The 128,374-nt window shown below is 40.9% G+C and overlaps 1 protein-coding gene across 1 annotated transcript; it reads right to left on the reverse strand.

Moving 5' to 3' along the window:
- Positions 1-18,672: 18,672 nt before the first annotated feature.
- LOC126184306 (sodium channel protein Nach-like) lies at positions 18,673-82,026 on the reverse strand. The gene is made up of 4 exons (XM_049926681.1): positions 81,863-82,026; positions 52,525-52,731; positions 36,108-36,264; positions 18,673-18,870 (listed from the first exon to the last, which is right to left on the reverse strand). The coding sequence occupies exons 1-4, from the start codon at positions 82,024-82,026 to the stop codon at positions 18,673-18,675; spliced, it is 726 nt and encodes a 241-aa protein (XP_049782638.1).
- Positions 82,027-128,374: the final 46,348 nt, after the last annotated feature.

The raw sequence follows: 128,374 nt of genomic DNA on the forward strand, positions 1-128,374 counted from the left end.
GCCCAATATGTCTGAGATCTCAGCTTTGATGCCAGGCCTAAAATTCCACCTAAACTCCTTCCCCAATCAAGATTTAGTGGTCATAGCTTTGCGGGTAACCACATCATGATAAATATACAGAAACTGTGCATCTTCAACCGTTACCATTATGTAGAAACCGTCCTGTTGTCTAATATGGTTTCACGAACACCACCTCCCATTTTCCTGACGACGAAAGCTACTGATCTGAGCCCAAGTCAGGAAAAGAAGATATCATCTGTGAAACAAACTTCACCGTACTTCACAGCCGCCACAGTAACTCAGAGTTATGACTAAACTTAGCATTTTTAGGGTCAAAAACGTGTCGAAAAAGGTGCAAAACCGCTCCTGCACTATATGTTAAAAGGTATTTAAAACGGTGCCAATTCCATATGCGAAAATGTGTTGTGGAATACATATATAAGTCATTAAATCACAAACCTCATGCACTGGAAAATATAATGAAATGCATCATTGAATACACTGACCCACTTCAGTTACGCATTCAGAAAACTGTTTAAACAAATAACTTTCAACATTTCAATGTATCTGTGATTACTCTTGTCAGAATTGAAAACAACGTACATATTACAGGAACGCATTTACCTCCTTCAGTTATCATCATTAGATGAGCTACTCTGTTCAAAGCTACAGTTTTATCTGTAATAATTTATGTAGATGTTTACATGATTTGCTGTTTGTAAGTAGAAGAGGACCATTGTACATCAACAGGTACATGAGGTGTGTATTTTTTTTTTCAAACGGTGGTCAGTATTCTTATTTATTGATACGTCCTCCACAGCAGCGTTTCTGACTAAGTTCTGCACGACTCTTTACTTCACAATAATTAAAGCACATCCTTCACATCTGTCAAAATGACCCAATTTGTTTCTTTCTCTAAAGAATTCGGCTCCAGTCTTCTCATGGCTGTGTACAATACAACGCTCATCTCACATTTCCTCTTCGCCCGATACTTTCATAGCCTCTCTTTCAGCTAAAGAATCATCTGGAAAATCATGTAAACATCTTCAAAATGCCTGAAAATTACTATAGATAACCAGTGCAGCTGTTTCACTGCAGACGTCATTTTCCAAAATTTTTGAGAAAGTGACGTATTCTGGAATAATACCTCACCTGAGAAACAGTAATATCCACAACAAATCACAGTTGATCTACTGAGAATGTCATTTATATGTTCACTCCCCTAATTTTACAAGCATTAAATAACAAAATTGCACCAGTTGGTGTTTTCTGCTACCTACCTAAGGAATTTGACTGTGTAAATCATAGTATTCTCCTAGATAAATTGAAGTTTTATGCGATTGATGCTACAGCCAACCAATGGATAATGTCATATCTAGCCAGAAGAATGCAGAAAGTTGAACTTAGTAGTTCCAATGCAGTCTGGGGACATAATTCTGAGTGCGGAGAAATCACGTGTGGGGTTCCCCAAGGTACGTTATTGTTCCTCATAGAAATAAACGATCTTTCGTCTAATACATAACAAGCAGAATTAGTTCTTTTTGCAGATGACACTAGTATTGCAATCAGTCCAAGCATACATACAGAAACAGAAGACTTGGTAAACGTGATCTTAAAAATATCATTGACTGGTTTTCTGCGGAAGGTCTCCTTGTCAATTTAAAAAAGACACAACAATTTTTAGTTCTGCATATCTAAGGGTACTACACCAATGATAAGTTTAACACATGACGAGGAAATAATAAATAGGGTGGAAACTTCAGAATGCTTAGGCGTCCGTATTGATGAGAATTTAAACTGGAAAAAGCATATTTTGGCACTCTTAAAAGAACTTAGTTCAGTCACATTTGCACTTATAATCAATGCAAATCCTGGAAGAGACAAATCAGTAAGTTGACATACTTTGCATATTTTCATTCAGTAATGTCATATGGTGTAATGTTCTAGGGTAATTCATCTTTAAGAAACAAGGTATTGATTGCTCAAAAACGTGCGGTAAGAATAATATACCTTGTTCACATACGATCTTCTTGTAGACATATGTTTAAAGAAATAGGTATTTTGACTACTGCTTCACAGCGTATTTAGTCGCTCATGAAGCTTGTTGTAAGTAACCCACAGCAGTTCAAGACTAACAACTATGTACATAGTTATAATACCAGAAGGTTTTATGTATCACAAAAAGAAGTGCAAAATGCTGCCATCAAAATTTTCGATCACTTACAAATTTTGTTACTTACTCTAATCGTAACACATTTTGCAGGCTGTATCCACATATGCCGCTGAACGTGCCTGTAAAACTATATCATTGCATTACACATACATCAGGAGGCATGATGTCATAAACACTGAGATGCATGAAAAAATGCCGCATCCCACATGACGCTTTAATACAATTATTCTCTACTACTAAGACACTGCTACAGTGGAGTCAACTTAAGAAAATCCCTGACACCTACATCTACATCTACATTTACACTCCGCAAGCCACTCAACGGTGTGTGGTGAAGGGCACTTTACGTGCCACTGTCATTACCTCCCTTTCCTGTCCCAGTCGCGTATGGTTCACGGTAAGAACGACTGCCGGAAAGCCTCCGTGCGCGCTCGAATCTCTCTAATTTTACATTCGTGATCTCCTCGGGTGGTATAAGTAGGGGAAGCAATATATTCGATACCTCATCCAGAAACGCACCCTCTCGAAACCTGGTAGCGCAATCAATAGCTTTCAACTGCGAAGCGTAAACGGCTGTACGCGCAAACAATAGCCGTTTATATAGCTATGAAGAGGCTTTTCCAAAGAGACGTTTAGAAGATCGTTGTGTAGACACGTGAAGCAGCTGTACTCATACGTTTGTACATATTTCTCCGTACGACTGGTTCATAATTTCAAAGGTATTTTCACGAATACATGGAAATGAAATTTTTTCGATATTACACTACAAACACAGATCATTGTTTGTTTCCATTTCTAACAGAAAACTGGCAAAATGGAATATCCCGACAATCCCGGGCTTGTCAGCTAGTAATAGTAATAATAATAAAAATAATCATGTAGCCATTTTTACGTATGAATGTGTAATGTGAATATAAAATGACTCGTTACAATCACCAACTTTCTCCTCCGAATGCGAAAACATTTTGTTGGCGCCTACCTACACAGGGAGAAACGATCACCATAAGAAAATAAGGGAAATCAGAGCTCGCACAGAAAGGTATAGGTGTTCGTTTTTTCCGCGCGCTACACGAGATTGGAATAATAGAGAATTGTGAAAGTGGTTCGATGAACCCTCTGCCAGGCACGTAAATGTGATTTGCAGGGTATCCATGTAGATGTAGATGTTCCAAACCATTACGATTAATCACACACATGGTCCATGGAACATTAAACTAACTAACTTCTCATGAAATGCGATTGAGACATTACAGACGCTGCACTTTTGCGCCACTATTAAACTGTTTGACAATGTCATACATTCTCCCAGTGTCATTTTGGTTTTCGGCATTTTGGATGCAGACAAAAAGAGAATCTAGACTAGCAGAAGAACACTACAAGTATTGCAAACTGTATCCACTAGAGTATGCGACCTGCTTAACGTCAAACTGCTTCTGCAGTTGGAGTGGTCGCGAGACAGTCAACAAGCAAAATTTTCGTAATATTCGAAATTTAATCACATTAATAGGAGAGGGGACATACTTTATTGTTTAATATTTGTATGACAGACTTATAGTTTTTATTTACGCCGTCATTTATTTTCTGTTCCATATACACTCCTGGAAATGGAAAAAAGAACACATTGACACCGGTGTGTCAGACCCACCATACTTGCTCCGGACACTGCGAGAGGGCTGTACAAGCAATGATCACACGCACGGCACAGCGGACACACCAGGAACCGCGGTGTTGGCCGTCGAATGGCGCTAGCTGCGCAGCATTTGTGCACCGCCGCCGTCAGTGTCAGCCAGTTTGCCGTGGCATACGGAGCTCCATCGCAGTCTTTAACACTGGTAGCATGCCGCGACAGCGTGGACGTGAACCGTATGTGCAGTTGACGGACTTTGAGCGAGGGCGTATAGTGGGCATGCGGGAGGCCGGGTGGACGTACCGCCGAATTGCTCAACACGTGGGGCGTGAGGTCTCCACAGTACATCGATGTTGTCGCCAGTGGTCGGCAGAAGGTGCACGTGCCCGTCGACCTGGGACCGGACCGCAGCGACGCACGGATGCACGCATACGACCGAGGCACACAGGGCCAACACCCGGCATCATGGTGTGGGGAGCGATCTCCTACACTGGCCGTACACCACTGGTGATCGTCGAGGGGACACTGAATAGTGCACGGTACATCCAAACCGTCATCGAACCCATCGTTCTACCATTCCTAGACCGGCAAGGGAACTTGCTGTTCCAACAGGACAATGCACGTCCGCATGTATCCCGTGCCACCCAACGTGCTCTAGAAGGTGTAAGTCAACTACCCTGGCCAGCAAGATCTCCGGATCTGTCCCCCATTGAGCATGTTTGGGACTGGATGAAGCGTCGTCTCACGCGGTCTGCACGTCCAGCACGAACGCTGGTCCAACTGAGGCGCCAGGTGGAAACGGCAATGCAAGCCGTTCCACAGGACTACATCCAGCATCTCTACGATCGTCTCCATGGGAGAATAGCAGCCTACATTGCTGCGAAAGTGCCGACATTGTGCATGCTCTGTTGCCTGTGTCTATGTGCCTGTGGTTCTGTCAGTGTGATCATGTGATGTATCTGACCCCAGGAATGTGTCAATAAAGTTTCCCCTTCCTGGGACAATGAATTCACGGTGTTCTTATTTCAATTTCCAGGAGTGTATATTACCCTTTTATTGTTATTCATGACAATGCAATATTGTCTTGCACTACAAAATTACATTTCTTTCTTCGCTATACATCAAATGTATAAACATATCTGCAGGAAATATTATGGAACCTTTCTTTTATTGGAGCAACCGCTCGTGTGCAAACAGCAAGTGATTCAAAGAAAATAAATCACTAGCAAAATAATACTACTCCCAAATATCTCTACTTTGTTTTAGGGATGAACGTGAGTTATAAGAGAAGGAGGGCGACGAAGAGACAGAAGTTGAGTTTCTAGAGTTACAAGTGCCAGGCAGTGTGTCCAGTGACGATGAATATCCACGATGAGGATATATGATCATTCCAGGCGAAAGCTGAGAAGTAGGTTTAACACTAATGGGATGAGCAGTACATTGAGGCATAGAGGCACTCAATCAAGAACAAGGGTACTTTACTGAAACCAGTTTCGGGGATATGTGGACACTTTGTAATACCTGCCAACAGAAGCGTAAACTAAGCATGAAAGCTAATAAATGAAACATCGTTGATACGTGCAGTTCAGCAGCGATGATTAAAGACAGTTATTTTCGATCAGATAACGGCAATTTTCAGAGCAAATCTTCCATATAACAGCCCACTTGAGGTCCAACGGGATATATCTGTCTCTCTTACAGTTTTTCAAATACCAGCATGTTGACAAATCTTTTGAAATCATGTCTTCCATGAGGAACTCTTTCAGCCCAAAGTGTGTCTCAAAAACAAAATAAATGAAATTGTCATAAAACAATTAAAGGCGCGGAAGGAGAAAAGAGTATTACAAAAGATGCTGATAAAAGCTGCAGCAAAATCACGATTAGGAGCATTTTTTCCATGTTTCCTTTGCACGATAAGTCATTCAGAACAATTCAAATAGCAAATAAATGAAGGTGCAGCTTTATATGCAGTGAAATTGTTAGAGATGGATCTAAAAGTGACCCACATTTTCATGGGTGGCTGAGCGTTAACTGTGCACGAACAGCGTGACTGACTGCCAAATAGTCTGAAGTTCTGTGAATTTTCAATTGATTACTAGCTCCGCTTTCTATCCCAAATAAAAAAAAACTGCGCAACGGAATTTTAATTATTGAACTCCAGAATGACCGATCAGGGATCACGCTCTGCTAAAATATTCAGCAATTTTTTCTCACAGAGTACACGATGCTAAAGAGTACAGGACATGGAGGTGTGTGCTGGCGTGCACTTAAGTGAGACGTTCAGCGAACTAAGTAGCTGCATCACTAACATTTATTTATTATCTTTTTTCTATCAAATGGTATAAAATTTTAGACTCGTCACGAGCATCACATGCGCTTGAATGAAGAATCAATCTCAACGGCTTAATCCAATGAATGACATAAACTTACAAATCGAAAGAAACATTTAAAAACTGACACTGATTCGTAGCTAGTGGAGGAAAGATCGCAGCTGAACTATGGAAGGGAAACAGGCTGGTGGCTTCAAACATCACAGCACAAGATCTCTCAAGCCTAATTCATTAAATCAGTGACCACGCAGCTCTTACAGGGTGAGAAATGAAAGGAAGAAGATCAACACCACTTGACTTGACTCGGTTCAAATGGCTCTGAGCACTATGGGACTTAACTTCTGAGGTCATCAGTCCCCTAGAACTTAGAACTACTTAAACCTAACTAACCTAAGGACATCACACACATCCATGCCTGAGGCAGGATTCGAACCTGCGACCGTAGTGGACGCGCGGTTCCAGACTGTAGCGCCTAGAACCGCTCGGCCACCCCGGCCGGCGACTTGACTTGGATCCCCACTTTACCCATATAACAGTTAATTTTGCCCGTCGTTATCTAACCTGAAATCCATTCCCATTCCTTCCGATGTGCATTCAGTGTTCCGCATTGCGTAGTTTTGACCCTGACTGACTCACTGATTACAGCAGCCGGTATCGCGGTGCGCCCGCAACTCTCGCCTTCGCCCCACGTACCGGTAGCGGAAGCAAATTTCGTGCGTCCACAGTCTGCCTCCGTCGTCGAGTGAAAGTCTCTACACCATCTTATACTGAGATTCGAACACGAATCCGACCGTCCTCAAACCCCTGGCCAAATTGATGCCACTTCAAAACTGATATTCTCCATCTAGTCTTCCAGCAGTGTATCGTCACCTACCCTCGACCAATCGCTGTGCAGACTCGAGATGCAGCTGCAAATCAAAATAATTTGCAGTAAAATTTAAGCTTCAACCCGAGTGCGCGATAGAGCCAATTAGACTCACCCTCGTCTAAGGCAGAAAGTGCCCCCAAACACCACCCCTCCAGCGACGCGCTGGTGTCTAACTTTCTCTCCCACAAGAATTTTGCAAATACCAAACTTGTTATACTGTGTTGCTTACCTGATCACCTGATTCTGGCGAAGATGCTATCAGGCGCTGAAATCTCTACCGTTCGAGTTCTTCCGTCCCTGGCCAGACTCAAAAACAACATTAAATGTCGCCTACTCGTCCATCCTCCGCAACTGAAATCTGAAGTTAATATCCCACCTTCTCTCTTCAGGATTGTCTATGTCTGCATCTGAGAGCACACCAGAACAGTCTCCCCTGATACCTGCCAGGCCCTCGGCGACCGCCGATGCTGCGTATCCTAGGCACGTACCTGAATAGCGTCGCTTAGCCGGCCACCTGCCGGACAGAGAATCACTATCCAATTCGTCCCGCACAACAGAGCCGAATGAACCAGAACGTTGTCTCAGAAGCCGACCCCTGAGCAACACATGCACTGGTGGTATCTTACTGCACGATAAATTTATGAAAAGCAATTACTGAAGAATCATTACACCTGAAACTGGTTGTTACCCACTTATTGATCGAAATCAAAATTGAAATTGAAAATGAAACAGTTGCATAAGCTCAGGTGTGTTTTATATCAGTATGTAATAGAATGGGAGAAGGTGGCCGATTGGACTGGAAAACTGCTCAAGTTCACACCATTACTCAAAAAGGGAAATAGGAGTTGTAAGTAGGCTGTTTATGTTTTCTTATTGGCAACGTTACGTAGCGCTCTGTATGAAAATCACTGGCTGTGCTGTGTGCAGTCTGTGGCTAGTTTGCATTGTTGTCTGCCATTGTAGTGTTGGGCAGCGGCAGCTGAATGTGAACAGCGCGTAGCGTTGCGCAGTTGGAGGTGAGCCGCCAGCAGTGGTGAATGTGGGGAGAGAGATGGCGGAGTTTTGAAATTTGTCATGAACTGCTATATATATTATGACTATTAAGGTAAATACATTGTTTGTTCTCTATTAAAATCTTTCATTTGCTAACTATGCCTATCAGTAGTTAGTGCCTTCCGTAGTTTGAATCTTTTATTTAGCTGGCAGTAGTGGCGCTCGCTGTATTGCAGTAGTTCCAGTAACGAAGATTTTTGTGAGGTAAGTGATTTGTGAACGGTATAGGTTAATGTTAGTCAGGGCCATTCTTTTGTGGGGATTATTGGAAGTCAGATTGCGTTGCGCTAAAAATATTGTGTGTCAGATTAAGCACAGTCGTGTATAATTGTTCAAAGGGGACGTTTCATATGTCGACCCTTAGCCGAGGATACCTCACTGGAATCTTCTGATTTTTTTCTTGTAGTTTGTGTAATTAGTGTAGCTTTTGTTTATTGCCAGCACGTAATTATAGAGAGAATTTCCATTGTAGTTGTAGTTTTTCATTGTTGTACAGTAAAACAGTTGTGGCATGCATGTAGATTTGCACCAAGTATTTCGCAGCTGCAATTAACTAGATATTATTTTCAGTACTATGTTAATGTGTTCTCTTATTTTTGCTCTTCAAATTGTGCTTTTCTGTGTTGTTGTGTGAAATATTGTGACAATAATGGCGTGTGGAAAACGTAATACTAGGCTCCAAAGTAAACTGAGAAATGACAGTGAAGACGAAAGCAGTGTGTTAGCGCCACCGTGTAATGAAGTAACTAATGTTCAAAATAGTAATTTGGTAATTGTGCATAGGGAAATGGAGCGGGCGGCAAATAATGGCGTAGACAGTGAAACAATTAGTGAACAGGGAAGCATTATCGATCGATCGGTCGGCAACAGCTCGCCTCAGGAATCCGAAATGACAGGACACAATCTCGCAAATACTGTAGATTCAGGTTTTGGGTCCTCACCGTTTTCTCAAATAAGTCAAGACACATTTTCTGCTTGTCAAAATGTGAATGTTGCCGGTGCAAATTCACTGCCGAAAAGCACTGAGGAACATGTTTCAGACACCAGTGCATTGTTATTACAATTAATGCAACAAATGGGACAAAAGCTTCAAAAGTTAGACACAATGGAACAACACCAGAGACAAACACAGCAACAGTTAGACACAATGGAACAAAATCTTCAAAAGTTAGACACAATGGAACAACACCAGAGACAAACACAGCAACAGTTAGACACAGTGGAACAAAATCTTAAAAAGTTAGACACAGTGGAACAAAATCTTAAAAAGTTAGACACAATGGAACAAAATCTTCAAAAGTTAGACACCACGCTTGAACAAACACGTGAAGATTTAACTACTGAGTTACATAACATTGAATCGAAATGTCAAAAAGTCTGTAATGACGTAAAAACACAAATTTGTGAGCATTTTCAACCTATTTTTTCGCGGCATGAAAATGCATTACAGAATCACGAAGCAGCCATAAAAGAACTGCAAACTATTGTTCATGAAAATCATGAGACCTTGCATGCTAAAATTGACTCAGTTGCATCTACCGATTTGGTTACACAACTTGCAAAACCTCAGGAAAACTTAAAGGACACAGTAGATACTCTGAAAATTGGTTCAGAAAGACACATGGAGGAAATTAGTTCATTATCAGAGAAAGTAGTTGAACTTTCGGATCAGCTAAATAATTTATCTACGAAGGTAGATGATAATCTGAATGACACAAAACCGGTAGTCTTTAATGACACAGAAGAGTGCGAACAAATTAGAAAATTCAAACAAAGTCAAAATCAAATCAATACACAGTACAAAAGAGAAATCTGGGAAGTACAAGATCAGCTGACACAGGTAATACAAGAATTACGTATTTCAGAGGACACTCGCGCCCCAATACGGGAAGAGGGACATAGAAATACGGAACAGCCACAAAATAATAACACAGGGCATTTCGGAAGTTATGAAAGAAATTGGCAAGGTACACCGAATTTTGAGATGGAACCGCCGACATGACGTAACAATGACCGATATGCTACTCGCCGACACGATGATTTTGACTATAAGTTGTTCATTACTACACGTAAATTCAAAACGTTTAAGAATTCTGGCAATGACATTCAGCCACAAGCGTGGCTCCATCAATTCTCTCATTGTTTTCCTCCCAACTGGTCATTGGAGCACAGGTTAGAATTTATGTGTGGCTACTTGGAGAATGAACCAGCTGTAAGAATGCGATCGGTCATTCACGATTGTCACAGTGAAGGAGAATTTTATCATGCCTTCCTCTCAGCATATTGGTCTCAAGCTACACAAGACCGAGTAAAACATAGCATCATAATGATGAAACATTTCGAACAATCTGAATTTTCCAGTCTTGTGAAATATTTTGAAGACATGTTGCACAAGAATCAGTACCTGTCAAACCCATACAGCCCCTCAGAACTCATCCGCATTTGCTTAATCAAACTGCCTGAACATTTACGACATATTATTTTGGCAGGAAGTTGCAGAGACGACATTGAAGCTTTTCAGGGACTGTTACAAGAACTGGAAATTGACACTGACAATCGCGGAACGTGAAAACAGGAGCACAACAATTACAGATCACATCCGTCGCAATTCCGCGATGACAGAAATAATATACGACAAGGCTATTCTTTCAATGTAAATCGTGACCGAAACAGACACCACCCGTATGACAACCGTTGGCAGAGTAGTAATAATTACAGGGAAAGATCACCTCTCCGCAGTAATGAATATCACAGAGACAATCAGAGAAACAGACAATATGGGAACAAAAACAATTATTATCAAGGGAGACAGAATAACTTGAGACACAACAGTTCAGCACGCAGTTACGATTCCGGGAGAAATTCTCCACCACATAACCGACAAGAAAGAAACTATGGAATCTACCGACATGATGACAGACGATGTGATCGTAACGACAGACGTGAATTTCATCAGAACTGGTGGGATTTAAACAGGGCTGGGCCCTCTCGGCAAGGCGAATTTGTAGAAGTTAGGTCTCCTAATCCCAATAACGGCGCGCGCCAACAAAGAAACAGACAATGACTCGGACCGCAGGCAGCCACTTGCGCCCGCTGGCTCAGGGAAAAATAACATTGACGCTAACCTTGAGCAAAATTCCAGTATTCTTTACGGACGAATACCGTATGATAATTGCATTCAAGTTGAAACTCTGCGTACTGAGAAGAGCAAAGGGTTACACCACATCTCACATGTAAAACCGTTTATTGAGAGATAAACTGTTTTTTAATTTAGTCTTTACTATAAAATTTTTGACTTCATGTTACTAGTACTCTTTGTCACACTTACAAACTGTTAACATGCAGCTATGTTTTAACGCTAACTAACTATCCAGTCAAGAACATAGGTAACTTAGACAAGTAATTACAAATGCATTGTTATTGCGAACAGACGACACAGTGCTATTGTGTGTGTACATTCTTGCTTGTTAGTTGCACGATTACGTAACGACTATAAGGCTCACATACTTAGAACATTTACCAGTACTGCTAATGAGATTTTAATGCAACATTTTGGTTTACTTGAAAATACATTCTGAATTAAAGTACTTTCTGAGAGATACCAGACGACACAGTGGTTGGTTTATGTGACAGCTACACGATTATATCATGACGTTACTAATGAGTGACAATTTACAATGTTGCTTTTGCGGTGTTTCTGTTTTATATCTGCACAGTTTTTCTGAATTCTTCTGGAAAGTAAAACATGTTTTAGTAGTAACTTTTGTGGTATAGCTACAATGAGACAGCCTCTTTCGTAGCACAACAATATGTTACAGCACAGTACTTTCATCATCACAACAATAAGCGTAATAACTAAGATATCTCTATGCAAAGCATTTCACTTTTGTTTATCATGAGGTAAGTACATTGGCTTCTGCAGAACTTAGCTTTTGGAGGAAAATAACTACGACACTTCCACAGAGATTATCTTACAACAAGATGCACATTTAGCGCTACAGGACCCGCATTTCAGTGATAAATTTTGTACTTAAAGCATTTATTTTTAAAGATTTTTGAATTACAAAGGAAGTTTTCCGTGATACATTTCATTCCATTGCTGTAATCTGTAACACCTGAGGGTATAATTACATTAATCCTCAGGGGGGTACACGCTTACTTTGTGTACCATGTGTGTGGCAAGCACAAGGAGCCCTAGCTAATATGGTATTTGCTTATACAACTTTACACATCGGTACCATATTTCTCTAACACACAAATTACACAGCTATCTGATCATTCAACTGAGAGACAAACATTTTTTTTCTACATCAGTGACAGATGTTTACTTAATTACACCGTTGGATAACTTCACACTTACGAAATTGTATTTTGTCTGTACTTTGTGAACTGTTCATATTTTTTTGGACCCATTGTGATATTATGAGAGCTTTGAATGATATATTTGGTATGGGATCACGATTTTTAAAGTGCGTTTGAGGCAGATGACACTTTTGACATGAGCAGAGAATTTTTTTTAGGTTTTGAAATTATTGGAGGAAGCTACGACGATTTTGAGAGTTGACTGAGGTGTTATGATGTTATTATTACGATGACTATGTGTATTATGCTGTTGCGGTACGTTTATGATCAATAAGCTGATGCTATATGAGTTATTTGATTATGCTACGTATGTTATGATGAAATATTGAAGGAGTGTTGACGAATAAGGTAAGGTATAATGAGTAGTGGTTAGGGACTCTGGTTTGTGAAAAAGGTTGTTGGAAACCAAGAATCGTACTTTAAGAGTTATGAAATGTATGTAAATGCGTGAATGTATTACAATGCCGACGAAAATTTTTTGGACACTGTCATATCAATAGGATTTTGTTTCTACAGATTTGTAACCCAAATTCTTGACCTATGAAATATTTTTATATGAGACTGTCATTGTAGCGGAAAGTGCCGTCGTAAATATTTCAGCAAGAAAGGTAAGTGACCTTGGTGTAATGCGTTTTGGGCGCCCAGCTGAGAGGTAGACGTCTGACAAAAGAAAGCTATTAGGTGAAAAAAAAAGAAGAGGCCATTATCCTCGCTATTGACATTCCTTTAGAGAAAGCATCACAAATACAACACGCTCATTACTTGGAAAGATACTTACATCTGCACACCTGATTATGACAAGCGTCTTTCTACGAGAGTTGAGAGAATTTCTACTAACTTATGAAATGTCACATGACTATTGAATGATATTTTTATGCTTTGCTTTTCATAGTTGCTTATTTCATTTGATATCTAGTTTCCAGCTGTCTTGTAGCATTGGTTTTATAAAGTAAACTTAAATGCATTTGCTAATGTGAACACTTTCTGTCAACAGATCTATTAAATAATTATTTTATGATCCACATTCTTCGAAAAAAGGAGCTCTTGGAATGGAAAGAACAATAAGAAGGGACTAATAACAGTAACTGCATATATAATTTTCTTTTCAAGTACTTGGTAATTTTTTGTAGAAATAGTTTTTGTGGTGCACCACTTTAATTACATAGACATTAAGATGTGATTATACATTTCCTTTATCTGCATTGTTGTTTTTAGTGTACTATTTTTTTGCTTGAGCTATGTCATGTTTAGATATAAGTTGCTGCTGCTGCTGTTTGCCAGACATAGTGTTACTGAATTTGACTTTGTGTTACTCTGCTAAACCAGTTTACTACTGATTTATTTTTCTTGTTTGCTGCTCATTGCATATTAGTTGTAATATTGTTGCTTACTTTGCCAATTTGAATTTTTTTGTCATTGCTGTTTGTGTTAATTGTTTTGTGCTGCTGCATTGCCTCGTCCCTTAGTTTAGCATCTGAGCTCAGTAGATTTAAGTTAGCTTAAGAGGGGGTAGCCTATAAGAGAATGAGTTGTGATGAATTTGAAGAAATGCACTGAGAGGATATATGAGAAAAGTACAGAAAGCAGGTATAGATAGGATTTTTGGGAATAATGATGAACGAAGGGAGATCTCCATACAAAATACTGCAGTAAAACAAACCCTGTCATTTCCTTGTATTATCCCACTATGTGTTTGTGTACCCTTGTGTATTTGTTTTCTTCCTGTCTCTGTGTAGTTTCATAGAATTTTTTCTTCTTTTAATATTAAGCTACATTCACGATGATGAGGAATACTGTTCTCCTCAAATATAATTGGCATTAATAATATGTTATTTACCTCGTAAATATGCTTAGACATTATTTATTCTGTTTTGTTTTAATGCTCATGTGTGAAGTTGATGTTTCAATAATTATTCTGATCTTTTATGTATTTACTTATGTCATAATTCCTGTAACACTGATGTATATGTTAGTTCGATTCTTCTGTAAAGCCTGTACTACAAATGTTATCTGTATTGTTATGTTCTTTAATGATGTATTTTGTACCTTTGTTATTGTATTTTTATGTTATAAAATTGTAATTGACACCAGTTCATCAAATTAAGTAACTTCTAAGTTACATTTCACTGCACACGTTTCTGTTGGTCATAGTATATGGACAATATGTGAGAAGTAGGGACTGATAGTGTTTGCACGTGTGTTAATAATTCAGCAAGGGACTGGATAACAGCATTGCTGGTTCTAAGGACAATTCCAAAAACTTCGTGATTGTGCAAGTGGTGGTTTATGGACTTGCTATATTGTCTGCAAGACTTCTAAGGACAATTCCAAAAACTTTGTGAGTGCACAAGTGGTGGTTTATGGACTTGCTATATTCTCCGCAAGACTTCGATGGTGAATGTGCACCTGCACAGTCGCAACAGATGGCTGCTGGCCGTCTCTACATGGACTACAGTGGGTCTGCATCTTTGATGACCCACCAATACCATTATTTCTACATGGACTACAGTGGGTCTGCATCTCTGATGACCCACCAGTACCATCATTTCTACAAGGACTGCAGTGGGTCTGCACCTCTGGTGGCCCACCAATACCGTAATCTCTACCAGGACTACAGTGGGTCTACTGTGTGATGACCTACCTACCAATATTCTTCAAAACTTCAAATGACTCTACTGTGGGTTTGCTCTGTTGTGACCCGTTACCTGTCAGCATGTCAAGAATCAGCACTGTCTTTCCGTTGGAAGGACAACACTACTTCTTCAAGACTGCATGGAAATCCACTACTTCCGTGTGCATTGTCTTTTACTGTTCAGACTTTGAGAAAAACACTGCAATTTTACTGTTATGAACAATCTGGACTGTGAGAAAATTTTAGCTTTTGACCAACATTATATCAATAAGTGTGTGCATTTGATATCTTTGTTATTGTAATTATGAAAAATTTTTTCAAATCTGTATTGGCCACTGCCCAAAACAATTTGTAAAATTTTTTGTGGGGAGCATGGGGGCTATGTAAGTAGGCTGTTTATGTTTTCTTATTGGCAACGTTACGTAGCGCTCTGTATGAAAATCACTGGCTGTGCTGTGTGTAGTCTGTGGCTAGTTTGCATTGTTGTCTGCCATTGTAGTGTTGGGCAGCGGCAGCTGGATGTGAACAGCGCGTAGCGCTGCGCAGTTGGAGGTGAGCCGCCAGCAGTGGTGAATGTGGGGAGAGAGATGGCGGAGTTTTGAAATTTGTCATGAACTGCTATATATATTATGACTATTAAGGTAAATACATTGTTTGTTCTCTATTAAAATCTTTCATTTGCTAACTATGCCTATCAGTAGTTAGTGCCTTCCGTAGTTTGAATCTTTTATTTAGCTGGCAGTAGTGGCGCTCGCTGTATTGCAGTAGTTCCAGTAACGAAGATTTTTGTGAGGTAAGTGATTTGTGAAAGGTATAGGTTAATGTTAGTCAGGGCCATTCTTTTGTAGGGATTATTGGAAGTCAGATTGCGTTGCGCTAAAAATATCGTGTATCAGGTTAAGCACAGTCGTGTATAATTGTTCAAAGGGGACGTTTCAGAGTAATCCACTGAATTACAGGCCCATACCACTAACGTCGATTTGCAGCAGGATTTTGGAACTTATACTTTGTTCAAACATTATGAATTACGTCGAAGAAAACAATTTATTGACAAATAGCCAGCACGGATTCAGAAAATATCGTTCTTGTGAAACACAGCCAGCTCTTTACACTCATGAAGTGATGAGTGCTATCGACAGGGGATGTCAAATTGAGTCCATATTTCTAGATTTCCAAAAGGTTTTCGACACCGTTCCTCACAAGCGTCTTCTAACCAAAGTGCGTGCTTATGGAATATCACCTCAGGTGTGTCACTGGATTCGTGATTTCCTGTCAGAAAGGTCACAGTTTGTAGTAATAGACGGAAAGTCATCGAGTAAAACAGAAGTAATATCCGGCGGTCCCCAAGGAAGTGACATAGGCTCTCTATGGTTCCTGATCTATATTAACGACGTAGGAGAGAATCTTAGTTGCCGTCTTAGATTGTTTGCAGATGATGCTGTCATTTACCGTCGTGTTAAGTCATCAGATGACCAAAACGAATTGGGAAATGATCTAGATAAGGTATCTGTTCAAAATGGTTCAAATGGCTCTGAGCACTATGGGACTTAACTTCTGAGGTCATCAGTCCCCTATAACTTAGAACTACTTAAACCTAACTAACCTAAGGACATCACATACATCCATGCCCGAGGCAGGATTCGAACCTGCGACCGTAGCGGTCGTGCGGTTCCAGACTGCAGCGCCTAGAACCGCTCGGCCACTCCAGCCGGCTAAGATATCTGTATGATGCGTTAAGTGGCAAATCATCCTGAACAAAGAAAAGTGTGAAGTTATTCACATGAGAACTAAAAGAAATCCGCTAAATTCCGATTACGTGATATGTCACACAAATATGAAGGCTGTAAATTCAATTAAATACTTAGGGATTACAATTACAAATAACCTAAATTGAAACTATCACATAGATAATGTTGTGGGTAGAGCAAAGCAAAGACTGTGATTCATTGGCAGGACATTTAAAAGGTGCTACGGGTCTATTAAAGAGACTGCTTACACCACGCTTGTCCACCCTATTCTAGAGTACTGCTCTGCGGTGTGGGATCCGCATCAGGTGGGACTGACGGATGACATCGAAAAGTTTAAAGAAGGGCAGCTCGTTTTTTACTATCGCGAAATAGGGGAGATAGTGCCACAGACGTGATACATGAATTGGAGTGGCAATCATTAACACAAAGCCGATTTTCGTTACGACAGGCTCTTCTCATGAAATTTGTCACCATCTTTCTCATCAACATTCTGTTGGCACCCACCTTCATAGGGAGAAATAATCATCGCGATAAAATAAGAGGAATCAGGGCACGCACAGCAAAATTTAAGTACTCGTTTTTCCCGAGCGTCGTTCGAGAGTGGAACGGTAGAGAGACAGCTTGCAGGTGGTGCATTGAACCCTCTGCCAGGCACTTTATTGTGAATAGCAGAGTAATCACGTAGATGTAGATATGTAGATCTAGGTTAGGCCGCCGCCTCACAAATCAACTAGCCAAATTTCGTAATTTTTGCACAAGAAACTGTTCATGGAAATAGCAATCGCAACACCTACCCACAATGATTTGTAGAGGACTGAAAAAACAACAACAAAAAAACAAATCACTTTGTACAATATTGTACTAATGTTGCCATGCACAGCGAGTTATTCGATTGACAATAATCTTACCAGGCAAACGTAAAAGAGAATTCTGAATGTCTCATAGCTCTGAGATAGGATCACTACAAATCATAAACTTACACGTAAATGTCTACTATACATGCATTCTGAGACGGATAGACGTTGATTAGGCAGACCGTCGGGTAATGACACTGTAATTACATTTTCTTATTTTCGTAATCAAGCTTGCAATCTGAAGAGAGCTAATTCGACCCTCTATAACTGTAATTCGTCAGCTATTCATTAAGAGAAGCAGACGCTAATTATTTATACACGACCAAATTTTACAAGTCGAATATCATTTCCGATAAAAATTATACTCTGTCTTGTTCGTATTCCAGTAACCTGACACAAAAATATGTAATCTGATGAATAGGTTTATAGCTGTCTGTTCTAGCCGCGCAGGATTAGCCGAGCGGTCTTTGGCGCTGCAGTCACGGACTGTGCGGCTGGTCCCGGCGGCGATTCGAGTTCTCCCTCGGGCATGGGTGTGTGTGTTTGTCCGTAGGATAATTTAGGTTAAATAGTGTGTAAGCTTAGCGACTGATGACCTTAGCAGTGAAGTCCCATAAGATTTCACACACATTTGAACACTTTTTTGTCTATTTTGCAAACTGAGTAAACACAGATTAGCGTGACACATCAACGAAGCTGCATTCGTAACTTACTTCCTACAACAGTAGTGCGATTACAAGGTTTGTAGGAAGGCCCATTGCCAAAGTGTACCAACGTATAATCGTTTAGTATTAAGTATAGAGTAAACCTGCCACGGGATGTAAAGCAATCTATGTAAATGATGTAACACGTATTTCGATAGAGGAATGGGTAGAACCATTTTTTTATGTATTCTCGGTTATCTACGTCCATACAACATGTAACAACTTCATATTGAACAGCAAACAGTCAAATCTAGTTTTGGACAGGCAGCAGGACAACACTGAGTTTCACAGTCCTAGAGCTACTGTCATTCTAGGCAATTCCTAAATGATGGTTTTGAAATGTTTATACCGAAAACTACAGCTATTAGACCTTTGTTGCATAGCGGGACGGGCGGCCCTGTAGTTGAAGCTGCAGCAGACGCCACATTCGGTGAGCACGGTCTTGAAGAGCTTCTGGCAGTGTCTCTGGAGACCTTTGAACTGGCACTTGATCACCACCTGATCGCACTGCGGGGCTACCTGAAAAATCACAAGAAAAACCTATACCTATACTGCCAGCACACGTTTCACGTTTCGAAACATCCTGCACTTAAAAAGAAACTTCAATACGAGTTAAGAAAAGGCGTAAGCAAACTCCCGTCATAAACAAAAACAAGTATCAAACTTTAAGTAAATGAATATTACACAGTGCTTCATTGCGGAATACTGAAGACCACTGCGGGCATCTTTAGATGGGTGATTACACGCAGCAGCCGCCAAATCAGACGCCTCATAAATATTGTAAAACTATTTCCTGCTGCAATAAGGAGCAGTGTCATCAGCATTTCACCAACAGGAAGGTAGATCTGCTCCAAACGCCCGTTGTTACTGAACAACACCATCACAAGTGTCTACAATCAGTTTCAAAAGTATCGTTCATTGCAAAAACTATATGCCAATAGTCAGCATACTTGGTGAGAAAATGTTTTGTTTAATCAGTTGCTACATTCAGTTAGATAGCAATAAGTCTCAAAAATAAATGAAATGGTACCTGTTATAACCCACTATTGTTCTGATCAGCTCCGAAAGAAGTTACGATACTCGATTCAGATTCGGAAGGAATAGACTCCAAATCTCCGTCGACCATGCAGATATATATACTTCTTGGTTTCCCAAACCACTGAAGGTCAAATGATGCTATGATTTCATTGTACAGGTCATCGTTCATTTCCATGCCTATTTTTGTACTCCATCCCCAATGGCCTAGTCAATGACAGGACGTTAAATCGTAACGTTCCTACCATCAATACATTATCGATACGTCTCTACTGCATCAGATCGTTGTTTCACCTACAAAAGAACCAAACTGGAAAATTCATCGTAATGAATGATGTTATAGCACAAATAAATTATTCAAGAAGCTTCCTGAAGTGAAATTGTATCAGTGACATGTATTGAAGGTATGCTAGACTACTGGTCATTAAAACTGCTACACCAAGAAGAAATGCAGATGATAAACGGGTATTCATTGGACAAATATACACTCCTGGAAATTGAAATAAGAACACCGTGAATTCATTGTCCCAGGAAGGGGAAACTTTATTGACACATTCCTGGGGTCAGATACATCACATGATCACACTGACAGAACCACAGGCACATAGACACAGGCAACAGAGCATGCACAATGTCGGCACTAGTACAGTGTATATCCACCTTTCGCAGCAATGTAGGCTGCTATTCTCCCATGGAGACGATCGTAGAGATGCTGGATGTAGTCCTGTGGAACGGCTTGCCATGCCATTTCCACCTGGCGCCTCAGCTGGACCAGCGTTCGTGCTGGACGTGCAGACCGCGTGAGACGACGCTTCATCCAGTCCCAAACATGCTCAATGGGGGACAGATCCGGAGATCTTGCTGGCCAGGGTAGTTGACTTACACATTCTAGAGCACGTTGGGTGGCACGGGATACATGCGGACGTGCATTGTCCTGTTGGAACAGCAAGTTCCCTTGCCGGTCTAGGAATGGTAGAACGATGGGTTCGATGACGGTTTGGATGTACCGTGCACTATTCAGTGTCCCCTCGACGATCACCAGTGGTGTACGGCCAGTGTAGGAGATCGCTCCCCACACCATGATGCCGGGTGTTGGCCCTGTGTGCCTCGGTCGTATGCAGTGCTGATTGTGGCGCTCACCTGCACGGCGCCACACACGCATACGACCATCATTAGCACCAAGGCAGAAGCGACTCTCATCGCTGAAGACGACACGTCTCCATTCGTCCTTCCATTCACGCCTGTCGCGACACCACTGGAGGCGGGCTGCACGATGTTGGGGCGTGAGCGGAAGACGGCCTAACGGTGTGCGGGACCGTAGCCCAGCTTCATGGAGACGGTTGCGAATGGTCCTCGCCGATACCCCAGGAGCAACAGTGTCCCTAATTTGCTGGGAAGTGGCGGTGCGGTCCCCTACGGCACTGCGTAGGATCCTACAGTCTTGGCGTGCATCCGTGCGTCGCTGCGGTCCGGTCCCAGGTCGACGGGCACGTGCACCTTCCGCCGACCACTGGCGACAACATCGATGTACTGTGGAGACCTCACGCCCCACGTGTTGAGCAATTCGGCGGTACGTCCACCCGGCCTCCCGCATGCCCACTATACGCCCTCGCTCAAAGTCCGTCAACTGCACATACGGTTCACGTCCACGCTGTCGCGGCATGCTACCAGTGTTAAAGACTGCGATGGAGCTCCGTATGCCACGGCAAACTGGCTGACACTGACGGCGGCGGTGCACAAATGCTGCGCAATTAGCGCTATTCGACGGCCAACACCGCGGTTCCTGGTGTGTCCGCTGTGCCGTGCGTGTGATCATTGCTTGTACAGCCCTCTCGCAGTGTCCGGAGCAAGTATGGTGGGTCTGACACACCGGTGTCAATGTGTTCTTTTTTCCATTTCCAGGAGTGTATATTATACTAGAACTGACATGAGATTACATTTTCACGCAATTTGGGTGCATAGATCCTGAGAAATCGGTACCCAGAACAACCACCTCTGGCAGTAATAACGGTATTGATGCGCCTGGGCATTGAGTCAAACAGAGCCTGGATGGCGTGTGCAGGTACAGCTGCCCATACAGCTTCAAGACGATATCACAGTTCATCAAGAGTAGTGACTGGTGTATTGTGACGAGCCAGTTGCTCGGCCACCATTGACCAGACGTTTTCAGTTGGTGAGAGGTCTGGAGAATGTGCTGGCCAGGGCAGCAGTTGAATATTTTCTGTATCCAGAAAGGCCCGTACAGGACCTGCAACATGCGATCGTGCATGGTCGTAACACATCTGAAATGTAACGTCCACTGTTCAAAGTGCCGTCAATGCGAACAAGAGGTGACCGAGACGTGTAACCAATGGCCCCCCATACCATCACGCCTAGTGATACGCCAGTATGGCGATGACGATTACACGCTTCCAATGCGCGTTCACCGCGATGACGCCAAACACGGATGCGATCATCATGATGCTGTAAACAGAACCTGGATTCATCCGAAAAAATGACGTTTTGCCATTCGTGCACCCAGGTTCGTCGTTGAGTACTCCATCGCAGGCGCTCCTGTCTGTGATGCAGCATCAAGGGTAACCGCAGCTATGGTCTCCGAGATGATAGTCCATGCTGCTGCAAAAGTCGTCGAACTGTTCGTGCAGATGGTTGTTGTCTTTCAAACGTCCCCATCTATTGACTCAGGGATCGAGACGTGGATGCACGATCCGTTACAGACATGAGGAGAAGATCTGTCATCTCGACTGCTAGTGATACGAGGCCGTTGGGATCTAGCACGGCGTTTCGTATTACCGTCCTGAACCCACCGATTCCGTATTCTGCTAACAGTCATTGGATCTCGACCTATGCGAGCAGCAATGTCTCGATACGATAAATCGCAATCGCGATAGGCTACAATCTAACCTTTATCAAAGTCGGAAACGTGATGGTACGCATTTCTCCTGCTTTCCTCATGTCAGCACGTTGTAGGTGTCGCCACCGGCGCCAACCTTGCGTGAATGCTCTGAAAAGCTAATCATTTGCATATCACAGCATCTTTTTCCTGTCGGTTAAATTTCGCGTCTGTAGCACGTCATCTTCGTGGTGTAGCAATTTTAATGTCCAGTAGTGTACTTAAACCTAACCAACATAAGGACATCACACATATCCATGCCCGAGGCAGGATTCCAACCTGTGACCGTAGCAGTCGCGCGGTTTCGGTCTGAAGCGCCTGGAACCGCTCGGTCACAGCTGCCGGCTTTTACATTCGTTTTATGTCCTACTGATGCACCCGTTTGTTGTTCTGCATGCAGTATATGAACATAATACAGATATCTTCCAATTAATACGTCACATTTAAAGACTTCTCTGCACGTAACCTACACTGCATTGCATTTCACATTCTCTTGTTCACTTGCTTTACGGTTAACTGAAGGATCATGGGTGCTGTAGTTATGAGAGTTGAGTAGAGGTAGAGTAGATGATGGGACACTATGCATGAGTGTGTTTGTGACACAATTAATATTAGTTTCATATCAGCGCACACTCCGCTGGAAACATGTCCAAGGCTGTGGCTAAGCCATGTCTCCGCAATATCCGTTCTTCCAGGAGTGCTAGTTCTGCAAGATTTGCAGAAGAGCTTCTGTGAAGTTTGGAAGGTGGGAGACGAGGTACTGGCAGAATTGAAGCTGTGAGGAGGGGTCCTGAGTCGTGCTTGGAGAGCTCAGTTGGTAGAGCACTTGCCAGCGAAAGGCAAAGGTCCCGAGTTCGAGTCTCGGTCCGGTACACAGTTTTAACCTGCGAGGAAGTTTCCCAATTAATATGTCATATTTAAACATTGCCCTGCAGATAAGCTGTATTGTACCACACTATACAATTCTTGCTCGCATGCTTTAAGGCTGATAGAGGGATCATAGGAGTTGTATAGAGTGAGCGTGGAGTGGCACGACACTGTGTGTGTTTGTATGTGGGCGGGTGGGTTGGTGGGTCTGTGTGCATGCGTGACACATTGCACATATTTTGATTTGTGATCTGTATTGTATCTTCGCGGCTCATTTAAATCTAATTATTTCTATTTACAACTACATGGTTGTATGTGTGTGTGTGGTTTTTTTTATCCACATACATTCACTTTCTTCCTATTCTCGTATGTGTGTGTGTCACGGTATGGTAGCAAGAAAGTTATGTCGTAATAATTTTGATTCCGTCCATCTTGTTTTCAAGTAAATCTGCTCCACTGAAAGAAAATATTCCAATAATGTTTTTAATTAATTACAAAAGTAAAGTACAGAATTTGTCTCTTCAGGACTGGCTACCGTCATCTTTTAATTTTAGTAATTATTTCAGACGAAAAAATTGACAATAAGTTAGGTGCTGTTCTCAACTCAGTGGCAAATACATGAACTATGCTTTCATGGATGTCACTACATTATCTGAATAACTCAGGTAGGAAGTGCAGTGAAGTGTTTCGTTGTTGTGTTTTGTATGGAAACAACCGAATCATATATCCACCCAATGCTTCGGATCTCATACGACAGCCTTCTGCAATATTTCAGATAGAGGCCTGAACACCGTTTACCACATAATAATAGTTGTCAGTAATGTCTATTTCCAATTTAGTAGGAAGTTGTAGGTCCAAATGACTAATATGAACTGTTAAACGGAAATTTATGGCTTGTTTCGAGTGTAAAAGTTCTGGTATGTGCGGGAGACAAGGTCGCGCGACAAGAAGCACTCGAACAGATGTGCAGGCCTACTCTAAACGTAATAGTTAAAAGAGAGGATTGGGTTACTAATTTTTTGACAATATTAGAAATAAGTGGGTGAGGTTAAACACCTTTTTACTTTATACTTCCAAAAAACGGCGAAAGTTGTTATCCTCTTTAAGTAAATCTGACGCTTTCACTGTTGAAAAAATTATAGTTAATAAAAGTTTCTCTATTTGAGGCGTCCAGAAGAAAAGTGTGGTAAATCTACTATTTTTTGAGAATAAGTTGTTGCCACTATTTTCTTCTCTATGCTGTCGTCTATCGATTAGGCCCTCAAAACAAGAGAAAACTGGTTCTTCTCTGCCCTAAAACGTACCCGGTAAATAGGCTATATGTGGAAAAGTCGGTGTATCTACTTCTGGTTGCAAAGCAAAACTGAGTGGTCCGTTGCTCGATAAAATAGAAGAACGTAGTATAACCTTAGCAAGCGCAATTATCTACGAACGTTTGAAGATGTAAAACTCACTATGTACCCCTTACGTATTTTGTCTGAAAAACGCTGCTTTCCCAGCTTATTACTTCATGAACGTTGATTTTGAGCCTATGTGTGGCAGTTTCTTCCGTTGTTGCGTAGCCATTTTTCTTGGCTGGGCTTGCTTGTGAGTGCGTCGAGAAAGTTTATGAAGTTCTTTTTTGGATAAAATGTCAAGATGGCTTTGTCACTTCCTTCATAGTCATGGATGTTAATGATAGAATACGTGTACGATCCGTTCTGAAAGGGAAAGGCCTTAAAAGATCAGCAAATCCTTCTGACTGGAAGAGGAACAACGCAAAGGGCACGAGGTAAGATTCAATCGTAAACTCTCGTATTTTGTGCTGTTTCTCTGCATGGAAATAATAAGAACTTCATTATCAGCATATCTTCAAACAGTAATTTTAATTTACACTGTGATGTGTTAGGTTCTTCAGCAGTTGATCAGCCTGGCCGTCGTCTGTGCGCCTGGTCGCGGACGTCGGATGGGACTGTCGACCTTCCAATCGAGTGGGACTCTGGGTTGGCGGGCTACCACGGCCTTAACCTTCGGGTGGGAGCGCCTACGGCAGTTAGCAGCAAGATATAGTTTTCTGTTAGTATCACAGATAGCGTTGCAGTTGCGTCCACGTCCAGATACGTATTTGTTATTCTCAACATATGTCACCACTTACTACTTTTGTGCGACTCATCCTTTCAGCAGTTTGGCCGCTATTGTTATTTGAAACGTGAGTGTTGGTTTGCGGTGTGTTTGCCGCTAAGAGCCTTGTGATGTAAGTATTTTCTTTACTTGTGTTTTTTTTCGCCTCAAGGCAATCTTTCTTTTATATTAGTATAGAATGAATATTCGAATCGAGTCGAAGTTCCCATATGCAGTTTTCATTACTTTTTACAATCTTGGATACTGATTTCCTACAATGTATTACCTTTATAAAAACATGTGTTTCATTAGGTCTCATAAAAGCGTGGAAATGGAGAAAAAGAGGGCATTTGACAGGCACGGTCTAATTGTACGTCCTGAAGAAATGGCTCTGAGCACTATGGGACTTAACTTCTGAGATCATCAGCCCCCTAGAACTTAGAACTACTTAAACCTAACTAACCTAAGCACATCACACACATCCATGCCCGAGGCATGGTCGCGCGGTTCCAGACTGTAGCGCCTAGAACCGCTCGGCCACTCCGGCCGGCCGTCCTGAAGACTATGAGAAAGTATTGCGAGAATTGTCAGAAGAAGAATTACAAGAATTGTCAGATTCATGTGAATCTGAGTCGGAAGAGGAAGTTATTGAAGAAAAAACTACGGCAGTGACTCTGAACAATCAACAGAGGAAACAGATGACCACCTGGTTGAAGAGGTGAGACAACAAACAGATGTTTATCGATTTTACGTAGGAAAAGATAATGAAACTATTTGGATAAGTGAACCACTTCCTTCTTTTTCTAAAACCAAGGCCAAGAACATCGTATGAGTTTTGCTAGGTGCTGAAATTACGAAAATAGAAATTGATACATTTTACCTATTTATTACTGATGGGATGATTGGCAACATCGTGGAAAATACAAACCGATACATCCAGAATAGTAAAAGAGCTGAAGTACAATATTCAAGAGAACGAGACTGCAGAGGCACCACAAAATCAGAGATAAAGGCTCTTTTAAGTGCATTATATCTAATAGGTATAAAGAAAGGAGGACACACGAATTGCTATGAACTGTGGGATGCAGATGGTACAGGAATGATTATTTTACGAGCTTTCTTCAGCTATAAGCACTTTCGCTTTCTGCTTCGAACTCTTAGGTTCGACGACCTGGTTCCCGGAATGAAAGAAAACATACTGACAAACTATCACCTATTCGGGACTTCCATCAAGAGTTTGTCAACAACTGCCTTGCTCACTACAACGCCAGCGGGTTAGCACTATTGACGAGATGTTGCATCCTTTCACAGGACGCTGATCCCTAATAAGCCTGGAAAATATGGGATCAATATTTATGCCTTGTGTGATGCCAACACATTTTACAACCTGAACTTTGAAATTTACTGTGGCAAGCAGATGCCAGCACCCTACCTGAAGTCTAACAAGCCTGATGACATTGTGCAAAGATTAGTGACACCAACTGAGAAGACAAACAGAAATCTTACGGCTGACAATTACTAAAGAAGTTACCCTCTGGCTGAAAATCTCTCGGCAAAGGTTTGACTTTCTTGGAAACCACGAAAAAAAAAATAAGAAGGAAATACCACAAGAATTCCAAGCAAATAAAACCCGAGAAGTCCAGTCATGTCTCTTCGGTTTTCAAGACGATTTTTGTATGGTCTCGACTGTTCCTAAAAAGAACAACTCTGTAATTTTTTATCGACAATGCAAAGCACCAATGAAATAGATCAAGAGACTAAGAAATCTAGAGTGAATTTGGACTACAATGCTACCAAAGGAGGAGTAGACACTGTAGATCAGATGTGCTAATCCTACAGTACTTCCAGAATAACGTGACAATGGCCACTGGCACTTTTCTACAGACATCTAGATACTGCTGGGATAAATGCAAACATTATTTTCAAATTCAACAATTCTGATAATAAAGAAAGAAGACGAATTTTTTTGAAACATCTTGCTCTGGACCTAATGGAAGAACATTTGAATCAACGAGCATTACTTGAGACACTTCCCAAGGATATTCACTCCTTCTTGACAAAGTATAGACACGAAGAAAGGAGGCCAAGGAGCCAGCAAAACCTGGAATTTATTACATATGTGGCAGGCATAAAAACAACGGAACCAAAACAGTATATATGAAATGCAAGAAAAATGTATGAAAGAAACATAGTGTCATAGATACAAAATGTGTGCAATGTGAAAGTGAGCTGCAGATGGAAGTTGACTAATTTATCCACAATCATAAACAGGGATGGGAGTCTATGAATGCTCCATTTCATAATGTGTTCCCTTGTTACTTTGTTTTCACGTGAATCAGTGCAGTGAAGTGATATAATTAAAATAACCATTAAGGCAATAAAGAATATCGCCTTGTTATAAATTACAATGGCAATAATAGACAATTGTGAAGGCAACAAATAAATAAAAGATTATTTTTATAGAGCCATGTAATGTTACGTTATGTTTTCCCCAATAAAATTTAACTGGCGATTATACAGGGTGGTCCATTGATAGTGACCGGGCCAAATATCTCACGAAATAAGCATCAAAAGAAAAAAACTACAAAGAACGAAACTCGTCTAGCGTGAAGGGAGAAACCAGATGGCACTATGGTTGGCCCGCTAGATGGCGCTGCGATAGTTCAAACGGATATCAACTGCGTTTTTTTTTTAATAGGAACCCCCATTTTTATTACAAATTCGTGTAGTACGTAAAGAAATATGAATTTTTTAGTTGGGCCACTTTCTTCGCTTTGTGATAGATGGCGCTGTAATAGTCACAAACGTATAAGTACGTGGTATCACGTAACATTCTACCACTGAGGACGGTATTTGCTTCGTGATACATAACCCGTGTTAAAATGGACCGTTTACCAATTGTGGAAAAGGTCGATATCGTGTTGATGTATGGCTATTGTGATCAAAATGCCCAACGGGTGTGTGCTATGTATGCTACTCGATATCCTGGACGACATCATCCAAATGTCCGGACTGTTCGCCGGATAGTTACATTATTTAAGGAAACAGGAAGTGTTCAGCCATATGTGAAACGTCAACCACGACCTGCAACAAATGATGATGCCCGAGTAGGTGTTTTAGCTGCTGTCGCGTCTAATCCGCACATCAGTAGCAGACAAATTACACGAGAATCGGGAATCTCAAAAACGTCGATGTTGAGAATGCTACATCAACATCGATTGGACCCGTAGCATATTTCTACGCACCAGGAATTGCATGGCGACGACTTTGAACGTCGTGTACAGTTCTGCCACTGGGCACAAGAGAAATTACGGGACGATAACAGATATTTTGCACGCGTTCTATTTAGCGACGAAGCATCATTCACCAACAGCGGTAACGTAAACCGGCATAATATGCACTATTGGACAACGGAAAATCCACTATGGCTGCGACAAGTGGAACATCAGCGACTTTGGCGGGTTAATGTATGGTGTGGCATTATGGGAGGAAGGATAATTGGCCCTCATTTTATAGATGACAATCTAAATGGTGCAATGTATGCTGATTTCCTACGTAATGTTCTACCGATGTTACTACAAGATGTTTCACTGCATGACAGAATGGTGATGTACTTCCTGCATGATGGATGTCCGGCACATAGCTCGCGTGCGGTTGAAGCGGTACTGAATAGCATATTTCATGACATGCGGATTGGTCGTCGAAGCACCGAAGCATGGCCCGCACATTCACCGGATCTGACTTCCCAGGATTTCTTTCCGTGGGGAAATTTGAAGGATATTTGCTATCGTGATCCACCGACAACGCCTGAAAACATGCGTCAGCGCATTGTCAATGCATGTGCGAACATTAGGGAAGGCGAACTGGTCGCTGTTGAGAGGAATGTCGTTACACGTATTGCCAAATGCATGGAGGTTGACGGACATAATTTTGAGCATTTATTGCATTAATGTGGTATTTACAGGTAATCACGCTGTAACAGCATGCGTTCTCAGAAATGATAAGTTCACAAAGGTACATGTAACACATTGGAACAACCGAAATAAAATATTCAAACGTACCTACGTTCTGTATTTTAATTTAAAAAACCTACCTGTTACCAACTGTTCATCTAAAATTTTGAGCAACATGTTTGTGACTATTACAGCGCCATCTATCACAAAGCGAAAAAAGTGGCCCAGCTAAAACATCTAGCGGGCCAACCATAACGCCATCTGGTTTCCCCCTTCAAGCTAGACAAGTTTCGTTCTTTGTAGTTTTTTCGTTTGACGCTTATTTCTTGCGATATTTGGCCTGGTCACGATGAGTGGACCACCCTGTATAACGATTATTTTTCCTTTGGTTAAAAACGTAATGCTAATTGCGGTGAAAAAGGCGCAACGCGCCCACTCATGGAAGTATGAAAGGCGCGCCAACCGAAGAGTTAAATATTTGACGTTCACAGTAGTTCACGACGTCTTCAGCAAGGTCCTGGAATCTATCCTCACCCGACGCATCCACCAGCATCTCCACCAGCACCGCCTCCTTCCCGTTACCCAGTGTGGCTTTCGGCCGTCCTTCTCTTCTGACGATCTTCTCCTTCACCTCACTCATCTCCTTTCCGACCAGCTAAATTCCCGTCGCTCCGCAATCTTCCTCTCCCTTGACCTCGAACGCGCTTATGACCGCGTATGGCATTCCGGTCTCCTCTTCAAGCTCCACACCTTCGCCCTTCCCATTAACTACGTCCGTCTGATCGGTTCCTTTCTCTCCCGCCGTCCTTCCTATGTCACCATCCATAACACAGATTCCTACACCTTTTTCCCCTCCGCCGGTGTGCCCCAAGGCTCCGTCCTCTCCCCCCTTCTGTACCTTTTGTACACGGCGGACATGCCGCCGCCGTCACCCCCCGTCCACCTTCTCCAGTTTGCCGATGACACCGCCTTCCTTGCCCTTGCCCCCACCCTGCAACGCTCCCAACACCTTCTCCAATCCCATCTTGACCGGTTCACTGCTTGGTGCAACCAGTGGTTGCTAAAGGTCAATCCCTCCAAAACCCAGGCGATCATTGTAGGCAAAACCACCCCTTCCTTCCGCCTCCTTGATTTCTATCTCACCGTCTATGGCCGTCCTATCGCCCTCACTCCCACCCTTAAGTACCTTGGCGTCACCCTCGACCGTCGCCTCTCCTGGACTCCCCATCTCCGGACAATCCAAGCCAAGGCACGTTCCCGCCTCCGTCTCCTCAAGCTCCTTTCCGGCCGTACGTGGGGTCTGGACCCCTCCACAATCCTCCACACCTATAAATCCCTCATCCGCCCTATCCTTTGTTACGCCCATCCAGCCTGGATCTCCGGCCCCCCTACCTTTTATAAATCCCTCCAAATCCTTGAACGCCATGCTCTCTGCCTTGCCTATCGCATCCGTCTCCCCTCCCCCACACGGATCCTGTATGATCTCATCCCCTTTCCCCACCTCCTCCTTTTCCTTGAAAGGCTACGGATCCTGTACACCTCCCGTAAACTTGATCCTCCTCACCCGCTCGTCTCCCCGATCCTCTCCCACCCCCGCCCACTGCCGCGCCTGTATTCCCATGTCCCACCCGGTCTCCATCTCTCCACCCTCCTTACCCTCTCCCAAGGTGGCTTCCGCCAGCTCCCCCTCCCTGATGATGCCCTCCTCCCCTCCATCTACCCCTCCTATCAACTTTGACCCTCCCCCCACTTCCTGTGTCCTTTCCTTTAGGCACCCTCCCTCCCTTCCCTTCCCTTCTCTTTCCTCTCCCCCCTTCCTCCTCCCCTCTTCCCCTGGGCTTCCCCTCCCCCTTCCTCCCTCCCCCTCTCTCCTCTGCCCATGGCATCTCTTCTCTCTTCTCTCCCCTCTCCCATTCCCCTCCTCCTCCTCCTCCTCCTCCTCCTCCACTCTTGGCAGGTCCCCGGACTCGTACACGCTCAGTGGACTTCCGCGCGCCGGAGATCATCGCCATCTGTGTTTTGTGTGTGTGCCTCGATTTGTGTTTAGTGTTCTGTCACCGTCGCGCCTCAACTGTTCACGTGTGCCGTCGCCGTCATCTGTGTTCTGTGCGCAGTGTCCCCAAGTGTTACTGTTTTTTCGCGTCCAGCGTGAACGGCTTCTTGTTTATTGTTTTTTGTATCTCCTTTTTTTGCCCGCCGTTTTTACTGTATAGTCTGTCTCACCTATGTGTCATGTTATTATTCCACTTAAGGCTGAAGAGCAGCGTAATATGCTGCTGCCAGCCCGCCTGTATCAGGTGATTAAAATTCCAATAAAGGAAAAAAAAAGTAGTTCACGACGTGCGGGCCAACGCAGTTCTTGCACTTGGGAGGGTGCGTCTTAGGTAGCGGGCATTTTGCGCTCGCGTGTTCAGCTGCGCGTTTCACGCATGCTTCGGGGAAGGTACAGAGACGTGTCACATGTCCCATCCCTTTGCAGCAGAATCACTGGGGTGAGCCTTTCTTATTCCGTAGACCTGTGACGGTAAACTGAGTGTCCTCCACTTTCTTCACTGAAGAGACCTTCTTGTTTTTCTGATTGTAGTTGGAGACCACCGGGAGTGAAGGTGACTCTCTCTTCATCTAGGTAGATTTGATGCATGTCACTGTGTGCTCACCAAATCCGATGTCTTCCAGGGAATCTGTTTGGAGGTCACGCTCTGAGAAACCTATGAAGATCGCTTTGTTGAAATTGTCTGGGCCAGCAGTCTAAGTGCAGAAAGAAAGCGAGAGCTCTGCCGCCTCGCTTGTGATCTTCCGGAGGTCTTCGACATTTGAGAGTTGTATTCGCACATTGTTGTCTCCTGCAACCCTCGCAGTGAAGACAGCTGTCGTCCAGTGTTTTGAGGCCCTGCAGTACTCCTTTGCAGTCCTTCTTTACCTCCATGACAGTGGGCGGAAGTCGATGCATACATCGCCTGGCAGGGAGTGCCGGTCGGGAACTGGCTTTGTCTGTATTCTGCTGGTTCTCGGCCGCCTGTGCCGCAGACCATGTTTGTAGCCCCTGCTCCAACCGCCTGTCAGGGAATATTGGACGGGAGCTGGTCAAGTCTTCTGTGGGTTCGTTGTCGGCCGTTCGCATAGGCTTTCTGTGTTCCGCCGCCAGTGGTTGATACCAGTTGGTGACTCGGGTTATGGTGGGCGATACTGTAGAAAAAATTTTTGGTCGAACATAAAAGGTGCTCAGGTGACTTTAAGTAACAATTATCTCACCGTGTGGGTACAATTAAGTGTTCATCACGGGATAATTTTCCAGTTCTTCATCGTTCGTTTGGTGCACACATGTAGCACATTCATCTAATATGTAATGAATGTCATTACATAAAACGAAAATAAATCGATTAAATACAAATATCTAGGTTTCTAATCCATTCCCCTGCTGTGGCATTGGCATTGATAAAATCAATGCACGTGCCCTTATAGCATCGTAGGATGCACTCCTCTCTTATATGACTGATACATCGTTTCAGTGCACCACAATCACAACTCGGAGACTCCACAGTGCCGCATTGACAGAGTGGGTCGGAGCACCGATCACATCCAGTGTGGATTCTATTTAATTTGACCCACAGTTTCCCGTCAAGTTCGACATTCACAGTAGCACAGTTACAGACCCATTCCTGTTCTCGCTAATTTCCGATGTGCTGACAGATCTTGTTCCAGTGCTCTCTTACTTTGGTGTTTCTTGTAGCTAAATGTTCAACGCACAGTAGTTGCATATGTCTCGAACGAAACCTATTTCTTCGTAAGACAGGTATGTCGTGATGAATGGGTAGTTCCTTACTCTCCTGTATATTGTGATAATCTCTAAGCAGGATCTCAGTTCTGCGAATCTGTGGTGAGTAGATATTGCTTAACAGGGGAAGTCAGTAATCATGCGCATCGTGTTGTTGAGTTATGCATCGTGGATGGGACAATGACAACAATGATTATTTGACTTTGCTGAATATAAAGTTCCAAAATATTGAGTATTCGGTACCTAAGACAGTGCATGCGCAGAAGTAGTGGACTGTGTCGTTGTCTACTAACATCTTAAATTAACCTATTCTCGAGTTCACTCGTATTGTAGTAATGGAGTCTGTGCTTATGTGTCTTTGTAATCTTTATTTTGTTATTTGCTTCGATTTCGTGACACACCGCAAAGTTTGCACAAGGGCCTCGTATTTTTCCTCCTGATGTTCTCCCACAAGGACGATACATCTGAAAGCGAAGAGATATTGGTATTCACATTTTACAATACTAATACCTGGATGAAGAAAAAGCCTACATTGTTCGTAAATATGAATGTTCCGTAATGAAAATTAGAACTATTTAACGAGGAAAATAGTTTTCAATGTAACTTAGCACATAGAAAGAAAACAAGATACAAAGTAAAACGTAAAAAGGCGCTCTTTACTGAGCTGTAAATATTGTTTAACGTGTTTGTAAGTGTATATATATCAAAAAAGTAAGGACCACCCTGATACGTCGTGCAGGTGTGTTGCTATTGTGACTGTTCCTGTATCTATCGGAAGGTATCCCTTGCCGTTGTTTATGAACTTCCATGAGCGCTACCTATGGATAGAATGTCGCATTCGAATTGACTGCAGTATTTCTTTCGAAAGTAAAGTATCAGTAGGAACACATTAAAGACGTCTGCAGAATAGTAGAGTGAGCATCCATCATACCACGAAGGACAATCGCGAAGAATGATCGAGTCCGTATCATCATGTTACGAGCAGAAGACTTGTCAACAACGCAAGTTGCTCTACATGTGCACAGAAGTCAAAGTGATGTGCTGCGGATATGGAATCGGTTTCAGTCGACAGGTAGCGTTGAGCACTTACGCCACTCAGGTCGTCCACATTTTACTGGTGCACAGCATGATTGATATCTATGGCTTTTTACTCAAAGGACCCGTGGTCTGAGTGCTCCGGATCCGAATTGTACGTTCGAAGAGGCTACCGGACGTTATGCATCGTATCAAACTATTAGGTGACGATTGCATGATGCGAAACTCCATTCCCGACGACCATGACGAGCACCACTCGTACAGCACAACACCATGGACTTCTTTATAAAAGGGCAATAAATCATGCTGGATGGACGCCTCACAATTGGTGCGGGTGTTGTTTAGAGGCGAAGCTTGGATGTGTTTGTACTCTGATAATCGTAGACAACGTGTTCGGAGAAATTCCGATAATACCGAACGCCTCCAGTACTATGTCCCACGTGTGCAACAAGGTGGTGGAGGAGAGATGTTCTAGGATGGCATCACACGGGGCCACCATATAACTCTCGTGGATGTTGATGGCAATATCACTGTTCTACGGTACGGGGATGAGATTCTGCAACAAGTAGTGGGACGATATATCCAATATTTTGGTGACAGTTTCATATAGACGGATGATAACTCACGTAATTCCTGTGCTGTTCATGTGAACACGTTCCTTCAGCAAACTAGGATCACCAGAATGGAGTGATCTGCATCTTCCCTGGACATGAATGCAATAAAACACGTGTGGGATCGATTGAAACGAGCTGTTTCTGGACGTCGACGACGACTACGTATTCTGCGCGAGTTATTCAGAATCACCATTGAAGAATGGGAAAATTTAGACCAAGGCTAGCTTGATGATCTCATCGATACGTTCCACTGTGTATTGACGTTGCTCTGGAGTGCTGTGAAAAACTCCCCGTGGGAAACAGACTACTTTGCTCTTGCATATATATATATATATATATATATATATATATATATATATATATATATATATATATAATTTGAGGATCGGAACACATTGCAAATAGATACATACACATGCCTTAGAGTCAGTTTTCGTTTTCTGTGCAATGAATTTCGAAATAATGGGGTGCTGCAAAACTTTTGGTGACGTGTGTGTATATATTCTCAAGTACATAAATGTAGACATTTTGCAATGTTTGGACGACATATTTCTGGAGTTTGGAAAATTTTCAATTCGACCTTTGTCAAGAACATTCACTTTCGTGAAACATAAACTATGTTATCATTCCTTGTTCCTCTATTCTACATACTTCGATTTTTTCGTAAAAAGGATAGTCCCTCACAACCACAATTTCATGAATCGGGTGCCAAACTGCAAGGTAAACAGTTCACACATACACGCAGTTTTCGTGCTGATGTCTGGAAAGAAACGACTACCCGTCACCGGTGAGACTCAGCCCAGGAATAAAACGCCATCGGCGCTACAGTAGAATCACTTGGCACGAGGAGTATACTGAGACGAAAAAGTCGATCGTGTGAACGGCACTTCGCACGCAAGTAAGTGACGCGCGCCCACAACGAGTTGTCGATTTTGTCCAGAAAATCACTCTTGTAAAACAGGTACTTGACTGGAGTCATGAACTGTTGCGGTCGAATCTAGGATCGTTCTGCATATCTACGTCATGCGTTCTCCGGCAGCCAATGAACATTCTGTAGGGTTCGAAGCATTATGTTGTGAACATTCAAGCCAGTGCGAGTATTAAACACGATTTTAGCGAGTGACAAGTGAATTTTTATTCCATTTTCTACAAGTTGTCGTGGCTATTGATGGCGGTAAGGGACAAGCGAGCAAGCGAGAGAAGTAATTTTGCAGCATACACGCCTTCTTAAAGCGCAAAGCAGGCGTAGGTGCGTATCGCAACTGTCGCTTGGAACCGGTAACACTGCAGTCTCCGTCCGTGGCTCGACCTGCACGGACCGCCACTGTTCACGAATCGGACTGTAGGCCAATAAAATTTCGTACGGACTCATTAATCTCCTCTTTTATTGCGACCGCGTCATTGTTTTATTGTTTTAGCGATGGTAACGCATATCCATTTGAAAGACCAGCTTGGGAACACACTTATAGGCGAAAGAGGAGCACCTTGCGCATGAAGTCGGCGACGGTGAGGTTGTTGGCCGAGACGGCGGCTGCGAGCCTGGCCAGCGCGCCCTGCGTGCCCGCCGTCCAGCCCAGCAGCGCCGGCACGTAGGCTGCGTCGCGCCGCAGCTGCTCGCGGCTCGTGCCGTTAGGGATCCTCCTGCCACAGTCACAACTCTCACATAACAAAGCCTTTTCGTTCTCACCGTTATATCTGCATCGACATACCCTACTGGCCATTAAATTTGCTACACCACGAAGATGACATGCTACAGACGCGAAATTTAAACCGACAGGAAGAAGATGCTGTGATATGAAAATTATTAGCTTTTCAGAGCATTCACACAAGGTTGGCGCCGGTGGCAACACCTACAACGTGCTGACATGAGGAAAGTTTCCAACCGATCTCTCATACACAAACAACAGTTGACCGGCGTTGCCTGGTGAAACGTTGTTGTTATGCTTCGTGTATACGTATAGGAGAAATGCGTACCATCACGTTTCCGACTTTGATAAAGGTCGGGTTGTAGCCTATCGCGATTGCGGTATATCGCATCGCGACATAACTGCTTGCGTTGGTCGAGATACAATGACTGTTAGCAGAATATGTAATCGGTGGGTTCAGGAGGGTAATACGGAACGCCGTGCTGGATCCCAACGGCCTCGTATCACTAGCAGTCGAGATGACAGGCATCTTATCCGCATGGATGTAACGGGTCGTGAAGCCACGTCTCGATCCCTGAGTCAACAGATGGGAACGTTTACAAGACAACAACCATCTGCACGAACAGTTCGACGACGTTTGTAACAGTATCGACTATCAGCTCGGAGACCATGGCTGCGGTTACCCTTGATGCTGCATCACAGACAGGAGCACCTGCGATGGTGTACTCAACGAAGAAACTGGGTGCACGAAGGGCGAAACGTCATTTTTTCGGATGAATCCAGGTTCTGTTTACAGCATCATGATGGTCGCATCCGTGTTTGGCGACATCGCGGTGAACGCACATTGGAAGCGTGTATTCGTCATCGCCATACTGGCGTATCACTAGGCGTGATGGTATGGGTTGCCATTGGTTACACGTCTAGGTCACCTCTTGTTCGCATTGGCGGCACTTTGAACAGTGGACGTTACATTTCAGATGTGTTACGACCCGTGGCTCTACCCTTCATTCGATCCCTGCGAAACCCTACATTTCAGCAGGATAATGCACGACCGCATGTTGCAGGTCCTGTAAGGGGCTTTCTGGATACAGAAAATGTTCGACTGCTGCCCTGGCCAGCACATTCTCCAGATATCTCACCAATTGAAAAGGTCTGGTCAATGGTGGCCGAGCAACTGGCTCGTCACAATACGCCAGTCACTACTCTTGGTGAACTGTGGTATCGTGTTGAAGCTGCATGGGCAGAGCTGTACCTGAACACGCCATACAAGCTCGGTTTGACTCAATGCCCAGGCGTATCAAGGCCGTTATTACGGCCAGAGGTGGTTATTCTGGGTATTGATTTTTCAGGATCTATGCACCCAAATTGCGTAAAAATGTAATCACATGTCAGTTCTAGTGTAATATGTTTGTCTAATGAATACCCGTTTATCATCTGCATTTCTTCTTGGTGTAGCAATTTTAATGGCCAGTAGTATACATACGTTAGAAACCACAGTGAAATGCACGGTGAAGGTACTTAGAATTCTAGTCCACCATGCGGCTTCTCACCGTTCAAATCCTCCATGGAGCACGAGAAAAATGACCGAATATGTGTATCTTCATGCGCCGTAATTTGTTTGCTCTCGTCTTCGTGATCTCTACATAAGCGATACATAGGGAGTTGAAGAATATCTCTAGAATTTTACTTTATACTTGAAGACACCTCTCAAAGAAGGCTGTACATCATATTTTTGTCAAATTTTCATTGGAATAAAGTGGTACGTCACTTGAGATATTCTATCATAGCAACGAATGTCTTTCTTCTATCTACAATATGAAGTATTTTTAGTTGTAAAGTTGACCATACAGGGAGAACGTTGCATAAATCAATGAAAACCGCGGATGTTCGCTCCAAAGGATATTGCATCGTTAAATAAAAGCATAGAAAGGAAAATAGATACATCAGACTGGAAGCAAAATGTCAAGAAAAGTAGGAGGAACAAAGGAAAATCTTACATTTTTACAGATGATAAAGACGTGCTCGAGAAAACTACTTCCAAAGTGATATGTTTAAAGAACGTTGTATATCATTAAAACGTAAAAATTGTACACCAGAATAATTTCTTTCGTCCGGCGGTTGGTTTGCGCGAAAAATCAACGGGAAAATGATACTTTTGTACAACTACCTCATTTTGACAGAATATTTTACAGCAGTACAGCAAAAGTTCGTCATTTTGGGGCATAGATTTCTACTGAGTGAACGTACTTCTGCATTCACGGGGAAAGAAGAAGAGTAATGGATGTAGTGATTACCTATGAATTGAAATCTGTTATATCTGAATCTTGTTTAAATATACACTGATAAGCCTGAACATTATGACCACTTCCCACAGCGACATTGCATGGCGCCTAGTAGCGTTGCAGGCACAACACGTGGTGACAAAACTATGTAAGCCGAGCAGACACGGGCGTGGGATCACCCTAGCGAGGATATGGGATGCAAATGGGGAAATCCTTTGAGATAAGCGACTTTGACGAAAGGCATGTTGTTATTACGCACAGCCTGTCAACGAGTATCTCGATAACGGCGAAGGTGGTCGAATGTTCACGTACTATTGTCGTGATTTGCTACGGAAAGAGGTAGAGGGATAGTGAAACTACCACCAGCTGCTAAATGGTTGAACGGGCGTGATCTGTGGCATCTCTGCCGACAGAGCACATTGCTTGGGCGCGCACTAGTGTTTCGGAGCACACCGTTCATCGTACATTATTGAACTTGGAGCTCCGCAGTAGACCAGTCCCGCGCGTTCACGTGTTGACCCAACTACATCGTCAATTACGACTGCAGTGGGCACGGGACCATCGGAATCAGACTGTCGATCAATGAAAACATATTGGCTCTTAGGGTGAATCACATTGTTGCTACACTAGGTCTACGGTTGTCTCCACAAACGCCGTCATCGAGGTGAACGGCAGCTCGAAACGTGCAGCGCCACGGACGCAACGTGGTGGGAGCACTATTATGCTGTGGAAGACATTCTCCTCCGCTTGCATGGGGTCTGTGGTAGTAATCGAAGACACGCTGGCACCTCTGAACCACCTTCACTGCTTCATGCTTGATGTTTTCCCCGATGGAGGTATCATCTTTCAGCAGTGTAATTATTCGCGTCTCGGAGACAGGACCGTGCTACAGTGGTTTGAGGAGCATTACAGTGAACTCACGTTGATGTCTCGACGAGCAGATTCGCCTGATGTAAATTCTATGGAACCCATCTGGGTCACTATCGCCGCCATCACCGTGTACGCAAAGCAGCATAATTTACGCGAATTACTTGACTTGTTCGTAATATCTGATGCCATATACCTCCACAAACCCACCAGAAAACTGTCGGATCCCTGATACACAGAATCAGACGGACAAACAAGCTATTAAGCAGGTGTTCACAATGTTTTGGCTCACCAGTGTACATTTCATTATAAAATAAATAAACCAGAATGACCTTCTTGCTGTCAGTGTGCTCAGGAATTGTGAAGTGTGACCCAATCTTGAAAATTACTAGTTACATGGTTGAATATCAATTCAAATGATGAAAATTCACTATACCGACGCCTTAATCATGTCATTCACCCTTGGATACGTCATTCTCTATTACAAAGAAAAGAAACAATCAACCTCGTTTTAACATCCCTATACCTGTTATGAGGTTTCCTTTCTTATATAAAGGTCTTCCTGCCCTACCGACAGAGAAAATGAGGGATTTGTTGGTTATGTGTAAATACCCTGATGAACAATACAGGGAATTTTATATGACTACCTTTTGAGTGAGGGGTTCAATTTATTTCTCCTCTGTTCGATTGTTATCTTTGTTATTGTTTCTTGTCCTATATGGAAATAGCTTTTTCTGTTTGTAGATTAATTAAATAAATACTTTGCATTACTTCAGTATGTGAGGTAATACATTCTGACCATACTTTCTATTACGTTTAACGCTGCAAGAGAAAATGAATATTTCTTTGACTTACGAAGTTATTCCGCAAGGTAATTTTACAGGCTATGCAACGTTCTTACATGTGAAGCTACATAAAAATTGAGATAACTTTCTAAATTTTGTAAATATGCTAAATACATGTTGCTGTTCTATAATACATATTATATCACTGGATCATACATAATACGTAGTGTAAATAAATGGTACCAAAAGAAAACAAAATTATGTTTACTTCTTGAAAAATTACGAAACTGTGATACAACCTTTCTTGAGGGTGGTCTTCACTTGTTATTGAAGCTTTGTAAGCAATAAACAAACCTGTGACCATTCGTGACCCCCTTCTTTGTATATTTTGAGTGTCATCTGTTGGTCCTTTTTGGTGTGGGTCCCACATGTGATACGTAAACAGTGATTTGTAAGCAGTCGCCTTTGCAGGCTGACTACACTTTCCCAGTACCCTACTAGTGAACCAATGTATACCTGTCATCTGCCTTACCTACAGTTGAGCCAATACGATCATCCCATATCAGGTACAGTGTGTTCAGGATGAGTATTTTCTTTCCTCTCTGCAATTATTAAAATGAAAGTAGTTGAAGACAGAGTGCGAGAATTTCCCATCACATCATACCGACAATAAGTACGAGGGCTGTTAGGAATCTATCGGTCACGGAACGAAAACCACAGTTAAAATCAAAGATTTTTTATTCGCAACGGTTTGCCACATCTTCCAGCTACCTCTCTAAATATTCGCCCCCTCCGACTGAGACATCTGTCGTGGCGTTATACAAACTCTCCAGTACCCTCGTCACAGAAAGCAGCCGCCTGTGCTTTCCTCCAATTCTCTACGCTGGTCTGCCTTTCGTTGTTTGTGCCAAAATGTTGTCTTCGTAGCCAGCGATTCATGTGAGCAGAGATGAACAACGGAGGGAGCTAATTAAGGGCTGTATTGTGGGTGAACAAACACTTCCCATCGAAAACGCTGCAGGAGCGTCTTCACTGCACCTGCAGAATGCGGCTGAAAATTGTCTCGAAGAAAGAAACACATGACATTTATGTTATGTGCGTGCATAGCTTCAGGCGAAATCTTCACCAGATCCACGTACTTGGCGGAAGACACTGTTGTTTTAGGCATTTTTACGTGATCACTTTTCGCTAAAAAGAGCGACGTGAAGCGATCGACAGGCGACTAAGACACTGCCCAACACAACTGTGCTAAGTTCCATCGGATTTTAATAGTGGTTTCCATTCCTCACGTAATCGGACCTTACTTTCCGAATACGCCTCGTAATTTTCGTCAAGAAACGTCTAATGTCTCAGACTGCTAAGTGAATAATGTACACTGATGATCCAAATCATTATCATCACTGCCCATCACTGGACTGAATGCCAGATTGTGACATTGACACATGCATAAGTACAATGCAAATGACTCATCTAAGACCCTCCAGTTTGTCGACGGCCCACATTTATTGAGAATTTTAAAAAAAAGTGTCATTATAGAGAAAACCTGCGAAGTAGTCCTAGGCGCCTGCAGTCAGATAACTGGCATCTGAGGGGTGTCAACTGGTTGCCTGCTTGCAGGGACTACATTACAGGTCTTTTCTGTAAAGGCACATTTTTAAAATTCTCAGTAAATGTGGGCACGTGCCACCGAGGGTATTGCCAAACTGGTGAAGGGGGAGTGTGCCTTAGAGGCACCCTTTTGCCGTTGGATTGACGCATGTGTCAATGTCTCAACCCTGTGTGATCACGCAGCAAGAGGGCACGAAATACGAGGGTTGAAAACGCATAAGCACATTTTGCTGCTTCGGTTCAGGTTCAAATTTCGTCGTATGGTTTTTAACGGCCCCTAGTGTTTCCATCCTGTACACTGGAGCAAAAATTACGATCGCAAAGCACTCGAATTCGGTGAGATCACATTCAATGGAGCTGCTGGCCGGCAATGGTTGAAGCGTTCGTGAGGTCTCAGCAGTGTCAAAAATTAGCAAGAAGGTCGTCCTGTTGCTCACCGCACTGCGAACTGTCGTTTTCGAGCGCGAAACGTGTGGGAATCAACATCCCAAGAGAAGGAGTTTCCTCAGCCAGAAAACGGCGTGATTTCAACGCTGGGTGTCGTGTTTCTGACCTCCGTCGCAGAGGCGTCAAAAGAAGAAGTGAAATATGTGAGATGGGGTGTGACGACCTTTCCATCGCTTGATATGTCCACGGTGCCGTTGAGCGGAAATGCGACGAAATTTGGTGCAATTGTGACACCAATAACTCACCGCACACCTCGCATGAACTTCTGAGCTCTGGCCTCTTTTCCACGTGTGTCGACATCTTGCTGTTTGAAGCGTCGCCAAGGCCGAGAGTGACGTTATAGGGCGCCACGCTTTCGCGTTATTACAAAGGAACGTAGTAGCCACCTTATAACCAAATTTCAGGTTTATTCGTCGCAATGGGAAACAATTACGGGATTACGAAAAAGTAGTTCAAATGGCTCTAAGCACTATGGGACTTAATATCTGAGGTCATCAGTCCCCTAGACTTAAAACTACTTACACCTAACTAACCTAAGGACATCACACACATCCATGCCCGAGGCAGGATTCGAACCTGCGACCGTAGCAGCACCGCGGTTCTGGACTGAAGCGCCTAGAAAAAGTAGTCCTTGAATTGTGCTGCGTCGTGTATATGAGTGGAACAGACAGGACTATGGAACCCTATAGGTCATTCCGAGTTCGTACAGAGGGTGGGCAAAAATATGAGAACACAATGAGAAATGCGCACTTCATCATAAATGTGGATGCTAGGCAGCTTGAAGGTTGCACTGTTTTATTTCACCACGAACCGTTCGTGTGCAGTGTCCTGAATTCACTGCAAAGGTCAGTCGCGGTCAGAACAGTGTTCTGTGTGATTGTGAGTGCATTATGTCGGAGCTAAGTTAAGCCGAACGTGGGCAATTTTTTCATGCTCATATGATGGATGCTTCCCTGACTAAAATAGCCGATGTGTTCGACGAGGCACCGTATCGAAGTTTTATATAGTAGCGTAAAAAATGTCATTCGCCAAGTCACAACGTGGACGAAAATGTATGTTGAGTGATTATTGCAGAAGAGGATTACAACGAAAAACAAGAGGACGACAGCTGCAGAGAAATTACTGCAGAATTGAATGTGCCACTCGTGTATCAAAACAACACGAAGGGAGTTACGTGGCAGGAGATTTCAGGGCGAGCTGTAATTCCAGAACCACTCATGAGCGATGTTAATATCTGTAACAGAAAAACGTGGTGCTGAAGCCATGAAAGCTGAATTATGGTGCGATGGAAGAAAGTCATTTGATCGGATGAGTCTTGTTTCACAATGATTCCAACTTCTATCCTACTTTACGTCTCAAGAGTGAAACATGGTTGGGGGGGGGGGGGGGCGCTTAAGATTCGGTTCGGTGGCCACACAGTGAAATTTCATGAGCCCAATGGTTACTTTGCAAGGTCTCATTACTGCAAAGGATTATGTGACCATTTTGGATGATCAGATCCACCCCACATTACAATGTTGTACCCCCATGGTGATACTGTGTTCCAAGACGACAGTGATCCTGTTCACAAAGCTCGTATCTTCCTGGACTGGTTTTATGAGTATGTGAATTAATTGTCGCATCCTGCCTGGCCATCACAGTCAACAGATCTCAATTTGATTGAGCAATTGTGATCTACTTTGGAAAGGAGGGTGCGTGGTCACTCTCCACTTCTATCATCGTTACCTGAACAAGCCAGTATTTTTCAGGAAGAACGACACAAGATTCTCTTGAAAACCATACATTATCTGTATTTATCGAGTCCGAGATGACTGGAAGCTGTTCTGAATGCCAACTGGTTATCTACTTCGTATTAGGCATTGTAATGTGTTGTCATTTTGGTGCTTCCATATTTTTATCCAACCTCTGTATGACGCTGGGAAAGGACGCGTGTGCTAGCGCTGCGGACGGAGCATGTGTTCCGCATGCTTGGACAACGGCCGGTTGAAAGGCGGCGGGAATAGGCTCGTCGGCAACAACAGTCGGCCGAAAAAGGCTACGAAGAGAGGCATTGAGATGGATAATTCTTGCGAACCTGACCCGCTTCTGGTGCCACTACCGAGCTCTAACGATGAATCTGTGTCGAAAACTTTGTTTTCGTGTACACGTGAACGGTAAATGGAGCGGCCCTTCTGTCACTGCCAGCCACCGCTACTCACTAAGGGGGGAAAGAAAAGAACGCTTGTACCAGGTGCTGAAGGTTTTGTATAGACCGTCAAGACTATACGAAGGTCAGAATGTTCCACCGTGTCGCCGACAGATTTCGCTAAAACCTTCCAGTTTTAGACGTGGATACCAAAGAGACTCGTACTGAACCAGAGCCAATGCTCGTTGTAGTCAAATTCGAAACGACACCGAGTTATTCCAAATTCTGAAACTACTGGTGGGACACAATCAGTTTGCCATCCACCCTGATGGGACAGATCTATACAAAGTTACCCTGCCATCTACCGCCGACTACAGAGCAGCAACAGTAGCATTGGGAGGATAGGACATTCCGTTTTATACGTCCCCATGAACGGCAGACAAGATTCTGAAGATCGTCGTTCACGGCCTGCCGCGAAATTGCGAACACAGGTAAGGGCAGGAGGACCTAGATTTCGACTACAGCGTACGCTCCATTTCACGCCTTCTATCGCCCGAGACGCGTAGAGACTACTCTCTTTGGTATTCATCATGATCAGCGGCATCCTGCATAATCGTGAATAACGAGAAGTTACAAGGATCTGTTTTACGCCATTGAAGATGGAGGAACTGCGCTCCAAGAAGAGAAAAACACAGTCTACTACTACCAAGTTGTCGGCCATGTCACCTGGTATTCCTCAATGTCATCTACACGCATGAAGTGTGCTAGTGACCATCCTAGTCGCGACTACCCACGCAGGAAACAAGAGGAACCTCTGAAATGTCCTGGCTGCAATGAGAATCGTGTAGCCTCGCACTGTGGTTGCGTCTGCTTTTAAAGTGCTATTGCGTGGTGCCACAGTCAGCGATGCCAGAGAAAGCCTCACCAAATTCTACCTGGTGTGAATTATGGCCACGCAGTCTCCACCAAGAACGGCAGCACTGATATAAATGGACGTCGAACCACGCAAGAGTCTGAGATATCGCCATTTGAACCAGGAACCTCCATCCAACCAAGTGTCCACTACACAGAAGACACCATTGTGCTATGATCGTCAGAGCCGTTCGTGATCAAATACACTCCTGGAAATGGAAAAAAGAACACATTGACACCGGTGTGTCAGACCCACCATACTTGCTCCGGACACTGCGAGAGGGCTGTACAAGCAATGATCACACGCACGGCACAGCGGACACACCAGGAACCGCGGTGTTGGCCGTCGAATGGCGCTAGCTGCGCAGCATTTGTGCACCGCCGCCGTCAGTGTCAGCCAGTTTGCCGTGGCATACGGAGCTCCATCGCAGTCTTTAACACTGGTAGCATGCCGCGACAGCGTGGACGTGAACCGTATGTGCAGTTGACGGACTTTGAGCAAGGGCGTATAGTGGGCATGCGGGAGGCCGGGTGGACGTACCGCCGAATTGCTCAACACGTGGGGCGTGAGGTCTCCACAGTACATCGATGTTGTCGCCAGTGGTCGGCGGAAGATGCACGTGCCCGTCGACCTGGGACCGGACCGCAGCGACGCACGGATGCACGCCAAGACCGTAGGATCCTACGCAGCGCCGTAGGGGACCGCACCGCCACTTCCCAGCAAATTAGGGACACTGTTGCTCCTGGGGTATCGGCGAGGACCATTCGCAACCGTCTCCATGAAGCTGGGCTACGGTCCCGCACACCGTTAGGCCGTCTTCCGCTCACGCCCCAACATCGTGCAGCCCGCCTCCAGTGGTGTCGCGACAGGCGTGAATGGAGGGACGAATGGAGACGTGTCGTCTTCAGCGATGAGAGTCGCTTCTGCCTTGGTGCCAATGATGGTCGTATGCGTGTTTGGCGCCGTGCAGGTGAGCGCCACAATCAGGACTGCATACGACCGAGGCACACAGGGCCAACACCCGGCATCATGGTGTGGGGAGCGATCTCCTACACTGGCCGTACACCACTGGTGATCGTCGAGGGGACACTGAATAGTGCACGGTACATCCAAACCGTCATCGAACCCATCGTTCTACCATTCCTAGACCGGCAAGGGAACTTGCTGTTCCAACAGGACAATGCACGTCCGCATGTATCCCGTGCCACCCAACGTGCTCTAGAAGGTGTAAGTCAACTACCCTGGCCAGCAAGATCTCCTGATCTGTCCCCCATTGAGCATGTTTGGGACTGGATGAAGCGTCGTCTCACGCGGTCTGCACGTCCAGCACGAATGCTGGTCCAACTGAGGCGCCAGGTGGAAATGGCATGGCAAGCCGTTCCACAGGACTACATCCAGCATCTCTACGATCGTCTCCATGGGAGAATAGCAGCCTGCATTGCTGCGAAAGGTGGATATACACTGTACTAGTGCCGACATTGTGCATGCTCTGTTGCCTGTGTCTATGTGCCTGTGGTTCTGTCAGTGTGATCATGTGATGTATCTGACCCCAGGAATGTGTCAATAAAGTTTTTCCCTTCCTGGGACAATGAATTCACGGTGTTCTTATTTCAACTTCCAGGAGTGTATAACGCCGCATCCTGCAGGCTCGGTTAGCATCTCCGTTTATGTTCAAGCATTCATTTCTCGTGATACTTCCAAATTTTTGTCTAACCCCTGTAATTTCAGAAAGCAATTGCTAAGACTTAAATACAATCATGCTCATAAATTAAGGATAATTGCAGAATGTGGTGCCACACAACACGGCATTACACAAAACTGGCGCTAATAGCATAGGCACTTAGGGAACACACACGACACAGATCTGATAGTCCACGGTATTGGTGATAAGTTGAGAAAACCGTCCCGGAACACATGTACTACAAAACGACACTGTTTCCTGCGCATGTTCCCCGACATCATTATGGGATATGATCAACATGCACACGTACACAGGACGGACAACGGGTTAGCATACTCTGGATCAGGTGGTCGAGCAGCTGCTGGGATATAGCCTCTCATTCTTGCATCAGTGCCTGTCGAAGCTCCTGAAGTGTCCTAGGGCTTGAAGACGTGCAGCGATACGTCGACCGAGGGCATCCCAGACATGCTCGATGAGGTTTAGGTCTGGAGAGCAGGCAAGCTGATATCTTCTGTTTCAAGGTACTCCTCCACGATGGTAGCTCGGTGGGGCCGTACGTTATCATCCAACAGGAGGAAGGTGAGACCCACTGCACCCCTGAAAAGGCGGACATACTGGTGCAAAATGACGTCCCGATACACCTGACCTGTTACAGTTCCTCTGTCAAAGACATACAGGAGTGTACGTGCACCAATCATAATCCCATCCCACACCATCAAACCACGACCTCCATTACAGGTTCCATTCAAGGACATTAAGGGGTTGGTATCTGGTTCCTGGTTCACGCCAGATGAAAACCCGACGAGAATCACTGTTCAGACTATACCTGGACTCGCCCGTGAACATAACCTGGGACCACTGTTCCAATTACCATGTACTGTGTTCTTGACTCCAGGCTTTACGGGCTCTCCTGTAACCAGGGGTCAGTGGAATGCACCTTGCAGGTCTCCGGACGATTTAATCATGTCTGTTCAGTCGTCTGTAGACTGTGTGTCTGGAGACAACTGTTCCAGTGGCTGCGGTAAGGTCCCGAGCAAGGCTACCTGCAGTACTCCGTGGCCGTCTGCGGGCACTGATGGTGAGATATCGGTATTCTTGTGGTGTTGTAAACTGTGGACGTCCCGTACTGTAGCGCCTGGGCACGTCTCCTGTCTGCTGGAATCATTGCCATATTCTTGAGATCACATTTTGTACGGAGGGACCGTGCTTTGTTTGACCAGCCTCCAGTCACCCTAGTATTCTACCCCTCATAACGTCATTAATATGTGTTCTTTGAGCCATTTTCAACACACATTCACCATTAGCACGTATGAAAACGTCTGCACACTTACTCGCTGCACCGTACTCTGACATGCCCAACACACCTCTGCGTATGTGGACTGCTGCCAGCGCCACTGTGCGGCGACAGCAGGTCAAATGCACCACATGGTCATACCCCGAGATCATTTAAACCTGCAAACCGCCCACCAGAGCGTTTTTTCACCATGTATCAGCATTATCCTTAATTTATGAGCATGAGTGTATATATTCAGTGTTAACAAATTTCTTTTTCGAAAACGCTTTTCTTGCCATTGCCAGTTTCCATTCTATATCATGGCTATTTCGGTCAGCGTCAGTTATTTTAGTGCTCAAGTAGCAAAATCCATCTACTAGTTTTAGTATCTCATTTTCAAATCTAATTCCCTCATTCTCTCCTGAATTAATAGGACTACATTCCATTTCCTTTGTTCTGCTTATGGTGATATTAATCTGATAACTTCTTTCCAAGATGCAATTAATTCTGTTCAACTACTCTCCCAAATCCTTTCCATCTCTGATAGAATTAAAATGTCATCGGTAAACAATGAAGTTTTTATTTCTTCTTCCTGAAATTTAATTCACTCTACAGATTTGTCCTCCGTTTCTATTATTGGTCGTTCAAAGTATAGACTGAATAAAATCGGCACTAGGCTACAGTAGTATACCTATAAACTATCTGGCGCACTTTTCCCTTAAATGCTGCATTGAACCTTCAGATATCACTGACGTCAACTGGAGGTGCTAATGTAGACTGTTTACACTCTATGAGGAATGACGAGATCTGTGACCTAAAACGAATTACGTCATCAAGAAGGCGCTGGTGGGAAATTAAAAAATGCAAGACGTTGGGAAATTTAATAAAATCTGGAAGATTAAAAAATAATTCAAAAATTCAAAACTCAGAGGTGGCAGTACTATCCCTCTTGTACTTAGTAACCATTCCCCTCCTCTTCCCATGCCCACCCCTCTCCAGCCAATATCGACATAGTATTAAAACAAAACAGGCAATCATAGCTCAGTATTTTAGCGGGCATTCAAATGAATTATCAATTTATCTTTTATTTTCTTCAAATTCTTGTGCTTTCTGTTAAGCGATTAATAATTTTGTTTGACTGCACCACCCTACTACTCGTAATTTTCTGCAAGAGTTTTATTCTTGCTTACTGTACTCAAAAGAATGTGAACTCACTAATTTTTTTTGCGTGATGTTCAAAAGAATTTATCTAAAAACTTAGCATACACGATGCAAGGCGCTATGGACCCTCAAAGTAATTACATCCCACATCTAAGTTATTTTATGATGCTTGTGAAGTGAATTCAACATCTAAAATATCTGCAAACAAATGTCAAAAATACAAAGAAAAACGTTTGTATCAAGTGTCCCAATGTCAGTCTCTGCAAACACACACACACACACACATACTATAACAGCCTTCAGTAGCTGATACCCAGTAACTGACACTTAATATCAAGTTATGGCACTTACACTGTCAGCTTCTGATGTTACAATACTATGTAAATTCTGAATGACTATTTGTTCGTGGCGACCACCACTGTGTAGCCTGTTTAGCACTGTGGTTTTCGCTATGCGATAGCATAAGTTGGCATCATCATCAGAACATGAGAAACGTTTTCGTAGTGTGAGATAAAGTTAATACCCTACCATGGAGTCGCTATAATGTTTGGCTAACTTTAGAAGTGGACAGTTGAAAGTATAGCAGACCCTGTTTGTTAGCTATACAAATGAGCATTACTAGTGTTTGGTATGCTATCCAACTGAAGTGTCGTATAGCTTCTACCGAGTGTAACAGAAGGTGACAGCGTTTTGAACTACAAGATGAAGTTAATACCCTAGAATGGGTTGACTGTCATGTTTGGCTAGCTTTGAGATCAGCTTTAGAGAAGAGTTTTTCATTAATTTAGAGGTGGGAATAAAATTGCTTACTTTTGTAATTCTAGCAGACAAGTGCACTTCAACATGTAAGTTGGATCAGCGGTAGTGCTCATGTGTGTTTTTCAGTGTTACAGAATAATTTTTTATGTTTTGTGATGAATTTAATGTATGGTATTAATGCATGGTACAAGGATTGAACAGTTCTTGCTCAGTAACCTATAATTTATTTAAATAGTACCAATAAGCGAGCTGCGTGTATTTCAATAAATTATACGGACACGTTAGATATAGAAATAATTTGAAGGTCTATTGTGCTTGCAAAATGTAGTACAACAATTAGACTACAGTCGTGAACTGGTGCTGCTTAACGCATAAGTTCTCGAAATCTTTTATATTGAGAAGCAATACAATTATATTTTGCTACAAAGTTTGAATTTTCGCTCATTATCTGAGATCTGTAATTATACTTGAGGCAAACTGTGTGTGTGTGTGTGTACTTCAAATGATTGTTTATTATGATAAATAATTTTATTTTGATGGCATGGATTGTATTTTCGAAATATGCAACTTTCACATCTGCATTCTTGCACCATTATCTTTGACCATGTTTATGACTGTCTTATCCACCACCAGAGTCTTTGGTCTTCTTGTGTGTTTACATCTTGTATGTGGAGCTTTACGATGCTATATTTGCTAATTTCGAAAATACGCAGTTTAAATGATACATTACAATAAACATTTCATCGAAACACCTACTTCCTTCCTAAAATGGCGTTTGGTGAGTTTGTTTGTGTTTTGACTGTGCTGTGTGTGTGCTTTTCACATCACATATTTTGATTAGATATTTGGTGTTATTGAGTAGCCAACAATTTTGGCACCATAGTCCAGCTGACAAATTTTCCAGCATTCCTCGAAAGTTCTTTTTGTAAATAACTTCCAGTTCAAATGCCAATAAAAAGCAGTATTAGCTTGTTAATAACATTGATTGTACTTTTTAGTGTAAAACACGATGCATAATCTTCATTCCCCATAAAATGGTGTTAGCTAAGCTGAAACATTGTCAGAATGGGTGAAACTGATCAGTCAGAGAATTCAGGCTTGCCATTGTCTGCCAGCTTGCCTTGTGACACTTGACAAGTGCCACAGAACAATTTAGATGTGGACATATTTAAGTTGAGGCTACATTGTACCTTACATCAAGGATAGGCTAAAAATTGGAAATAATTACGTTCTTCTACTGGTTGGCAGTCATTCAGACTGACTGTTTGTGTGTTTCCCATCTTAGCATAGTATTTTAGCGAACATGTATTTTCTGCAGCTATAGTCTTAGTCAGGTTAGTTTTGCTACATTGCCTCATTTAGGCCTGTCTCATAATGTCAACTGCTTGTTTAGCTTGTGATTTTTTAGCCCCATGAGTTTGGGGCTCTTCATTTGAGAATTCACAGTCATTTTTAGGTACCAGTTTGGCGGAAGTGTGTGTGCGTTTTGCGGAAGTGTTTAAGATATGGAAGATACTTTTGAATACGATGAAAAATAAATTCATACCATTTGGATACTTTTGAGTACAGCCAAGGAGGCTCCCTGGTTCTATGTTGTGATTGTCTGTTTCGTTTCAATGTCCACTAAAATACTAGTCTCCGATTGTAGCAGAGGCAAAGAAGGGGGAGAGGGAAGGAGAGATGGCTTAGTGGTTACAAAGCACAACTGGCTTAATTCTGACATCTTCGATATTTTGAATTTTATTTTTGGATGTTTTTTGAATTTTATTTGTTTTTTCAATTTCCCACCATCTTGCATTCTGAATTTCCCATCGACGCCTTGCATTTTTAAATTTCTTGCCATCTGCCTTCTTAGATTTTTTTAATTTCCCATCATCACAAGTCTGGATTTTTAAATGACTCACAATCTCATTTCGGATTTTTAAATTTTCCCACCACTACCATCTTGATGACATAATGAGTACGATGTGATAATTAAAACATTTAGATTAGGTGTGTTAAGGGGTGTCTTGGTTTGTGGCATAATAGGTAAGGAGCCAGAGGTTGTCTCATGACAGAAAAGGGGGAGTGGTTCGTGATGTCATTATGATGGCGTCATACATAAAAGGGCATGGCTTGCGACATCTCAAATGTAAACAAATGAACCTTTTTGGCTTATGGACAAAGTGGTAAAGGGTCGCCATTGATATACAACTGGCTACAACCTTGTCTCACTCCCCTCTCAACAACAGAATCCCTTTCATGTCCTTCGACTTTTGTAACTATAGCCCTTTATTTTATACAACCTATAGATGAGCTAATGTGAATTTAAAGGTACTAGGTGACGATGCTAGTGGCTGACGTAGTGTGCTCACCACTCGCTGAGGAGGCTGTGCAGCTGGCCTTTGTGCACCTTGTTTGTGGGACAGACGGTGACAGCAGGAAAGGGGAAGTTCCACACGGGGTAGTGCGACGTCTCGATGTCGATTAGCGTGGGTCGCGAGTTGTGCTGCTGCAGTGCCAGCCACACCAGGCTTGCAGATGTCACCAGCGCTGCCGCTACTGCCGTCGCCCACAGCAGTCTGCTCAGAAATATAGAATTAAGGGGGTAGGGGTCATTAAAACACAGTATTTATATTTTTACATATTTCAAATATTTTTATTTTATTTTGTATATAAAATATATAAATATTTTATACATTTATTTCAAAAGTTTTGCAGGTATAGAAAGCACCTATAAATAGATGTAACTACAGAAAAGTCATCATGCCATCACACTACATACCAACATGTTGCATTTAGAGCCGTGCTACACAGAGCACATTCACGTAACTTAGAATAAGACTGCCTTAAGACATAATTGGACATAATTAAAAGTATTGTGAAAAACAATAGATAATTTAGACGCACAAATACACAAAAATAAAATAACGCATTAACAAACTAAGAAAGAAGAGAAAGTGTTTGCTTGCATCCAGTACCTACGCCCCATTTCACAAAAAACCGCTAACCTATTTAAAGACCAATATAACTATATTAACAATAATTCAGGACACTTATTAGTCTGCAACATAAAAACAAATTTCCAAAAATTAGCTGTTGGCAGTCGTGATGGCTAGTCGCAAGTTCCAAGTGCTCTGACATCAGAACGAACATTGTGGAATGCTATGTGAAGTTTGGGATTCAATACAGTGCTGTTTGTTATTTCTGGATAGTGAATGTCTAATATTGTTGTCAAAAATATTTTGCTATTTTGGTTTTAATTTTTTTCGTGTCTCCTGCAGTCTAAAACTTAAGTTTAGTGAATACCTGTGTGGCGTTTACATTGTCCGTCTCTACATCATCCTACCACCGCAGTCTTGGTCTCCCCTCTGAGTTAACTACCCTCTGGCTTTGCAGCTAGCATCTTGTTTGGTACTTGCTTCTCCTGCACTTCCATTCCCTGCACATGTCCCAACCACTTTGACCTTCGTGCCTTTACGTCTACGATGACTGGTGAATTCTTATAGAGTTCATACAGTTCTGCATTGGCCCTATTTCTCTAAGCACCATTATCTCATACTGTCCCATATACTGAGGTGACAAAAGTCATGGGGTAGCGATATGCACATATACAGATGCTGGTAGTATTGCGTAAACAAGATATAAAAGGGCAGTGCATTGCTGGACCTATCATTTGTATTCATGTGGTTCACGTGAAAAGGTTTCAGATGTGATTATAGCCGCACGGCGAGAATTAACAGACTTTGAAAGTGGAATGGTAGTTGGAGCTAGACGCATGGTACATTAGGTTTCGGAAATCGTTATGGAATTCAATATTCCAAGATCCACAGTGTCAAGAGTGTGCCGAGAAAAACAGATTTCACGCATTACTTCTAACCATGGACAACACAGTGGCCGACGACCTTCACTTAACGACCGAGACCAGCGACGTTTGCGTAGAGTTGTTAGTGCTAACAGACAAGCAAAACTTTGTGAAATAACCACGATGTGGGACGTACGACGAATGTATCCGTTAGTAGAGTACGGTCAACTCAGCCACTATGTTCTGCCGACGTCACACTAGAGCCACCAATCAGTGGTCGTTTTTAGCTGCTAGCACAGTTTCCTCTAGATGTGGAAGAGAATTAAGAAGAAGAAGTAGCTTTGTTCCCTGGTGACAGCCTGCCGGCTATCTGCAAAGATACAGCTTTTTAAAGTCCTTATTTCCGTGTACTTTAGGATGGCAAACAGATGTCTATCTCGCGGAATGTTTCTCTGATATAAGCCTGATTGCCGCACCCTGCCTCACCGCATTCTTCACTGAACAACTAAAGCTTTCTGGGCACCTTTCTCTGACAGGGTAAAAACTATTAAAATGACCTTTCTCCAGCTGGACCTCGCCGTTTTAGGGTTTCATACCCCAATTGGCAGAAGCGGAACACTTATAGGATCACTTTGTTGTCCACCTTGTCTGTCTGTCTGTACGTCCGTTAGGACCCTCTTTCTCAAGTAGGTATCAAGATGAAATTTATGTTACATACTATGGTCTATTGTCTCTTGGCGGTGTAAAAAATATAAACTTCTAACTCAATGAAACCAAAAGATACGGCCATTTATGTCACATATTTCGACACTCGCCAGTTCACGCATTAAAGCCTATATGGTACTTCCCATTGAACTATAATCATGAAATTTATCAGGAAACAAATTTTCACACTAAACATGGCTGGAAAAAATCCAAAAATTGTAAAATTTAACTTTTTGCTATTTGTTGTCTGTCACATATTTTGGTACTCGCAAAGTTGCTCATCAAAACCTACAGACGTACTGCCTATATACGTGTTGGGCCTGGTGGTCTAGCGGCACAGCACGTACCGCCAAACCGCGAGGTCACAGGATCGAGTCTTGGTTGGACCATGGATTTTTCAGCCTTCGTTTTAACCTAGCCTTCACCTCTCAACAATGTCAAGATTCTCTAGAAAAAAACATGTGGTCCGGATCCCACGCCACGGTAAACTGTGGGTCCCCTTTCCGCCTTTGGCTAATTGAGGTAGGTTAGGGATATGCATGTCGCTGAAGTGGTGTCCAAAAGAACGACTTGCACCAGGCCACTGAGCCACACAAAATTATTATTATTATCTATATACATAATGAAGTTTGTACAGAACAGTCAGAGTGCAATCCTACTCGTTCTTCTACGGTATTTTAATACGTCTGCGGCTTGGCTCACATTATTCCAGAGTCACTGGCGCTGCCACGCGGGTGCAGCTGAGCCTGCGGCCAATCCTATTTCACGCGGGCAATGTGTATGACCCCAGACGCTTCTGCCTGTGTCTGCCACCTGCCAGTTCACAGAACACCTCGTCCATTATCTGCAGGGGTTCTGTTTCGATTGCGTTTCTCTCCGAATGTTCGGCCCCGTGAACTGGAGCACGCCACAGCTTGTAAGTTCATCCGAAAAAATCATCATAACAGCATGCACTAGGTTAATTGAGGGGCTAAAAGTACGAGCGGTAAAAGTGACATTTCGCAATAAAATGACCTAAATGCCACGTTTTAGAGCTAAATTGTGGATCTCTTCAGAGTAAAAAAAGTACAAACGATTTCCTGTATAGTGTTACACTCAGTGATGATAAAGTTCAGGCTCTAAGCCAATGCCTGGACTGCATGTAGAATACAAGTAGTATAAGTGAATTGGCGGACGGAATGAGAATTATTGCTATCTTTAACGAAGGTTCAGATACTGTATGTATTTTTTTTAAGTATAGCAGTGACCTAACGTCGACAAAAGCGGCTGTGGTCCATTGGTAAAGAGTCGAGTGTAGGGTGTGAATCCGAGCCTCAGACGGTTCTGTTGCCGCGCAGGCTTTTGTGTTAGCAGAAGAGCCAACACCGTGTTACGAGTGGAGGCCGAAATGCACGCGTTTTAGCTCAAGCAGGCTAGCGTGAGGAGGGAACAATTATACTGACGTGAGGTCTGGAACATGACAAGGAATGAGAATTCAGAGAGCGGACGTAATTAGCTTGATACTTAACTTTAATCCATTAATGATGAACGTCGCTCTTGACGGTACATGATTCACAATATTATCTGTTCAGAATACATTCTTCAAGATATTTCTTATAGTAACTGAATATGGCGCCTTGCTAGGTCGTAGCAAATGACGTAGCTAAAGGCTATACTAAACTGTCGTCTCTGCAAATGGGAGCGTATGTAGACAGTGAACCATCGCTAGCAAAGTCGGCTGTACAACTGGGGCGAGTGCCAGGGAGTCTCTCTAGACTAGACCTGCCGTGTGGCGGCGCTCGGTCTGCAATCACTGATAATGGCGACACGCGGGTCCGACGTATACTAACGGACCGCGGCCGATTTAAAGGCTACCACCTAGCAAGTGTGGTGTCTGGCGGTGACACCACATAGGCTGCACATTCCTCGACTTGAGCCATAGGGTGGCGGGTTTCCGGGTTCCGCTAAGTAGGTCAGGGGTTCTCTACACACCAAAAGCGACTACACGGGTAGCGTGTTCTGTGTGGAGAGGACTGGGCGGTTATTAGGTTACAGGGATGGAGCGTTTATTGCTATCAGATGTAATTTACCTTGGAGTGAAACTGAATTAGATACTTCCTGTGAGTTTAAATGGGTAGAGGTTATACTTGACAACCGGAATAAATAAATAACTGGTTCCTTTTACCGATACCCAGACTCAGATCATACAATTGCTGAACAGTTCAAAGAAAACTTGAGTCTCATTTCAAATAGGCGCCCCACTCTGAATTATAGTTGGTGGTGACTTCAATGTACCCTCGATGTGTTGGCGAAAATACATGTTTAAAGTCGGTGGTAGGCATAAAAGATCGTCCGCAATCATACTGAATGCATTCTTAAATGGTTCAAATGGCTCTAAGCACTATGAGACTTAACACCTGATGTCATCAGTCCCCTAGACTTAGAACTACTTAAACCTAACTAACCTGACATCACACACATCCATACCCGGATTCGAACCTCTGACCGTAGCAGCAGCGCGGTTCCGGACTGAAGCACCTACAACCGCTCGGCCACAGCAATACTTTCTTAGAACATTATTTTGAACAATTAGTTCAGGAACCCACTCGAAGTGTAAATGGTTGTGAAAACAGAAAACATAGTTAACTTCTTAACAACAAATAGCCCTGAGCAAATAGGGAGCATCATGACAGATACAGGGATTGGTAACCACAAGATTCTTGTAGCTAAACTGATTACCGTAACACCCAAACCCATCACAAATAAACGCAAAATACCTATATTTAAAAAGCAGATGGATATTCCCTTGACACCTTCTTAACAGACAATCTGCACTCCTACCAATCTGACTATGTAAGCGCAGACCAGATGTGGTTTAAATTCAAAGAAATAATATCGACGGCGGTTGAAAGATATATACCACATATTAATAATAGATGGTACTGATCTCCCATGGTACACTAAAAAAGTCAGAACACTGTTGCAGAAGCAACTAAAAAAGCATGCTTAATTTAAAAGAACAGAAAATCCCTAAGATTTGTGAAGTCGTAGAGAAGCTATAAATTTAACATTAACTTCAATTGGAGATGCTTTCAACAGTTTTCACAACGAAACTCTCTCTTGAAATCTTGCAGGAAACCGAAAGAGATTCTGGTCGTATGCAAAGTACACCAGCAGCGAGACGGAATCGATACCTTCTGTCTGCGATAACAATGGTGACGTTATTCATGACTAGAGACCAGATTATATGCACCATAAAAACCTTAAAATATGTATGTAAATATGCATGAAAAATGCTTAAAAATGTATGAAAAGTGTCGAAACATGCAAGATCAAATAATAAAAAAAACATGGTAGTTACAGTGTACATTATATCTCAAAGTCGAACCTGTGTATATCAGTTACGAGGAAGAGCGCCGGCCAAGCGAAAAATAGGTACATTTGGAACGGTGATATCATTTTCTGAATAGTTTCTGGTAGAGATTAGGAAGGGGGCCTTTCTGCGGATTAGTAAGTAACCAACATTCTTCAGCATGCGCCATATTTTGGAAGTGTGGGGATCGAAAAGTACAAGGACCATCGAAAAGAAGACGGAAGCCACGTGTGAGTACTGTGGAACTATACGTATATCATAATGCAGGGGATACTTCTATACAATCTCACCTTCAGTAGTGTATACTCTGTCCACAACCTATCGAACATGAGGCTCAAGAACCTTTACAGAGATCAGGAAAAATGTCAAGGACCACTTCTAAAAAAAAAAAAAACTAATGAAACGTCGATGTCTACTACGTCTGCGATCTCACCTGATGAGCAATCTAGTCTCTCGAACGCCACATAATTAGTTTTATCAGACACTCCTGCAGCAATTTTTGACAGTTGCAGACGAAGTTGTCGCTAGAATATTTAAGCTTCAGGGGACTCGTTGTCGACCTTAGAGACGCAATATTGGAGGAAAGCTTTTCATTTCATTCGTCCCAAGTACGAGCCACCTAACCAGGATGCTATGGGTACCACGTTGTTCAACGCTAAATACCAACATGTTAACGTTCAAATGCTCTCGCTTTAATTTCTGAAGCGTGGACAGATGTATGATGACATCAAGTGACTAATTTCATTGTCACGACACCAATATCAGTTTTCTTCAAGAGTTTTCGTCCTGGTGTGTGGAGAAACAACATAAATATATAAAATACACAATGGGCTAACACTCAACGATGCGTTGTTCTAATTTCTCTCTTACACATTCACTTACGTCCCTTTCCTTACCAATGCTACCAACATTACCGGTAATCCTACAATTTACTACGTCATATATGTACCGTACCAGAACTACCGGGCCGGCCTTGTTGGCCGAGCGGTTCTAGGCGCTACAGTATGGAACCACGCGACCGCTACGGTCACAGGTTCGAATCCTGCCTCGAGCATGGATGTGTGTTAGGTTTAAATAGTTCTAAGTTCTCGGGGACTGATGACCTTAGAAGTTAAGTCCCATAGTGCTCAGAGCCATTTGATCCATTTTTGAACTACCTGGCCATAGTTTTGGTAGACCGCAAATATAGAAGTCTCTAGCGACTTCCATGTAGATTTCTTAATAGATTCTTTGTAAGAAAGGTGAGCTAGAATCATTATTTTCCTGTTTCAATCTGACGTCAGCGCCAAATTTCGCTACTCGCATAACTAATAACATTTTTATAGATAGCGCCCAGGCTGAAACAATGTATCCCACTGTTAATGGACTATCTGATCATGATGAGAAATTAATGGAAATAAACAACGTAGAACCTTACATTTCTCAGTCATATTGATACAAAGCAGTGGGGCTTATTAATAACAGCAGGGTACAATGATTTAAGATTAAGCGAAAAGAGATTGTGTAGGAAGAGGTACATGTAGAAAGATATACTAATATGAAATTCAATATACTCCAAAGTAAATTTGTGTCAACAAACATGGAAATTTACGAAGAGGCCACAGTAAGTCAAGATCCAACGTTACTTTTAGTCTAAAAAAGTGACTAATATTTTTTTAAAAAAGTCATTAAAATCTCCAGAAATATGCAAGTCCTGACAAATGAATCATGCAGATAAAAAGATTAAAACTATATGGGATAATGCGAAATGGGAAACAGGACAACCAGATAGTGCAGAAGCTACTGCAGCATTTAAATTAAATTATGATGATGTGATTATTCACGAATTGCCAGTATTTGTAACAAGCACTAAATGTAGCAGCAAAAATAGGATTAAATGTTTCAGATGAAGCAGCAAGAGAATGTAATAAAAAGTCATTCCACAAAACGTTAAGCACCTAGAACTAGCATGAACATCTTTCACTGAAGTTAACAAAGTTACAAAATTTCTAAAATGCAAAAGCTCATATGGCATTGAGGTAATTTCAGACAGAATTCTGAATAGTTGTTCTAATTTAATAAGAAATGTTCTTAGTAATATATGTATAGCACAGCTGCCCCAGAAAATTTTTCCATATAGATTAAAATATGCAGTTGTTCAATCTCCCTCCAAGAGAGGTGAGAAGAAAGCCTTAAAAAATTGTCATTCAATTTCTGAATTGTGTTTATTTCTCCAAAATATTCGAAAAGTAACATACTCAAGGGAAGTCTCACCTTTAAGTAGAAACAACTTACTTAGTATATCACAGTTTGAATTCCAGTAGGGTTGCTAGACTGAAAATGCTATTTATACAACCACTCACGAAATATTAAAAGCTTTAAATAGCAAAATATTAAGAGCTGTCATTTTATTGGATCTTTTCAAGGCGTTTGATTGTGAAGGTAATGTTACTGTCTTAGAAAAGCTTAAATTTTATGAAACTGATGGCTTTACACACAACTGGTGTGAGTCATACTTAACAAACAATGCAACAAGCTGTGCTGATGATTCAAACAATGGTGAAAGAAGAGAAAAGTTTACTGTCTGAGGAGAAACCACAAAGGGAGTCACTCCCATAAGATTCATTGTTAGGTCCTTTCCTACTCTGTATGAATATAAATAACCTTCCATTTAATATTCATCAAGCAGAATTGCTACATTTTACAGACGATATTAGTGTTATAACAAATCCCCTTAGAGATATAGCAACAGAAGAGATTGTTAATGATTTTTGTCTTAGAATTATAGTGTGGTTCTCTGAAAATGGATTGTACTTTAATTTTTAGAAAACATATTATATTCATTTCTGTACAACAAAGTGATACATGCCAAGAATTGATGTAGCATGCAAATATGAGTCAATAAACAGTGTAGAATGCTCTAAATCTTTGGGTGTACGTATTGATGAAAACTTGAACTGGAAAAAGCGTATTATAGACCTGCGCAAAAAACTAAGTACAGATAATTTGGCTCTTCATTTTATTGTTAATTTTGGAAATAAACGACTCAACCTCCTACATATTTTGCATGCTACCATTCACTAATGTCTTTTGGAATAATTTTTTGCTGCAGCTCATCACTTATAAGTGAAGTGTTGATTGAACAAAAACGAGCAGTAAGAACAATATGTGTTTGTAAATCTGAGATCGTCGTGTAGGTAAGTCTTCAAGGGTTAGGAATTTTAAATGCACTATCACAATATATACACACCTAATGGAATTCACCATACATAAACCATCGCAATTGGCGGAGAACGGTGACGTCAATACCTACAACACTAGAGGAAAAATGGCCTTCATCACTTATTATCGAAGTTGGCAGGGGCTAAGAAAGCAGTTCAGTATGCTGCTACAAAAAGTTTTGATCACTTGCCCAATACCATACAATCTCTGAAAGATAGCAGAGTATGTCTCAAATCAGACATAAAATCATTGCTCCCCGAAACTCTTTCTATTTCACGAAGGATTTTTTTTATAAAAACTGGTAGCCTGTAAAAAATTATATATGGAACATATAACTAACAACAACAGCGAAGGATATAAATTATCATGTCCCAATTGTTCTGCCCACCATGTAGGGAAAATGCGGCAGGTTCAAAACCCACTTGACAGAACACATGAATGCGTTCAGACTTAATCAATCATTGTAAAATGTATGCTGGAAACTAAACACATTAACAAAAGAGAAGAAAACAGCTTGATAGTACTACACAACAAAGCCAGTAAGTCAATGGTAAGACCCTAGATCTATTACAGAAACAAAAATACACTCCCATATAATCACAAAATTACTAGCCACAGTTGTTTTAATAATTTCAATGATTTGTCTTAAATTTAATGTCTTATCTATGTCAATTTATTGTAATACTCTGATATCTGACACTACATAATAAATGTTTTCAGTGCTCATCTCACAGTAAACAATTAACAGTATCTATGAAGTGTTTTGGATTGTACAAACGTATCAGCGTCTTGAATGATATAATGTGGAATTATAGAATGGATAAATCAACGTTTGCTGACATCAAAGCATTTTTCCTGAAACTTTTGGTAAGTTTTTGACTGTTGCTCATCATATTTTCTGAGATCTGATTTTTGAAAATTAATATCTAACCTCGCAACAGCAATATACATTTCACATCACTTTTCTCAAGAACAAAAGTAAATATTCTATTAACGATATTTGCACCTGATGGAAGTCCCTAGAGTCCGCGACGTATTGTGTGATTTAATGAAACACGAAAATTTGTGACTAAAGGCGTTATTATTCATATTTTCCGTGTATTACACAGTCACCTCGACTGCTGTAAAATTTCTCAGCAAAGTTTCAGAGAATAAAGTGGCATGCAAACTAAGATCCTCGAAAATGACAAGAAACTCTAGACTGTAAACGTTTATGCACTGTGAAATTTTAACTTCTGTAGTTCTAAAGATATTGAAATGGCGTCGTGTAATTGGGTGCGTTTCATTTATCTGAGACAGCCAATGTATTCAGATTTGCTTCAATATTTGATGTGAATTATTATATACTCTCAAAGAGCTGTAAGAAGCTATCTTTCAGCTTGGCTGACACTCCGCCATGTCTTGGAGTGACAGCCATCAAAATTCCCCGTGTTGGGATTTTCCTATTTCCAGCAATACTGCTAGTCTTTGTACCTGGACTTGCTTGTGCAAATCACCAAGCCGGAAGCTGGAACTTAGGCAGTGTGGTGTGAGATCTGAACCTGCTAGCATTCAGCCATACACCAAACTCATGTTACCACGTAGCAATTCTAGGTGGCCGATTACCTCGCCTACATACTCATATCGTTATAACACGTTCGTCTCAAATTCCGTAGAAGTGTTAGAACATGTGAGGCAATACTGACACTACGTATTATCTTAGAAGATTGATTAAGGAAAGGCAAACCTACGTTTCTAGCAACTGTAGACTTAGAGAAAGCTTTTGACAATCTTGATTGGAGTACTGTCTTTCAAATTCCGAAGGTGGCAGGGGTAAAATACAGGGCGCTATTTACAATTTGTACACCAACCAGATGGCAGTTATAGGCGTCAAGAGGCATGAAAGGGAAACAGTGGTTGGAAAGGGATTGAGACAGGGTTGTAACCTATCCCTGATGTTATTCAATCTGTATACTGAGTAAGCAGTAAAGGAAACAAAAGAAAATTTTGGAGTAGGAATTAAAATCCATGGAGAAGAAGTAAAAACTTTGAGGTTTGCCAATGACATTATAATTCTGTTGGAGACAGCAAATGGCTTGGAAAAGCAGTTGAATGGAATGGACAGTGTCTTGAAAGGAGGAGATAAGTTGAACATCAAGAAAAGCAAATCGAATATAATGGAAAGTAGTCCAATTAAATCAGATGATGCTGAGGGAATTAGATTAGGAAATGAGACACTTAAAGTAGTAAATGACTTTTGCTATTTGGGAAGCTAAATAACTGCTGATGGCCGAGAGGATATAAAATGTAGACTGGAAATGGCAAGAAAAGCGTTTCTGAAGAAGAGAAATTTGTTAACATCGAGTATTAGGAAGTCTGAAAGTATTTATGTAAAGTGTAGCCACGTATGGAAGTGAAACATGGACGATAAACAGTTTAGACAAGAAGAGAACAGAAGCTTTCTAAATGTGCTGCTACAGAAGAATGCTGAAGATTAGATGGGTAGATCACATAACTAATGAGGAGATACTGAGCAGAATTGGGGAGAAGAGGAGTTGGTGGCACAACTTGACTAGGAGAAGGGATCGGTTGGTAGGACATGTTCTGGGGCATCAAGGGATTACCAAGTTAGTATTGGAGGGCATCATGAAGGGTAAAAATCGTAGAGGAAGACCAAGAGATGAATAGACTAAGCAGATTCAGAAGGATGTAGGTTGCAGTAGTTACTTGGAGATGAAGAAGCTTGCACAGGGTAGATTAGCATGGAACGCTGCATCAAACCAGTCTCTGGACCACAACAACAATAACAAAAATGAGCATGAAAACGGATACAAGGGTTATCGAACACAGGGCTGTCATACCGAGACTGAATAACGTTATTTCCATATCCACCAAAAATAAACGAAAAATATTTCCATTAAAAAAAAAGATTAAAATTTGCTTGGTGCCTTCCTGAGAGACAAACTCCACTCCTAATATTTGTGTATACCACAAATGGTTTGAATTCAAAGAAATACCATCCACAGCAATTAAGAGAGTCATGCCAGATAAATTAACAAACGACAGAGATGATCCCACATGGTACCAAAGTAGTTTAGAATACTGTTTCAGAAACAACAAAAAAAACATGCCAAATTTAGACGAACACAAGACTCCCACCATTGGTGATATTTTCCAGAAGCTCGAAATTTATGGCGGACTTTAATGAGAGATGCTTATAGGCTAATAGTTTCCACAATGAAACTTTATCTCAAAACCTGGCAGAAAATCCAAAGAGATTCTCGTCATATGTAAAGTATGCTAACGGCAAGACACAATCAATGCCTTCTCTGCACCATACCAATGGAGATACTATCGATGACAGTGCCGCTAAAACAGAGTTACTAAACAGAAGTAAATTACATTAAAAATGACATAGAACTGAAGTGTAACCAACAATTATACTTGCAAATAAATAAAATGAATTAGATAACAAAATTAAATTATATTAAAATTTTCAGTTTTTATTTTTCTATCTTTCTTATAATGTATATGAGCATGAAGTTAACATTTTTCTAAATTTTCTAAGTTTTCATTGATTTATATAGAAGAAAATGTTAATAATTAAAAATTTTCAGCAAGCAATCAATGTTGTGCATCATATGTAAGATTCCTTTTATCACACATAAATACATAAGCATCATTAAAAGTTGCCGAAAGTTTCATATTTGTTTTTTTCTATGTGTCATATTGATTACGTAAATAGGATAATTACTTATAAAATTAAATGGATCAATATTAATATCTGATTATAGTAAAGTAATTCTTTTAAAATCTAGAAATGCATCATATGCATTTAGGAAATTGTTTGGTGGATTAATATTCCACATTTCTTGAGGAAATACTTCATGTTTACTATTTTTTAAATATATATTCTGTAGTTTAACATGATCAAATAATGATGAATCAACTAATTGATCATCTTTACGATTTGTCTGAAATACAACCAAAACAAAATATGGCACACAAATTGTATAGAATTATAGTAATTTATAATATCTAGTTCAAAATTATTTTTACCAGATGATCCAGCAATTTCTTCTGTTTGAAGTTCAAAAAAAGAAATAGGAATTTTAGGACTTTTTAAAATATTTTCATGTTGTTCAAGTTCATAATCTGGTTCATATTCAACAAGCGGACACGATTTCCATAGATTCTATAATAATTTTTCCTTCTCGAGGTAGTGTATCTTTAATTTCAACACCACAATCATTTTTATGCAACCAACGTAAAATTGCATCCCCAGTAGGTGAACTACACGTAAAAACCACAGTTAAGTTTTCTTCAAACATAATTTCTTTATAATCTTTAAAAAAATCCACCAAGTAATGATAATGGATAAAGTACTTCATTTCTTTTACCATTTATTTTTCCTGTATTAAGAATATGTCCTTCTAAACTTATTTTGTCAGTAACAGTTGAAGTTAACAGCAGTAAAACTGTTTATCAAATAAAATGATGTTCAATTCTAGTTAAAGATATTATTTCCTTTTTTATTGCTATAAAGACAAACAATTGATTTACATAATTATCAATTAATGTTGTGTTCGATTTTCCATTATCAGTTTTATAATCTGTATCATCTTTTCCAACAACACTAAAATTCATATATAATTGTGCATGACTTGCATGTAGCCAACCATCACCAACATTTATTTCAATTTCAGTATGTTTGTAAGGAAAAATTAAATTATTTTTAGTTTTTTCATTAACAGGATATGAAGAAAACTGATAATTTTCACTTATATTCATCATTTATTAAGGAAACATTTATTATGATATTTTTAAAATAACCGTTACAATAGCACCAATAAAGTCAATTACATATCATTTTCATCTGTTACAGTGACTTCGGAATCTTGATTTGTATTAAAAATAGGAATATTTACAGGTTAATTTGGTTCATAAACTGTTGGTCCACCAAATTCTGCATTTGTTTACATGAAGCAATAATAGTAGTTTCTTTATGAAAATGATCATTATGTTTTACATACATTGCATCAGCAAGATTAAAAATCATACTTATAATTTCAAAAGGAATTATTTTAGGATCGTCTTTACCTATAGCTTTTTCATTGACTTGAACAATTTGATTATTAAAACTAAGTAAACTTCCAATATACAATTTTACATCACTTTCAACAACAATTCTGTTTTAAATTTCATCAGCTTTAATGTGTATATTGGGTTTTCTCAAATATGTAAATTTTTTAAAATTTTAAAACTATATTGACCTACAGGAATTTCTATTGTTTCTCCATCACTTTTAGTTTATTATTTTTTGTTGTAATATTTGGTGTTAAAAAACTTGAATAAAAACGAACTAATGAAACATTGGTATAATTATCACATATCGGAACAGTTAAACTTTTTTAGGTATAGATGATTTATCACAAAGTTGAAATAATCTACTTATTTACTATTAAAATTATTAATAAATATAAAAGTTATTAATTAATGAAAAAATATAAATAAATGAAAAATTATTAATGAATGAACAAAATAGATTGGGAACCTAAAGTATGAATTCCAGAAAATAATTTAAAAAACAAACATGGTATACTTTTACCAAATTCTATAAGATTTTACCAAGTGGTTGTGGAAAGTCAACAATAACGATTCATAATTATGTTTCAATTCCAGGATGGTTAAATTGGGATAAAATTAATCATTTGTATGTTTATTCAAAAAGTTTAGAACACCCAAAGTATCAAGAATTTATAACACAGTGTAAGAAAATTAAAGATAAATTAATGTAAACATTGTTAGTTTTATTGAAAATAATGAAGAAATTATTCCTTCAGATGAATATGAAAATAATTTAGTTGTTGTATTTGATGATTTTTTCTAGAAAAAAAAGATATCGCAGGATAATATTTTACTAGAGGTAGACACAAAGATATAGATTGCTTTTGTTTGGCACATTCTTATTGAAAAATACCAAAACACTTAGAGACAATTTAAATTTTTGAACAACTCTTAGACAAGATGATACAAATGTAAATGATATTTATCATGAATTTGTTGGTGGAGATTAAAAGTTTAGTAGTTTTAAAGAATTGTGTACTAAAATTTGGAATGATGACTTTGGTTTTTTAATAATGGATATGTCTACAGAACGTAATGAAGGTAAGTTTAGAAATATAATAATACATTTACTAACAACATAAGAATTAAACATTAACTTTAACATTATCATAAAAATTAACATAAAATATAAACATAAATAAGAATATAAACATAAATATTAACACAAACATTATTAATGATTTTTCTTCATTAATAAATGTTTACAAAGTATGATGAAAAAGTTGTTGCATAAGCTAAACACAATAGAAAGAAATCTGGAGAGTTGAAAGAACAATTTAAGCTTTGGAAAAAACAACCAAGAGCAGAATATGAAAAGTATAAAGAAGAAGATCAACATGTTATTGATGCTATTGAAAGAGTAAAACAAGGTATTGAAGGTTTAGGTGACAATGTTTTTGAAGCAACTGAATAAAATAGAGAAGTTGAAAAGCAAATAATTACATATAGTCATTATATAGAAGATTTTGATGATTTATCAACAATTAAAAATTCACAGATTGGTCTGATGATATTCCTGGAAAATATAATTATAAGTTAAGTGAAAAAGAAAGTAGTGATATAATTACTAAATATGAAGAAGACGATAAATGTAAATATATAAATGAAAATAAACATAGAAGTGTAAATGAAGCTAAATAGATAAATGTTCGTCAAAGAATGTTAAAGTATATTAATAAGAGCGATGATAAAAATCATTTACCTTAAAACCTGTTGGTATGTTTAAATATGTTGGTAATTTATCTGTAGAATTTTATGGTGATAAATTCATAATTGGTGAAAAAACATATGAAGGTGCAGATTAATTAATGAGACTATTAACTGAAGAACAAATTACTATAGATGATTTAAATGAGAAATTTAATAGTGAAAATATATCAAATTCATGGTGAAGAATTAGCTGGAAATTAAAATTATCATAATAAAGAAGTTAGTACTGCAGAAATGTTAACAAATACATTTAGTGATTTTGTAATTGATAATCCAAAATTAATTCCGTATGTAATTAGATTTTTAAATATCTTCCACATACATTTTGGAAAAGTGATAAATATGGAAAAGAATTAGTAAATACATTAATTAATAAATGCAAGAGATGAAGCTTGTAAAAATCATGATATTGCTTACAGAGATAATAAACATTTAGAAGAAGTACATATATCTGATAACGAACTTGAAATGGCTGCAAAGGAGATGGTGTAAGCAAATGATGCTTTATTTGGTGATAAAGTTGCAGCAACAGCTGTTAGCGGAATAATGTATTGAAAAAGAAAATTAGGTAGGGGAATTAATGTTAATATTGATGAGGATGGTTGGGGATATAAAAAAATCTTCATAAATTTTGGCACTATATACAAAATCTTTATTAAAATTTAAACTATATAAAAATCTTTATAAAATTTTTAAAATATGTAATCGTTTTATTTTAAAAAATCTTTATAGAAAACCCTTATATATTTTAATCTATATAAAAACGTTTATAAATTTTTAACTGCACAAAAATCTTTATTAAAGTTTTTAACTATTTCAATGAATAATTTTACAATTGAATATACATTGTTACCTAGTGGTGAAACTAAACCAAAATTTATTAAATTAAAGTCAAATAATGAACAATTAAATACAGATGGTCCATTTTTAACAGATGCTCAAAAAAGGAAAAAAGAAAAGTGAGTTTGTGGAAATTTACTTGTGACATTAGCTATTCCTGTTGTAAAAAATTTATTGAATATTAAACAAAAAAGAAACATGGTAAAGGATTAACACAACTTAAAGGTAGATTTTTAACATTATTTTCTGCATTACCATATTTAGCAAGAATAGCTTCATTAGCTGGAGGATCTGCAGCAAATGCAAATGCAAAATTAAACAAAAAGAAAAATGATAAAGAATTTGACAAGCAAGAAAGACATAAATAAAAAATGGTAAAACAAATTGGTAATGGATAAAGAAAAGAAAATTCAAAATGTAATTGATAAATATCCTAATGCAGTAAGTAATTTTAATAAGGAAATACATACTAAACAATTAAAAATTATAAACTTTTGTGGTATACACATGAGCAAAGGATTTGTAAATAAACCATTAAAAACTTAATGTGGTTTAATAAATTTAGATACACCTGATAATCTTGGTACTTATAGGATTTGTTACTATAAAAATAATTATAAAAAGTTGTTTTTGATTCATATGGTGGTAATATACCAAAACAATTTGTTAACTACTTAGGAAAAAATGTACTATACTACAATATATAAGGAATAAAAAATTTTGATGAAATAATGTGGGTTCATTTATATTTATTTGTTTTAGAAATGCTATGTGAGATGTATAATTTTAATGATATTTTAGAGTTCATAAATGGACATTTATGAACATTAGACAAGTCTAACTAAACAAAACAAAGATGCATTTAATACTACTACATTCAGTTTAGACAAAATTTAAAATATTGAAAAAATTACTAAACAACTTCAATCATCAATAGATTTAAATGTAACTAATGCAATTAATTTAATTCTATTTTTTAAATATTTAAAGGTTATATTGGTTTAAAAAATGAAGACTTGCTAATGTAGATGATCCAATAGATGAAAAAGATGTAGTTAAGAAACAATAATTAGAAAAAGAATAAGCTACAAAACCCGAATACATAATCATTCTAATACAATTTAATAATTATAAGAAGTAGAAAAACTTTTTCAGATTATTTCTCAAGAACAGATTTAAGTCCATACATAAATAAAAAAAGTAATCTTAAAGGTAATGATTATGATAACCGATAATTGAATTTACTTTAATTGCAGGTTGTCAACAAAATATCTACAATTGTAAATAACAATTTATAGTTGAAAGGGTTATTGTTATTGGTAAAAAATAAATCGAGATTTAAACTTTGATGATTTTGATACAACAGTAAGTGTAGCTAATAATTTATATAAAATAAATTTTAATAATCAATAAATAATGGTTCACAAATCAAATTCTATAACTGTAACACTGAAAGACACTGTTAAAACTGTTCCTGTAGATGTAAATATAATTGTATTTGGTGAAATAATTTAAAATTTAATAAATTTTTATCTATATAAATAAATAGTCGCTATTTACATTAGGTACTTAAAGATGATAGAGTAACAACTACAAATGGAAGACCAAGAATTGCTGTTATTTGTACAATTTGTAAATCTAAAAAAAGCAAATATTTTAAGAAAATTTTGTAAATGGTGACAGTTTAAATAATAATATTCGTGAAAATATAATTATTTAACTACCTAAACTAATTAGAAAAGATTTTAACAGAAGAAATCTTGTTTCTTATAGTATAGATGATTTATGACAAGCTGATTTTGTTGAAATGGATTCTTGTAATTTAAAAATAAATTGAAAAATAAACAAAGGATACACATATTTACTAACAATAATAGAGGTTTTTCAAAATATGCATTTACTGTTCCTAAAAAACCAGTTGATGGTTCTGAAAAAAATTTTATAGTTAGAAAAACAAAAAATTTACAAATACACAATGGAAAAGAGATCTATAACAAGGATTTTCAAGAATTAATGAAAAATATAACATTAATCATTGTTCAAATTTTTCAGAATTAAAAGCACCTGTTGTCGAAAGATTTACCAGGACAGTGAAAGAAAAATGTGGAAGAAATTTTCTTTGTGAGGAGATTGAAAATTGTTAAACTTAGTTAAGAATCTAGTTGTGAATACAATAATGCAAAACATTATACAATAAAAACGAAACCAATAAAAGTAAATGAAAAAAATAAAAAATACGTAAGACTTTACTAATGAAAAACCTAAATTTAAAAAAGAAGATCAAGTTAGAACTAGTAAACATCAAAATCTTTTTGAAAAAGGTTAACAGCTAACTGGTCAACAGAAATTTTTCAGATTGAAAATGTTATTTATTTTAATCTAACTACATATAAATTAAAAGATAAAAAAGATTTTATTATTAACAAGAACTACAGAAAACAAAATAGCCTAATGTATACTAAGTTGAAAAAGTTTTTAGAAAGAAAGATAAAAAAGTTTATGTTCAATATTTAGGTTTTGATAATACACCTAACATTTCGATAAATAAAGTTAAAGTAATTTTATAAAGATCAAGTGCTCCACTTGGGTTAATAACCAGTTAGTTGTAACTGAATTAGGTTTCTTAAAGAATTTGTTTACTATTTAGTTTAACTGTCTATAAATTTTTTAAAGAAGTAATAACAATTTCCATCAAATTTTGAATCAAACAGTTTGTACTTTCATTATTTCATCTTTTAATTGAATTATTTCATGATTCATTTTTTCATCTTTTAATTGAATTATATCAATTTCTTTTTAATTCTAACATGTATTAATTTAATTGTTTCATGGTTTAATTTATTGAAACGTTGTAGTTTTGATGTACAATAATCTTTGTGATTTATTTCATCTTTGTAAAATTTTATTTGATTTTTGTATAAGGTTTCCATTTATATAGGAAAACTTAATATACATAGAAAATTTATTAATTTAATACAGAGAGGATTGTATTAATTTTATATAGAAATAATTTTATTATCTTCTATAGAAAAATTTTATTATATTTTTAATAACATGTAATGACCATATGGTAATTATCTATTTAATTCTCAAATACACATCTTTTATTATCATGTGTACTTAATGGTTTTTTGGTTACTTGAATTGTATAAAATTTATATCTTTCACTTTTAATTTATTTCATCGATTTCTTAGCCACTGGTGCCCCCAATACTTATCTTCTCACATTAAACAACCCCTATCATCATTCCATAACTGCAATACCAGATCGGATGTCTAGCATCTTGGCTGTACCTTTACATAACACAAAATCTTTCTCCGTGTCATTGTCCACCTCAGCCATACGACTATGGAACGTGCTGCCCTCTGATTTGCGTCTTATCCAGAACCACTCAAAATTCAAGAGGGAACCAAAACATACTTTTTAGGGACGGTATAGGCACCATTGTTGTGCCCCTCTCATTTCTTTCTTTCTCCTCACCATCAAGGCTTCGAACTTTACCATTCTATTTCTCTTCCTCTAACCTATGTACCTCTTCTATATCACTTTCACCCCATTCTATCGTCTTTATGTCTCTGCTCAATGAGAATAACTCACAAGCTCCAAGAACATAATGAGAAAATTCGCAACTAGCAATAGGTCTGACATTCATAATAGAAAAATATGTTTACTTTCATATAATAATAGTCATTATTATCATTATTAATATTATTCTTGATTGTTATAATCATTTTTTGATTGTTATAATTATCATTGTACTACCGTTGCAATCTCTATTTACTTTTCTTTAATATTAATACTGTATAACATGTTATATGTCCTTAATGTTCTGTAGAAACTTAATGTTCAATATGAGTATGCCTGGTTAGGTGTAAGAGAGGGCCTGAATGCCCTAATCTTGCCAGGTGAAATAAATGCATAAATAAATAAATAAATCTATATTGTTCTGTGTTCTTAAGTAAACCATCTTCTTAAGCATACATCTTTGCTCTTAAACCCCTAAATTCTTCAATTACTTTCCACTACATTCGTCTTCCATTTTTCCAAAAATGTTTCTTTTCATTTGTGGAATATTATATCTATTATTTGTTCGATAATCACTTGTACCAAAACAATCAATCATTGATTTTGTATATTCATAGGAATCTTCAGTTTTAATGTTATAAATATAACTTTCTGTATCTTGATAACATTACTCCATATTTTCTACATATCCAGATTTCATAATTCTATAGTAAAATTCATACATTAATTCTTTACATAAATCAAGTATACTTATTCCAACATAAATAGTTTTATAAAATGTTATTTTAGTTTTATTCATATGAATAGCAGCAAGATTTTCATTGAATATCGTTCTATATTTCAAGTTTGGTTTAGCTACAAGTTTATCACATGTTTTACTATTTGAAACTATTTTTATATCTTGTAAATTTCTTAATTTCTCCATTGTTTTTCCAAATTTAGAATTTTTCAATAATTTATAGAAACGTTTTTCAAAATTAGTAGCTTTAGTTCTTAACTGTGTGTTTAAATCTATATACTTTTTTAACCAATCAGATTGTTTACATTTTAAAACTTTATGTATTTTTGTATATTGCATTCCTAAAGATAAATATTGTTTAAGATTTCCATAATGTACTAGATAACTATTTTTTTATCCAAAGTAATTATTTATTTACTTTCATTCATAGCAGGAACATGTTTTGTTTTGGGAGCTAATGGCAAATCTTTATGTAAATCATGTTATACTTCTGGATATTCTACTTCAAATATATAACTATTTCCACAATTGTTTGGAATTTCATTTATTTTTGTACAATTAAAATTGTTTGGTTCATCCCACTTGAATCTACCATATGGTAAATATTGGTTCATATCATAACCATATAAGTATTAGCATCTAGATACATTATACAATTTCATATTTCTTTATTATTTAAAACTTTTAAATGTTTATTATTCGTCTTTACGTAACTTTTTCAACATTGTGAATTTCCTCCTCTTATTTCTTTTTCAACCATTAAAATCATATCAAAATAATACAATTTTTTCAGTAATTTTTTACATTGCGTCCCAAGATAAACCTGGAGCTGTAAAATACCATGAAGGATCTGGATTATATGTTAGTATATATCATTTTTTGAAATTTTCAAAAACATCACTTTTAAGATATAAATCATGATATTCTACAAGATTTTTTAAATGGAATCTTTCACACCAATTTGGCGTGTTATAATCTTCTTCAGTTTTTTGACAATCAATTAAATTTTCTTTTGTTGGTATTGTGTTTTTTCAGTTTTTTTCCAAAAATTCATATAATGTTATAATTACATCTTTTCTAATTACTAAATTAAATAATTCTTAAGAAAACATGTTGTAATATTCTTTAAGTGATTTTTCTTAAAATTTGTTAAAGTTTTATCAAGTGAAGAAGCCATAATGTTAAATGTTTCAACAAATCCTATTTTCAAATTTTTTGTATGTTTACCAAAACTAATGTGTTTATTTTCGTTGTTTGGTATTAATTATATTTCTTTATTATCATAAGCAAGTTCTTATACAAAAAGATGTGAATAATAAACAGATAAAGTATTTAAATAAATAGTTACAAAATCAGAATGCTTTAGTTTTAAATTACAAGTATTGCAGAATGGAGCAATATATTTTCCCATTGGGTGATCATGATGACAAACGTTTTTATTGTTTTTTTTTTGTATAATTACATTTATACAATGTATGAACTTTAGAATTAATATGTATTTTACTTTCTTCATATGTAAGTGGTTTCATTTCTTCAATTTCAGAATAAATTTTTCCTGTTTCTTCAACTTCTTGTTCTATACGTTTAATAAATTTTTTATGACAGTTTGGTCCTCTATAAACTTTATGATCTTCATAATTTCCATAATACAAAACCAAAATCACTTGGTTCACGTTATTACCTTGTATGTGGTATTTCAGAATTTTATTCAGAACTATCCATTTTTAACAGTAAATTTCCAAAATCAGAGTAAATAACAAATGGAACTTTTTGTGTAAATTGATAATAACTAAAATATACATATTCTCCTTCATTTGGCATTTCAAGTTTCGTGCTTTTTTATTAAACTATTTGGTGTATTATTAACTAATTTTGTATATTATCTAATTTTTAAAATGTAGTAAACATATATCATAAATTATTTTAATTTTTCATGTACTATCATTTTACTTGATACCAGTCTTCATAAATTTTTTATATAACAATAGTGTGAATTATTATCTTTCATTAAAATAAGTTAGATTTCTATGTTTTTCCTTTTTAGAATATTTTTAATGGATACACTTGATATTTTTCATCTTTATTATCAAATTAATAAATATTAATAGACACATTAATTATATTTTGTATTTTTGGAATATGATCAACTAGTACAGGAAATACAATATTTTTAAGTTTTTTTATCAAGATCAAGACCAACATTCATATATTCTTGCATGGTTTTCATCTTCAAGATACAAAGCTCCTTTTATAGACCATAAAAACATTTATCGCGATTACTTTTTACATTAATAAAAGCCTTTTTGTTTTTAATTACTTCAGGTAAATCAATATTAGAAGATTCTTTTAGTGGAATATATTTATTAATTGCTAGTTGTAAACAAATAATTCAAATTAATGACCATCCTGATCCTTTTGTTTGAAAATTTAATATTTTTTCGTGTTTGTTGACCAAATCCTTGAAGTTATTAATTTATTTAATTTCTTTGTAGTTTATATTCACAATATAAATTAAGATTTGTCTTTACAACACTATGTGCTTTCAAACAGTCTATAACAATTGAAATAAAAACTTTTTTACTGGAGTTTATAATGATTAGGATCATCTATATCTTTACTATTTTCACAATTTATAGTTTGTAATATATTTTCAAATGCTTTTTCAACTAAGTATTCTTTAATTATTTTTCTATAACTTGGTTTCATTTTTTCAAATATATTTGTAGAAAATGGAAATATTCGTTTTAGTTGTTTATCTTCTTTAGTTAGAAAAACATCATTAATATCAAAATATGATAAATTTTTCCAAACATTTTTATTACATTCAGGTGTATAATTTTTAACAATATTTGTATCATTCTTACTTACATACTTGCGTTATATATTTTTTATAATTTTCACTTACTTCAGCGATAGCTATAGCAGTCTTAGAACTGCATTCAGAGTTGTTATCATTTTTAACAACATTTGTATAGTTTTCACTTAATCCCGAAGTATTTTTTTAACAATATTTGTATTATTTTCACTTACTTCAGACATATTATTTCCAAAAATAAATAAATTATTTCTAACAATAATTGGACTATTATTACTAATAAATGAGCTTTATGTAAATTTCAATATCCTTGTAAATTATTTATATTACAAAATTCATGAAGAGTATAACTTTAAATTGTTGTAGTTCAGTACCAATGTATGTTTCCATTTTGCTCTTTTATTTATTACAAAAAATTTCGTGAGATTTGTAAAATTTTTTTTAATAAAATGATAATTATTTAATAAATGGATAATGATTATTATTTAATAGGTAATTAATCAAATGAGAATAAGTTTATTATTTAGTTAAGTAATCAATTAGTTTCTAATAAGGAAAACTTTACTATGTAGTGTAAGAAACAATTAGTTTTAATAATTTATTTAATTAATCAAAAAGGATTATTATTTTAAATAATTAATCATTAAGTTCAAGATGTTTCTTCTGCTTTTTCTACTTTTGGTTTCTCATTCTTAATGAATTCTAATGTAAATTTTTTACATTTATTATTATGTTTATCTTTATGAGTAGGATTTATATAAAAACAAATTAAATCTATAATCTCTTGACAACTTTTACATTGCTTTGAAGATTTAATTGTTTCTTCAGTTACAGCAAATGTTCTTTTAAATTATATTTAGCAACACTATTTCCACATACACAAGGAATTCTAGTTTTAATGTAATTTTGTATGTGATATTTATACATGGTCCACATATAGTTCTATAACCCTATTTTGTTTATTTTTGTAAAGTAAAATTATCAATTGAGTTCTCTGTAATACAGAATTTACAAAATTTAGTTTTCAAAGAAGAGTCTTGTTGAACTTGCTCCATTTATATACAAAAAATTTATTAGATTTGTGAAAAAGTAAATTTTTATAATTTTTATTATTTTTTTAATTCTTTAAATCTTAATTTTAAATTATTCATATAAATTATTTAAAAAATAAGAAGCAATAGAATCATCATCAAATGCATAATGCTGATTTCTAAATTGTTGAATTCTATCAAAGAATTGATTAAAATATCTTGTAGTTACTGGTAAAGATTGAAATGTAGCCAATATAATTTCAAATGCTGGTTCTTTATTTTTAATAATACTTCTACAAATTGGACAATTATCTTTTTACTTTCACCATTTATCAATAAATTCTTTATGAGGAACATGATTGCATTTTGCTGTAACAATTTGATTTTTATTTTCATTATTGAAACGAATAGGACAATCAATACCTTTTTCACGTAGCTCAATTATTTCATAAGTATCTTTTTCTGTAGGTTGCATTTATTTTCTGTTCTCCTATTATAAGATATAATTTTTATTATATTTGTAAAAAATAAAAAAGATCAGTTTTCAATGAAAAATATAGCTATAAGTTCACAATCATAATATTTTAAAAATATGGTTTATGTAACTACAAATTTATTTTTGTAAAACTGATCAAAAGTTTTTCTATATAAATGGAAACTACTTTAATGAAGAAGCTAAATAATTTCAGTATTTCTAAAGAAATTAGAACAGTAAATGAGCTAGAGATAAATGTTTTATATAATATTACGAACTGTGATTAATCAAATACTAAATTTGGAGAACAACTTTGTTTACAACTCAATAATGGTTTTAAAGTTATTTTACGAAATTCATTTTCAAATTTAATTGCTAAATGTGACTTTGAAATATTTAAAAAAGAACAAATGAAATTGAAAAATAAAGGGATGAAAAAACTTAATAATAGAAAAAATGAATTTCACGATATAGCGATCACAATGTGATGTTTTAAATAATTTACTTTCATTAAGTAATACATTTTCATTAATTTACTAACCTTCACAATGCGATTTTTTAAAATAATGTATTTTTATTAACTAATACATTTTAATTAAATTACTTATCTTCACAATGCGATCTTTTTAAAATAACTCACTTCTATTAACTAATACATATTATTGTGCTACAATTATGTATTAAATTAAATAATGAAGTTATAAATCAGTTGTTAATGGTTGTTAGTTTATTATTGTAAAAAATAGGTAATTTAGTTAAACCAGAATGAGATTTTCACTCTGCAGTGGAGTGTGCGCTGATATGAAACTTCCTGGCGGAATAAAATTGTGTGCCCGTCCGAGACTCGAACTTGGGATCTTTGCCTTTCAGGGGCAAGTGGTCTACCATCTGATCTACCGAAGCACGACTCACGGCTGGTACTCACAGCTTTACTTCTGTCAGTATCTCATCTCCTACCTTTCAAACTTTACAGAAGCTCTCCAGTGAACCTGACGAGATACTGTTAGAAGTAAAGCTGTGAGTACCGGGCGTGAGTCATGCTTCGGTAGCTCAGATGGTAGAGCACTTGCCCGCGAAGGGAAAAGGTCCCGAGTTTGAGTCTCGGTCGTGCACACAGTTTTAATCCGCCAGGAAGTTTCATAATTTAGTTAAAGTTAATAAAACCGGTTGATCTAAATAAATATAATAAATTTTCAAAAATTTTTAAAAAGTCGGATGTTTTGTATATAAAATACAGAATTTTTTTAATGTTGTCTTAGTGTCTCACAACTGGCAAAATGTATCTACCTACACTGGCAGATGACATGCACCGGGCATTCGCCATACCCACACTCTGCTTATGAAGAGCCACTCGACCATGAAATCCAAATTTTTCACCTCCTGTCTAACTGCCATAGCACTTGCAGTGGATCATGACGCAGTTAGGAATTCCTGCATGATGGTCTGGATAGATGTCTGCCTATTATACATTACAAATCTCTTTGGCTGTCGGCAGTCTCTGTCAGTCAAGAGACGAGGTTGACCTGTGTGCTTTTGTGATGTACGTGTCGCTTCATGTTTCCACTTCACTATCACATTGGAAACAGTGGAACTAGGGATGTTTATGAGTGTGGAAATCTGATGTTGAGACGTATGTCACAAGTGACACCCAATCAGCTGACCATGTTCGATGTCTGTGAGTTCCGCGGAACTCCTGATTCTGCTCTCTCACAATTTCTAATGACTACTGAGGTTGCTGATATTTAGTAACTGGCATTAGGTAGCAGCACAATGCACCTAAAATGAAAACCGATTGTTTTTGGGGGTGTCCGGCTACTTTTGATCACATAGTGTATTTTGTTCACGCCGACCTGCATTGGGCGATACGATCATCATAATGAAATAAGGGAAATCAGAGCTCTTACAGAAAGATATAGATGTTCAGTCTTTCTGCGCGCTGTTCTAGAGTCCAATAACAGAGAAATATTGTCAAGGTGTTTTGATGAACCTTCCGACAGGCCCTTTAGTGCGATTTGCAGAGTAGCCATGTAGATGTAGACGTAGATATTTTTGGAACCCTGAAGAAAGATATTGTGGCCCTTCAATTGCTTCGGACTAAGAGGTGCGTGTTGAATGCAGCCATGATTCCACAGGCAGCCGCAAACATTTTTCCACGAAGACATTGTTCAGCTTATCTCACACTGATATCAATGTACAGGGTGGATGAAAAAGAATCTTCCGAGCTGGCACATCTATATTTCTGAAAGTAATAAACATAAACAATGAATTTTGTTTTTTGATGAATGGGCAACTCAAAAAGTTTATTTCGTACCTTTTCATAAGTGCTCAATATGCCCCCCCCCCCAAAAATGCACGGCATTTGTTAGTACTGTATTCAAATTGTTCCCACACTGCAGCGAGCATGTCTTGAGTTACAGCTTCTACAACTGCTGTTATGCGAGTTTTCAGTTCATTCATTGTTGCTGGTAACAGATGCACATAAGCAAAGTCTTTTATGAGCCCTCACAAGAAATAATCACTTACAGTCGTGTCCGGTGACCTTGGGGGCCAGTAATGTAGAGCTTAATCATTTGCTCCAGTGTGACTGATCCATCGTTAAGTAATCCTTTGATTTAAAAACTCCCACACTTCCAGATGCCAGTGTGGCAGTGCCCCATCCTGTTGGTGAATGAAGTCGTTCCAATCAGTTTGCAAATGTGGGAAAAGAAAGCTCTCAAGCATATCGAGATGTGTGCTTCCTGTAACAGTGTCCTTGGCAAAGAAAAATGGACTATACACCTTTTCCCGTGAAACTGCACAAAACTCATTAAATTTTTGAGAGGCCCTCTCATGTTGTACAACTTCATGTGGTTGTTACGTACCCCATATTCTCACATTATGACGGTTCACTTTTCAATTTAAATGGAAATTGCCTAGTCACTTAACACTAAGCGTAGAAGAAAACTGTCATCCTCCATTTTGCCAAGAATGAAATTACAGAACTCCACACGTTGTTGTTTGTCACCCTCACGAAGAGTTTGCAGTAGCTGAATTCTGTATGGACATCGGAGGCATGTTGAGCTTTCAAGCTGCACGGCGAACGGATTTCTGCTGACTCCTTCTGAAACTTTGGCGGATGCGTTTGACGTCTGTGTCAGACACTCGAGGATGGCTCGGCGATTTACCGTACACAAACAACCTGTTTCTCGGAATTGTTCATGATATCGTCTAATGTTCTGTGCTGCAGGAGGATCCACACCATACCTCGTACGAAAGTCACGCTGAACAGTTATTAATGACTCACACTGCGCAAAACGTAGAACACAGAACGCTTTCTGTTTTCCCGACGCCATTTTTATTATAACTGAAGTGGGCGCACAGTGCTGCTACCTAGCGTGAACCATGTAAAACTCGAGAGTTTGCTCTTTCCAACAGTACGTTGTTCAAGCACATATTTCAGATAACATAACAGTTATGACTTTTTTTAAAAACGGATGATTCTTTTTGATACACCGTGTGTTTAACAGTCATGGGGATTACTTTTGAAATATAACCCTACATCGTGTTGCAATCCGATGGAAGGGTATGGGCTGTGCGAATTCCTGGAAAACGTTCCTGCCATCATGTTCATTGGTAATAGAGGTATAGAGGCGATGTTCTTGGTTAGGGTGTGGTCCCCTTATTGCGCTTAAGCAGATGCTAAATGTGGAAGGATACAAACTCATTTTACAGCATTTGTGAGGCAAATGTTTGTGGGGAGTAACATACCTGAAATGGACTGGCCTGCGCAGAGTTCAGACCTGAATCCAATGGAACACCTTTGGGTTGAGGCAGACCTACCTTCTATTGCTTCGGCTTTGAGGAAGAATGGGCTGCCATTTCTCAATTGGCATTCAGACAACTCATTGAAAGTGTCCTCATCAGAGTTCGAGCGGTTATGAAGTGAAAGGTGGACACACCCAATATTAGTGTCCACTAAAAGGTATACGGATACTTCTGATCAGATAGTATTCCTTCAGAAAAGACTTCCTAACAATTAAATTTACATTTTATGTTAAAAATTTCTCTTCTTCAGGAACACCTTTCTTGCTGTTGCCGGTCCGCATTTTACATCCTGTATACTTTGAACGTAGTCACTTATTTTGCTGCCCAATCAGTAAAACTCATCCTCGTGATGACTGGGTGTTGTGTGCTGTCCTTAGGTTAGTTAGGTTTAAGTAGTTCTAAGTTCTAGGGGACTGATGACCATAGATGTTAAGTCCCATAGTGCTCAGAGCCATTTGAACCATTTGAGTAAAACTCATCTACTACTTTGAGTGTCTCATTTCCTAATCTAACTCCCTCAGAAACGGCTGATTTAACTCGACTACAGTCCGTTGGATGTAAAATAAATAAATGTACGTTAAAAGTTCTCAGACGAGAAACTCACCTTTCCACGAAGACACGGTCGGGCAGAGCAATGTACTTGTAGCCGTGCTGGGACGTGTTGAGGCAGAACTGCTGGAACACAGCCACGATGCCCGTAGCCTTCCGGTTACCTTTGCCTTGAGGCGGTACTGCCTCAACATGGACTGTCGTCCGTGTGGGAAGCATTTTACCTCGAAGAGTTTTGTCCTCTGCGACACTATCTCTACTACGGGAGACTGTCGGCTTCCTGCTGCAACAAACAGTTCCTTATTCTGAATACCTCGCTCCACAATTGCGAGTATTGCGGTAGTGTCGGCCCCCATGTCGAGAAATTAAAGCTCTTCAGCACAAGACGCTACGTAACGTGAGTGTAAACGCGACAGTTTGACCATACCCGTCGGCACCAGCCACTTCTAATTCCCTCTTTTGTTTACTGACCTGGGTGAACATATTTGTGCATTAACCCTCCATAGACGATCTCAAAAAAATTGTTAGCTTCCAATACATTATAGTTCCTGTACAACGAGAACAATTCTCTCAAGGTTAGCACACGCTGCAGATTTTTAATGCTTCAGGTTACAAGTAGAAGAAGTGATGCCTCATTGACAAAATTTATCGAACCACCCGAGCAGTCGCATCTTCAGAGTTTTGTACAGCGTGACACATTTGTTTCAGAAGGTGATATTTATTATTACTCATTTTTTTAAAAAAAATATATGAACTTTCAAAAAATACTATATTGTGTAGGTAATTTGTATGCATGTCTGGATAAAAAATTACTGTTGTCGACATCATTCGAAAAATTTTTAAATGTGTTTTTTTAAACGTTATGTAGGCGAATCACGAGAAACTTGCATCGCAAATGTTGGGGAAATTGATGTGCGGTTTTCACAGAATGGATTGGTAGTCGGGGCATCGTATTGTTAGCTAATAAACAAATTGTAATAATACTTACAAAATGTATTTTTTGTGCAAACATACATCTTTTTAAATAGGACAATCCATGGCGATATCAAAAAGCTAAAAGTACGGTAAATTAAAATGTCAATGATATTTGTTGCAGGATTATAGTGCGAGTCGTTTACGAGATATCGCGTTTTGAAAAGTTTCCACAGTGACACTTGCTTGTGCCATTTAACCTGCATAGTTGCTAGGTACGATGCTGTTATGTGTGCTTATAGTGTGCTTGTGTATTCCTTGAGTGCACTGCGACTTGCTAGACAGTCCAAGCACTAGGTCGTGAGTGGACGATGGAAGATACCGATGCAGAAAAAAACCGATATCCCCACGGTGTATGGAGAGTGTAGGAAGAATGCAGTTCGTTCTTGTAAGGTGTATGCGGAAAGATATTCCGATAGATGTTAACCATCTCGGCAGTTATTTATCAATCTCTTCAACCAATTACATGAAAATGGTAGTGTAACACCTAGACAAAGTAACAGAAGGAAACAAGTGACAACAGAAGAGAGAGAAATTAACGCCCTTGCTGCTGTTGCAGTTGATCCGCACGTTAGCTCTCACGCAATCGCCTGAGGAAGTAGCATGAGTGAGGCAAGTGTCCTATGCATTTTCCATCGACATAGGTTCCATTCCTATTACATCTCTCTCCGTAAAGAGCTGCATCGAAACGATTATGAGAATCGTATTAACTTCTGTACGTGGGCATGAAGACAAGATACCCCAGATGTATCATATATCTTCTTTGATGACGAAGCCACATTTACCAGTAATGGCCAGGTAAATAGCGAAACATGCACTATTAATCTGTTGACAATCCCCTTTGGCTTCGTTAGGTGGAACGTCAGCGTCCATAGAGTGTAAACGTGTGGTGGGGGATAATGAAACCTCAGCTCATAGACCCGTTTCTCATAGACAGAACACTGAACGCGTACAAGTTAGCAGCTTCCTAACAGATCATCTTCCATGGATGCTTCACACTAGGAGGAACCTGTGGTAGCAACATGATGGTTGTCCAGCCTGAAGTGCACGGCATACTACAGCATGTCCTCACGAACTGTTTCCAGATCGTTGGACTGAGCGCAGAGGATCTGAGCCTTGACCGGTTCATTCATCGGATTTGACGCCTGTAGATTTTTTTTTCTGTGGAAAAAGCTACAGAGACATACCAACTACACCCGATGATCTGCAACGATGTACTGCTGCATGCTGCTAGGACATCTTCGCTGAAATTCTAGAACGTGTGCAGCGGTAGTTCAATACTAGACTGGGAACGTGTATTGACGCTGCCGGTGGTCATTTGAACACAACCTGTGATGGTCAGTTGTCTCGTTACTCGTCAGAATCCACATTTATAGTGTATGCACTTGTTTTGTTCTTTAGTGTGTGCTACAACAGGTATTGGCATGTGTCGGTGTGGGCACTTGTCAAAACACTGTATCTCCTAAACGACTCACAAGAATCCTGCAACAAGCACTACTGACATTGTAATTTGCCCTACTTTTAGTTTGTTAATGTCAATAGGCACTGTTCCATTTAAAAAGTGTATGTTTTCACAAAAAATATACTTTCTAGGCATTATTAGAATCTTTTGATTGGCTAAGCGTACGACCCTCCCCCCCGACTACCAATCCATTCTGAGGAAACCGCACATCATTAGCACTTTCCATTTCTACAATATTTGCGGTGAAAGTTTTACGTGATTCGCCCCGTGCATTCGTCATCTTAGGCATTCGGAAGAAAACTGTTCTTTTTGTATAAAATTAATCCTGCAGAGTTTTATGGAAAGAAGAGGAGTTTATCGACTCGTGTATCAGGCGGAAAGATGGTGAGAGGGATGATAGTTTCCTAAGTGCCCCGTCTAGTTTACCTCATGATGGTTATTATATGTCAACAAATGGAGGTGGTACATCAAACAGTTCTGATGATGGTAAGGATTTAGCTTTTGTTGGATGTGAGGTCCGCCAGTTATGCAAAATACCGTTTTTCTCAGTGCCCAAACATGCTTCGGCATCACTGTGCAATCATCAGTGGGTTTTCGTTTTTATGTATTCTGCAATGTCAACATTTTTGTTAAATGATTATAAAATTATGTGCATTTTTAGTTCAAACAACAGATCGTTTCTTTTTCTAAATACCTTTACATTTGGTGTGCATGAATTTTCTGGATCACTTTGTAAGTAGGCTGTTTAGGTTCTTATATTGGTAACGCCGCCGCTACGTAGCGCTCTGTATGAAAATCACTGGCTGTGCTGTGTGCAGTCTGTGGCTAGTTTGCATTGTTGTCTGCCATTGTAGTGTTGGGCAGCGGCAGCTGGATGTGAACAGTGCGTAGCGTTGTGCAGTTGGAGGTGAGCCGCCAGCAGTGGTGGATGTGGGGAGAGAGATGGCGGAGTTTGGAAATTTGTAAAAATGGATGACATGAAACTTGTGTGTTAATTACTACAGTCAGCTTGTCATCTGCAACCAAACAATATTGATGAGAATTTTTTTTCTTTTGGGAGTTAACCTATCTTCTGTCCGCCCCCGGTAGATGAGTGGTCAGCGCTCAGGGACTGGATGTTGTGTTGTCCTAATCATCATCATTTCACCCCACCGACGCGCAAGTCGCCGAAGTGGCATCAAATCGAAAAACTTGTACCAGGCGAGCGGTCTACCCGACGGGAGGCTCTCATCGCACGACATTATTATTATTTTACTTATCTTCTAGAACGTAATTCAGTTTTTCGCGATGTTTTCGCGCCTATATTCGTTTTTACTTACGTTTTCGTGTAGCAAGTATTTCCATTCTCCGAATAATGCTGAGGTGTTTTGATGCACACGTAACTATGACAAGTATTTTTCACAAATAACGTAGTAAAACACTTTTCACTTCACCAGAACACAGTGTGATTGTGGTTTCTTATGTGTCCCAGTCCAGTCAGTGTTCATTTGTACAAGAGTTCGGCGCCAAATTTGAATTTTATTTGCATTTTTTGTGTGTGTGTGTGTGAGTGTGTGTGTGTGTGTGTGTGTGTGTGTGTGTGTGTGTGTGTTCGTGTGTGCGTGTGTGTGTGTTTTCTGTGCGCTTCTTATCTGTGTGTGTTGACTTTTATATGGTATTCCTTTTGTGTGATCCTTTCATGTGTTAAATAGTGTGCCCTTGCAGAGTGTAGTGTATTAGTTTAAGAACTGTTTTCCTTCTGCTATTGCCTTCTGTGTATGGAAGTTTTCTTAGGTCTGTTTCTATTGTGGTTGGGTGGTGATTGTTGGCTACGAGGTGGTCAGCAAATGTGCTATGGGAGCTCACTTTGAGGAAATAACAGAGAGAGAAAAGCCATACATTCAGAAAGTAATGCAAGAAAAACGAGAGAAACAAAACAGAAAACTCAACAGAATAATCAACAGCACAAACTCGCCCACAAAAACAATTTCATCCAACAATATAAGTTCCATGACAGAATCGTTAACCTAACTGACATAAATCTTACTAAACAAGAAAAGAGCTTACTAGAAAAAGGGCCAAAACACAACATAAAATAAAGGATCCTTCTTTCTATGTACACTCCTGGAAATTGAAATAAGAACACCGTGAATTCATTGTCCCAGGAAGAGGAAACTTTATTGACACATTCCTGGGGTCAGATACATCACATGATCACACTGACAGAACCACAGGCACATAGACACAGGCAACAGAGCATGCACAATGTCGGCACTAGTACAGTGTATATCCACCTTTCGCAGCAATGCAGGCTGCTATTCTCCCATGGAGACGATCGTAGAGATGCTGGATGTAGTCCTGTGGAACGGCTTGCCATGCCATTTCCACCTGGCGCCTCAGTTGGACCAGCGTTCGTGCTGGACGTGCAGACCGCGTGAGATGACGCTTCATCCAGTCCCAAACATGCTCAATGGGGGACAGATCCGGAGATCTTGCTGGCCAGGGTAGTTGACTTACACCTTCTAGAGCACGTTGGGTGGCACGGGATACATGCGGATGTGCATTGTCCTGTTGGAACAGCAAGTTCCATTGCCGGTCTAGGAATGGTAGAACGATGGGTTCGATGACGGTTTGGATGTATCGTGCACTATTCAGTGTCCCCTCGACGATCACCAGTGGTGTACGGCCAGTGTAGGAGATCGCTCCCCACACCATGATGCCGGGTGTTGGCCCTGTGTGCCTCGGTCGTATGCAGTCCTGATTGTGGCGCTCACCTGCACGGCGCCAAACACGCATACGACCATCATTGGCACCAAGGCAGAAGCGACTCTCATCGCTGAAGACGACACGTCTCCATTCGTCCCTCCATTCACGCCTGTCGCGACACCACTGGAGGCGGGCTGCACGATGTTGGGGCGTGAGCGGAAGACGGCCTAACGGTGTGCGGGACCGTAGCCCAGCTTCATGGAGACGGTTGCGAATGGTCCTCGCCGATACCCCAGGAGCAACAATGTCCCTAATTTGCTGGGAAGTGGCGGTGCGGTCCCCTACGGCACTGCGTAGGATCCTACGGTCTTGGCGTGAATCCGTGCGTCGCTGCGGTCCGGTCCCAGGTCGACGGGCACGTGCACCTTCCGCCGACCACTGGCGACAACATCGATGTACTGTGGAGACCTCACGCCCCACGTGTTGAGCAATTCGGCGGTACGTCCACCCGGCCTCCCGCATGCCCACTATACGCCCTCGCTCAAAGTCCGTCAACTGCACATACGGTTCACGTCCACGCTGTCGCGGCATGCTACCAGTGTTAAAGACTGCGATGGAGCTCCGTATGCCACGGCAAACTGGCTGACACTGACGGCGGCGGTGCACAAATGCTGCGCAGCTAGCGCCATTCGACGGCCAACACCGCGGTTCCTGGTGTGTCCGCTGTGCCGTGCGTGTGATCATTGCTTGTACAGCCCTCTCGCAGTGTCCGGAGCAAGTATGGTGGGTCTGACACACCGGTGTCAATGTGTTCTTTTTTCCATTTCCAGGAGTGTATTTGCAATACATTACATTTGTCTATGTTAAGGGTTCAAATGGCTCTGAGCACTATGTGACTTAACGTCTGAGGTCATCTGTCCCCTAGAACTTAGAACTACTTAAACCTAACTAACCTAAGGACATCACACACATCCATGCCCGAGGCAGGATTCGAACCTGCGACTGTAGCGATCGCGCGGCTCCAGACTGTAGCGCCTAGAACCGCTCGGCCACTCGGGCCGGATGTTTATGTTAACGGTCAACTGCCACTCCCTGCACCAAGTGCCTATCCGCTGCAGATCTTCCTACAGCCGGTCGTGGTGGCCGTGCGGTTCTAGGCGCTACAGTCTGGAACCGCGCGACCTCTACGGTCGCAGGTTCGAATCCTGCCTCGGGCATGGATGTGTGTGATGTCTTTTGGGTAGTTAGGTTTAAGTAGTTCTAAGTTCTAGGGGACTGATGAACTTAGAAGTTAAGTCTCATAGTGCTCAGAGCCATTTGAACCATTCTTCCTGCATTTCGTTGCAGTTTTCTAATGCTGCAACTTCTCTGTATACTACAGCATCATCCGCGAAAAACCGCATGGAACTTCCGACACTATCTACTAGGTCATTTATATACATTGTGAAAAGCAATGGTCCCATAACACTCCCCTGTGGCACGCCAGAGGTTACTTTAACGTCTGTAGATGTCTCTCCATTGAGAACAACATGCTGTGTTCTGTTTGCCAAAAACTCTTCAATCCAGCCACACAGCTGGTCTGATATTCCGTAGGCTCTTACTTTGTTTATCAGGCGACAGTGCGGAACTGTATCGAACGCCTTCCGGAAGACAAGGAAAGTGGCATCTACCTGGGAGCCTGCATCTAATATTTTCTGGGTCTCATGAATAAATAAAGCGAATTGGGTCTCACACGATCGCTGTTTCCGGAATCCATGTTGATCCCTACAGAGCAGATTCTGGGTTTCCAGAAATGACATGATACGCGAGCAAAAAACATGTTCTAAAATGCTACAACAGATCGATGTCAGAGATATAGGCCTATAGTCTTGCACATCTGCTCGACGACCCTTCTTGAAAACTGGAACTATCTGTGCTCTTTTCCAATCATTTGGAACCTACAGTTCCTCTAGAGACTTACGGTACACGGCTGTTGGAAGGGGGGCAAGTTCTTTCGCGTACTCTGTGTAGAATCGAATTAGTATCCCGTCAGGTCAAGTGGACTTTCCTCTGTTGAGTGATTTCAGTTACTTTTCTATTCCTTGGACACTTATTTCGATGTCAGCCATTTTTTCGTTCGTGCGAGGATATAAAGAAGGAATTGCAGTGCGGTCTTCTTCTGTGCAACAGCTTTGGGAAAAGGTGTGCAGTATTTCAGTTTTACGCGCGTCATCCTCTGTTTCAATGCCATTATCATCCCAGAGTGTCTGGATATGCTGTTTCGATCCATTTACTGATTTAACGTAAGACCAGAATTTCCTAGGATTTTCTGTCAAGTGGGCACATAGAATTTTACTTTCGAATACACTGAACGCTTCACTCATAGCCCTCCTTATTAACTTTGACATCGTTTAGCTTCTGTTTGCCGGAGAGGTTTTGGCTGCGTTTATAATTTGCAGTGAAGCTCTCTTTGCTTTCGCAGTAGTTTCCTAACTTTGGTGTTGAACCACGGTGGGTTTTTCCCGTCCCTCACAGTTTTACTCGGCACGTACCTGTCTAAAACGCATTTTAAGATTGCCTTGAACTTTTCCATAAACACTCAACAGTGTCAGTGTCGGAACAGAAATTTTCGTTTTGACCTGTTAGGTAGTCTGAAATCTGCGTCCTATTACTCTTGCTAAACAGATAAATCTTCCTCCCTTTTTTATATTCCTGTTTATTTCCATATTCAGGGATGCTGGAACGGCCGTATGATCACTGATTCCCTGTTCTGCGCTTACAGAGTCGAAAAGTTCGGGTCTGTTTGTTATCAGTAGGTCCAAGATGTTACCTCCACGAGTCGGTTCTCTGTTTAATTGCTCGAGGTAATTTTCGGATAGTGCACTCAGTATAATGTCACTCGATGCTCTGTCCCTACCACCCGTCCTAAACATCTGAGTGCCCCAGTCTATATCTTGTAAATTGAAATCTCCACCTTCTCTCAGTTGTTCTGCCACTAATGCTGCTGAGTCGGGAGGTCGGTAAAAGGAGCCAATTATTAACATAGCTCGGTTGTTGAGTATAACCTCCACCCATAATAATTCACAGGAACTGTCCACTTCTATTTCACTACAGGATAAACTACTACTAACAACGACAAACATGCCATCACCGGTTGCATGCAATGTATCCTTTCTAAACACCGTCTGTGCCTTTGTAAAAATTTCGGCAGAATTTATCTCTGGCTTCAGCCAGCTTTCCCTACCTATAACGACTTCAGCTTCGTTGCTTTCTATTAGCTCTTGAAGTTCCGGTACTTTATCAACGCAGCTTCGACAGTTTTCAATTACGATACCGATTGCTGATTGGTCCCCGCATGTCCTGACTTTGCCCCGCACCCTTTGAGGCTGTTGCCCTTTCTGTACTTGCCCGAGACCATCTAACCTAAAAAACCGCCCAGTCCACGTCACACAACCCCTGCTACCCGTGTAGCTGCCTGCTGTGTGTAGTGGACTCCTGACCTATCCAGCGGAACCCGAAACCCCACCACCCTATAGCGCAAGTCGAGGAATCTGCAGCCCACACGGTCGCAGAACCGTCTCAGCCTCTGATTCAGACCCTCCACTCAGCTCTGTACCAAAGGTTCGCAGTCAGTCCTGTCGACGATGCTGCAGATGGTGAGCTCTGCTTTCATCCCGCTAGCGAGACTGGCAGTCTTCACCAAATTAGATGGCCGCCGGAAGCCAGAAAGGATTTCCTACGATCCATAGCGACACACATCATTGGTGACGACATGAGCGACCACCTGCAGATGGGTGCACCCTGTACCAAAAGAAATTGTTCAAATGTGTGTGAAATCTTATGGGACTTAACTGCTAAGGTGATCAGTCCCTAAGCTTACACACTACTTAACCTAAATTATCCTAATGACAAACACACACACCCATGCCCGAGGGAGGACTCGAACCTCCGCCGGGACCAGCCGCACAGTTCATGACTGCAGTGCCTATAGACCGCTCGGCTAATTCCGCGCGGCGCACCCTGTATTCTTCATGACATATTAGCAGGGCTACACGCATACGTTCTTGGTTTGACGAACACTCAAGCTCACTACACCACATCGACTGGTTTGGAAAATAACCCAATCTTAGCCCCATTGAAAATTTATGGGTCCGTTTGGAAAAGTGGGTGAAATTTAGCGATCAAAATCCCTGCACTTTGGTAGCTCTATGGGATCTAATTATCAATGAGTGGCTTCAGCTTTATACGACACACTTGCAGAACATTATGGACTTCCTTCCATGCCGAATTGAGCCTATTATCAAGCCTAGGGCGGTTTTGTACGGTATTAATGTGCTGCCCACGATTCCTCTGCCCTTTTTTGGACCACGAGGTTTAACAACAGCGCAACACAGGATACATAAAAAGCTAATGAATTCAGTTGCTTTATCTTTGCACTTGAACTAGAATATTTTCCACTCACGTTATTGCCATTGTCATAGGATTGCGAACGACAATCTTCTATCCTAATACTGTATTTTCCAAACAGATCTAGGATAACTTTCCTAAGACTTTCTCCCGTATGACTGTGTATGGAAATAAAACACAAAAATTTTCGTGAACTCTACCCTCGACACAATACCTCACAACGACTAGTTGAGCTCCATGCGCCGTGTCTACCGTTGAATCCACAACTAGTCCGTAGTATTTTGCTGTTTGAATTTCGCCAACTATTTCACTCAATAAGACCAATGAATTCTTCACAAATAGTCTTGGTCAAATATGACTGATGGCCACAACCTTTAGAGCCAAGTTTTAGAGTTTCAAAATTGGTCAAAATCAGCAGTTAATTCAAGAGAGCCTATACCATTATTTGGGACTTAAAGAACATCGTTATCACCACGAAAAGCAAGTCCCCTTATTTCCAAATGTTTAACTACTTCTACCACGCACCGTATTACTTCTTACCAATAATTTTTCTCTGTTTTAAGCATATGCTGCAGTTCACTGTCAACACGTCCCTCGTTCTTTGATCGCAGAAGCCACGTCACTGATTTTTTGCGATGATTAAAGCTATATTCCTGAGAAATCACTTTTTCTTCCCTCTTCTTCCAGTCAGAAAATCCACAGGCTGGAAATGGAATACGCAAATTGTATAAGTCCATGCTATCACTAAATGTTTTACAGGAAATACAAAATATATATCCTGTAGATTCGGAATATAACAGGCATTTCTTTCATTTTTCTCTCCTTTTAGCAATTTACTAAAGAACAACTTTTTGGCTGCGTACCTTTCTTGTGATTTGTAGATATGTTCAAATTTACTCAGAACATCTAAACTGTTCTTAAAATAGTCTAAACCTTTCGCTAAACACAGTTCCAGGAATTCATTTTCCAGTTTTTTTTTTTCATTTCGCCGGATCTTTCTTCAAAGTTTGGGACTAATTCATTGTCAGTACTGTCACCGGTTTCGGTTTTATGATCGCCTAGTTCAACATTCGCAATCATCACCGCCTCTCTTACAAAATGCTGCTCCACAACAATTTCATTCGCCGGAACTTGTCAGTCACTGCACAGAAGAAGGAGGCACTCCTTAAAAGAAGAAGGTTCTGATTCAGTACAAACTTCACTAACGTTAGCAACGGAGTAATCTTTCTTCGTACAATACTAAGTCGCTTTTGGCAGTTTCTTCTTAAATTTAGTTGCTGCTTTCTGTGCTTTACTTTTGCTGGCACCACTAGAAAACTTTTTCACGCGATGAGATTCCATTTCGAGTCCCGAAAACAAGAAATGAACCTCAAATATGAGTTACACACTGTGACTAACTGATTAGAATAAGCTATGTCACCCCACGCACTCACAACAGACAATCTGCAAATATACAGTACATTACAACGCACTAAACAATTCTGGCACACGAACTGACAGTTCAGCTCAACAAAAGCAGACAAGCAATAAAAGCGACTAACAAAGGAAGGGAGTGATGAGGTTGGTGTATCTCACAGCGCACAAAAATGTTTGAAGTAACCCGCCTATTGTTGTGGTCAAAAAATTATACCAGACTCGATGCATGCAGAGTTTACAAAAAGGCGGAACTGATTGACATGAAAGGAATATATCCTATTGTGCAACTACACAGCCGGCCATTGTGGCCGAGCGGTTCTAGGCGCTTCAGTCTGGAACCGCGCGACAGCTACGGTCGCAGGTTCGAATCCTGCCTCGGGCACTGATGTGTGTGAAGCCTTTACGTTAGTTAGGTTTAAGTAGATCTAAGTTCTAGGGGACTGGTGACCTCAAATGTTAAGTCCCATAGTGCTCAGAGCCATTTAAACCATTTTTTTGCAACTACACAGTCACTTAATTTGTTACTAGATTGGGACTGGGTATAGAATTACGAGTTCATGAGACGGCAGAACACTTCCGTTCAACGAGAAAATATGAATCACATTTATCATGCACTATATTCGATCTTCTCTTTCAAAACTGGTTTACGCTAATTTATGAAGATGGTTGATGTAACAAAAAACGTTCATATTTTTGGCCATATTTTGTCCTAAGATGACAATTGTATCTTGAATGATTTATATTAGACAGCCATTTGAAAACTCGACCAGATTGGAGGCCCCCGTCCACCTGGAGGCCCGGGTCTATAGCCTACCTAAGCCTCCCTCCCCCCGTTCCCCCCCCCCCCCTAATTCGGCCTTGCCCCTCTCGTATTCTGTTCAGTGGGAAGTGGATGCCAGCTTCACTCAGATGACCACTTCACCATCTGGATTCACTTGCAAGACAGAGTAGTTCCCAGAAGGATGCATAGCTGGGTTAGCTGAATGTTATAGTCTAGGGTAACGGTGTTCGAACACCGAGAAAGCGTGATCCACCAGGCCAGTCACTAATCCATACAAAAGTCTTCATGCCTACCCATACTCAGGAGACAGCCTGAAATGGCTTTCACCTCTTTGTAACCAGGGACAGGTGGACGACGCTTCGCAGGCTCAAACCGATTGTAGAGGATGTCGCATGACTTCGAGTAGCGAGGGATTAAACAATACAGTTCCCGACAATCGCTGATTTTATGGCTACTTCTTTGGTGGGTGAATTACATTTCATACAGATTCTTACAATGAATCTCGAGCTAGCATCGGCTTTTCCTACAACTACTGTAGTTATATATCTTTCCCGGGACGCATGCTCCAAGGCATTGAATGGTTTCCAGTAACTGAGCCTCAAATGGGTACTCTAACAATAATGTCTCTTCCACCTATTTATGTGCAGTACGTTGCGTTGAGTCAAGGCGAGCATCAATGGCTTTCCCTGCAAGAAGCGTCAATCTTCCACAGGTCTTCCTACATTTCACTACATTTTTACAGACTTGTGAGTTTCCTGTTCAAGACAATATCGTCCACGAACAGCTTCACTAAGCTTCCAACGTTACCCTCCGATTCATTTATACACTGTCTGATCAAAATTAGCCGGGCAGCTGTTAGTGGCCATTAATATGAGGTGCGCCTACCTTCAGCCGTTATGACGGATTGGACTCTGCAGGGGACACTTAAATGTGGTGTCTGAAAGCCTATGGAGGAATAACAGACCATTATTCCTCAATAGCCGAAGCCAGCGATGCAGTGATGTGGACCATGAGGTCTGAAGCGAAGTCGACGCTCTAACTCATACCGAACGTGTTCCATTAGCTCTGGGCATGCCAGTCCATTTCAGATATGTTCTCGTCAGCAAACCAGTGCGCCACAGATGCTGCTTTATAACAGGGTATATTATCATGCTGATAAAGCAGTCGTCGTCTCAGTTGTTCCTCTTACGTGCGCAGTCCATAATGCTGTAAAATATGTTTATATCCTTCAGCGTTTAACGTTTTCTTAAGCACAATAAGGGGGGCACACCCTAACCATGAAAAACACTCCCATACCGTAACGCCACATCCTCTGTATCTCACTGTTGGCATAACACAAGACTACAGGTAATGTTCTCCAGGCATTCATCAATCCCAAACACTATGGTGCGCCACAACTATTTCACTTGGCGCGTCTGAATAAAATAAAAACAACTTCACGGTAATTGAAAGAGCCTCATGGAAGCAGTTCTGACCGGGGCTGGCCAGGCAGAGTTACATTAGGAGCTACCTACTGATACAACAAATACTTGATACAACAAATACTATCTCCACAGTGTTGGGCAGTTACCACATCACCCGACCCAGCAGAGGGACCAGAGTCAAAGTATCATCGACGCAGCAGAAAGGCAGAGTTGCTGTGGTGTTGGTGACATGATTGCCTCACGTCGAAGTGAAGTGGCATACGTGATGGGAACCGATACCTTGACAAAGCAGTGAAGAGGTAAGCCTATACAAATGTTACTCATCTCTAAACAGATGTATGCAGTTTGACAGTCAGCAGCTGTGGGGACAGACCTGTGCCGGTTTACAAGTCTGCATGGACTGACTATCCACCAGCACTGGACTCTGCCGCTGCTCTCTGTAGCCCTGCTGTTCGCACTGAGTCTGATGCTGCTGTCTTAGCGCTCTCGAAATGTTGAGCCACCTTTGGACACACTTCATCTGCTGCCAGCCCCAGCCCGAGGCCGTGCAGCCACTTAGCTGTCACTGCCTGCGCCAACAAACTCCTTGCTCTCCAGCTCTGCTTGCGACCAGCTACTACTGCTGGGTGCTGTCTCATCCACACTGGGTCCACAACGTGATTCTGTGTGCTCCGGCGTTCCGCGCCGAGATGCGAGGCCACGTATTGTCTGCGTGGTCGTCAGTACAGACTGCCGCATTTGCCCTGCGTCAGCGCCCCTATCGATTCGCTGGCGTCATCGTTTCACCGGTCGAGCGACGCTGCAAGCTGCCAATGACAGCACGCCGCTCGCTGACCGTAGCACCTTCTCACCGGCCGTGTATAGCTTACAGCTGGGGACGCTGGCTCCTCCAAGCATCCGGACGACTGTTGTAGTTTTCTGAGCAGTAAATGGATATGTAACAGTGCTGTTTTAATGACGAAAAGTCGGACGATAGTCAGGCATCCATTCGCAGCTCTACTGCTACCCCGAACAGGGTGGACTGCTGGGCTATCTGACCTCTGAGAACCCATGTCAATCACCTATCGTAGAGGCTAACCAGCGCCGGTCTCTGAACCTTCCCGGCTTGCCACAGGGTATAGCGTGATTTATCACTTCAAATCATTCGTTTCCAGTCATACACTGCTCAGTGGCGCCACTCTTTACACCACTTCAAGCGCCACTTAGCACTGACTACGAAGATGCATGGCTTATGAGGAATTGCTCGACCATCGTACCCCATTCTTTTCAATTCCCTAGATACAATCACTGCACTATATGGACTGCTGATACCACTTTGGAACTGATGGCTGATCCCTTCCTCTGATTTCATGCTACTTTTTACAGACATCTTGTGCAATGGTCGACTATCCCCGTCCGTCAGTACGTGAGGTCTGCCTGGTCTTCATTTAGCTGTGATTGTTTCTTCGCATTAGCATTTCACTATACGTCACCAACAATCGACTTAGGCAGATTTAGCAGAGTTGATGTGTCCCTGATGGATTTGTTACTTAAGTGACTAATCCACATTCGAAGTCACTGAGTTCTCCTGACGGATCCATTTTGCTGTTACTGCTACGCTACTGATAACAAAATACTCTCGCATCATTTTAATGACTCTAAGCCCTATGGGACTTAACATCTGAGGTCATCAGTACCCTAGACTTAGAACTACTCAAACCTAACTAACCCAAGGACATCTCACATACCCATGCCCGAGGCAGGATTCGCACTTGCGACCTTAGCAGCAGTGCGGTTCCGGACTGGAGCGCCTAGGACCGCTCGGCCACAGCGGCCGGCCATCATTTTATGCTGGCGAGTCCTCCTCCCGTGACATCTAGCCGTCAATTCCGCATTACACAGGCGTGTACGGATACATATACACATACAAGGTGAACCCGATCTCCACCGATAAGATTTCGGAGGTTGTTGCGAGGTGTTTTCTGAGTATCTTGGTATCTGGCTCGACACCAGTTTGTAACTCTATAATTACCTTTCTTCCTGCAAAATACTTTCAGAACAGTGTACAAGCATATAATATGCAAGCAGCAGAACGCACAACTTAAGACAGAGTAATGCAACAATCATCAGATGCAAAAGTACTCTGGTGTGCTTGCCGTCGCTGTGGGAATACCTCAGCATTGTATCTTTGTGCTGCTCTACCATTACATTCAGTGAACCCATATTCGAGGTTAAAAACGACCAACTCTTCATCAGTAAGCCTACCCGTCCTGTTGTGTAGCATTCTTAATGTACAACTAATGCTTCTGGAAACACAAACCTGAAACAGAATCGAGTAGAACTGAATGCAGGTTTGAGGGCGAAGAAAAGTAAAGTGGCTATTACTGTTAGCGATGGCAAGTACCGCGAATGAGTGGAACACGTCTGTTTCCAAATAAGAGTGGTAGAGGATACGGTCAAATTCAGCATTGTTGTTCAGCTATTTTCGGTGCAATACGAATAAAAAGATGAATGGGGCAAGAAATAAAACGAAATACAATTACAATAAGATCAAATTGGGCGTTAAGCAGCATAATTATAAAAGTGTAGTCGCGCTGAAGAGAAGTATAGTTGTTTTAGTGTTTTATAATGACGTAGCTTAACACCCAAAATGTTATTCACATTTTCCCCGACCGTCAGATTGTACATAATGAGCCGGCCGGTGTGGCCGAGCGGTTCTAGGCGCTACAGTCTGGAACCGCGCGACCGCTACGGTCGCAGGTTCGAATCCTGCTTCGGGCATGGATGTGTGTGATGTCCTTAGGTTAGTTAGGTTTAAGTAGTTCTAAGTTCTAGGGGACTGATGACCTCAGCAGTTAAGTCCCATAGTGCTAAGAGCCATTTTTTTTGTACATAATGCAACTAATATATAACGAGTCAAGGAAGGCCGCAGGTTTCTTATAGCAAAATACTCAGAAAATGTCCCTGAAGAACATGCAAGGTTTTCAGGAGAATTTCGGATTCACCCTGTGTATCAAGAGAAGGAACACCTCTGCAACAACCTCTTAGATATGGCCGAAGTTCGTTTAACATTGAACGGTTTCGACCCGTTAGGATCAGTGTGTTGAGTTCAGTCTGCTAAAAAGTTCTGAATTCCATCGCAAACTATTGTGGGTCTGTTACTAATGGTCAGTGTCATTCAATGTCAAAGTGAAGATTTTCATTCCCAGGATGGACAGTTATCTATCAGTTTCATATTCTGACAACTTATGAAAGAGTAAAAAATAGTTCCCAAAAATAAATGAAAAGGCATCTAAGGTACATTCGTTTTACATCATTGCAACACAAATGAAAATTCTGTGTCCATGTTTTCAGGAGAATATAAGCACGCAAATGAGTCTTTACAGATATCTTTAGTTCCAAAAGATTTCACTGAGCGTCTCTACATTACCGTAATAAACAATAAAAATTCTGAGGAAAAAGTCCTACCTATACTCACAGCTGTCAATATCCACAGAGCCCATACGATTTTATCGTAACAAAACAGTCGTTGAAACTGAAACGCAGACAGAATAACATTTGTAACAAGGCATGTACAGGGAACTAACGGTCAAATAAAATTAAACAGCGCTTTTATTGGCAGCAGCGATAGCGGGTACACGGAAAGCTCTCGTTCATCATAATTACTAAATCGATATCGGCACCGCGAGAGTTTCCTGCGTGACAACTGATGACCAATTAGCCGTTCGATTTGCACTTATACGATGACAAATGAGGTCCTTTATATCTATAATGGTGTACATTAGTCTGTGCGTGCTTCCCAGTAGTAGCTATGTGAGTGCATCGAAGACTAACAAAGCAAAACAATTATTCATTATCCTGACGAAATGGAAGGAAAGAGATTGTTAACTTCTTTACACAGATTATATCTGCACTAGTCACTTCATATATAGCGTGATTTTCTTTCGACTGTGTCCTGTGGCATAGTAATATGACGCGTTTCCAAACTTTCTGCATTTATCGGAAGAACGTTACTTATTTGAGTAGCTTCGACATCAGCATAAGGACTTCTTGTTAGACAAGCTGGTCTTTCAGATGCAGTACTGTATGGCATACATCAGCCATGGTCTCTCTTCTTTTGAATAAATTCACATTTTTTCATTGTTCTATTTCAGAGTAAGACTACGATTCAGCATTATAGTTTTATTTACAGCTGAAGAGTGGAAATATCAAATTTCTAAGAACCAACTCTCACAATTGTCAGGAAAATAAAAAAGTATGTGTTTAAGTATTTTATTTATTTGCATCCAAAAAATTCCACTGAATTACCCTCCTCATCTCATCACCGCAAAAAATGAGACAAATTGCAAGGTAAATGATTTATTAAGAACGTTCTAGGTGCCATACCAGAGAACGTATAAGGTCCCCTCCTCCAACCTTTTTACTAAACGTCCAAATGTGTCTCACTTTAGTTAGGGAGCCCATAGAAGATGGTATAAGAGACGTGTAGTACGATTGGTCGTGCTTTTCCGTCCGAAAGTTACAGGGATTGAGGCAACCATCCTAGGATTATCCTAGTGAATTGCGTAGGATTTCTTACTACCTATTTTACTGCAAAGCTCTCGTAGTTGGTGCCTCCTACAGCAGTAGTATCAGCGCCATCGGATTACCTGTAAAATACAATTCTATGTCCAGTAGTTTCTGAGTGATGAAACGGGAGGCTATATTATTTGAAACAGTGTTCTTGAATGCCCTTATAAGTGTTTATTTACGAAAAGCCATTATCAGACAACAATGAAACAATCCGTAACTTTTAACTCAAACTAGCTATTTCCTGAGAGCATGGTCTTGCAGTAGAACTGGATCTAAAGGCGTCCTATCGGCACTGGCGACTGGTGTCCTAAAAATCGTGAGACATTGTAACTGTCCGTGTAATTATCTAAAACATTGTTAGTCCAGTCTATGTGTCTGCCGTGTATATCAGTGCGGTCGTAGAGTATCGGCCGCCGTCGGGTGAACATAATCGATTTTGGTTTTCCAGCGTTGCTTTTAGTCTGAGTCTGGCCCAGCTTTCTATTATGTTCACTTGCTCCTGTAGCCTTCCTGTTGTTCTGTTCGACCTTCGAAGACTATCCAGTAGTGCCGTGCAATCGTCGAATTGCGCAAGGATGGCGTTTCCAGTTGTTGGGATGTCGTTTACATACATAGCGAATAGTGTTGGCGAGAGGACAGAGCCATGTGGCATTCCTTCAGCCAGAGTCTTGACTTCGGAATGTTTCCTATCTATCAGGACGAAGCATCTTCTATCTTTTATGTAACTGTCAACTATCTTCAGCTAACAGTCTGGTATGTCCCTGTCTTCCTTGAGTTTGGCGATAAGGCTGTCCGGCCACACTTTGTCTTACGTCTTTTCTTCGTCAAGCAGTACTGCTACGTTGTATCGGGAGTAGTCCATGTTTTTGTTACATATTCTATTATTCTTGGCAGTTGCAGATCGGCGGAAAGGGCCTCTTGGTAGGCGAATTGTTCCCTTCTCATTACATTACCATCAAGTAGAGGTTGCTTGAGGCGAGGAATCAGCACTCACTCCAATACTTTTGACATAGTGGGGAGGAGACTTATGGATCTGTGGTTTTCTGGGTTTCTTGAGGTCCTTCCCTTTTTTAGGTATTGGGGCAATTTTGCAGATTTTCAATGCTTATTGGAAGTAATGTTGCAGGAGGCAGGCGATGAAGATTCTGGTGAAGAGAACCAATGGTTTTCGCGGTAGGATCTGGAGTTGAGTGTTTGCTACTTGGTCAGGGCCAGTTGCAGATTTGGTTCCCAGTCTGTTTATAATTCTTCTGATTTCCGCTGGTGTGGTGAGTTTGGGACTTCTTTTGGCGGTGTTTCTCGTTCATGTCAGAATGTGGTCATAGCTCGACGTTCAAATTCAGCAGCGTCTGGTAGGGAGTGGTGCTCTCCCTCGACCCTGTTTTGCTGCTCGTATGTTGTTACGAACAGTTCTGCCTGGCGCAGTGCGTCGAAGACTAGGGTATTATTTCGTATGAGCGCCGATTTGGACCCCTGATGTTTTTAATTAGTTTCCAATGCTCTCTATTTCGGAGTTGGAGTGTACTCATTCGGTCCTCCCACACTTCCGCTTTCCAGTCCTGGACTCAGCAGTGGATTTCCCTGGTTAGTCTGTTCACTTCTTTTTTGTTCTGGGTGTTGCGAGTTTGAAGCCATCTGCGTCTTGTTCTGTTTTTTTATAACTTGAGGTCCTGGATTAGGGGTGGAAGTGTGTAGAAACTGGAGTCTTGAAACGTCACCTTCGTGGATGCGTGTCTGTGGGTGGTTTTTATTTTGTCTGTCAACGATCCTATGGCCTCCTGGATTCGTTGGCGAGAGCTGAGGTCTATGGTCGTCGTTGTTAAGCCACCTTTAGAATTGCTCCCAGTCGATGCTTGTATCGTGGCGCAGTCGAGGTGGATCGATTGCACTGCCGATATATCCAACTACTGGGAGGTGATCGGAAGTCTAGTTCAACAGGTGTTCTTAGGTGGAGCTCTGGGTACATGTTTTTTGTTATAAAGAAGTCTAGTGTGTCGGTGATTGAATGGGATGTAAGTTGCGTCTTCTGGGGCCGTGATTACTACATGCAGGCGCTCTTCCAGGTCTTGAAGTTGATTTCCCCGACGTGAGTTCCGCGCTGCATTTTTAGCATTAACATCCCCACGGAGTAACACACGTTGTTGCCGAAAATCAGTAAGATGTCATTTTCGTCAAAGATTGCTCTGGGGCTGAGGTATGCCGCTACCTGTGTGACTTTGCCTTGTGCCGTCTCTATTGGTTACTATCGTGGTTTCCAGGATGTCATCTGCGGCGTGGCTTCCGGGTTGTGTGAGATGTGTGGCCGTAGGAAGATAGCCGATCGTCCTCCATGTCGGTTGGCACGGCCTATACGATGGCATATCATGTTTCATAAGTTGAATGTCTCAGTGGGGCGTAGGTGGGTTTCTGTCCCTAATAATATGTCTGTTTTGTGGTTTTCACAAATGCATTGCGGATGTCCTTTTTATTCTTCAACCCTGCGGCGCTGAAATTTGCAAAATCGGAGGTTTGATCTTCTTGTATGCCTAATTTCCATGGGAGGTAGCGAAGAAATTCATCACTCCTCCGATGTTTGCCGTGATTTTTGACTTTAAGTCTGGTGCAGTTGTGAATGGTTGAGCTGACGATGGAGATGATGTTGGTCCACTGGAATCGTTCCCATATGTTCTTGATTTGATTGATAATGTTGAAGATGGATGACAATCCGCTGTTTTGTTGGTTGGTATTTGTATTTGTCGCTTGCTGTTGTTGGTTGTTAGAGGTGGTGGGGTCGTTTTACCGGATGTTGACCCAGTTTCTCCTTCCCTTTCAGCTGGCGTGGGCATTAGTGTCCTCTTGATTACTGGTTGGGTTGTTCTGGCTGCTGTTTGGATCTTTTGTGTGTGGTATGCCCTGATGGCCTTTTGAAACTCTGCACACCCTCTAAATGATGGTGGTTGGCTGTCCTGGTTGCAGTTAACACTGTGGGGGGTGGCGTTCATTGGTTGCTTGCAGTCCCTCGCTCTGTGATCGCCTCCACATCGCACACACCTGCATTTCGCAGTAGTTTGCGGTGTGGAAAGAAACCTGGCATTTCTTGCACTGAGGTCTTTGCTCTTGTATGACTCGATAGTTAACCTTCGTGTCTAGGATATATCTGATGTGGTAGATTGCGTCATTTTCTCGTTTCTTCTCTAGGGCGACGCAGAATACGTCAGAATACGTCCTTCGAGGTGTAGCTCCTTAGTTTCGTCTTTTCTCTTTTTGTACATTCTTTGGGGTTGGAAGTTCAACAGTCCGAGGTCTTCCTCCAGTTCGTCCTCTACCGCTGTTTCAGGAAGGCCTTTTATGACCACCTTCAGTTGACTCTCATCAGTTACAGCAGCAGCCCAACCTCCAGCAGAAACAGTGTCAGTAAAAAAAAAAAGCAAACACAGTCACTGTAGAAGATACCATGTCACCGACAACAGCAGTCACTGAACTTCCAACAACACTAGCAGCTGATCAACACTGCCTGAGGAGGAGCCAAAGGTTAGGTACAGCTGCTTCACGTAGTGATGATTTTTTATGGCACCAAACGAAGAAAAGGAAGAGATTGTAACAAATCAGCCTGAAAAATTGCAGATAAGTGTCGAAAATCAGCAACAAAGCAGCACTTCACCAAGTATTTACAAAATGACAAATACTTCCAAAAATTTCAAGACAATGAGTCAAAACAGTCAGTGTCTCAAGAATAAAGTGTTAGAATTAGAAATCGCGATAGACAACTTTGTAGATCTCTCTTGTATTTGTCTATCAGAACATTGGTGCAGGGTGCAGGGTCAGTGAATTAAGTCTTATAAATATAAGCAATTTTGAATTAGCATCTCATTATTGCCACAGTGTTTGTAAAAATGGTGGATTATGCATATACACTAGGGCTGGGCTGCAGTATTAAGTTAGATCTGAAACATACCATCTAAATATTGGGAAACATGTTGAATCGTGTGCCATAGAACTAAAATCTGAGGAGAAGCGTAAAAAACTAATTGTCATATCAATATACAGGTCACAGGTCACAGGTGACAAAAACATATTTTTTTAAAATTTGGAAGCACTGCGAAACATTTTGTATAAGAATGAAGTGAACTATGTGGGAATTTTAACATCAACCTGTTAATTGAAAATGAAGAAGAAAGACAGCTTTTGAGTATTCTAAACAGCTTTCATATGAAACCATCCTTCACGGACCACACTAGAGTAACAGAGTCATCTTCGTTCCTATTAGATAATATGTTTACAAATATCTTTCAGATTAAACACACTGAGGTAGTTAAATACAAGTGGGAATATAAAAGGCACTAATACCCAGAAAAAGTTAATATTTTTATTCAAACGTTAGCAAAAGAAACCTGGGGAGATTTATATTCAAAGTCATCAACTAATGTATCATTCAATGCATTTTATAATACTTTCATGTCCATATTTGAGATGTGTTTTCCAAAAAAAACTGACAAGAATTAAGGTAATGCCAAGAAACAGCAGCCAGATGATAACATTTGCTATCAGAGTATCCAGCCAAAAGCTAAAACTTCTTAATCGACTGAGAAAAGAAACCAAGATGGACACTTTGCAGAATATGTTAAGACATATAAGAAAATTTACATAAAAGTAATTAAAACAGCCAAGACAATGCACAATGACAAAGTAATCATAGTGACAGCAAACAAGGCAAAAGCAATATGGAATATAGTAAAAAAGGAAACAAACAAAAGTGTTAAAAAGCGACATGACATTGTATTAAAAGATGATCGTGGTGTGTTACTCAGAAATGGTACCCTAGCAAATTACATAAATGACTATTTCATAAACACAACAGTCAATCTGAGCAAAAATTTTGCTAGTAATAGTAGCATCACAGTTCAAAGAGAGCAAAGTGTTAATTCAATATTGCTATGTCCCACAAATTAATTAGAAGTTCTTAAGATAATAAAAACAATGAAGACTAAAATTGCCTCTGGAATTGACGAGGTACCAGGTTCAGTCATAATTGAATGTGTTAGTGTCAAAGCAGAATCACTCTCACATAGAATAAAGATATCATTAACAGAAGGGGCGTTTCCACAAAGATTAAAAATTTCGAAAATAAAACCATTGTTAAAAAAGGGTAATATATATGAAGTGGGAAACTATAGACTAATAGCTTTGTTATTTGTATTTTCAAAAGTAAGAGTCTGTCATCAAAAATATAATTACAAATTACGTCAAAAAATTCAATCTCTTGTCTGTAAACCAACATGGTTTTCGCAAAGGCATGAGTACAGAAACAGTAATTACCCAATTCATAGAAAACATTGTAATAGGACTTGACAGAAATAACAGTACAGTAGGAATAAACTTGGACCTATCGAAGACACTCGATACTGTTGATCATGGTATCTTGCTAGGCAAACTAGAAGCTATAGCTATACGAGGAGTTGCATTAAAATGGTTTCAGTCATATCTCCACAACAGAAAACAGGTAGGAGAAATTACCTCACCAACAATAAAATCCAAAACATTGTGTACAGATCGGACATGCAGTCTGTACCATTCGGAGTGCCTCAGTGCAGCCTTCTAGGACCTCTCTTATTTCTTATATATATTAATGATATCAAGATCCCAATCAGTGGTACGCACATAACTTTGTTTGTTGATGATACAAATATTGTTGTAACACACATAAATAGGATAGTGCCAACAGCTGCAACCAGAGGTTGGGAATACATACAAAACTGGTTTGAACTGAACAGACTAACCTTAAATATTTCAAAAACTAGTCATATACATTACAGGAAAACAAAGTCTCATGATGATGTGAACCTCAAAATTCGAAATCAACAAATAGAAAGGGTAGCTGCCACAAAATTCTTAGCTGTGCAAATTGATGAAATTTTAGACCGGAAAGCCCACATTCTCTACCTCACTAACAAGTTAAGCTCTGCTTACTTTGCATTACACATAATTAGTACTGTGTGTAGCGGAGAATTGTCTACTTCGCATACATACATTTTGCTATCAGCTATGGTGTAACCCTCTGGGCTCATAATAAGGCAAACATGAAAACCATCTTCACCTTACAAAAATGAGCTGTTAGAATAATTTCAAACAGTACAAGACTAACACCCTCCAAACAGTTATTTCAACACCTAAATATTCTACCCTTACCATGCCTCTATATAAAAAAAGTGTTGTTAATATAAAAATACACATTGAATTTTATAAATACAACTCATATCTTCAGTCCTACAACACAAGAACGTGCAATGACAACCACATAAAAAGAGTAAACAAGGCTTCAACACAAAAACAAACCAACATTCATGGTAATATTTTTTACTACAAACTTCCATCTCAGCTAAAAGAAATAAAAGCATTGTCTACATTCAAGAAGGTAATATTTAAATTCTTAATGACCAACTGGTATTTCGTATAAATGAATATCTGCAGCAACCTTGTAACAAGTAACTACATTCATTTACTATATGTTAATAGTACCATACATCAAATGTTGCTACAGCCTCAATGTTAATTTTTCTGAACGAAAGTGTTAAATCAATTATCTATTTGTAACGTATTTCATGTAAAAGGCCCCGAACAAAAGTGTTAAATCAATTATTTACTTGTAATATATTTCAGGTAAAAGATCCTTCTCATACTTTCATATTATTACAGTAATCAAAGTTGTATTGCCCAAAAATATTGTGATGGGTACAATGAACCATTGTATTATGTAGGAAACTGTACACGCTTACTTATTTTTGTTGTACTATGTTCTTTGACGAAATCCATACAACGTACATTGTCGCTGGATGAGTAAACTACTACTACTAGTACAATAACAGAAGTTTCTGTTGGAAGTGAAGTTGATTTCTTAGTTCACAGTTCCAGAAAAGAAAAATTAGGGAGTAAAATAAAACTGCTGCAAGTAGAGAACCGATATTTACAAAACAAGGTAGCTTCATTGTCATCTGAAGCTAAAATCAGTGGCAGTTCACACCTTGCAGATGTGGACATTAATTAATTTAAAAGTTATGTGACAAATTTTAACTAAATTTTTATCACACCTTGTTCCACTGGCGTTTTCTTTCGTAAAAGTTTTTATTTAGTCTGATAATTTTGTTTTGTTGTGTTAGAATGTCCATTTCGAGCCGTAGTAGTAAGCAGTTATCGTTTTGTGTTTACTAGGTTTCAATATTGCGTCGAGCGCAACATTTGCCTCTGCTTTCCTCCCGTATACTCTCTATTCTGTGGATATGGTTTACGCCAAAAGACATAAGTACTGCCAACTTAGGCTACTAGTTGGAACAGTGCCAACCATTACACATCTACATCTACATTTATACTTTGCAAGCCACCCAACGGTGTGTGGAGGAGGGCACTTTACGTGCCACTGTCATTACCTCCCTTTTCTGTTCCAGTCACGTATGGTTCGCGGGTAGAACGACTGTCTGAAAGCCTCCGTGCGCGCTCGAATCTCTCTAATTTTACATTCGTGATCTCCTCGGGAGTTATAAGTAGGGGGAAGCAATATATTCGATACCTCATCCAGAAACGCACCCTCTCGAAACCTGGCGAGCAAGCTACACCGCGATGCAGAGCGCCTCTCTTGCAGAGACTGCCACTTGAGTTTGCTAAACATCTCCGTAACGCTATCACGGTTACCAAATAACTCTGTGACGAAACGCGCCGCTCTTCTTTGGACCTTCTCTATCTCCTCCGCCAACCCGATCCGGTACGGATCCCACACTGATGAGCAATACTCAAGTATAGGTCGAACGAGTGTTTTGTAAGCCACCTCCTTTGTTGATGGACTACATTTTCTAAGGACTCCCCCAATGAATCTCAACCTGGTACCCGCCTTACCAACAATTAATTTTATATGATCATTCCACTTCAAATCGTTCCGCACGCATACTCCCAGATATTTTACAGAAGTAACTGCTACCAGTGTTTGTTCCGCTATCATATAATCATACAATAAAGGATCCTTCTTTCTATGTATTCGCAATACATTACATTTGTCTATGTTAATGGTCAGTTGCCACTCCCTGCACCAAGTGCCTATCCGCTGCAGATCTTCCTGCATTTCGCTACAATTTTCTAATGCTGCAACTTCTTTGTATACTACAGCATCATCCGCGAAAAGCCGCATGGAACTTCCGACACTATCTACTAGGTCATTTATATACCGTCTTTCAAAACATGGAACAGTGTTTTTAAGAGCACTTTTTAATATGCAGCTGACTTCACAATCTTGTCTAAATGTTGTGTAACACAGTCCTTGCTCACCTTTCTTTATTTCTCTATAATTGCAAGCTCTCTGTCGCAACTCGAAAAACTGTATCCACTCTCCAGAAACTCCAGCTTTTCTTACTATTTTTTAAACCCAAGTTATCTCCTTCCATTTGAAAATGTTTTATTGACTCCTGCAAAGTTTTACCGATACGCTACAATAATAATTTTGTAATTAATAGTTTAACATTGTGAAGAACAAAAAAATAATAGAAATATTGTTGCAGCGGGAATCGAACCTGAGCCAACAAATTTCCAGTCAGTGCGCTTGACCACCTTTTTACATAACAATAATTTATTGACTAGCCTACATGCACAGTAAAGTTATATTGAAATAAAAAAGAATAATAGACATTGGTATGACACTGTTTACATATATGAAAATAAAATTAATTAGAAAGCCACGACAGAAGTATCTGAATTTTACGGAAGCAATCAAAGTCAGGGCGTTGGATAGCTCCATTAATAGCTGCTGCGCTCGCTGTGTTTTTGTTTTCTCGTCTCTGTTTTTCCTCAGTATTCTTACTTTGCGCTATTAATATTGTTACTTAAAAAAAATCGAAAAAAGAAGAAGAAGCCGTTCGAGGGAGCAGATCATTGACACGGAGAAGGCATTGTGGCCAGGCCTCGGTAATCAACCCATGCCCACCTTATGTCCATTAGCCTCAAGCTATGACCACCGCCCATTAATGGTGTACAGATACTTCAGAACGTGTCATCAGCGCCGGCCAGCGCATCCGCGACCAGCCTGAAGTTTTTCAGAGAGTACGTAATTCCCTATATCGTCGAACAGAAGAATGTCTTTCCAATAATGGATACCGTATTGAGCAGCTGCTTTAGCGATTGTTTACAATTGCATTTCGTATGTAACAACAAGAAATTGGAAGACCTGCTGATTCACAGTAACAGAAAAATGTGTCCTCATTTGTTTACTGCTTTCTTAGGGCATTTGTTATAGGCAAATACGATGCAGTAAAAGATATGTGTTTCACAGTAGCGACGGTGAAGCAGTGCTCATAGCTCTTAAGGTATGCATTTTAGAGCTTATAGTTTCCTGGACATTTGTTTTGTTTTGGTCTGTGCTACCGACTTTCAAAACATGGAACAGTTTTTTTAAGACCACTTTTTAATATGCATAAAAACGTGACATCCAAGGTCACGCACCTTCTGCGTCTGAACTGTGTGCTTGCTCGTGTGTGTGCGCGCGCGCTTGTGTGTGTGTGTGTGTGTCTGTGTGTGTGTGTGTGTGTGTGTTTGTGTGTGAGGGAGGGATGAGTGTGAATTTAGGGTGCTCAACAGCGAAGTTACTAGCACCCTTGATTGCTCGTGCTAGATTCTGTTTTCGTGGTGGCATTCTGCTTATTTGGAGCGCCAAGTTTCTCCTATCGTTCTTCAGCCTCAGATGGTATTTTCATCGTTGTATTAAACGTTTATCGATATCTATTTAATCAGGGATGATTAATATATCTACTTACACTGATGAGCGAAAACTTTATGACCATCTGTTTAATATCGGGCTAGACCAACTCTGGAACGCAGTACAGCAGCAATTATGCGTGTCGTGGGTTCGACAAGTCATTGGTCGATTACCTGATATATGTAGCACCAGATGTCTACGCACACGTCACGCAGTTCCCGCGAATTACGTCTTGTTGTTATTTGAGCGCAGAGCTGGCGCCCCACAGCATCCCAGGTGTGCTCCATGGAGTCATATTTGGTGAATTTGGTGACCATGACATCACCGTAAGTTCACTAGCATGCACCTCAAACCACTATACACCTAAGTCATAGGGACAAACTGTTGTCACATAGCTTATCTTCCACACATTAGTGTGGAGAAAGCAGCATTTAATGGTATCCTTAACAAAGACTATTTCTGAACGTGGTGGTAAAGGGTACAACCTGCAAACACTTGTATATCACTAGTCAGCACAATTCACACCCTATATATATTGTGAAAAGTAATGGACCTATAATACTACCACGGAGTATGCCTGAAGATACTTATGCGTCTGAAGACTTCTCGCCGTTGCGAATGACATTTGCTAGAAACCCTTCAATCCAATCACACAGTTGGTCTGATATTCCGTACGCTCGTATTCGGTTCATTAGGCGGCAGTGCGGAACTACACACATCAAAAAAAGCTTTGCATTACCTCGGTTCCGAGAGCTCCGGAATCTGTACAGAAAATTGGAATAGAGATCAATACAAACATAATTTCCGCCCTTTTTATTTCTCCTGAAAACCACACATTTCATGTTGTATCACCACACAGCGAGACCTTCAAAGGTGGTGGTCCAGACTGCTGTACACACCGGTACCCCTGATACCCAGTAGCACGTCCTCTTGCACTGATGCATGCCTGTATTCGTCGTGGCATACTAGACACGAGTTCGTCAAGGCACTGTTGGTCCAGATTGTCCCATTCCTCAACGGTGATTCGGCGTAGCTCCTAGAGTGGTTGGTGGGTCATGTCGTCCATAAACAGCCCCTTTCAATTCATCCTAGGCATGTCGATAGGGTTCATGTCTGGAGAACATGCTGGCCACTCTAGTCAAGCGATGTTGTTATCCTGAAGGGAATCATTCACAAGATGTGCACGATTAGGGGGGGGGGGGGGGGGCGAATTGTAGTCCATGAAGACGAATGCCTCGCCAATGTGCTGCCGATATGGTTGTACTATCAGTCGGAGGATACCATTCACGTATCGTACAGCCGCTACGGCGCCTTCTATGACCACCAGCAGCGTACATCGGCCCCACATAATGCCACCCCAAAACAGCTGGGAACCTCCTCCTTTCTGCATCGCTGGACAGTGTGTCTAAGGTGTTCAGCCTGAACGGGTTGTCTCCAGACACGTCTCCGACGATTGGCTGGTTGAAGGCATATGCGACACTCATCAGTGAAGGAAACGTGATGCCAATCCTGAGCAGTCCATTCGGCATGTTGGTAGGCCCATCTGTACAGCGCTGCATGGTGTCGTGGTTGCAAAGATGGACCTCGCCATGGACGTCGCGAGTGAAGTTACGCATCATGCAGCCTATTGCGGTCAGTTTGAGTCGCGACACGATATCCTGGGGCTGCACGAAAACATTATTCAACTTGGTGGCGTTGCTGTCTGGGTTTCTCCGAGCCATAATCCGTAGGTAGCGGTCATCTACTGCAGTAGTAGCCCTTGGGCGGCCTTAGCGAGGCATCTCATCGACATTTTCTGTCTCTGTGTCCGAACAACACCGCTTTGGTTCACTCCGAGGCGGCTGGACACTTCCCTTGTTGAGAGCCCTTCCTGGCATAAAGTAACAATGCTGACGTGACCGAACCACTGTATTGACCGTCTAGGCATGGTTGAACTACATACACTCCTGGAAATGGAAAAAAAAACACATTGACACCGGTGTGTCAGACCCACCATACTTGATCCGGACACTGCGAGAGGGCTGTACAAGCAATGATCACACGCACGGCACAGCGGACACACCAGGAACCGCGGTGTTGGCCGTCGAATGGCGCTAGCTGCGCAGCATTTGTGCACCGCCGCCGTCAGTGTCAGCCAGTTTGCCGTGGCATACGGAGCTCCATCGCAGTCTTTAACACTGGTAGCATGCCGCGACAGCGTGGACGTGAACCGTATGTGCAGTTGACGGACTTTGAGCGAGGGCGTACAGTGGGCATGCGGGAGGCCGGGTGGACGTACCGCCGAATTGCTCAACACGTGGGGCGTGAGGTCTCCACAGTACATCGATGTTGTCGCCAGTGGTTGGCGGAAGGTGCACGTGCCCGTCGACCTGGGACCGGACCGCAGCGACGCACGGATGCACGCCAAGACCGTAGGATCCTACGCAGTGCCGTAGGGGACCGCACCGCCACTTCCCAGCAAATTAGGGACACTGTTGCTCCTGGGGCATCGGCGAGGACCATTCGCAACCGTCTCCATGAAGCTGGGCTACGGTCCCGCACACCGTTAGGCCGTCTTCCGCTCACGCCCCAACATCGTGCAGCCCGCCTCCAGTGGTGTCGCGACAGGCGTGAATGGAGGGACGAATGGAGACGTGTCGTCTTCAGCGATGAGAGTCGCTTCTGCCTTGGTGCCAATGATGGTCGTATGCGTGTTTGGCGCCGTGCAGGTGAGCGCCACAATCAGGACTGCATACGACCGAGGCACACAGGGCCAACACCCGGCATCATGGCGTGGGGAGCGATCTACTACACTGGCCGTACACCACTGGTGATCGTCGAGGGGACACTGAATAGTGCACGGTACATCCAAACCGTCATCGAACCCATCGTTCTACCATTCCTAGACCGGCAAGGGAACTTGCTGTTCCAACAGGACAATGCACGTCCGCATGTATCCCGTGCCACCCAACGTGCTCTAGAAGGTGTAAGCAACTACCCTGGCCAGCAAGATCTCCGGATCTGTCCCCCATTGAGCATGTTTGGGACTGGATGAAGCGTCGTCTCACGCGGTCTGCACGTCCAGCACGAACGCTGGTCCAACTGAGGCGCCAGGTGGAAATGGCATGGCAAGCCGTTCCACAGGACTACATCCAGCATCTCTACGATCGTCTCCATGGGAGAATAGCAGCCTGCATTGCTGCGAAAGGTGGATATACACTGTACTAGTGCCGACATTGTGCATGCTCTGTCGCCTGTGTCTATGTGCCTGTGGTTCTGTCAGTGTGATCATGTGATGTATCTGACTCCAGGAATGTGTCAATAAAGTTTCCCCTTCCTGGGACAATGAATTCACGGTGTTCTTATTTCAATTTCCAGGAGTGTACAACACGAGCTGTGTCCCTCCTTCCTGGTGGAATGACTGGAACAGATCGGCTGTCGGATCGCCTCCATCTAATAGGTGCTTCTCACGCATGGTTGTTTACATCTTTGAAGGCTTTAGTGACATCTCTGAACAGTCAAAGGGACTGTGTCTGTGATACAATATCCACAGTCAAAGTCTATCTTAAGGAGTTCTGGGAGCTGGGGTGATGCAAAACTTTTTTTGATGTGTGTATATTGAATACATTCCGGAAATCAAGGAACATGGGATCTACCTGGACACCGCCATCTGCCGCCTTCTTGGTCTCGTGGACGAACGAAGCCAGCTGGGTTTCACACGGTCGTTGTGTCTGGAACCAATGTTGATTTCTACGGAAGAGATTTACGGTTCCTTGGTAGGATACTGTGAAGATGTAATCAGTGTACAAAGAATGTTGCTGAAGTGTGCCGGACCCATACCAGAAAGAACTAAGAGGGGGTTCTGAAAGTATACGCAGAAGGGCAGCAGGATGGGTCACAAGTTTGTTTGACCAGGTAGAGAGCGCAGTGGAAATGCTGAAAAATTCGAACTGGCAGAGACCTGAAGATGCCAACTATCCCGCGAAAGCCTGCTTTCAAATTTTCAAGACCTAATATTTAGTGATGAAACTAAGAATACAGGGAGGTCAGAAATAGTCTGAAAATATTGCAAGTGTGTTGCAGGCTAGGTTGTGTTAAGAAATAATTGTAAAGAAAAAATGATATGTTTTTTTTTATTTCTGAGTTAATTAGCATCGAATTTAGCCTATGAGGCCGTGGTGCTCGCCAATTCAAGCGGCCCGGCAGATAAAATTGAGGCGTTGAGATAAAAAACGGGACTTATCATTTCTGGGGCATATGAGTTATTACTGTAGTTGACATGTTGAAAGATCGGGATTTCTGCCGGATGTTCGCGTCGTTCTCGCACGATATTTCGATGGTGTAATTCGCTATCTTCTTCAGAAGCTACCCGAGAATGTCACTTCGTGTTTTTTATTTTTTATTTATTTGTTTATTTTTTTAAATGAGGTGGGGCCCCTACACCCCCACACCAGCATGATGGCCAACACAAAAGGTCTCAAAAAATGTTCAGATGTGTGTGAAATATTATGGGATTTAACTGCTAAGGTCATCAGCCCCTAAGCTTACACACTACTTAACCTAAATTAGCCCAAGGACAAACACACACACCCATGCCCGAGGGAGGACTCGAACCTCCGCCGGATCCAGCCGCACAGTCCGTGACTGCAGCGCCTTTAGACCGCTCGGCTAATCCCGCGCGGCCACAAAAGGTCTACTGCCATCTCTGCATAAGGGTTAATGTGCAGTAACTGAGGACTCGCAACATGTGGGTAATGCGCTGTTTGCGTGCGTCTGGTTAAGATTAACTACTAAATGGCTCTGAGCACTATGCGACTTAACTTCTGAGGTCATCAGTCGCCTAGAACTTTGAACTAATTAAACCTAACTAACTTAATGACATCTCACACATCTATGCCCGAGGCAGGATTAAAACCTGCGACCGTAGAGGTCGCTCGGCTCCAGACTGCAGCGCCTAGAACCGCACGGCCACTCCGGCCGGCTGATTAACTACTAATACGCGCTCATGTGGAGATAGGTTGGGTAGAAAATTGAAGTGCCAAGGCAAGAGCCAATCAAAACAAACCTCTGCGATATTAGGGTCGGTAAGCAAGAGCAGTCGCGGATTTCTTTCTGCCTGCGACAGGTCATGAAAGGGTAGGTTTTGTTAGTAATGCATCGATACCGTGTCAGAGCCGTAGGTCGTTATTATGAGAGGAGTCCGGTGCGACAGCGCAGTGCATTGCCTTGAGCCCTCTGCTGCCCCGCGTCGTTTGTGACTTGGCAGAGCATCATTAGGCTGAAGTCGAACGGTGACAGCTCGCTGTTGGACAGTGTCGCCCATTTACTGTGTAGCGCAGTTCTTCCGCAGCTGCTCGTCGAACAGCCCTGCTTGCTCGGCGAACTGCACTGGTGATTCGTCGTCGGAGAGCTGTAGGCCGTTCTCTCGCGCTTGGGCGATGTATGCTGCCTTCTTGTCTTCTTTTGCCTTCGCGCTAGTCACCCACGTGGGTTCTCGGCGTCGCTGCCGTTGCCCTTGAAGCGAATAATGTCTTCCTGGTGCCCTTCCCCTGCGGCGCTGCTGGAGCGGTCGCAGGGGGAGGCACCATTACGCTCTTCTGCGTGGATGCAGGAGCATTCGCCCGAGTTTGCACCTCTTCTGCTGATTGTAGGCCTCGGGCAAGGACTGCACGCAGTTGCCTCGAGGCCTTCTCCTCCTCTGCAGCCAAGGCCACTGCGAAGACGGTCCTCTCTGCCGCCATGACGGCTTTATGGCCGCCGTGGCTTCCTCCACGGTGGTGTGAAAGCTGACGCCGCTGTTCTTCTCAGGGGCGCGAGTTGCATGCCGTCCGTCCGCCTCTGGGCGGTCGTCCCTGTGGACGGCGGGAGGGAGCTGCTTCTGCGCTGTCCCTCAGCTAAGCCGGGCTGGTCTGTGCCCGTCGTCGTCGCCGTCGTCTTATTCTCCGCTGCGTCGGTGTGGCCACGGCCGCCTCGCTGCCTTCGGCTGGGCTGTGGCTCGAAAAAGACGGCAGCCGCGCCAGGCGGCGAAGTACCGGGCGCAATTCGGCAGCACCTCTCTGCCGCGGTCGCAGGCGCGGTTGTCGTGCTCACCAGAGCACTTAACGCACCGGTCTGCACTGCGGCAATACTTGAAGCACTGGGGTTGAGGGTCCGTGCCGGACGGGAGAGCTTCTGCCATAACAGAGAAGTCCATCAGTTTCTGCAACGCGAAGATGTCGCCCCCGGCGTCGGGCGTTTGCACGGTCACGGCATAGAGCGGAGGTTTCTTCTTGTTTGTTCGGCTATACAACCTTGCGGCAGCGTTATCGAAACCGACTCGTAGCAGCCCTTCTCGGACCGCTGCCTCGTCGCAGCACCGAGGCAGCTCCCCTTAGGAGTGCTCTCGATCGCCCTGCGGTGGGCTATGGTCGCTACCAGAACGCAGATCAGCGAGTCTGAATCGACATACTCGTAGACCACCTAGTTCTTGGCGCAGTTCGTAATTAAGTCGAACAGCGCTGTTCACCCGCCTCTGCGGATCGAGTCCAGTACTGATGCCTGGATGGTGCTGGGCGCTCCGTAACTGGTCCGCGCCGCGTCGAGTGTTCCGTGCGCGGTCCGGACCCGCCAGGCGCAGCTCCAGTGGTCCTCTCTGGGCGCTGGTGTTCCGACTGCCATCCGCGCCCGGCTCGGCCGTCCTCTGTGGTCGTAGTCGTTATTTGAGGTGTGTCAAATCTGATCTGTAATGTTCCTTTAGTACTTCTTTCCACACGACTCCCCTTCTGTTGGTTCTAAAATGGGACTTGTTGAGTGATTTTTTTCTCTGTCTAAACCAGTGCTGAAATTTTCTTCGTGCAGAAAGAGGACTTGTCACAGAGACAAGTCCCTAGATTGCAGGAAAGAACTTGAGGCATGATCGCAGCACTACAGTGGCATGCAGTAAACAGCTGTGAGATTTCAAAATGGCTTGGGTGATAGAACCGTCAGATGTGTCCAGAGACGATTTGCGTGAATTTAGAAGAAAGAAACGACGCCTTGAACTGTGGAAGCGAAATATGATAAAAAAAGAAGGGCATGGATTGAGAGCATACGAACTGGAAAGTAAACTGTGTTCCTAAAAGTAAAACAGGTGCATATTGCAGGCAAATTGTGATACAATGTTCATTGTTTGTATACTCTGTACATAACACAATGCTGGAAAAAAATCGCAACACAAAAAAATAATTAATGTAGAGTAATGAAATTTAAGGAACGCATTCAATTGATTAACATTGCAAGATCAGAAAGTAATGTAAGAGTGAGGTAAGCTACTGAAAATGTCAAATTCTGATACGTTATTAAGCGGTGTGACCGCCAGCATGTTGAATTCTGAGTCTGAAAGTGATGATCGAAGGTATCGCTGTGTTAAAAATAAGTCTACGAATACCATTGAGCGTATGCTGGCCCCTTTTTCGATTGTACAAGATGTGGGATCCTTCCTGCACGCAAGTCAGAGGCCTGAAGATGGTGTAGGCTAGCGCTGAAATTGGTAACAGAAATAAAATAAAACTGGAAATATAGATGGCTGAACGTGTTGTGATTTCAGATTTTAACTCCCTCATGTTACAAGCCAAGGTACTAAAAAAGATATTGACTTCCATTATATTCTTTATTTTGATATGTATTGTTTAATTATGAATGTTTACACAAGTAATGAGTAATAACATGTGAAATGACTAAAAAGAATATTTTGCTTGAAAATATACTATTTTTTTAGTTAGATTATATTTATGATAAAGTAATATAGTTTTTTTCAGTATATCTCAGAACCACCTTAGAGTGACATTCCCCTTTTGACCTCAACTCCTCAATTTTTGTAGGTTGTTCTCATAGCGTAGATGACAGTAAGCGAGACTATTCAGCTTTGTCTCTTTTTTTTCGGTCCTTACTACCGTCCCATGTCAAAATTTTGTATCGCTCTCTTATTCGATTTTATAAAACCAAGCAAAGAACTCGGATGGTGACACTGTCTCCGGCGGGCTGCTTGAAACTGCGCGCTCAACGGCCCTGTTGGCTAACTTCAATGATAATTATCTCTGAAACGGCGCAACGTATTGATTTTTATTGCTTACAGTTGTCTCTGAGCACAATTTACCCTGCAAGACGTTTACAATCGTTTCAGACTGTTTCTGAGCACACGGTATACTGCAGCGCCGTACGTATAACTGCCAATAGGGACCGAGAGTACAAGATTAGAACAGATGCAGAGGCATTTCAGCAGTCATTCTTCCCATGCTCCATACCCGAATGGAACTGAATGGAACGGAAAGAAACCGTAATACGTAGTACATTCGGAAACAGCCTCTGAATTGCTTATCACAATGATTTGCAGCATATGAATATAGAAGTAGGTGTAAACAGCGAGTTAGGAAAATGTATTTCCACTGAACTATTATTGTCTGAGCTACATTAAAATAAAAGACATTTAAAAGGCAGCATTCCAATCTAACCTAGCACTAATTATTATCAGAAACGAATTCGTAGCTGTGTTTAAAGCAAAGGAGAATTTAGCTGCTAGTAATCGACAAACTTCGTAGTAATAATTGTCAAAACATTTATATTTTAACATCTGCACTGCGACGTTAAAATCTAGAAGTGTGTATTAATATATTAAAATGGGTGTTTGTCATCCAAACGTGCCAGACATCAATAAAGAAAAGCCTGTTCATTCATTAATTGCTCAAGATTTTTCTACAGAGTTACTTACAGCATTCGGATAACTGCTTAAAAATTAGAAAAACACACGACACTATCACGGTTGATATAAACAGGAGAAGGACTTACTGAACTGGAAACGGCGTCTGCACGCTGCCTGACGTTCCAACATTTTGCAGACGAGATTGCCATACAAAGTCCGCCAGTTATCGAAATTTCTGGACGGCGTACGAAAATTACTGCCTATTCACTGCGCTCCCGCCTTGTCGCAGCTGCTCCTTACAGGAATTCCAAATAACCCTGCAGTGATAAGCGAGGCTCTGTGTTATGATGTCCTCGTGTACTGTATACACTTCCTGTCGTTGACATGGATTAAGGAGTGTTACTTCTATAACTGTGAAAGACTGATAAGTGTATGCCTTGACTTAAAATGCGGTTTATCTAATAAAGGATTCTTTAGCATGCGTAGCATTGGTAAAAGCAGAATTTCTCTCTTCAAGCCGTTTCTGAAAATTACGTAAGTAACGTTTCGTGAGGTAATACTAGTGTTCCCTTCAATGGACCCTACCTATCAGTCAAAGTTCTTCACATTTGCTGTAGTACTTTCGAAAGAGCTGAACAAACGAGAAACAGCGCTACCGTGTGCACTCCTTGACTTGAGTACTTTATTGGTCAGTCCACAAGTAGTTTGCTTATCCTCTCACGTCAGCAGCGCGCGATGTCCGCCGCTCGTGGTCTCGCGGTAGCGTTCTCGCTTCCCGAGCACGGGGTCCCGGGTTCGATTCCCGGCGGGGTCAGGGATTTTCACCTGCCTCGAGATGACTGGGTGTTTGTGTTGTCCTCATCATTTCATCATCATCCAGGAAAGTGGCGAAATTGGACTGAGCAAAGGTTGGGCAATTGTACGGGCGCTGATAACCACGCAGTTGAGCGCCCCACAAAACCAAACATCATCATCATCACGTCAGCAGCGCTTATGAATCTAGCATTTTGTAGTTTTTGTTACGTATTGTAAGGTGCCTCTTCAATGCTGCATATTCAATGACTTGTCCTCAGATAGGAGATAGTCAATATTTTGAAGTTATTTTGCATCAAAGGGCATATCCACATATGAAAATATGAAGTGTTACTTACCTGATTATCTTGATGTTGGCTTCGTTGTCTTCTTTGGAGGCATGATAACTTCCCTAGGTTTTCTTCTAGTGCGGAGAAAATTAACTGATGGAAGGATTGTGAAACTCAGGTAATTCTTGAAATACTAAATGAATCGAAGTATCTGAACTTTTAAACATTTGCATCTGCAGTATTTCACATATTGTGATGGGACAATTCGAACAAACAAAACAAAAAATAGATCTGCTTCCTGCATCCTCACAAAACCATTGGACTTCCACATATCAACACTTCCCGTCAAGTCTCTACACATTCAAGAAGGGCAGAAATACTAAATAAAGAAAAGAGTTCATTCTCCGTGAGAGGCACTCTCTGGTAGGCCTACATATGTAGCTAAATTAGTAAAAGTCAGTTTACGAAATTTTAAGTAAAAACGTGCACATTATTTTAAATACATGGAATATAAATATTTAGGTGTGGAATAATTAATTTTTATGAACAAAGTTTATTAGATGAATTTTTTAAAGTAAAAGAAGATATTAATACCCACTGGTATCATGGCATTCCAAATGCATAAGTGGCTTGATTAAATTACAGGGTGCTCTGACTGCGTTAATGTTTTACATACCTCTCTTTCAGACTCTCTATCCAAATATTTCTCAGCAGATTCTCACTTTGGTCCTGTTGCACCATTCTAAAAACCAAAGCTAGCCGTATGGTCTCTTCTTTTGCTACCAAACTTACATCGCCGTACATCTTACTGTTTCCAAAGATCTTAGAAGTGTTGAACAGTAGTTTGCTTTGCAGAATCCTACAACTTATTTCCTCTTTCTTTCTCCCTTCGCTGACAATTCTGCGCCCGAAGTACACAAACTGGTTCACACCTTCCCTTATATTATTGTTTGCCGTGTTTTTCACAGTGGAGTTACTTGTAAATTTGCATTACACTCAGTTATATTGATCTGGGTTTAAATATTTCTTTTCCATGGGTTTCACAATCATCTAGAATTCACCTAATGTCTTTTATACTCTACGTAAGGACTGTCCTGTCATCTGTTTCATATTAATTGTGTAACTGAGGCGCTTTATTTTATTGGCGTGTTCTTTTTAATGTGTTACTAAGGTGTTATAATTTACTCCAATCACCTCTTATACAATGGTGTCCAAAAGGTAAGGATGAAAGTAACTTCCGCATAACGTGTCAATGCCAAGTAACATAGCTCGGTGAAACTTCGAGAACATATAGACAGAACTGCTACAGTACAATGCAGTAAAGTGCAGTTCAGTTCATAAGGTAACTCAAAGAAATACGTAATTTGGCTGCTAACTAGCTGTTCTCTGTTCTCCCGCTCTTCAGTCAAAACAAAATTTTGTATTATCAAGGTTGAGTTATCTATCTTTTATTTTTGACTAGCTAAGAAATCGGCAAATAGATTCTATTTCGAGCAGGCAAACAAGCAGCAATGTACCATGGACGTCAGTAGTTGCCTATCTCAACAAAATGAGGAAACAATTAGTTTACACAGGTTACGTCTCACCCTCGTCCATTTTGTGTGTAATGCTGGCCGATCCGATGGATTTGTAAGAAACTCGGATTTTAAATAACGCAATTGTACGGTTCCTGTCATGCGGTCCCACTACCCGGAGACGTGATGCGTATCACATACGCAAGAAACTCAATTCATTACCATACTAAGACTACTGAGATTTCCATTTATCTTTTGAGGGGAACAGTTACAGCAAAGAGAAATATGTGAGATGAGGTGAAATGCTTGCAAGGCAATTATCCTTAATACTGGTAATTTACTGTCGTGGTTAACACTCCACATCAAATACACGAATTATCAGTGAATCATAAGTGAAATTGCAGTCCCTTACTTACACAATGATTATGTTTGCAACGAAGATTGCCAGGAACACTATTGCAATGAATTCAAAGAGGGGGACAAAAAACTGGAAATTGTATGAAAGGAGGATAATCCAGCATCGATATTTAAATAACACTTCATGCAACTGAACAAGTGAAAGAAACAGTTTATTCCACCACCACTGAAACTACACTGGCCATCCAGAGAGGTCCCAACGTCAAAATCAAAGCCTTTCCACTAAAAGTGATAAAATCCATAACCATCACTCAATTCAACAATTGTTATACAAATTGGGGATCGTTCTGAGTATCATTAAGTATTTACACAATGGGATAGTCTTCACCTAGAATATCATTATTTCGCTCACATATGGCAGTGAAACTTCACACAGAGTAATAAGCTCAGAAATAGAAAACAAATCTCAAATTCTGTGATCTGCTTCGCTTAATTACATGGAAAGAATACGAGCGACTGCTGAAGGTAATAACTCGAATAAATAGTTGCAATCTAAATATTACTTATCACATGTGGTTCATCAGATGAAAGTCTTTATCTGATTAAGATACGGGAACTGATTTAACTCAGTATTGTTATTCTTGCAAATCTAAAAGATACATTCTTCTTAAAAAAAAAACACGGTAGGTATTCAGAGTGTCCAATGCTGATGGTACATGGGCATTTTCATTGCGATAAAAGACTGGTGAAACAAAATAGCAAGCCTGGACATTCCTTGAAATGAGTTAAATAATTTCTTCGTAATTGACAAAAACCTGTCCTGACAACCGCAATAAAAATAATATCAAGATGTATTCTAAGAAACATTAAGTCTTACCAGTGTAGTGTAGGATCCAGGGCGCCACTCGAGAGAGGCCAGCCGAGGCAGTTGGCTCAGAATCCACTTTTCTTAAGGTGGCGTGTGAGGGACATTTCCTAACGTATGGCGATAAAAAGCAGGAAGCGTTCTGATTAGCAAAGAAGTAGTTTTGTTAGACTTCTCCGGGGAAAGCTATCGATATTGGTACCGCACAGCCCACAGCGCACAAAAGAATCTTTGCTTCCCTCACCAGCAGTTTTCCGCAAATGACCCATAAATTCACACATTGCAGAGATTATCCTGAAAAGACAGAGAACTTGGAAAGGATGCCGGTTGACACACAAAATAAATATAGTCGCACCTTGGGTGTTCTCTTATCAAGGGAGTACAGCCCATAGAAAAACCGTCTGCGCATCCTATACGACATAATTAAGCAGTATCAAATATGGAAAACGAAAGTTGGCTTATTTTCCTATTTAGTGATACATGTTCTTATAAAATGTACTTCGTCATGGTTCTGTTAATCATTTACTTGTACATATATAAATGTTGTGTGAGTACACCTTTGAGAAACTTGATTTTGAATGATAAATTAGGCATTTTGTATGATTTTTGAATGTTGTATGACTTTAAGACATGACCATTGTTGACATTTGCATCTGTTTTTAATTTTTCGTATTACATTTGAAACTTTTTTAGGAACTTTTTCTTGTTGCTTTAAATTGCGCTATTGGTACCGTTCTTTTAAATTATACCAGTTTTAGCTGACTGACCACAGAAAGCATAAGTTGTGGCAGAGTACACTGTTGTCCTCCCACTTCAAACACGTTCTTCCCCTCTTCCCATCATAACCTCATTACCGCCGCTCCCCTCCCCCCCCCCCCCCCCAGCTATTAGACATCCACATCTAACAACGCCGGACGTTATTGTAATTTCAGTCTTTTATCATGTGATGATATGTACAATCACTGGAATGTTAAATGACTTTATGAGATTCAAAGTGACTAACTATATTTGTTTGTCTGTACAGAGCTTTTTGTCAATTATGCTGATCTTAGATGGCAGCTATTTGGCGGAACTGGTAATCTGAATATTTTTATATATCTAAGCGATTGTGGACGTAATAAATGAGTATACGAACATTACGAAGACTGCATAGCTCCAGCTGGCAATACATCAGTAAAAAATTAGGAAACAGGAATGATGTGGTACTGCACAAACTCTTACAGTCGCAGATGGTACTGATGAACAGGACCAGGGACACACACAGAACAACAAAATTACAAGAAAATGTGATATTCAACACTACTACTACAAAGATGTGCGAAACAAATATTACGGTGTCATTCATCATTTAAAAATTAAATATGGACAAAAAGAAATGCAAAAACAACTAAACAACTAGCCACTGATGTTAGATTAAGGATTTTCATTCTCATTTTAGTCGTTGCACTGCACTCTTGCACTTTGTGGTAGAATAGTAGATACTAATATGGGCCACTAGGGCGAAGGACATTGTTTCTAAAAATACTTACGGGACGTCATGGAGGAAAATGTTAAGTCTGACAAACTGAGGCTTGTTTTTAGTCCACAATAAATCAACAATAAACACTAAAGAATTTGTTACATAGATATTTATGCCTTTTTGATCGTCTGTGAGACTTTAATAATCCTTTGTCCCCGACAGCTAGATCAGCTTTCCTCACAGGACGCTTTTCCTTTCGCTTCTTTGCTTCGCTTGATTCTTCTCGAGTGTCAGCTTGATAACTTGCATGTGCCGATACCTACCAGCAGGTGAAAAACTGAGCAGCTTCCTAATCCTATCGGGAGGCCATTCGTTTCTGAGGACAAGTATGTCTGCCGTGCCCACTGAGTCAAGGGGAAGCTCATTTAACACATCCTGAAAGTCATTCAGGAAGATATCCCAGGTAAGATATTATCAACTGTAATACAGCTGGCACATTTTACCAAGTTCTTTTCCTAGCTTTCTTCCAGGATGGAGGCCGGACGATACCTCTAAATATAGACCATCTTGACACTCTTCTGCTGCATGAGTGCTTGCTACCTCTGCAAGTGGAACAGTAGCCCATTAACTGAAATAACTCTTCACACTTTCCCGATAGTAGTAGTATACTTGGGTTTGTAGTGCAATTATATCAAATTGATATGCAAATTAATTAAATTGATCAATTAATCAACCCAGCCCCCGACCACGCCCCCCCCCCAGATGACGTCACATGTTTCTCTCAGCCTGCACGTGAGCTGCAGCCCCCTCCTCCCCCTCCCAACTCCCACAATTTACCCTATTGGCGTAATTTTGGCGGGAATTTCGAATTTTTGTGGGAATTTCAATTTTGGAGGGAATTTCTTTGTCCCAGGGCTCTGATGACATCCCACCACACGCCCCACCTGGGAATTGACGGGAAATTAAAATTCGCAGTACCCTTTCCGGGACTCAAACTCCGGTCCTCCTGGGTGGCAAGCCGTATTGAACCCTCCTGACACAATTAAACCACCGAGGCGCGTGGAATTGACGGGAAATTAAAAATGGCTGTGCCTTTTCTGGGACTCGAATCCTGATTCTGCTGGGTGGAAAGCATAAATGCACCCCTCAACCCATGGAAACTCTCCAGATGCGAGAGAGGAAGGTTACATTAGTGTACTTTATTTATTTTGGTTGGGAAACTGATGCAAAGATCGAGCCTAATTACGTAATTAATCACAAAGATCAGGCCTAATTACACAACTATAGGCATAATGCTACACAAGGACGGGATAAAAGCGCAATACTACTCAAAAAAAGATGACACCATTCAACTGGTTTTATCCTGATGGGAACACATTTCGCAATACCACTCAAAAACAGTGACAGACACACTACACCTACAAGCTGGCGGGGAAAAGGCAGGGATGTAAGATACTATCGTTATTCTTTTTGACGGTAAATACGTTCAACTGACGAGGTGCTGGTGTCGGACAGAGAGGAGTTTAAAAATTGTATTATCTGTAAGCATACACTACTGTCACTGTCTGACATCAGTGTTTGCTACGGATGCCTGTTCAAAAACCATCCTGCAGCCCAGGTAATGGAACCCAATACTCGATTCCACAACTGTTGGAAAAAAATGCGTCACAGATTTAATTACACTTCGATATTGTCATGAAAAAACCTGCACTCGTAATTAATGGGTCATAATGCAGCACATGTACTGAGAAAAATCGTCGTCCTAAAGGACTGCAAAGGGGGCAGTAGTTGAACATGCGTTCTCCTTGATAGGCATCCACAAAGCGCCGAAAATGTACGCCTTCTTCCTCCCTCCTTCCGCCACCCCTCCCCCCCATCCACCTACGGGGGGGGGGAGGGGGGAGGGGACACGGGCTTCTTGAACTGAAACAGCCAACTGCTCCGCCTACCACCTCGCGACATGGGCAGGCTACTGTCTGCACTTGGCTTTCCACCATCTGGCCGCCGCCTTAAGGCGACGGTCCTAGACAACACAAAAGGAAATTTAATAGCATAATCCTGGCCATCCGGAAGTTGTTCCAAATGGCTATTTCAAAAGATGGCTCCTTGTGGAACAGAAACACCCTTCCGCCATTCCGTGCTGGACTACTTAACACCATTGTGACTCCTATAATAAAGCAACTACTAAAAAAGGGAAAAACATTTGTGACCATAATATATGTCCTCTTTCCACGAAAACAGGTAAAGTCCATTTTCTTTTAGTTTTATGAGAAAAATCGGAATAGTTTTTACGTTTGGTTGCAGTCTTATCTCATTATTTTGTGACCTCCAGCGAAATGTACCGCCACCGATCACAAATTATCAGCAGAGACATGCCCACCCTGCGGAAAATCAGAAAAAAAACTTCGACTCTTTTGATACGAAAAAAACCGATCACTGCAGAATGTTCTCGTTTTTTTGAAACTGTCATCAGAGGAAAGAAAAAGAGAGAATTTAAACTCAAAAGAAAAAAATGTATATTAAGCAATTTCTTTTAGGTTGTTGAACATATTACACGATCTGAGGGAGCCTCTTGCGTACAGTGTCTGTAAATAAACTGTCATGCACGTGAAATTACAATAGGGAATACGATCTTTCACTCCATTGGCTCACATGACGGGAGACACACAATCATTTTACATTCGCCACAACAAGCTATAATTCAAGAGAATGGAGCTGTTTTGTACACTGTGCGATGCTATATCACAATAGCGCTTACGAAACAAATCGTGAGAGCCTGTCTCGCCGTATGTAGGTGGAAGATTGAAATTTCGTTAAAAGATATCGCCACAACGAAAAAAAAAAAAAGAAACACTTATCAACAATCATTCCTTGGTGCTCTAGTCATCTCTTCCGCCCACCAGGCGCCACGTCAATGATATCAGTTTGATAGGCTAATTAATTAAATTGATCATAAGAGTCACTTAGCATGGCGAATAATTTTTTTCTGCAGTTTGAATGCTTGGAGGGAACACTATGTTCTTTTCAAGGAACACTGTTGAGAAATGACATTTGACGCTGACTACAGAGGGATTCTACAGCCCACAACATACATTCTGCATAAGGACCGCGCTATTAAAAAGACGATCATAGCGCCTATGTTACCATCACCCTGCAAACAAAGCAGTCTTGAGTTTACAGAGGCACACACGGGTCGCTGGTAGTGTTATGTTTGCAGGCAGAAATGCTGTCCGAAATGCTGTCAGCAAATTGGAATCAAGTCTATCTATTCAACCACATATTTGCGTTGGATCCTGTAGAGACGTCTTTTAATTGATTACAGCCACTAGTGATTCATATTCGTGCCACTCGCGTATTAGAAACGAGTCACCTTTTTTTTTTCGAACCTATCTGCTGAGGATCCCATACACCAGGAACTCCAGCGCTGTATTTTAGACAATCCCGCTGTATCTTGTAACTGCTCTTAAGTCTCTGCCCTGCCCTCCCTGCAGCTTAGTCTATGTGATCGTCCCAATTTAAGTCTGACCTGTACGGAAGTCGGAGAGCTCTATACCTAAGACCTTCTGCATCCTGTGGGGAAACAGGACGAGCTGAGTTAATGCGACAGGAGCGCGTTTTGACCACTCGGTGGAAATGGGAACATGGTGTCATAACTCCACCAACCGTGTACAGTGTGTAAGGCCTGCGCCACATGAAGATTTGCCCTGCAACACGAGGTAGTAGAAGAGATAGTACGAGCAGTTATGGTGGTGTTTCTATCACCCAAACATATGTGGCGATCTTATTAAATATACAGGTATTGCTTCATTGGAGCAGGTGGTTCGTGATCGAATTCGCTTCCACAGACCGGTGTAAAGTTCATCACCTGTACTGTAGGATGACCATATCCAACAGACTATCAATCACATGAGAGGGTTCCTGTATTGTTCCTTCATAAGCAGTTTAAGACTTTTTTTTCAGTTGTAAGACACCCAATCAGTCTACACCGCCATACACTTTGTTTTTTCTACCATGACTTAGAGATCCGTGTCAGCTGCTGCTAAACCGACATTAACAGGTTTCGATCCTCTGGCTCTCACAGAAAACCGAACATAGCATGACATAAACTATATAACTACCACGACTCAGGCAGGTAGAAATAAAACACAGAGGCGGTGTTCCTCATTGACAAAAATGTGGAAGACATCGCAACATATGGAAACTGAAAGAGCTTGCGGTATTGTAGAGTGCTTCCAACAGCTGTTCGAAGGTGATGACCTCTACACACGTGAGGTAGCACAAATAAAAAGAGGTACCGTTATCTTGTTGGTGAAAAAAATTAAAAAATTAAAATAAAAACATGTGTAGGGCATCGCAGCATATGGAAATATGACTAGTCTGTAGTAATGAGGAACGCTTCCTAACAATTGTATTAAGATGATGACCTCTACATTTAATCCCATGTTTCACAGTGGCAAGTAGCAGATACCCAGTGTTCCGCCAAGGTTCCCTCCATCTCAACGGAGTGGTGTCAGTCAGTCATTCTGCGGCAGTCAACAGCGTACCCAGTGGAAGGTCAGGATGGGAAAGACGCCACTGATATGGGGCGATGTGCTGTTATACACACCGCAGTTGCTAGCGTGATCAATTTTACCCAGACGTCGGACAGATAAATATCTACCACATTCTGCAACCTGTGTTGAAAAAGAGTGAGTTCAGTTAATGCTATAGGTGCGTGTTTTGACCACTCGGTGGAAGTGGGAACAAGTTCTCGCAGCTCCACCACCCGTGTACGATGTGTAAGATCAGCACCAAACGAAGCCTGCTCCTGCAACACGACGACAGTACGAACAGTTACGATGGTGTTTCTTATCGTGAAAACTAGAAACACTGAACGTCATACAGTTACTGCACTCCGAAGCAGATCCGCGTCCCTCAGGGTCCGTTCACGTCTATCAAAAATGGTTCAAATGGCTCTGAGCACTATGGGACTCAACATCTTAGGTCATAAGTCCCCTAGAACTTAGAACTACTTAAACCTAACTAACCTAAGGACATCACACACACCCATGCCCGAGGCAGGATTCGAACCTGCGACCGTAGCAGTCCGGCGGTTCCGGACTGCAGCGCCAGAACCGCTAGACCACCGCGGCATTCACGTCTATCACCCAAACATTCTATCATCGTTGTTCTGTAAAAATTACGAACTATAAAAGCTCCGCTAACTTCATCCAATTAATTTTCACTGCATATTTCTCTTCGATATATCGAAAACGAATACTGTCTGCCT

The sequence above is a fragment of the Schistocerca cancellata genome, chromosome 4 (genome assembly GCF_023864275.1).
Source record: "Schistocerca cancellata isolate TAMUIC-IGC-003103 chromosome 4, iqSchCanc2.1, whole genome shotgun sequence".
Classification (NCBI taxonomy): Eukaryota; Metazoa; Arthropoda; class Insecta; order Orthoptera; family Acrididae; genus Schistocerca; species Schistocerca cancellata.

Coding starts and splice junctions, on each gene's coding strand:
- LOC126184306 (XM_049926681.1), bottom strand. CDS start 82,026: ATGCTTCCCACACGGACGACAGTCCATGTTGAGGCAGTACCGCCTCAA. Junction 52,732..81,862: donor GACCGTGTCTTCGTGGAAAG/GTGAGTTTCTCG, acceptor ATTTCTGAGCAG/ACTGCTGTGGGCGACGGCAG. Junction 18,871..36,107: donor TCGCCGACTTCATGCGCAAG/GTGCTCCTCTTT, acceptor GTGATTTTTCAG/GTAGCCCCGCAGTGCGATCA.